This window comes from Notamacropus eugenii, chromosome 2 (genome assembly GCF_028372415.1).
Source record: "Notamacropus eugenii isolate mMacEug1 chromosome 2, mMacEug1.pri_v2, whole genome shotgun sequence".
Classification (NCBI taxonomy): Eukaryota; Metazoa; Chordata; class Mammalia; order Diprotodontia; family Macropodidae; genus Notamacropus; species Notamacropus eugenii.
In genome coordinates, this window is record NC_092873.1 from 464,483,973 (window position 1) to 464,614,071 (window position 130,099).

The 130,099-nt window shown below is 40.8% G+C and overlaps 2 protein-coding genes across 4 annotated transcripts; one reads left to right on the forward strand and one right to left on the reverse strand.

The window, feature by feature from the left end:
- Positions 1-6,008: 6,008 nt before the first annotated feature.
- On the reverse strand, positions 6,009-63,810 carry LOC140529667 (major histocompatibility complex class I-related gene protein). Of its 3 annotated transcripts, XR_011975641.1 has the most exons (7): positions 45,533-45,757; positions 19,800-20,063; positions 18,296-18,571; positions 12,048-12,323; positions 11,673-11,777; positions 10,393-10,543; positions 6,009-9,740 (listed from the first exon to the last, which is right to left on the reverse strand). XR_011975641.1 is itself a non-coding variant. In XM_072648482.1 (6 exons), the coding sequence occupies exons 2-6, from the start codon at positions 19,933-19,935 to the stop codon at positions 9,700-9,702; spliced, it is 834 nt and encodes a 277-aa protein (XP_072504583.1). In that variant the 5' UTR covers positions 19,936-20,063; positions 62,884-63,810; the 3' UTR covers positions 6,009-9,699. The 3 variants fall into 3 exon arrangements, 2 of the variants coding, with proteins under 2 accessions (XP_072504583.1, XP_072504582.1); XM_072648482.1 differs by lacking the exons at positions 10,393-10,543; positions 45,533-45,757 and adding an exon at positions 62,884-63,810; XM_072648481.1 differs by lacking the exon at positions 10,393-10,543 and having other exon boundaries at positions 45,533-45,755.
- A 172-nt stretch (positions 63,811-63,982) lies between these two features.
- STX6 (syntaxin 6) lies at positions 63,983-116,020 on the forward strand. Its single transcript, XM_072648483.1, has 8 exons — positions 63,983-64,326; positions 84,248-84,417; positions 85,395-85,489; positions 88,864-88,926; positions 97,395-97,517; positions 98,770-98,876; positions 107,368-107,462; positions 111,857-116,020. Exons 1-8 carry the CDS (start codon positions 64,292-64,294, stop codon positions 111,931-111,933), a joined length of 765 nt encoding a protein of 254 aa, XP_072504584.1. The 5' UTR covers positions 63,983-64,291; the 3' UTR covers positions 111,934-116,020.
- Positions 116,021-130,099: the final 14,079 nt, after the last annotated feature.

Sequence of the window (130,099 nt, forward strand, 5' to 3'; positions counted from 1 at the left end):
ATTAAATGGTTGTTAATTGCCTGAGCATTGGTCAGCCCTCTGGTGGATGCTGGGCTTATGCTTCCAATGACTTAAAATAGAGCCCAAGGCACAAGATTTCCCCCAAGGAAAACCTCACAAAATGGGATACCAAGTAAGGCTACTGGTGGATTCAGAACTAGACTATCATATGCCAGGGATAATATTTGTATTTATTTATGTCTCTGTGTTACTTCTTTCCCTTAACTCTGACAGTTTGTGAAATGTTATCTTGTTATAGCAGATAGTGCAGTGCGTTGGAGGGAACACAAGCGATGATGTTGAGCAAGACACTTAACCTGTCTGAGCCTTGGTATCCTCATCTTTAAAATGGGAGTGGGGGAGGTGGCTTCTTTGGATAAGCTATTTAACCTTCCTTAGACTTGGTTTATTTGTAAAATGAGAGGATTGGATTAAATGATACATAACATTAAGATCTTATGAGTTTTTTCATTCTGAAATGAACTGAAATTGCAATTTGTTATTTATACAGAAGATCATCATTCGTATTCTCATTGTCAATATAAAATCTAGTAGCTTTTTCACAAGCACTTGGGGCATTTTCCAGAAATATCCTTTTTTAAAAAAATAAGTTTGTATTGATATCTCCTATTTCTTACATTACCATAGCTATCCCTTCTATTGTCCCTCCCAGAAAGCCATTGTATATAACAAATAGTAATTTTTTTCTTAGAGAGGAAAAAAATGTCAACATGCAACGTGTGACCCCTGTGGACCTTGCACTTCCACCAAAGAGTAAGTTAAGGGGGATCTTCTCCTATCTCTTTGAGTCCCATTTGATCTTTATAACTTTGTTATCATCACTTTTTTTGGTATGTTCTTTCCATTTACATTGTTGTAGTTGCTGTGTATATTTTGTTGGTTCTGCTTAGTTCATTTTGCATCAGTTCACAGAGATCTTTCCACACTTCTCTTTATCATTCATCACACACATCATTTCATACAGCACAATAATATTCCATTACCTTCACATTCATTATCACAATCTGGTCAGCCATTCCCCAATCAATGGGCATCTATTTTGTTTCCAGTTCTTAGCTAACACAAAAACTACTGCTATAAATATTTCAGAGTTTATGGGGACTTTCTTCTTGTGGATGGTGTATTCTCTTTTATTTAGTTTCCTATTCAATATGGGTGCCAGTTCCTTCAGAAAGGCCATCAGATGCTGCAGTTTTATTTGGGGTTTGGGAGCAAGGGTTGTCCCTTCCAGCAATGACATGCTGTGAGTCTGAGTGTAACATTTTCTCTGACATTAGGAGGGTAACCCTTTACTCTGGCAACAGCTTTTTCTGAAACCTCTGCAGTCAAGAGAGTTTTCTTGTGATCTGGTATCCTTGCTCTCCACAGTCTAGCTTCCGATGGCTTCTAGTGAAGTGAGTGCTATGTAGGATTTTTAAAATTAGTTGTCTTTTTTTAAAGAAAGTAATTTGTATTTGATCATTTTTACAACTTAGGGGGCCAAATGTCAGTATTCATCTTCATGCTCATTAATGTTTATATATTACCTGAGGACTTATTGCCTTAAATGAAAATATAACTTGCTCAATACTGTGCAAAGCTATTGATAATCCTTTAAAGCAGGGAATGATTCATGCAAGTTTTAACTTCAAGTCTTCAAGCCAGACTTGTTGTAAGCTGATAGCAGGTCTATGAAAACTTTACCAATTTAAAATTCTTCTGAAATTTGATCCCAGTTAATATTACAAAGGCCCAACTTTCACCAGAGCACGTCTTTTAGTCTTCAATTCCATTTGTCCTCAGGGATCATTGATTCAGTTAATCACTAAAGACTAATATTTAAAGAAAGCACATATGTTCAACCATGGAAAATTTTAAAAAGTGAAACCAAAGATTTTGTTTAGAATTTAATGTGAAATACATACTTCAGATAATGTGAAAGCTCAATTATGGATCTAGGTCATTGTCCACAGACACACACCGGGGACTATCTAACATAGTCTACAGCTATATAATTTGTGTGTTCATCCTTCATTGCCAAAGAAAACCAGGCCGTCAGAGAAATAATGACATGACTTGCACTTGACTTTGTTTTGAGTGAGGAAGGGCTGTGCAGGTCACCAGCCTCACTTCTCCTCCAGAGCCATCTGAATCCAGTGACCAGATATTCATCAGGATGACTGGAGATGACCCAGGATGAGGCAATTGGGGTTAAGTGACTTGCCCAAGGTCACACAGCTAGTGAGTGTCAAGTGTCTAAGGTGAGATTTGAACTCAGGTCCTCCTGACTCCTGCACTAGTGCTCTATCCACTGCACCACCTAGCTGCCCCTACATTTGTATAATAGGCATTCTTTGTCTACTTAGTTTTCTTCTGTGGATAGCTAGTCTAAACTCCTTTGGGTAGTTATAGATGTAATTTAGGAGGCTCCTACACGTTCACAGACTTACAATCATCATCCACAAATAAAAGTACCCCACCATCTAGATCTCTCTGCCTTTTGGATTTTGCACTGGATAGGACAAAATGGATAGGAGGAAGAGAATGGGTCAAATTATCTTTGGAAAACTACACATTTCTTTTAATAACCCCAAGCTCCTTCCTGAAACAAGACCCTGTTTGAACAATAATATTCTTCTGGGGATACTTTACAGTTCTGAGACATGGAATACCATCATTTCAGATAAATTAAGTTGATGGTCACTTAAAGAATGATGGAGAAGCCAATGACATGTGTGAGTGAATGGAGATGCACGTCAACCAAGAATTGTACAAGGGTAAGGGCATAAGAGATATCATCAGATATCATCATGATTAACTGGAAGACAATAGGGCTAAGAGAACTAGAGGGGGCTCCCTCCCCTCCTTCACCTCAAGCCTTTGGGGGGGCCACTTTTCTAGGGTTTACTTATGGAACTGGACTAGAGTCCGGAGATAATAGGATACCAGGGCCTGAATAAATCTATTAAAGTGTGGAGACTCAATGAAGGTGATTGTTGTGACTCGAAATCTCTGTAATTTTTATTGTTTATATCCTTCAAATCCTGAATAATGGTAGTATGGCTTTGGGATCCTTGCACCAAGTCAGTGTGGTATTAGACCCACAGAAATTTGTGCTGAAGAATCATTCAGAAAAGACTGGGGAGTTTTCACTTAGATCAGGTAAAAGATTCACCTTTTTCAGATTCTCACCATCCATCCAATGGTCTTAAAACCTTTTGTTCCAAAACATTCCATTCCTTGACGTCCCCCACCCTGCCCTGTACCAGTGGCAATGTCAGAAGGTGCCCTATTTTAACTAGAATGTTGTCTTCATTTTCAAAGAGTACCATGACATCAGGAAGGTGAGTGATGCCACGACTTGCATGAATTGGATTTAAGTGAAGGAAGGGTGAACAAAGTCACCAGCCTCACTTTCTCCTCCAGAGCCATCTGGCTCCAGCAGCAAGACACAGATAGATCAGAATGACTGGAGATGGTCCCACTAATTAGAATGAATTTGTATAGGAATGACAGAGTTAATATGATCAAGAAACAAAATTGAGTGAAGCTTTGTAGTGATTCCTTGAATGCATAATACTTCTTAAAATCTGGAAGCTAGAAAAATTAGAGGCAGTTAGGTGGCAAAAAGGATACGGTGCTGGACCTGGAGTCAATGTGACGCAAGTTCAAACCCTGCCTCAGATATTTACTAAGTGTATGACCATGGGTCACTTAGAATGTGAACTCCTTGAGGTAAGGACTTTTGCTTCATTTTGTATCCCCAGCACTTAGCACAGAGCCTGGCACATAGTAGGCACTTAATAAATGTTTATTGATTGATTGACTTAACCTCTGCCTCAGTTTCCTCATCTGTAAAATGGAGGATAATAATAACCTGTATTTCCCAGTGTTGTCTGGAAGATCAAGTGGGACATTTGTAAAGCACTTTGCAAATCTTAAGGCACTATATATAAATGCTAGTCAATCCCTTCTCCACCACCCTGCAAAAAAAAGAAACCTAGAACTTTATAGTATAAAAGTACCCAATAGGGAAAGTTAACTCTAGCAACTGAGTTATAGAATTACTTAGTCTTCTAAGTCATAATTATTACGTGGAAAACATTTTTCTAGGCCTTAAGGGTACAAAGATTTGGCAGAAAAAATCCTCAAAGAGCTTATAAACTAGTGGTACATATGTCTAATATCTATATATGTATCTATATATACACAGATATGTATATATGCATGTACAGTCCTTTAAGGGTACATTTATTATTTCATTTGATCCTCACAATGACCCTGGAAGGTAGATAGTATTATCACCTCATCATTTTACAGATGAGGAAACTGAGGTAAACAGAAGTTAAGTGACTCGCTCAGGGTCCCAGCTAATAAGAGTCTGAGGCTGGATTTGAACTCAGGTTTTACTGACTCCAGGCCCAGTGTTGTATGTACTATGGCACCACCTAGCATTTGAGGTAGAGAATCTAAATCTGAACACAAGAAATTCCTCTATGGATAGTGAAGTTCTTTTGATCATGTATAAACAGATGACAGTGTATTAATTACATTAAGATCTAGAACATTTCAAAGCTTGCTAAAGTCCATAACCATCCTAATTCAGCCTAACTATCCCCTTATGAAAAAAATTTCTTATTGTCTGGTTATAAAATTGGAAGACCAGTCCATAGAGCTGATCTATTAGTAGGTCTATCTTATACACCACAGACAGATAATTAATGGATCTAGAACTGGATAGAAGGAATAGGGCATGAGGGCAAACTGTACATCACTTTCAGTGAACAAGCTTCTCTGTAATTTGGAACTATGCCCAAAGGGCTATAAAACTCTGCATACCCTTTGATCAAACAATACCGGTACTAGATCTGTATCCCAAAGAGATAAAAAACAGAAAGGAACAGTATGCACAAAAATATTTATAGCAGCTCTTTTCTGGTGGCAAAAAGTTGGAAATTGAGGCAATGTCCATCAGCTGGAGAATGGCTGAACAAGTTGTGGTATATGATTGTGATGGAAACATAAGAAATGACAAGCAGGATGCCCTCAGAAAAACCTGGAAAGACTTACACGAACTGATGAAAAGCAGAACCAGAACCAGGAGAACATTGTACTCAGTAACAGCAGTATTGTAGGATGATCAGCTGTGAATGACAACTATTCTTAGCAATACAATGATCCAAGACAATTTTGAAGGACTTATGATGAAAAATGCTATCCATCCCTAGAGAAAAAACTGATGATCTGAATGCAGATCAACACATACTAAAAAAAAAATTTTCTTGGGGTATTTTCAGTCTATATTTTCTTTCACAATATGACTAACATGGAAATAGATTTTGCATGACTGCACATGTATAATTTGTATCAATGAGGGGGGAAAATGGAGGGAGAGAATTTGTATTCAAAATTTTAAAAAAATTAAAAATTGTTTTTACGTGTAATTGGGGAAAAATAAAATAATAAATAATTTTCTAAAAAATGATCCCAAGCTTCTCCTTGTATCAAAGGCTCATCTCCTTAAAAACCAACAATCTACCAGTAATGCCCAAATTCAGTTCAACAAGTATCAGAACCTACTTTGTTTAAGGTACGCTGCTAGGCTCTGGGAACTCTAAGCTAAATCAGTTTAAACACTGTTGTAGGGAGACAAATTATACATATATCAAATACATAATATATATAAGGAATATGACTGAAGCTCTGAATATCAGTCTCCAAAGGATTCTATATGCTGCAGGTCCCTTGAAAGTCAATGAAAAGGTACATGGGGTATGAGCCCACTGGGGTCAGACTCAAATCGAAAATGGGACCACTAAACTGCCCATGCTCCAAGGGCTATTAGGCTACCTCCCGCACCTACAGAGGAGTCAATCCCCACTGTGTGGTGACAACTACTCCCCCTTAGGTATCTAAAGTTAACCCCAAGGGATTGGGGGTGTCTTTTCTAGTATCAAAGCTCATGAACCCACACCAATCACCCTTACCTTCATGATTATCAGTTGATATCAATTAGATAGCCAGGTTTAATTGGCTTTTAGAAAATGACATTTACTAAGATGGTGAAGTAAGAACAGTTGGTACAAAATATCCTCCCAAAAGTCTGTGGCATACTTTCTCATGCAGAGTCCAGAGGAAAGTGAGCTCAAGTTTGGGGAGAGCACATGTGAGGTGCACAGCTCAGGTCCAGATGGCTGGATCAGGATTCAGGGAAGAAGTCCCAAGAGAGGATGTTAGGACACAAGCAGGATGACGGGAAACCCAAAATCCTGTGGACCTTGTGAAGCTCCTTTGGCCAAATTCATCCTCTCCTCCATCCCCCAAGTGACTCACCAAATGCTTGGTCAGAATTTCTCTCTCTGCCAGCTTGCCGCTTGCTCAGATCTCTCTTTTCTGGAATTGGCTCCATGCATTTATAGATTCCCCACAGGAGGAGACCAGGTTTCTTTAACCAATCCTAACATACTTTCCTCTATAATATCTAGTTCTATTAATAATAACCAACATTTATATAGGCACTGTGCTAAGTGCTTTACAATTAGTTTTCAAGAACTTTTTGCCCTTGTCTTGATCAGTTGGTACATGTTCTCACCTGGTTAAGGTATCAGGGTATAGCATCTTATCACTTTAAGTGGGATGGAGTAATTGACCACAGACTTTCTCCTCCCCGCCTGCCCCTTTATGTTAGAATGTAGCATAATACACACAAAGAATTATGCAGGAAGAAGCAGCATAAATGATTTTGTCTAAACAAATTAGACCTAGAAAAGCAGGTGAGCAGTGATCTATGCCTGGATCTCCCATGCTCCATTGTCCTCTATGAAGTTCCTAACCCGAGATCCATGGACTCCTAAGGCATCTGTGGATAGGTTTCAGGGGGTCTGTGAACCTGGACAGGAAAAGAATTATGCCTTCATTTTCCCTAACTTCTAATTGTAGTTTAGCATTTCCTTCAAATATGAACGTAGGCAACAAATCATTATTTTAAGAAGCAGTCATAGGTTTCATTGTCTGTTCATAGTCATTAGCCCATAGACTGCCAAAGAGATCCAGGACACACAAAAAAGGCTAAGAATCATTGATCTAGGGGATAGCCCCCAGAATTTTGGGTGCATTTCCTGTGAAAAACAGGAACACATGAACCAGATTCACACAGAGCCAAGAGGTGTGCTACAATCTACACAACTGGAGACAGTACCCATCTTACTAATGGAATGACTGATTGGTGGAGGAACCTATGCAATGCTGGCCATACATCTCCCCCGACAGTATCTGCACTAAGTCAGACTTGAAGTAGAAAATACGTCTCCAGCAGTGAACGTTTAGGGTACGTCGAATTAAAGACTTAAGGGACAATTTGAAGCAAAGGAGAAAAAGACCTCTGGCCACAGCAGCAATAAAATAATTTGTGCTTTTGGACTTTGACATCTTGCTGTAAAGACGTGCCATGGAAATGTGGCAGCTGTGGACCTTGAGGCCAGCAGGGGAAGGTGAAGGAGTTCATGGTGGGAGCTCGCCCTCTGCCTCACTCTCAAACATAGGCTATTCCTAAGGAAATGGAGGCTCTAAGATTTGGAAAACTCCATTTTCCCCCATATACTACCTCCCTCATTAGGTATGGCTGGCAAATAGTAGGGAATGCTGCCAATCCGGGGTGGTTTGGGCAATCTCACCTAATAGTCTCCGAAGTTCTTCCAGATTTAGAGAGTGGTAATTAAGAAGGAAGTTGGAGTCTTTTATTTATTCTTTGCACCCCCGTTGTTTATTAGCACAGTGCCTGGCATCTAGTAGGCACTCAAAAATGCTTGTTGAGCTGAAGAGGATAGTACTCCTTCAGGTGTAAACACTGAAGGAGAGAGGGAGCAAGCATTTCTTAAGTACCTATTATGTGCCAGGCTGGGGAAGGAAATGGTAAATCACTCCAGTATCTTTGCCCAGAAAACCTAGGAAGAGTCAGACATGATTGGACAGCAGCATTGTGCCAAGCACTGCGCTTCACAAATATGATTTCATTTGATCCTCACAATCCTGGGAGGGAGGTGCTATCATTAATCCCATTTGACAGTTGAGGACATTGAGGTAGACTTGCCCAGTCACAGAGCTAGGAAATGTCTGAGGCTGGATTTGAATTCGGATCTTTTTAAATTTAGGCCCAGTACTCTATCCACTGCACTACCCTGTACATCAAGATATATATTCACCATATTGTACCTGGGATTTGGTTTCATTCAAAGAACAAAACCTGCTCTCTGGGCAAGCTCTTGTCAGGCCAGAGGTTGGCAAGAGTGGTGGGTGCCAAAGAGGAATGAGTAGCAGCAGTGGTCCTAGTAGAACACTGCATCATAACACTAGCATAGAAGGAGAACTGCCAGACCGGACCATACTGAGGGGCTTCTTCTTGGAGCTGGTGAGGAATTCTTTGCACTCCCACTGTGCACTAGCAGAAATTTTGTTTCAGAAGAGGATTTTGGTTTTGCTTTGGGACAATGCTGGACACTAGCTGCAAAAGAGAAAGAATCAAGCTTGGTTACACCTGCTGGGATTAGCCAGCATTAGATGGACCTGCCCATCTAACTCTGTCTATGATGGAGAGTCTATAAATTCCTTTGGGAGATGACCACTTCTTGAAATATGCAGTTTGATTTCCAGCTATTCTGTTTCATGTTCTGTTTGAACCTTCAATAAAACCTTTCATTTTGTGAACTCTATTTGTGAGGAGAGAGTATCCTGTATGGTAATAGATAATGAATTTTCTGGCTGGAGGCCATGAGTCAGAGATGTGAAAACTCCCCCCATTGCGAACCTGGGCCTTTGGAGATTCTGTTATATATAGGTATATGTGTACAGATATTTATAGTTTTGACATCAAAATGCTAAGCTTTTATTGAGGTCTCTATGTTGTCATCGGAAGTAGTAATGGAGTTTTTGAGTGTTACCCAACTCTTCTTTAAATCAGTTTGGGATAATGCCCACTGACAAAGCCAGACAAAGTCTCTTCGATGCCTGGGTACAGGCCAGCATTGCCAGGAAAATTCAGCTACTGGAGCTTCTTCTCAGCCACAGGGAACACATAAAAAGCTCAGGTTTAAGACGTAACCCACAATGAAAATCCTGGGTATTCCAATACTGTTTATAGAGTCAATTCCACATTCGCCAAGGCATCTGAGGTGATTCTCACGACAGTGTTCAAAATCCACTGATAAATAAGATCTAGGGAGAGGTTATATCTATTTGGCACAGTATGATTCATCCCTGCTGTCACATGTAATGAATCAAAGTACCCTAAACTGTCAGTATTTCAGGGATCTAAGTTTGGGGCACACCAGATAATTATGGGGCTTCAATTCCAGTACCCTCAAAATTTCTATTATATCATAGGTCGCAGATTTTGAGCTCAAAGAAGGTCTCTTAGGCACACCTTTAATCCAATCCTTCAGTTCGCAGTTTGCAGAGAGGGAAACTGAGGCACCAAGAGGTTAAAGTGACTTGCCCAGAATCACATAACAAGTATCTGAAGTGAGATTTGAACGCAGATCTTCCTGACCCCAAGTTTGGTCCTGTGTCCATTGTAGTAGACTGCTTCTTTCCAATATTCTCTGGGGAATTTAGTCAAAGATTTTTTGATAGCATACCCCAGATCATATGTAGAAAGGTCTGTGACCATTGGAAGGAAAGAAGAATATGAAGGCAGCATCTAAATCAGTTAACTGGTGTAGAAACATAACCAACTTCTTTGCAACCTGAAAAGAGAAATGATTTAGTCAGAAAGACATCAATGCTACATCTTTCCTTGTAATACAGAAACAGAGAATTTTCATCCATTTGATGGCTCAGTTCACAAAGAAGTGAAAATCTAATTGTTATCCTGTTTTGTCCAAGATTCTACAAAATATTTTATAATTTTAAATGTTATATCCATTATATCAGTCCCAAAATCTTGGAGAGGAATGAAGGGAGAAGGGAAGAAAGGGAAAAGAACAAGCACTTACTATTTAATTAATTACTTGATTTAATTAAGCACTTCCTATGTACTGTTTCAAGTTTTAAGCACTATACAAATATCTTATCTGATCTCACAATTCAGGGCGATCAATACTGTTATTGTGCCCATTTTACAGTAGAGGAAACTGAGGTAGATAGAAATTAAGTGACTTTCCCAGATCATAGAGCTAGTAAGTGTCTGGGTCCACATCTAAACCCCGGTCTTCCTGACTCTAGGCTCAGCACTCACTGCACCACCTTTCTGTCTCAAGCGCCAACAGGCAAAGATGAATGCCATAAATGGAAGACCTTCAGAAGGCCATGACCATTTTTTAAATGGTTCTGTCAGTCATCACATAGCATATGAACCAGAATCAGTGATGGCCTTTATCTAGGACACAGTTGACCTACCATCAGTGGAAGGTATGCTCTCAGAGAGGTTTTTCTGTTAACATCCCAGCTCTCTCACCCAGTATCCCTTGAGGTTAAATAGGGACATTCACAGGACGACTGGATGGGATGAGTCCACAGTCTGCAGCCACAGAGAGCCCAACTCATTGACCTGTACAAAGAACCAAACCCACGTTCCTGATATTATCAGTAGTATTCTCTAACTAACCAAATAAACCAGCTACAGAAATATTAGAAGTGAAAACAAACACAACTAAAACTTGAAAAAGCACAGAAAATTTTACATGGCCATTACATTTAAAAAGAGAAAGTATAATTATCTCATTAGGTCAAAAGAAAGGGAGAGGGGGCAGGCCTTAATGAATGCTCATGGGGTTGAAGGGACAGGGATTTATAGCTTTACCAGTTCCAATCAAGCAAAGGGTGATAGTATCGGGGAAGAGAACATGGACAAAGAAAGGACAAACTTACTCTGGCATTCTTAGTCTAGACCATAGGAGTGGTCTAGAAGGATAAGAATAATACAGTTCTGGGCACTACCCAGTTACTAGGCAACTGTATCTATAAGCTTTATCCACAAGGAAAGAAGGAATTTCCTATAAGTTCTAGTAGAAAACTCCAGGAAACTTTAATGATCTGAAACTCACAACAAGTCCATTTAGCAGAAAAAAAAAATATTGAACTGAGAGTGAATAAACATGGGTTCTACTCCCAGTTCTACTGCTAACTCACTGTGAAATCTTAGGGAAGTCACTTAAATTCTCCACACCACTGTTTTCTAATCTACAAAACAAGGGAGATGAGCTAAATGATCTCTAAAGTCCCCTCCAACTCTGAAATTCTGATTCTTGATAAAGCTGTGAGTGAAACACATAGCCACTCATTTTAAAAAAATTATTTTTAAAGCCATTGGGTTCATTCAGCCAGAGGATAATGGTGATGCCCTAAAGATGGGGCTGCAATATGGAGATCTTTTGAGGGAGAGAGAAATATTGTAGGATCAGTGTAGCCAGAGTATTTTCCACTGCCATGAGCTACTCACTACGTGGCACAGTGGATAGATTATTGGACCTCTGTGAGTTCAAATCTGACCTCATACACTTACTAGCTGTGTGACCCTGGGCGAGTCACTTAACCCAGTTTGCCTTAGTTTCCTCCTCTGTAAAATGAGCTGGAGAAGGAAATGGCAAACCACTCCAGTATCTTTACCAAGAAAATCTCAAACAGGGTAATGAAGAGTCAGATATGATATGAATAACAACAATTCACACTCCACTTACCTGATCGTTTTCTTCTATAAACAAAAATTCCCAAACCAATCAGGAATAAGACAATTACTGTCAACCCAGAAACAACTTCCACAAACGGAGAGAAGGTTTTTGACTCTGAAATGAAGCAAACAAACAAAAAAAAAAAACAAAAGTAGAAAATCCCCAGTCTCCTCTTTTCCCTTACAGAGACTTAGAATTTTTTTTCTTATGACTTGTCAGAAAAATCAAGACTATTCCTGTAAGGTTACTTTCTCACCATCAGCTTCCCTTGTAGGCCAATAAAACTAGAAGACGTTCTATAGAGCACTGGCCTGAAAACAATATTCCATTTTCCCTCTACCAGCCCAATAACTTCTCCCTACGAGCCATGTACTATATCCTTACCAACTGGCACATGGAGGACCTTGAGGAGGTCATTATGCTCCACCTGGCAGGAATAATCATCTTTACTTTGAGGATCAATATCTATTGAAATCCAGGTCTGATAGGTTCCATCCCCACTGGGAAGAATGTCTCCATATTCAATTTCTTGGGTTATTGGTTCCCCATTTTTTATCCAGGTCACAGTAATCTCTGGGGGATAGAAACCATAGGCTTTGCAGATGAGAGTTGTAATCCCAGTAGATGACTTTTTGTGGCTTCCACTGAGTAATGGGGTTTCTGAAAAGAAAAAAGAAACAATCCAAAAAAGAAGGCTTTCTTCCCTTTGCTGATTCTACAATGTTCTAATATCAACAATCCATTCTCCATAAGTTTTTAGACAATTATATCAGAGGAAACATACCTTCAGCAAGGACCCCAAACCAAGGTAAAATTGTATCCAACATTTGACTGCACATATGTAGGGGAAGCCAGCTCATCAACATATTTCTGATTTTCAGCTTGCCTCCCTACAGACTCCTGTGAATTTCTCTTTGTGTAAACTGTCTTAATTGAGCTCTCACAGCAAGAGAATTACATGCATTCTGTGTATTTTCTAGCAGTCTCCATTTTCTGTTTGCTGTTTGCCTCTTTATTTGTCACAGTCTTTTATACGATCAGAGTTTGGCAGAAAGGGACAAGATAGTGGGTTTAAGTGCCCTCCCCCTTTAAGGGAGGCAACCAGGGGAAGCAAATGACTTTTTGTTCTGAAGCAATCATGCTCCCAGATCAGCAGTATGTAAGGGGCATTTTAGATATAATTCCAGTCTAGTACCCCAACTCTAAGAGAACAGAACAGCTAGCGTGGTACCCCAAGACTCTAGAGTTATCTATCAATGCCTCCTCCCCCATGCTATCTATCTATACCTTTAGACATCCCAAGTGGCCATACAAACCCTATGTAGATAGCTCTTGCCTTTCATGGGTGCCATCTCTAAATACTTTCTCTGAAACCAGGGAACATTCAGATATCAAACATACAGAGCTTCATGCTATTAGTTTGGCTGGAATGCTCATAGCTGATTGCCAAGTCTAAGTGGCCAAGCCATGGTCCTCCAGACAATGGTTGACTGCCTATATAGAAAGTTTCCAGGTAGCAAGAAAAGGCACTCTGCCCACAACAATCTCTTCCATACCTGTGTCCTGATGCCTCAAATGTCCTTAACAACAGACAAGGCTTTTCATTCACAATTAAAGGTAATAGAGAATTCCTTTAAGAAAGGGAATGGTCATTAAACTTGCTCCCTTTCAGTCACTGAACTCCAGCTGACAGAAACCATGATCTGCACTCTGAAGAGCCATGGCGACTGTTTTCAAGCCTTGCAAATGGCCACTGAAAGCAGGTTTAGGAAAAGGGCTGGAGGAAGAACACACTAATATCCTGTAAGTGAGACAGAGAGGCAAAGGGAAACTTTTAAAGGGAGAAGGTGGTAGATTGTGATGACTGTCGCATGGCACAATTTGGCTTAGGTCTTGCTATGCTCAGAGTTCTCTCTGTCTCTATCTCTGACTCTCTGTCTCTCTATCTCTCTCTCTCCCCACCTACCCGACCCTTCTTCTCTTTCTCCTTCCCCTTCTCCCTTTCTCAGGTTTTTCATACCTCTTATAATGCACAGGATTATTTTTTACCTCAAGAGGACCAACTCGTTCTCTTGTCTTCTCTCTCACTTATCTCCCTACACAATTTTTTTTAGTACCTTCCCTGCCTTTCCTCTACCAACTACCTCCTCCCTATCTCCCACCTGTTTTCTTTCTTTGTTAATTTAAATGTTTTTCTTTTTTATGAACTTAATCATCAACAAATATATACTGTGATACGCAAAAACAAAAGAGAGCTATATTCAAAACTGTAGACTTCTGTAGCATAGTTTATTTTATAAAAGCAGCTACTAAAATTACCAGAGACAGCTAGGTGGCTCACTGGATAGAGCACCAGGTCTGGAATCAGCAAGCCTTGAGTTCAAATCCAGCCTCAGACCCTTACTATCTATGAAACCTTGGGCAAGTCACTTCACCCTGTTTACCTCATCTATAAAAGAGAGAAAGAAATGACAAACCACTTCAGGATCTTTGCCAAGAAAATCCCAAATAAGGTCATGAAGAGTTGGACACAACTATAAAATAACTGAACAACAAAGAATACTAACCCATTGTTCGCAAAAGAATTGCAAACTATTAACAAACATATGAAAGAATGTTCCACATCACTCATAATAAGAGAAATGTGAATCAAACAATCTTAAGGTCTTACCTCACACCCAACAAATGATGGTCAATATGACAAAAGAAGGGAATAGTTCATTTTAGAAGGGTTAGGAGAAGATAGCCATACTAATGCATTGTTGGTAGAACTCAGAATTAGTGAACCACTTTGGAAAACAAATTGGAATTATGCAAATAAGTGACTAAAATGCTCAAATCCTTTTGACTCAGATTCCACTACCAAGCATACACACCAAGGGGGTCACTAATCAAAAAGAAAGACTTCCTTTATACCAAGGTATTTATAGCATTGCAAAAAACTTGGAAGCAAAGTAAATACCCATTGGTTACGGAATGGTTAAACAAACTGACCATGGGCAAGTCACTTAACCCCTGTGTGCCTCAGTTCCTTATCTGTAAAATGGGGACACAATGGGGAAAGAAATGACAAACCACTTCAATATCTTTGCCAGGAAAACCCCATGGACTTTGTCCATGGGATCACATACAGTTGGATGTGACTGAGCAACAAACAAATTATGGTACCTGACAGTAATGGAACATTACTGTGCTGTAGGAAATGATGAATATGACGAATACAGAAATACTTTGAAAGACTTAGATGAACTGATGCAAAGTGAAGTAAGCAAAAGCAAGAAAACAGTTATTAAAATAATATAAATGGGGAAAAAACAACCAAAAATATAAAAGAAACTAATATTACAAAAAATTAGTATGACCCAGAGAAGATATTGAAGAAGATACTTCCCCCTACCGCTTTGCAGAAGTGAGAGGTTTATGGGTATGAACACTGTATATATTTTATGACTTTTTTACATATTACTAATTTTGCTGCTTTTTTCTTTTCTTTCTGTTTTTCTTTTAAACAGTTCTTTCTTATATGGGCTAGCTCTCTGGCAAGCACGCAAGTGAAAGAAAATGGGAAATTTTAGATTATGTAGAAATAAAATATATCAATAAAAATTGATTTGCAAAAAAAATCTTCCTACAATAGAATGAAGGATAAATTAAAATTGAAAGAGACTTGAAACAGGCAGACTAGTTAAAAGTCTACTGCAGTATTCCAAGTAAGAGGTATTGGGGGCTTGAATTAGGGCTATGTCTGTATGAATGGAAAGAATAGGGCATAGACAAGAGATACAGAGGTAGAAAGTAAACAGCATTTGGTAACACACTGGATATGAGGAGTGTGTGAATGGATGACATTGAGGTTGCTAGTCTATGTAATGAGGTGGTGGTACTCGCAACAGTAATAGGAAAAGAAAATGAGTTTTGATTTGGGCATGTTAAGTTTCAGGCATCAATGAAACATTTAGTTTGAGATGACCAAAAGGCAATTGGTGATATGTGACTGGCTCAGGAGAGAAGCTACAGCTGGATGTATATACCTGGGGATTACCTGCATAGAAATGATCATTAGGTCCAGGATGGGATTCTAAGAGCCAGGAAGACCTGGGTTTAAGTCCTGCCACTGACATATTTATTGTGTGGTCATGGGTAAATCCCTTAACCTCTTAGTTTTCTTGGCAACTCTCTAAGATTTTAAGTTTTGTTTTTGGTGGTGAGTCACTTCAGTCACATCTTAATCTTTGTGACACCACTTGGGACTTTCGTGGCAAGAATACAAGAGTGCTGTGCCATTTCCTTTGCCAGTTCATTTTAAAGATGAGGAACTGAGGCAGACAGGCTTAAATGACTTACCCAGGATCACACAGCTTGATTAACTAATTGATTGGTTGTTGTCCTTTGTTTTTGAAGAGGACCAAAATGACATCACTATGTTGGGATTAAAGTACCATTTGTCCAGTTGTGACTGATCAGACTTATATGAGCTAGAAATGCTCTCCAACAAGTGGTCAGACACAAACATTTGGAGTAGAGATATCTCTAACTGAATATCTCATATTTCTTTTGAGCTACTGAAATCTGCTTTGCTCATAGAGCACAGTGCCTTCTTTGATGCAGGCACATTGTGCTGGGTGGTCCTATGCCAATGTCTTCCATATCTCATAACTAATTCCAAAGTTCTTCAGAGATACCTTGAGTGTCTTTGTGTCACTCCTTCTGACCTCCATGTGAGCACTTACCTTGTGTGAGTTCTTTATAAAATAATCTTTAAGGCAAACATACTTTTGACATTTGAACAACCTGGCCAGCACATCAAAGTTGCACTCTCTGCAGCTGAGTTTGAACACCTGGCAGTTCATATTGAGAAAGGACCTCAGTGTCCAGTACCCTATCTTGCCAGGTAATCTTTAGAATCTTCTAAGTTCACATGGGAGTGATTCAGTTTCCTGTCATGGTACTGGCATACTGTCCGAGTTTCACAGGCATATAACAATGAAGTCAGCACAATGGCTCTGTGGACCTGTAGTTTGATAAGTATCCTAATACCTCTTCTCTCCCACACATTCTTTTGGAGCCTCTCAAATAATGAACTAGTTCTGGCAATACATGCATCAACCTGATCATTTATGTATGTATTCTAGAAAGAATACCACCAAGATGACTGAAGTCATCCACAGCATTCAAAATTTCTCCATTTGCTATAACTGAAGGTTCCATATATGGATAATGTTGTGATGGTTAGTAGCAGGCCTCTGTTTTCTTTTATCAGGCAATAATTAGCACAAGAGGCACAGCATTTATCCATACTCTATTGCATCTCAGCCTCAGAGGCTGCACTGGGTGCACAGTCTTCTGCGAACAAAAAATCGTGCACCAATTCTCCCTCCACTTGAATCTTGGCTTTGAGCCTTTTTAGTTAAATAATTTGCCATCACTGCCATAGCTGACCTTGATGCTGTTTTCATCCTCATTGAAGGTGTCAGACAACATCACAGAAAATATCATGTTAAAAAACATGGGAGCAAGCACACAGCCCTGCTTCACTCCATTGGTGATGGCGAAAGCTCCAAAGCATTGTCCATTACCCAAAACCTGGGCAAACGTGCCATCATGAAACTGTCATAGATTACTGAAGAACTTCTCTGGGCAACTGAATTTTGCCAGAATTTTCCACAAGCCCTCATAACTGACAGTATCAAAAGCCTTCATTAGACTGACAAACTTTATATACGGACCTCTGGCATTTCTTTGGAAGTTGCTGAGTAGCAAACACCATATTGACTATTCCTCAGCCCTTTCTGAAGCCACACTAGCTCTGTGGTAGATGACCATCTTCCAGATGAAGGATCATTCTATTAAGGAGGACTCTGACAAGAATCTTGCCAGCAATGAGTAAGAAAAGCACTCCTCTGTGACTGTGTCACATAGCTAGTAAATGTCTGAGGCCAGATTTCAGCTCATGAAGATGAGTCTTTCTGACTCCAACTCTAACTTGGAGTGCCCTATCCACTTCACCACCTGGCTTCCCCATTATAAAGATAAATTATAAGGAGTTATTGATCTATGTCCCTGGAGGAAGTTTCCACAGTGGAGTTCCCCACATAAATAAAAGCACAATAATGGAATCTACATACTGTTGGGAAATTCAAGTAAGATTTCCTTGGTGACTAAATGATACTCTAGTGGTCAGAAAGAATTAACTGCCTTCCAAAGGCTCTCCTTACATGACTTGGAGAAAAGGGAAGAATTACGCTCATTGTTTCTCTAAGACAGAAGGAAACTAGCTACCTGAAGGATGACTTCGTCAGGATGAGGGGACTGATTCAAAACAAAAGTAAGTATTTATAGGAAGTGACAAATAATAGTGAAAGTCTGACGGAAGTGAAGGGTGTTAGGAGTGAGCATGAAGTAAGCTAGAAGTTATAGAGGGGCCCTGGGTTTGAGTTTCGGACCTACCACTGGCTGTTTATGCTAGGCAAGTCACCTCTCTGGTCCCAAGTTTCCTCATCTGTAAAGAAGAAATTGTTATCACTTCTACTATCTCCTTTATAGGACCATTATTTCTTTCAGAGCTCTATACATATGCAAATTATAAAGCCAAGAGAAGGTAAAGGAAAACCAGTCTAATCTTTGTTTTTTACCAATCCGTTGGAGGGTATCTTTTCCAAAGTCCAGGAATTTCTTTAACCAGGCGATGCATTCTGTTTCCAGCCAATTTTTCTGATAGCGTAACTCATTCTGGTTGGTCTCCCAGACTTGCTTGATGAGTCTAGCCACATTATCCATGGCAATCCAAGACAGAGAGTCTTTATTGAAAATGATGAAATCCTTTCCATCATATGCATACTGGAGAAATCCTGTGGCACTACCATCCTCTAGCAACTCACAGCCAATCATCCTCTGGTAGGTGTGAAATCCTGAAATCCACAAGTGTAGTCAAGACTGGTGGAACACGGCTATAGTCTGAAGGGCAAGACTCAAGGGTTTTCCTGACCTACTGCAAGGCTTACGGGACCTACAACTCCCACCAGTGAAAATGTTATAATTTATTCCTTTGGGTTAAGGGTTTTTTTTTGACAAGTAATCCCTGTTAAATCAAGTAACAAAAAGTTATATATCATTGCTTGAGATAAAAGCAACTAACACACATATGTATATATATATATGTATATATATATATATATGTACATATATATATATGTATATATACATATGTGTGTGGGGGTGTGTATATATACATATAAAACACACACACACACACACACACACACACATATATATATATATATATATATATATATATATATATATATATATATATATATATATATATAATCATGTGAGCCCCCCATGACCTTGTGAGAGGCAGGCTGTCATATGCATAGAAGTTCAGCCATGAAGGCAGGACTTGAGTTCAAATCCTATCTTGGATGCTTTTGGGAGCTGTGTACCCCAAGGAGCTCTAAGATTATTAGGTATAGAAAAGTTGCAATAGTATAAGGAGTTTTTACGCCAGGCATCTCTCATGCCAGTGAAATACAGAGGCAGCTAGGTGGCACAGTGGATAGAGTACTGGCCCCAGAGTCAGAAAGACCTGAATTCAAATATAGCCTCATGTACTTCTTAGCTGTGTGACCCTGGGCAAGTCACTTAACCCTGATTATCTCAGAAAACAACAACAAAAATGTCACCCAAGGTTTTGCCCTCAACATCATTGCTCTTCCCCCTTGGTGATCTCCCACATCTTCAACTCTCACCTCTACACAGATGACTCTCAGTCCTCTATCTTCAGTTCTTATTTCTTTCCCAAACTTCAGACCCATACCTGTCTGCCCATGAGGTTGCTTCATCTGGCTTACCTGTTAGCACCTCAAATTCAACATGTGTTTAAATAAGCTTATTTTTCTCCTCAAACATACCTCTCCTTCTGACTTCACTTTTTCTGTCCATGGTCCCTTCATTCAGTCAGTCTCCTATTTTTGAAATCTTGATATTAGGTTGAAGTCTTCTTCTTCCCCACCTTGTACATCTAACCTATAACTATATGTCCCCGTCAGTAACCCCTCCTGTTCTCTCTATGCCTTTATAATCCATAGCTGGAGAATGCTCTCCCAAAGCACAGGGATCATTTTTTGCTTTACTCACCTACAGTATGATTGTAGTGATTCTGCAGGGCCCTCAGTTCTACTTTAAATGCCTGCTGCCAACCCCTCAAAAGCTGAGTATACTTCTCCCAATGAGCAGATGCCAAGTTCTCCTCCATCCAGGAGGCCTGGGGCATCTTCTGTCTTCTGTTACTGTCATATGAAGTGATAGGATGATAATCTACATAGCCAACTGAAATAAATTCAGGGATCCCTTGCTTGGAATCAGAGACCCCCAGGCGAAAATATCGCAGAGAGTGAGTTCCTGAAGAAGCAAAAAAAAAAAAAAGAAAAAAAAGAGAGATGTTTTCATTTCTATTTTTTTAATTAGCCAGGCATTTATTTTCTTTCTCTCCCACCTTTCCCTCTCCACTGGAATAAAGAAAAAGAAAAACAAATGCTTGTAATATACATAGTCAAATAAAACAAAGTCCCATATTGACCATATCAACAATTGGTGTCATATTCTGAATATTTAATCTGTCATTTCTCTGTCAGGAAGTGAGTAGTGTTTATCACCTGTCCTGTGCAATCATGGTTGATCACTGTATTGATCTTGAGTTCTTAAGTCTTTCAAAGTTGTCTCCCTTTGCCCCACCATTATTGTATGTTGTTCTCTTGGATCTGCTCACTTCATTCTGCATCAATTCATAAAGTATTCTTAGATTTCTCTGAAACTTTCTCTTTCATCATTTCTTATAACACAGTAGTAATTTATTACACTTAGGTGACATAATTTGTTTAAATATTTCCTACTTGATGGGTACCCCCTTAGTTTCCAGGTCTTTGCCACCACAAAAAAGACCTGTTAACAAACATTTTTGTACTTATAAGACCTTGACCTTTTCACCTTTCTTTTATCTCTTTGGCATAGAGGCCTAGTACTGTTATTACTCTGTCAAAGGGTAGGTATAGTTTAGTACCTTTTTGTCACAGTCCCAAATTACTTTCAATCAATCATAATTAGGCACCTATTATGTGCCTGGCACTGCTAAGTTTGAGGGATACAAAAAGAGATAAAAACCAGTCCCTGACCTGAAGGACCTTACAATCTGTACCAATTTCTTTTTTTTTATATTTTTTTTCTTTATTTTTACTTTTCAACACTCATTTCCACAAGATTTTGAGTTCCAAATCTTCTCCCTATCTCTCTCCTCCCCCCACCCCAAGATACCATGCATTCTGATTACCCCTTCCCCCAATCTGCCCTCCCTTCCCTTATCCTCATCTCCTCTATTTTCTTGTAGGGCAAGATAGATTTCTATACCCCATTACCTGTATTTCTTATTTCCAAGTTGCAGGTAAAAACAATTTTTAACATTCTTTTTTAAAACTTTGAGTTCCAACTTCTCTCCCTTCCTCTCTCCCCATCCAGGCAAGCAATTCAATATAGGTTATACATATGTAGTTATGCAAAAGACTTCCATAAAAGTCATGTTGTGAAAGACTAACTATATTTCCCTCCATCTTATCCTGCCCCCCATTTATTCTATTCTCTCTTTTGATCTTGTCCCTCCCCAAAAGTGTTTACTTCTAATTACCCCCTCCTCCCATTTGCCCCCCACACTCCATTTATATCCTTCTCCCCTACTTTCCTGCAGTGTAAGATAGATTTTCATACCAAATTGAGTGTACATCTTTATTCCCTCCTTAAGCCAAATGTGATGAGAGTAAGCTTCACTTTTTCCCTCTCACTTCCCCTCTTTTCCCTTCCATTGAAAAAGCTTTTTCTTGCCTCTTTTATGAAAGACAATTTGCTCCATTCCATTTCTCCCTTTTTCCTCCCAATATATTCCTCTCTCACCCCTTAATTATATATTTTTAGATATCATTCCTTCCTATTCAACTCACCCTGTGCCCTCTGTCTGTATGTATATAATCCCTCCAACTACCTAACTACTGAGAAAAGTCTCAAGAGTTACAAATGTTATCTTTCCATGTAGGAATGTAAACAGTTCAACTTTAGTAAGTCCCTTATGATTTCTCTTTCCTTTTTACCTTTTCAGGCTTCTCTTGATTCTTGTGTTTGAAAGTCAGATTTTCTATTCAACTCTGGTCTTTTCATCAAGAATGTTTGAAAGTCCTCTGTTTCATTGAATGACCATTTTTTCCCCTGAAGTACTATACTCAGTTTTTCTGGGTAGGTGATTCTTGGTTTTAATCCTAAATCCTTTGACTTCTGGAATATCCTATCCCAAGCCCTTCCATTCCTTAATGTAGAAGCTGCTAGATCTTATGTTATCCTGATTGTATTCCTAGTACTCAAATTGTTTCTTTCTGGCTGTTTGCATTATTTTATCTTCGCATTTGGCTGCAATATTTCTAGGAGTTTTTCTTTGGAGATTTCTTTCAGGAGGTGATCAGTGGATTCTTTCAATATTTATTTTACCCTCTGGTTCTAGAATATCATGGCAGTTTTCCTAGATAATTTCATGAAAGATGATGTCTAGGCTCTTATTTTTATCGTGGCTTTCAGGTAGTCCCATAATTTTAAAATTGTCTCTCTTGAGACAATTTTTTTTCCAGGTCAGTTTTTTTTCCACTGAGATATTTCACATTGTCTGCTGTATTTTCATTCCTTTGATTTTGTTTTATAATTTCTTGATTTTTCATAAAGTCATTAGCTTCATTTACTCCATTCTAATCTTTAAGGAATTCTTTTCTTCATTGAGCTTTTGTATCTCCTTTTCCATCTGGCCAATTCTGCTTTTTAGGGCATTCTTCTCATTGGCTTTTTGGATCTCTTCTGCCATTTAGGTTCGTCTATTTTTTTAAAGTGTTATTTCATTAAGCATTTTTGGGGTCTCCTTTAGCAAGCAGTTGACTCGTTTTTCATGATTTTCTTGCATATTTCTCTTCTCAATTTTTGCTCTGATTTTCAAAATCCTTTTTGAGCCTGAGACCAATTCATATTTTTCTTGGAGGCTTTGGATGGAAGAACTTTGACTTTGTTGTCTTCTGTTTGCATGTTTTGGTCTTCCTTGCCACCAAAGTAAGATTCTTTTCAAAGTAAGAATCAAAGTCTGATTCTTTTTCCACTTTTTGCTTATTTCCCCAGTCATTTACTTGACTTCTGAGGTCTTTCTCAAGGTATTTTCCCTGCTTCCAGTGGGGGTGGGGGGTGTACTATCAGTTGCTCAACCCCCTACAATCTGTGGGCCTAGAGCTCCAGAAACAGTGGCTATAGCTGCCCCTACTGCCGCTGTGGCTGCTGAGGGTTACTCCACCCCCTTTCCTCTCAGCCACCCTGGGCCTGAGGCCCAAACACTCCACTCTCCTGCACTGGTCCCACAGAATTTTCCCATTGACTTTCCAAGTTATCCTCTGTGTTTTGGGGTTATGAAGTCTGAAAACCACCAGAGGTGTGAGAGATTCAGTCTCTCTAAGGCCTGCTGAAGTCCTGTCTGTGCCAGCAAAGCCTACACTAGACTGCTTTTTGTTTGGTGTGGTGTGATAGACACTTCCCCTCAACCTTCCAGGCTGTCTTGGGCTTGAGATTTGCTTCACTCCATCATTTTGCGGGTTCTGCAGCTCCAGAATTTGTTTAGAGCTACTTTTTACAGATATTTGGGTGGGCGTGGGGGCAGTGCTCTAGAAAGTGTGTGCTGTTACTCTGCCATCTTGGCTCCACCCCCCACCCCAAATTTGTATCAATTTCACAGTTCAACCAATAGTGGATCAATATGCCCTTTTCACCTCAGCCTCTTCCGCATTTGTCATTTTCATTTTTTGTTAGTTTTGTCAATCTGATGGAGAGATGCTTATTAAAGACAAAATATACTTAGTTGTAGATTACCTATATTCATAAAATAGATTTTAATGTGATATCATCTAAAATTCCCCTGATTCTGATTTATATGCATAAATCATGAGACCTAGGGATGATAAACAATTCTTTCTAAAGACCAGTCACTGTTAGGTTATTGTTAGATTGCAACTGTGATTTCCCTGGTTAAGGGAATATCCAGTGTGGAGTGTATTGACACAAATACCCAGCTCATCTAGAACATATAGATATAGATGTAGATAGATATAAATATAGTCTTAGTAGCCTGAGATTCAGAGAAATTAAATAACTTGTCCATGGTAACACAGTCAATGTGTCAAAGGCAAGACTTGAACCCAAGTCTTCCTGACAAAGACCAGAAGCCTTTATTCACCATGTTATACTGCCTCTTGGACTACAGGATGAGGCTAGGAAAAAATTAAACAAACAAACAGAAAAACAGAACCAACTTTTGTCAAGTAGCTTGTGACATAATGCTGGAGACAGAAATGCAAATCTTACTCTCTGTCTCCAATCCCCTATGATCCTCACCAGCTTCTTGCTGATCTCAGAAGATCAAGAACCAACCCACTTCCTGAAAACAGAAGCAGGAAGAAGGAAGTAGGCATCTTCTAGTTATGCAGAAAGTTATTTGGGATTTAGCTCAATGCAGCACCTAGCATAGGTTTTGAACTAAGGTAAGCTTTTCTATTCCTTTTCTTCTTCAAATAAACTTCCCTTTCACATGACCCTCTTTCTCACCTTCTTCCCTTCTCCATTCCTCCATGACATCTATACTTTCAGCTCTTGCAGTTTAAGACCTCTCTTCATCTATTCTTTCCCTTATGTCCCTCCCTTATTTCCACTCACACCACAGTTATCCTAGTTCAAATCTACTTCACCTCTCACCTACAGTATTTAAACAAATTGTCCTTTTAGTCTTTAGTACCTCCCTCTCAATTCATCCTTCATTCAGATGCCAGTGATATTGATGGGATGCTTGGGTGCTTGTTCTTGGACCCCAGTTCCAAGATCACATTTTTCCCTAGCTTCGAAACACTATCCCTGACAGTTTTCTCCCCAGCCTAAGGACACTATGCCTAGAAATTACTCATGAGTGGGCCCCAGTAAGACAAACTACCTTGCCCCACAATTACTCGTGAGTGGGCCCAATGAAATGAACTATCTTTCTCCATCACAACAGCAAGCTGAACTTTGAAGAAATTTTCTTGTAAAAACAGGACTATTTTGTAACCACAGAATTATTATTTATTGATTCCCAAAGTTATCATATTCAATCCAGAGGTCAAGCTATAGACATCTACTCTCAAAGCTATCTTACTATAGACATAACAGATCAAAAACAGACTCCTGAGAAACCCCTCCCCCTGGTTTCCAGTAGTTAATGATATCTGTGACTAAGGTTGTAAGTTATTACTTAATTAGCATTTCTGTCAGATAATCCACTACTTTTCTTATATAAGTTTTAGCATCATTCCTGTTAAGTTGCAAATTCCTTAAGGAGCTCTGCCCACCATATTGGCATTACAATAAACCTTTGCCACCTTGACTGGCAGAATGCTTGAGTCCATGAATTCATTCCAGACAACCCTGTCCAGTACTCTGGTCCTTGGGGGGTCCCTGAACCTCTTAAACTGCATCAATATCACTAAAATCTGGGTTCTCTGGCCTGGAATACACTCCTTCTTCACTCCTACTTCTTAGAATCTTTAGTTTCCTTCAAAGTTCATTTCAAACACTTCCTGCATGAAGCCTTTCCTGATCTCCCCTTCCTCACCTACTGCCTCCTCTTGTGAACCTATTATCTTGTATTCATCCTGTACATACATATGTGTGCATGTTGTCTCTCTCCCATAGGACGTAAGCTTCTAAAGGCAAGGACTGGGTTGTTTTTGGCTTTTTGTGAGGTGGTAAGAAGTTCTAGCACTGAAAAGAAGAAATTAGTCAGTCAGTCAGTAAGCATTTATTAAAAGCCCACCATGTGCCAGGCACTGTGCTAAGGGCTAGGGATACAAAGAGAGGCAAAAGACAGTCTTTGTCCTCAAGGAGTTCACAAACTATTAGGGAAGACAACAAGCAAACAACTATATGCAAACAATATACAGGATGAATCAGAAATAGTTAAGAGAGAAAAGACACTAGAATTAAGAAGGATTAGGAAAGGCTTCCAACAGAAGCCTATAGACTGGCCCCCAACCCAGCAACCTGGCACATAGTAGGTCCTCAAATGTTTGTTGATTGAAAAATTTGATAAAATACAGGTTTTTGGAAATGAAAACCATCCAAATGTGTATTTTTTAAAAAAAAACGGCTTTATATATGTTTGCAAATCCTGTTATTTTACATATATGTGAATGTGTGCTCTCACTGACTTGGATGTTTCTTCTAAGAATACAAACTGAAATCCATCCGTGTCTGCTTATGTTGGGGCCCTCTTACTCACATCCTCTCAACAAGGGACAAGAACTTCATCTTCCTGGCTTCCTCCTGATAGCCCGAGTGTACCACTGCTACACTAAGACTGCCAATCGACCATCTCTTATCCTAGATGCCAGGACTGGCTCATCTTGTTTTTCTCTCTTGTGTTTCCTCAATAGCATTTTTTATTCCATTCCTCTTCTGAAGTCCTCTCTTGCAAGCCTGCTTGTAGCCACCATGAGCCTCTCCCCTGCCCTCTGATACTCATTACTAGTTCTTCCATGACTGTTGTATTTCAGGTCTTATGGCCATACAACAATCCATGACACCCTTTATGTGACATTTAAATATACATTAAAAGTTAAATTCCGTTAAAAATGGCTTGTTCCCTTTTCATTAAGGCAAGCTATCTAGAACAGGTCAATCTCATGTTTGCTGAGAGTCTGTCGGTGCCACGGGCAAAGAAACTAATTGTATGTAAATTTCTAAGTGGCTGATAGACAAGGGGAAGCTTCCAGAAAATTAATAAGGTGTCTGTGAAATTTCCTTCTGACTGAAAAAGAACCATCTTCGGGGCTTTCTTGGAGGCAAGTATATTATACAACCATGCAGTGATTTTTGGTTGTTGTTTTTTTATCCTGAACCCTAAGAGGAAGGGGGAGAATATAGGATCTAAAGGAAAAAGCCAGGTCTTTGCCCTGAGAGGATGTAAGCAAAAACTAGTCAGGAATATTTTGATAGAAGAAAGATGGAAACCTAAAGCACAAAGCAGGCTGCAGAGTCTTTAATATAGACATGATCAGGTTAGCTAGCTAGGGTCACTGAAAAACCCCAAACAAATGAAGAAAGATTCAGAGTGTACTAGTTCTATCTAAAACTGGGAAGGGGTGGGCCCAAATAGTATGAATCTGTGATTGGGACCAACTAAGGGTTAGTAAAAGTGGTGCCTAAGTTTTATTTATACCTGGTGTCCCAAAAGTCTTAGTGTGGTTTTAAGTTTTAATAGATTTTTTTAATGTTTAAAAATAGCTTTAATAATTTTTTTAAGCCTTTCAAGAATAGTTGGTCAATCAATCAAAAAACATTTAATAAGAATCTACTATATACCAGATACTGTGCTAGGTTCTGAGTATACAAGACAAAAGCAAAATGGGTCCTGCCCTGGAAGATCTTAAATTCTAATGGGGAAGGGGAAGGATGACAAAATCCACGTATATACTCAATACTCAAATGGATTTTTGAACTCCTTGATTTGGGAGTTTCATCTAAGATGCAGATCCCAAACCATTCATCCTTGCAAATACTGTGAACTTTTGGTCCACTTTTTCCCAAAATCTCACCAAAGGAAGTCCACCCAATGTGCAGGGGACCCTTCCTCCCTTTCTCCCATTACCATAACCAGGGTACCTGTGGAGCACTTGGCCTATCCACCTTCATCTTCCTGCTCTAACCTATCTTCTCTCCTTATTAATACACTTATTTTACTCCTGTCAGGTCCTTCACTGGATATGTATGTTCCCAATGGAGAGGGCCTCTCCATTGCCCTCTATGTGATAACTGTATTTAGTGCATTGGAGATAATGGTGCTACCTAACATGAGGATAGAGAGAGGGACTAGATCTTGACTTTATTGGTTGTGGGAGCTCTCCATTGAGGCAACTCTTTCTACCAATGCAAGTTGGCAATTTTAGTTTTAGAGACCTGTTTACAATATTGAAAGGAACTGTGACTTGTCTAGGGTCACAAAACTTGTATATGTCAGAGATGAGACTTGAATGTAGGTCCTCCTTGCTTCAAGGTCAGTGGATAGAGTGTTGTTAGACTTGGAGTCAGGAAGACTTGAGTTCAAATACTGCCTCATACACTTACTAGCTTTGTAATCTCTATTTTCCTCAGTAGCTCAACCAGCATTTACTACTATATTTCTCTGTTTCCTCATTTGTAAAATGGGGATAATAATAGCACCTACCTCACAGGATTGTTGTGAGGATGAAATAAGATACCATATGGAAAGTGCTTTGCAAACCTTAAAGCACTCTATAAATGCTAGCTATCATTATTGTTGACTTGACTACATTGCTTCCCTGCCATACAGCAACACTAAAAAAGAAGTACCTTTGCTTTCATAGGGTGCTTTGGGTCAATAAAAGCAGTGTTATTGTTTCCTAAAAGTACTTTTCACCTATTCAATATTGGATGCAGCTCATTGTCCCTTTGCATAACTTATCCCAGATATACAGACTATTGGACAAGCTCTTTTGATGTCCATCCAGATACATATTGAAATCTGGGCAATAGAGAGTCTTTATCCAGCTGATCTTTCCTGTGTAGATGGAAGGTCCTTTAATTAATCAATCAAAGGATATCACAGATAACCTTTGATATATCACAGATCTCTTTTAGGAGTTCTAGGTTGGTTCTAGGAATTCAAAGTTCTTGGGATTGATGAAATCAAACAGGAGTAGCTGGAGAACCTCACCATCCATAGGAAACTCCTCTTCAACTAGGACCCTGTGGAGATCGTCTCTAGCACAATGATAAATGCCCTTCAGGAGCATGCATTTTCCCTGAGGGTCACTGAACAGTGTTGATACATGTTCCAAGGAATCTTGGAATATCTCAAAGTACAGATGGGAGACATCACGCAAAATAGTCTGCGAGGTGGTATTTTGTTCTACCAAATGAAATGTCTTTTTCTTACTCAACAAGCCATAAATACTATTTGGGTATATTTTCTTTATCTTTCAGCTGTGAAATGGTTAAGTTTGGTCCATTGTTGGTATTGCTCGCGGAAGAGGGCAGTTTCTGTTGTTGAATGATGAAGTGGAAAGTCATATTGCAGAAGAGATTGAGAGGAGAGGAGGCGGATGCAATGAGAGTAAGAAGTTTTTCAATGTTGTTTGAGACAGAAAAAAGACATAGCATGATAGCTAGTGGGGAAAAGACGATCTAATAAGGGTTTTTTTTAAAGGATAGGAAAGACTCAGGGGTATCTGTTGGGAGCAGGAAAAGTAGCAGTTAACGGGAAAGACTGAATATAGAGGGAGATCTGGATAAGATAGAACAGGTAGGATTAAGAATATATAGAGAGAGATTGGCTTTGGTTAGGAAAAGGGTTACTCGCCTCTTCATCAGAAAACAGAATAAGAAGAGTTAGTGAAGGATGATGTGAAAGGGTTGTGAGATAACAAGGAGAAGAAGAGGGAGTTTTTATCAGATGGCCTCAATTTTTTCGGCATAGTATGAGGTGAGCTCCTCTCCTGAGGGTCAATGAGGGCGAAGGGGTACCGTGGGAGATTTGAGGAGAGGAGAGAGGAACTGGCATAGCCACTGTGGTGAATGGGTTAGAGAATCAACCAGAGAAAGGCAATTGCTGCATTGGGAACTCAGATGAGATTAAGTAACATAAGTTTGTAGTGTACCCAGTTGGAACTTTGCATGACATATCCAGCTTTGATCGGGTACATGTGAGAAGGAGGGGAGGAGGTGCATGGTGAGAATCCAGGCGTGGGATTTGGCAAGGCACAATCAGCAGTAGGACAAGAAAGGGATTCAAGGGGAGAACTAGTTTAGAATTTAACTTGCTCATTAAGGGATTGAAATTAGGAAGGTAGGAAAGTATAGCCAGAACATAACTACAGGTGATAGTCCAGGAAGGCAATGAGGAGAGCATGTTGAGGATGAGGAATCCACTTAGAAAGACTGAGGTTAGCATCAGACAAAGATCCAGAGAGTCCAAGGTCAAAAGAGCCCAATTTGAACCTGGTTTCCTTGACTCAAAATTTATCACTATTTCCATTGCACCATATTGCCATCAAAAGAAACCAGAGGTTTGCAGGGTATTCAACATGCAAATTCATCAAACAAAAGAAAGATAAACAAGTTCATATAGCACTTAAGAAGTGAAATGAACGTTTCCTTATGTCTATACAGGGCTATGAATGTGGGAGGTTTTTTCTTTTAAAAAAATCTTAGACTGTCTGAGAGACACAGATTAAAAAAAAAAGCAGACTCTATGAGGGCCAGAATCTAAAGCAAAAATAAGGAGAATAAAAATCAGGAGAAAGAAATGAATTAATATTCCAAGGACAAATATCCCTTCATTAATAAATTAATATTTTTGGTGGTAAAGTGAAATTAGAGAAATTTCTCTCAGATAAGGAGAAAGAAAGAGTTAAAGACTGGTGGCTTAAAAGGAGAAAAAGAGAAGTGGATGAAAAGTTTCCGTCACATCTCGTTGCCTTGAGGTGTGTAAGAGAGAGGGGAGGAAAATCATTGAAGGAAGAGCAAGAGCTACATCCTGCCAGTGGGAAAAGAATGTTCAAGGAGCATCACTGAGCAATCCCCCAGAGGGGGGATGGAGGGAACAGAGGTTTGGTAAAGAACTTCATTTAGGAGGTGTGGGTGCTCAAGCAGGGGCTGGCTTCTGGTCACTGTCCCCCAGTAGGAGGGAGGGAGTGGCTGAGACCTTGTACGGAGCATGAATGAATGAAAAAGTATTTACAAAGTGCCTGCTACATGCCAGGAACTGCGCTAAGCACCAGGGAGACAAATACAGAACGTAAGTGGTCCCTACTCCCAAGGAGCTTACACTCTAATGGGAACTTAACCTGAACCTTACCCTGATCTGAACCTTTTTTTGTGCTCTATGGACTTTTCTGGTAGTCTGGTGAAACCTATGGATTCCTTTTTTGAATAATGTTTTTAAATGAATAAAACAAAATGTGTAGGATTATAAAAGAAACCAGTTATATTGAAATATATTTATCAAAATAGTTTTTATAAGTTCACAGACTCCAGACTAAGATTTATAAAGGCTAAGGACTGTAACAGGACTATAACATATTGGGCAGCTAGGTAGTAAAACAGATAGAGTGCTGGGCCGGAAGTCAGGAAGACTCATCTTCATGAATTCAAATCTGACCTTAGATACTTACTAGCTGTATGACCCTGGGCAAGTCACTTCACCCTCTTTTCCTCAATTTCCTCCTCTATAAATGAGCTGGAGAAGGAAATGGCAAACCCCTCCAGTATCTTTTCCAAGGAAAGACCAAAAGGGGTCATTAAGAGTCAGACATGACTTAAATGATCCAACAAAACCAAATATATACATACATAGCAAAGTGGTGATCAGAGAAGAGAGTTTGAGTAATAATAATCCCAGAGATCATGAGTAAACAGTTGATTGTCCTAAATGGTCCCAAGGGTAGTTGACTGTCCTCCCTTTTACAGACAGCATTGATTCCATTACCATCCCAGAGCCAGAAAAAGAGATGGAAAGGTTGGGGTTGGGGAGAATGATATGATTGTAGCAGGACAGGTGGCAAGGTTCTTGGATAAGACCTGGTTTCCTGATGGATAGATGGAAGGTTAGGTTTTGAATGAGGCTTAATTTTCATTCACTCACCCACCCACCACCAATCAGAACAAGTCAACCCCAGGGCAGAGCTCCAAAGCAGGGCTCTCTTTCTCTTTAACAGGTCTTAGGCAACACTGAAGGACTTATCATGAATGCAATCCATCCCAGAGAAAGAGCTGACGGAATCTGAATATAGATTGAAATCTGATTTTTTTACTTTATTCTTCTTGAGTTTTTAGTTTGGTCTATGTTTTCTTTTATAACATGACTAAAACAGAAATAAATTTTGTAGGATTACACATGTATGACCAATATCAACTGCTTGCTTTCTCAATGAGGGAGGTGGGGAGGAATGGAGAGTATTTGGAACCCAATTTTTAAAAATGAATGTTGAAAATTGCTATTACAAGTAATTGGGGAAAAATAAAATATTAAATTTTAAAAGGAGGTCTTATGATAGAGCAGAGAGACCAGCTCATAGCAAGGGGCAAGCCCTGGAATTAGAGGACCTGAGTTTGAATCTTGGGCTCTGATGTTTTCTACTCATGTGACTTTGGATAAGCCATTTGACCCTTCTGAAAGTATATCCTCATCTGGAAAATGGATATCATAATTCCTCTTATTAATTCACAGAATTGTTGATAACAAACTACTTTGGGGTTTCTTTTAAATTCAATTTTCTTTTATTTTCAATTCCAAATATTCCCTCCCCATCTCCTTCTCCTCCACCCATGGAGAAAGCTAGGAAAAGGAAACCTGTTACAAATATGTGTAGTCAAGCAAAATAAATTCCTATATTAGCCATGTCTTTCAAAAATATGATTCAGTCTGCTCTCTGAATTCATTGACTTTCTATATAGTGGGGGTTATCATGTTTTATCAAGAGTCCTTCAGATTGGTTCCATTGTGTTAATCAGAGTTCTTAAGTGGTTCAAAGATGATTATCTTTATAATATGGCTATTACTGTATAAATTGTTCTCATTCTGCTCCCCTCACTTTGTATCAGTTCATACAAGTTTTCCCAGGTTTAATTAAAACCATTTCTAACATAATTTCTTATAGCACAATAGCATTCCATCACATGTATATGCCATAATTTGTTCAGCCATTTCCCAATTGATGGGCACCCTCTCAGTTTCTAATTTTTTAAAAAAGTCCTTTTATCTAAAGACATTTATAGAGTTACTGTACAGCGTTATTAACACATAACACTGCACTAAGATTTTTGGGATTCTCTGTATAAATGTGAGTCATTGCTTACAAAGTATTTTTATAGTGACTCTATAAATGAGTAGTTATTATTATCATTATAACTTCATCCCTCATCTCTTTCTTATTCTCCCAGACCATCAGTCTTCTCTGGCTCCACTTACCTATTTAAGCCATCCCATAGCCAACCCTTTCTATGATGCGCTTGTTACTACAGTGGAATCTCATATCCCTGGGCCTTCATGCTACCAGGAAGGTGTCTACCCTGAGCATGTGAAGACTTCCACCAGCAGAATGGGCAGATGAGAACAGTTTGTTCCAGGGGCAGCTGTGGAGCACTTGGAGCTTGGTTAGACATTGAAGCCACCAAGGTCATCCACTGCATCCTGGGCCATTGCCAGTCATCTTGACTTTTGTCTTGCCACTGGTCTTAGATGACTCAGGAAGAGAGAGTGAGGTTCACAACTCTGTGCAATTTTGCCTCCCTTAAATCCAATTTATTTAGTAGTCAAGATATCACCCCATGATGTCACTGGTCCTCTTCAAAAATGGACAAACAACAACTTTTGCCTTGATAATTCCCTAGACTTTGTCCACTATGAAGTGAATTTTAGTGGGGTCCTTTCCCTTATTTTGGAATCCTTTTATTTGTCTCTGGCTGATGCCTTTATATAATTTAAAAAGGAACTATTTTGAATCTTTTCTATTCTCAAGGCATCAATGCTAGCCTCCTCACTTTGAGCAGACAATCTCATCTACAGATATAATAGAATATTAGAGATGGAGGGACTTTAGACATCATCTAGTCCAACTCTTTATGTTACAGATGGGAAAATTAAAGTTACAGGATCATAGATTTTGAACTGACCTTGAAAAATTGTTTCCCTATCTCCATATCATTGGTAAATGGAAGCTTATGGACTTGAACCCAGGTCCAATCCTGATTCTAAATCCAGCGCTCTGTCCACTTTGCCATGATAGATATCAGATGAAATGAGGTGGTTGAATTAGATCACCTCTAAAGTTCTTTCTGGCACTAAATGCCATGATACTATAAACTCCTTTCTTTCTTTAAAATAAGTTTTATCTTTATTTTAGGGTTTTTTTAAAATATCATCTAAATTTCCCCTTGTATTCCCACCCCCCACTTTCCTCTCCCAGCAAGTCATTCCTTACAACAATGAATTTTCCTTCTTTCCTTTCTACCTAAGAATCTCTTTTATCTTCATCCTTATTCATCTTTTTCACTCCAGGCTCAGAATAACAAGTTATTCATCTCTGGCAAGGCTAATCCTTCCACCTGTTTTGATCCTATGCACTTACCTCTTCTGGGACCTTGTTCTATTCATTATCCCTCTTCTCTCTTGTATCTTCAGTGTCTCCTTTTCTATTGGCCCCTTCCCTACAAATATGCTCTGCTTTACCCTATCCTAAAACATCAACAAAGTTCTTTTCCTGAACTTTGTCATACACTCAAGCTAGGGTCCCTCTCCTTCTCTTCACTGTCAAATGTCCTTCAAATGAGTCAGACTCTTTGTTGGAGGAATTTTAGAGGTCTTGTCAGACATGACTTCTATTGAGAGTTTTTCTCTGTAAATCAGGGATTCTTAGCCTTTTTGTGTGTCATGGACCCTTTTGGCACTCTGGTGAAACACATTTATACACATATATATGTATGTATGTATATACATATGTAATATATACACAAATATTTCATGTATATGAAATATCCCTGATAGATAAAGTCATCCAACCACTGCTTGGACACTTGTAGCATTCATTACAATTGAGTTCCCACTGTTCATAAAAGTAAAACCTAATCCAAATCTTTACCCCTGTCACTTCTATACATTGGTCTGAATTCTATTCTCTGTAGGAAAAACACAAGGGTTCTATAGCTTCTCCAACAGGAGAGCTATTTGATGTCATAGTAAGAGTGAGTGCTGGATTTAAAGTAGGAGACTTGGGTTAGAATTCTAGTTCTGATACTAACTTTGTGATTATGATTAAGTCACAACCTTTTGGGGCCTCAGTTTTCTCACCTATAAAATGGGAATAATAATAAATCAGACAATTATGAAGAGTGTTATTTTGTAACCCTGAAAGGGTTAGATAATAGTTATGATGATAAGTATCTTTCATATATTTTAAGACAACTACCATGCCTCCCCTCCTACACCCAGAGTCTTCTCATTTCGATATTCCCAGTTCCTTCAATGAATTCTTATACAGCCTGCTCTCCAGGTCTATCACTACGCTGACTACCTTCTGAAATGGGCCTCACTTTGCTATTGTCCCTCTTAGCAGGTGCTGCTGAGAAGTACAATATACTCACATGCCACTAGAGACCTCACTTCAGATGAACATCATTCCAGGCAATAGTCATTCCACCACTTTTGAATCTATCTCACTATATCATCATCAGGCCCATAGCTCTCCATCTTCTCCATAAGGATATTACGAGTGAGGGAGACTGCCAAATGTCATGCAGCAATCTGGATGCACAGAGCAGGGGCTTTGAATATCTCCAAAGGAGCCAAGACAGCTTACTTGAACATCATCTAATATGTATTCTTGAGGAAGGAGGAAAACTTCCCCCTCACCAGTCAGCCGTCTTGAAAAGCTCATTTCTGCTTGCTTTGAATGAATGAAATTTCTAGGGACCTACAAAGCCCCAAAGGAACCAACCGGTAGATGCAATAATGCTGCCAGCTGACAACAAAGCAAAGGAGAGCCAGCCCTCGGAAATGAAGTTTCAGAGACTGACAACTCAGGGGAAATTAGGGTGCCCAGCACAGAGGGAAGCAAGCAAATGGACTCCAAAGAGAAGTAGTTTTCTTCTCTACTGAAGTCCTAAAATTTATTGACTAAGTGCCAGTTGTGAATTTCAGGGAGGAGGCTCACTCTTGATAAGGAACTATTTCTATTTTCTGTGTATTGTTATTCCTACCTTTAAAAACATGTCCTTGTTTTCTTTATTTAATATTTTCATTTTCCCATTACATGTAAAAACAATTTTAATATTCATTTCTTAAAAATTTTGAGTTCCAAATTCTCTGCCTCCTACCTCAACCTCCTCCACTGGGAAAGCAAGCAATTTGATATACGTTATACAAGTGCAGTCATGCAAAACGTACTTCCATGAAAAACCTGTTCTTGTTAAATGTTTTGTTAATTTCAGTAATTGCAGGGGAGCATGCAAGCATAGTCCTGAGAGAAAGAGAGAGAGAGATTAACCAAACTTAGATGTTCCCGGGTTCTCTGGTTGGGGGCTGAGCCATTACTATTACTAAGAGAGAGAAGCCCCCATGATTGAACCACATCCATGCGGACTCAGAACAGAGATCTTTAACCATATGTTACATATACTATTCTATATCATTTATATAAACTACTATAATAGTAACCCTATCAAAAAATAAATTAAATCATTTTGGTAATACTGGTAACTTTGTAATATGGTAATACTGTACTCTCTACTTCATCTCTACCTACTCACTCCATATTTGCAAACTGACTTTTGTTCCCTCCCACTACTCTATTGAAACCGATTTTTTGAAAATTGCCTGTGACCTCTTTCTTAATCACTAAATCCAATAGCCTTTTATTTTATTCTTTTGAAACAAAATGTTTTATTGATGCTCTGTAAAAAAAAATCACTGTCATTTCCCAATGATATACACCATCCTGCTCCCCTTCCCCCAATTCTCCCTTGGAACAAAGAAATCAACAGCCTTTTCTCAGCCCACATTCTCCTCAATCTCCCTGCTGCACTTAACCATGTTGATCATGGACTCTTTCTTGAAATTCATACCTCCACTGGCTTTTTAGTATATTAGCATCCTGGTTTTCCGCCTGCCTCTATTAGTGTTCCTTCATTTCCTTTTCCTCCCTGATACCTAAATATTAATAGCCAGCATGTATATAATGTTGTAAGATTTGCAAAGAGCTTTACAAATATTATCTCATTTTATCCTCTTGACAACCCTGAGAAGTAGATGTTATTATTATTATAGATGAGTCTGAGAGAGATTAAGTGAATTACTCAGGGTCATACAGCTAGCAAATGAGGCTGGATTTGAATTCCGGGTACTCCAGTTACTTTACCCACTTTGTCACCTAGCTACCAAATATGACTATATCCAAAAATACCTATCAAAATTATACCCACATTTCAAAGTCTTCCCCAAATGTTTCCTCTTTCAAGAGGGATTCCCAGGTAAGTCCCAGACAGATAGGATCCTTTATTCTGAACGCCTGTAGTACCTTTAAAATACATCTTTTATGGCAATTATTATAGACTACTTTGTATTATGCCCTTTGTGAGTTTGTCTTATCCCTCCCTTGTAAGCTGTAAATTCCTGGAGGCTTGGTCAATGTCTCAAATTTATCTGAATTCCCCTCAGCTCTTAGCATAGTAGAGGTACAGTGATAAATTGGTTGAATCAAGTAGAAGAGACTATGGGGTTGACTCTTACTGACTCCGCAGTAAGTAGGACTTAAAGATTTCTGGAGGTAGGAGAAGAAAATTGTTTATAAAATGGCCAATACAGGAAGATCTATCAAGTATCTTGTTCTTGTCCAGATTCAGATCCAAGCCTTCTAGAATTCCCTCAAGCATACCAGATTTCTTCTTCCTCCACACCACAGAAGAATCCTATGATTACATAATTCATTATTGCATCTATTTAGATATGCTGTAAAGCATATAAATAGCTATACACAGACAGGTCTGATGTAGGCAAAAATATGAAATGTGTAGACTTGTTCTTTGGTACCCTTCAAACCAATCTTTTAGTTCTAGGTTTATTTCACCTGTAATAGATATTGTCACGCCACATGTCCATGCATTCAATGCCTTTGACTATTCAGGTACTCTGACAATGTTGTGTATCTTTTCTGCCTTCTTTACATACCCTTACAGCTCTCCAGTTGTAGATAATGGATGTTAATCAGAATAAATTGAATCCCAGTGAATATGTTGTACCCTCCCATAAAAGCAAACTTTAATTTAGTGAAGATAACCATGATTCTAGATGGTTCTAAAAGTCATAACTGAGAATTTCAGATACTATTGTTGGTCTGGAGAAGTATTATTTTGAAAGAAAGTAATTGGTTTCTCCTCTGACCCCCAAACTTTGCAAGTTTCAGGTTGACCCTATTTTCTTAAGAAAAATTGCTACGATGTACTACACATCCCATTGTTCTCTTAAAGGTTACCTAAATCCAATGACCTTTCCTCAGTCTTTATTCTAGAACAAAGACCACAATGTTAGGCAGGGGTCGTGGGTGGTTGTGGGGGACTGGGTGAGGGGATGACTAATGACTTACACTTGTTTAGGGCCTTAGGATTTATAAAGCACTTTTACAGATTACAGAACTGAATTCCTACAATAGCCCTTTGAGAGAGATGGTATAATTTTTATTAACCCCATTTTACAGAAGAGGAAGCAGAGAGAAGTAAAATGATTTGCCTGCTGTCATTCAACTAGTAAACAGTAGAGGCAGGTCAAAGGATCATAGCTCTACAATTTGGAACTATGCCCAAAGGGCCATAAAACTGTGCCTACCCTTTGATTCAGCAATACCACTAAGAGTTCTATACCCCAAAGAGGTTAAAGAAAAAGGAAAAGGCTTATAAGTACGAAAATATTTATAGCAGTTCTTTTTGTGGTACCAAAGAATTAGAAATTGAGGTGATGCCCATCAACTGGGGAACAACTGAACAAGTTGTGATATATAAACGGAATGGGATACTATTGTGTTATAAGAAATCATGAGCAGGCTGCTTTCAGAAAAAACTTGGTAAGATTTACATGAACTGATGCAAACTAAAATGATCAGGACCAGAACACTGTATGTAGTAACACAATATTATAAGATGATCAGCTATAAATGATTTAGCTATTCTCAGCAATACAAATGATCCAAGACAATTCCAAAGGACCTATGATGAAAAATGCTGTTCATTTCCAGAGAAAGAGCTCATGGCATATGAATGCATTGAAGCATATCTTTTAAAATTTATTAACCTTGTGTTTTTTGGTCTGTGTTTTCTTTTGCAACATGGCTAATAGGGAAATGTTTTGCATGACTATGCATGTATAATCTATATCAAATTGCTTGCCTTCTCAAGGAGGGAAGAAAAGAGAGAGGGAGAAAATTTTGGAACTCAAAATTTTAAAAAACAAATGTTCAAAATTTTGTCTATATGTATTGAGAAAAAAATCAGTTTTTAAAAAGCATCATAACTCTAGAGCTAGAAGGGACCTCAAAGCCCAGCTAATCTAACCCTCTCATTTTATAGCTGAAGAGGTATCAGCCCCAAGTCTAATAACAGCCCAATCAGTTAAGCAAACAAGGGTTTATCGAGTGCCTTTGCCTTGGACAACATGCTAGGCACTGAAGATAAAAAGTAAAAAAATGAAACCGTCTTTGACGTCAAAAACCCCAACTTCAGTGCTCTTGCCACTATACAGCAATACTATGCATACAGCCACAATATTCTATGGCAGATAACTATACAAACCAAAAATGGCAGTTATGTTTCTTTATCCTTCACCCAAAGCAAAAACTTTGCTTCCTGCTCACTACTAGAGATTTCCAGAAGTGTCCTCATAGGCCCAACCTCCTTTTGGCTTCCTAAAATCTCTCAGAGGGCAGAGTGAGAGCAAAGCCTAGGGACCTGAGAGGAGGCCTTCTCTCTTCTGGTGTCTGATGAGTTCACCATCCTAAACGCAAACATACTCCCTCTGTGATTCTGAGAGACAAAAGAATCTAGTGAAAGAGGTCTGGCCTGGGAAGGAGGAGACCTGAGTCCGAGTTCTACTTATGGTGCTAACTGGCTGTATGCTTCATTAAATTTCTCTGTGCCCTAAAACAAAGGGTTAACATATCCTTTGACCCAATGTGATTACTTCACTGAGCATATGCCCCTAAAAGGTCAAAGGTAGAAGAAAATGTCTTCTTAGTATTGTTTGTGTGTGTATGTGTGTGTGTGTGTGTGTATGTGTGTGTGTGTGTGGGTAGGAGTGGTAGGATTCCCCCCACTCCCCAAAAAAGAAACAAGTGGCTGTCTATCAATTGGAGAATGGGTGAACAAATCATGGCATATGAATTAATGGAATACTATTGCACCATAGGAAATGTCCTTCATTGCCAAAGAAGACCATACCATCAGAGAAATAAGGACATGACTTGCACTTGACTTTGTTTTGAGTGAGGGAGGGCTGTGCAGGTCACCAGCCTCACTTCTCCTCCAGAGCCATCTGAATCCAGTGACCAGATATTCATCAAGATGACTGGAGATGACCCAGGATGAGGCAGTTGGGGTTAAGTGACTTGCCCAAGGTCACACAGCTAGTGAGTGTCAAGTGTCTGAGGTGAGATTTGAACTCAGGTCCTCCTGACTCCTGCTCTATCCACTGCACCACCTAGCTGTCCCTACCATAGGAAATAACAAAAATATGGAAGAAGACTCGTTGGGGCCTGGCATGGAGTAAAGAAGGCAGAACTCAGAGAATAATAGTCATGAAGACCACAGGTATGTAAAGGAAAAAAAGAGTAAAAGATATCAGTAGGAAATCGAGGTGTTGGAAATACAGTGGCATCAAAGATCGGAATGGACCCTGGGACTTCCTCGGTACAAGGCACTCTGAATAAGCCAGCTACCAGAGAGCTTGTGGCCTCCTGGTCTTAGTTAGAGAAGCACTGAGAGGCTGGTTTGCCCAGGATCACACAGTCAGTATACACCAGAAGCAAACTCGAACTGGGGTCTTCTTGGCTCTGAAGCCAGCTCCTTAGACACTAAGCCATACTATCCTGGGGGAATCTATCTTCCAAACACTGACTAGCTCCATGGAAACAGATAAAGGTTGTCATAATGGCTAATAAAATAACATATATAACATATGTAATAATATAGTATACAATAAATAATATAGTCTATAATAAACAGTATAACAAGGGCCCATTTAAAAAATGTTAATCTTTCTAATTCAGGAATGATTACAAGGAGACAGAGGCAAACCTGGTTTTTAGCAGATAGTTTGTGACGTCATCAATCTAATCCATGATAGAACAATGCCATTCATGACATATCATCTCTCCCTACCCCCCAAGAGAAAATGTAAACTCTTTGAAGGCAGGAACTGTGTCACCATTTATATTCTCGGGGCTTGGCATACTCCCTAATGCTTAACAGATACTTGCTGATTTTTGATCCATTGAGAATTCACTTTGCCATCCCCAAAGGATGTGATTGCATGAGGTTGATCACCATCATAATAATTGGGATTATATCATGCCTACTCTGTGCCAACCACTGTGCTAAATGCTTTACAGATATCTGATCCTCTTGACAACGCTGGGAGGTAGATGCTATTATTATCCCCATTTTATACTTGGGAAAATTGAGGCAAGCATACTTGCCCAAGGTCACACAGCTAGTAAGTATCTGAGGCTGGATTTGAACTCAGGTCTTCTTGGCTCCAGGCCAGGAAACTTTATCCACGACACCATCTGGCTGCTATTTAGGATGACCAATGACAGAATAAACATACACCCATACTCTGTACATGCATGGGAGAAAACTGCATGCATGCATATAGCCTGTTGACCTAGATTCACCAACTGTGCATGGCTTTGTGCAACCTGAAATAAGGAAACAAGGTTGGCTGTGAAAAGTTTGACCCACTTTTCTTCATACCAAATTCTGCAGGTATGAAGAATGGCAGGTGCCACTTGCCCTGGGGATTTCTGCCCAGGCTGCCTAGCTCTCCCCTTGCTTATTCCCACTGCTCCCAAAGCTTGTTCACCCACTGGCTCCTACTCTCCCCATGACTTCTGCCACCAAAATCTTCAAAGCTTCCAATTAGAACAGCCCTAAAGAAAGCTGTTCAAACAGATGGAGTTTATGTTGAGAGCTCCTAGCTATGTTGCTTTCACCTCCCTTCCATACCATTTTCCACTAGCCTTCTCACCTTCAAAGATCCCTCCACCCCTGTGGCCCCCTTCCCCTACGAGTTCAGTTTCTTCTGAAGGACCCAGGCCATCCAAGCTTATTCCTTCCTTCTCTAACCCACACTCCCCCTCCCCTACTTTCTGGATTTTTTTATCCTTCTCTAGGGGTAACTCCTGTTCCTTCACATCTTTCCAGCTTCCTTTTCTATATTGTCTTTAAGCAGGGATTATCATTTTTTTCTGTTCTATTTTAATCTGGAGTGTTCAGCACAGTGCCTGACACATAGTTAATGTGTAATAAATGTTTGTTGACATGTCACCCAAGACTTGGTCATCAAATGTAAAACACAAATAGTAGCATGACCTATCTCTCAGGGTGGTTGTGAGGGTGAAATGAGCACAATGCTGGCACAGAGTAGGCACCACATAAATGTTTATTCCCCCCATCCCTTCCCTTAGGTCTCCAAAGTATAAAGTAGATAATTCAAGAAACTAAGGGTGAGCAATGCACTAGAGAGTCCACATCCAGGGAAAAGTCAACACCTACTAGCTACATTTCCCTTCTGTTATTGTTTAGTCATTTCAGTCATGTCCAACTCTTCATGACCCTATTTGGGGTTTTCTTGGCAGAGATACTGGAATGGGTTGCCATTTCCTTCTCCAGCTCATTTTACAGATGAGGAAACTGAGGCAAACAGGGTAAAATGACTTGCCCAGGGTCACACAGCTAGTAAGTGTCTAAGACCAGATTTGAACTCATGAAGATGAGTCTTCCTGACTCCAGGCCTGGCACTCTATCCACTGGGCCACCTTTTGTTAATTAACCCTTTAGTGACTCTGATGGGAAATTTTAGGCTGGCAGAGAAGGTACATTGAGCAGCGGTTCCCTTGTGCCGTCTTCTTGCCTCCTGTCCATCTCTATGTAGAAGCAGCTCACATTGAGATAGTATTTTGTGGTTTATAAAGCGTTCTCCTTACAAGGACTCTAGGACCCAACCAGCACAAATTTTACTGACTCCCATTTTAAGAATGGGGAGACAGGGGAACCAGCATTTATTAGTTACCCTACTATGTTCCAGATACTGTGCTAAGTGCGTTATAACTATTCTCTGAAGTAGGTGATGTTATTATTCCCATTTTGCAGTGGAGGAAACTGGGGCAGACAGAGGGGAAGTGACTTGTCCAGGGTCACACAGCTAGTAAGTGTCTAAGGTAGGTTTTGAACTCAGATTTTTCTGACACTAAGCCAAGCACTGTATCCACTGTACCACTTAGTTGCCTCAAAGCATGAGGAAACTTGATATGAGTTTGACCATATCTTCTTATGAACTCAGTATCTTATCTTCTTTTGGATATCATTCAATGTCAATTTGCACAGCTAGTAAATATGGGAATGGAGATTCAATCCCAGATCTCTTCTGCCTTTCCTGGGGATGACCCATCCTGCCGTTAGCTAATTTCCCTCTTGGTGTGCGTTTATCCTTCGTTGCCAAAGAAGACCACACCATCAGAGAAATAATGACATGACTTGCACTTGACTTTGTTTTGAGTGAAGAAGGGCTATGCATGTCACCAGTCTCACTTCTCCTCCAGAGCCATCTGAATCCAGTGACCAGATATTCATCAGGGTAACTGGAGATGGCCCAGGATGAGGCAGTTGGGGTTAAGTGACTTGCCCAAGGTCATACAGCTAATGAGTGTTAAGTGTCTGAGTGAGATATGAATTCAGGTCCTCCTGACTCCTGCACTGGTACTGTATCCACTGCACCACCTAGCTACCCACTCCACCTAGCTGCCCACTCCCTCTTGATATCTTTAAGCTATAGGAAAGGTAATAAATGCAAGGAGATGAAGGAGCCCCGAATCTTTTGCCATCCCTATCCAGCCAGCTGAAGAGTTAATTTTCCTCACCACTAAATGCAGTTTAAAGAAGCAATTCAAAAGGCAGTGAATGAATTTAGGAGACTCACATCCTAGGCATGGTTCTGCCACTAACCAGTCTAAGGCTTTTCTCCTGTGTTTCTTCATCTGTAAAATATTCAAGAAAGACCAAAGACCTCTAAAGCTCCTTCTCATAGTGAAATTCTATTTCATAACCCTAAACCTTAGCAATGAGAGGTGGCATGACAGAGTAGAGAGTCTAGGCCTAGGAGTTAGGAAGACCTGTGGCTTCAGTACACATGGGGCTCCTGTCACATGCTACCTTCTACATGAAGCCTTTCCTTTTTCCTTCAGCTGCTGGTACCCTCACCTTCTATCCTGTATTTAACTACTTTGTACTTATTTTACATTCTTCTGTATGCATCTGTTGTCTCCCCCAATCGAGTACAAACTTCTTGAGAGCAGCAATTATTTCATTTTTAGTCTTTGAATTCTCACCTCCTAATACAGCACTTTGCACACAGCTGATGCTTAATGTTTGTTGGATAATTCCTCTGTGCTTACTAAGGATACATGTGGAGTGTTGTATTTAGTTATGACCATATCAGTTTAAGAAGGATGTAATAAACTAGAGAGTCTCCAGAGAAGGGTAAACAGGATACTGAAGGGTCTTTAAGTTCATATCATAGGAGGATTGCTTGAAGGAATTTGGAATGTTGAGCCTACAGAGGATAAGACTCAGAGGCAGTTGATAACAGATAGCCATCTTCAGGTATGTGAAAGACTGTGAGGTGGAAGGATTAGACTTGTTCTATTTGGCTCTAAAGAAAAGAACCAGGAATAGTGAGCAGAAGCTACCAAAAAAAAAAAAATTCAAGCTTGGTGTTAGGAAATTTTTCTAACAATTAGAGCTGTCCCAAATGGAATGCCTGCAGAGGTACTCCTCTTTAGAGAGCTGTGTTCCTACTCCTTAGAAGTTTACAAGTGGAAGATGGATAACCATCTTCCATGGCTACAGCAACGTGATCATGATCACATGGAGAAGTTACAGCTTTTCAGCACTCCCACAAAACTCTTTAAGATCACATGTACAGATTGCTTTGAGATCAGTATCCATGGAGGCAGTTTCCAAACTTAGAATTTCCTAGAGGACTTTCCCTTGGAAATCACAGGTTGGAGCCATAAAAAGTCCCAGCAGACTTGGAGAACTAACTTCCAACTTGGTCCCTGAGATCTCTAACACCAGTTTGAAAGGCATTTAATTTTTTAGGGACAAGCTCAATCTGCCTTCCCTAAATCTGAAGCAAATCATGGATACTTCTGTGCTTTCTAGAATGTGCTCCCTTCCCCTCACCTCTTCCAGAGAAAAAGAAAGCAAATCTCTGCCTCCAAAAAATTCTTTTTCCTTTTGGTACAGACCAGTGATTTCCATTCCCATAAGAAGTGCTAGTGTGGAATCGGAAACTTTCCACCCATTCAGGTTCCCCAACTCATCTGAACCTTGGAGTGTTAAAATGGTCAAAAGAGTTTCCCATGATTACCTAGTCTGTATGGGTCAGAGGCAGAACTAGACCTGGGTTTCTTGACTCCGAGGTCAGTCCTCCTTTCACTTAAAATTTTCGCTGCTGCCTCTCACAGTGCTCCTAGCATCTCTGCGTGTTCTTGTTTCTCCCTGTGTCCTTTGGTCTAATCCAGATTGAAGTGAGAGGAAAATAATGAAGTGGGATGCTTCTTCCTGTCCCAACCCCAAATGCCAGCTACACAACCAAGCCAGAAGGGAAGATAAGAGAAGGAGCCAAGGGCAGGAAAGAAAGGCAGAAAGAAGGGGAGAAAAGGAAGCAAGGTGGGAGGGAGAAAGGTGTTGTGAAAGGCATTCTGGAGAGGATTTCACCCACTCGGAAGCAAAATGAAATTTAAATCCTCCCCCAAAAGAACTGAAAAACGGTTCCATTCCTCCCCCAAACACTGGGTAAACCAAAAATACCCTTACTTGGCACAGCTAGCCAGCCCACAATTTCATCACATGCCTTGAGAAGAAAACTTGTAGTTCCTGGACTGACCATTCCAGAGCTAGGGGGAAGGTGGGGGGTGAGGGAGAGGCTCACTTGGGGTACTCACTGGCATCGCCTCCTTGGGTGGCTGATGTCATGAGGAGATAAAGAAGGAAGATCATCTAGAGGGCTTAATTAACGCTTTCTCTCTCCAGACTCTCCGGCCCCACTCCCAGCAGCTTGTACCTCCTGAGTCCTGACACGCCTCCACCCACTGGGGAAAATGACGAACTGAAAATTCTTCCAATAGGAAGGGAGAGTCTAAGTAGATTATAGAAACAAAAAATGAAACCTGACTAGCAGCTACCACTAGAACTACAGGAAGCAAAGAAAATCCCTCAATTCTAAGCCAAATTGACCATGATTTTGGCTTAGCTTGCCTCTCCTATGTTCCATGAGATTGGTGTATCTTTTTCTAACATGTACCCCTCTTTCATCATCCTTAGAGCCTAAAAGTGTATTCCAAAGACAGCTCTGCGTAAATTGTGCCTAGGAGTTGTGGTATTCATTCTCCTTTCCCATCACAACAGGATCCAAGGAGAAGAGTTCACACAAATCACCCAACGTTCTGAAATAAGAAAGATAGTATGAGAGATTCATAACCTATGGCATGAGTGTCAAAGAAAATGCAGGAAATGATTCCAAGTAGTACCCATTGCTTGACCAGTTTTTCTTTTTGTTTTGCTCAATCATTTTCAGTCATGTTCAACCCTGTTGAGATATTGGAGTGGTTTACCTTTTCCTTCTTCCGCTTATTTAACAGATGAGGAAACTGAGGCAAACAGGGTTAAGTGACTTGCCCAGGGTCATAGAGCTAGTAAGTGTCTGAGGCTGAATTTGAACTCATGAAGATGAGTGTTCCAACTCCAGGCCTGAAACTCTATCCACTGCCCACTTGACCAATTAGCAAGGTGTAAAAATCCACTTAGGTCAGCTAGGAACTAAAGTATCACATAATGACAGCTCTAATTGTATAAGTTTTTCCTGATATTAAATCTAAATTTGCTTTATAAAAACTTCCATTCATTGTTCCTGGTTCTGCTCTCCCAATCTAAATGTATTTTTATTCTATGGGAAAGTCCTTCTAATACTTGAAGACAGCTATCGTATCTCACTACCACAACCGTCTTTTCTTCTCCAGTATAAACCTCCTCAGTTCTTTCAACCAATCCTTCTATTATACAAAATCAAGACCCTTCACTATTCAGGCTACCTTCTTCTGAACATGCTTCAGACGACCAAGATCCTTCCTAAATCATAGTTCCCGGAGCCTCTGGATGTGGTCTATTCAGGCAGAGATATAGGGGACCAATGACTCCTCCTCCTTAGAAGTTATACCTCTCTTAACATTGTCCAGTATAACACGTTTTGGTTTGGTTTAGTTATCAATTCATGCCATTGGCTCAGTTGCATTTTCTTCAGGAAATGAGAGGAAGGAAGAGAACAATGCTTGGGTTTTAGTCCTGGGGGCAGAGGTATATATCTAGTCAGAGTAAAAGAAGAGAGTTTTTCCCCCTTTTGTGAATACAAGATTGATCCTAGACAGGGAATTATAAAGCAAATGAATTTTGCTTGGCCCTCTACCAACTCTCCTACAAAATCAGCCTCTACCTTGTGCTACAAGTATTCAATGACCTCATATCATGCCTCAGTTTCCTCATTTGTCAAATGAAGGCATTGGATGAGATGGCCCTTGAGGTATCTTCCATCTCTAGGTCTATGACTCTGATTCTTAAATCCCAACACTTTAGCATCCTACACATACCTACCTTCCAAACTGGCCCCTTCTCTTCCTGGCCCCCATTAAAGCTCTAATCCCCTAAGTGTTAAAGGTCAAAAGTGAATTCAAGAGGTGTTTCTCTTACGTGCATTAATCTAAGGGAGGGAAGTCTTCGTGATCTTAGCGATCACCTTATCCTGATCACTACAATCATCACTTTTCAGGTGGTAGAGGCTTCTCCCTTTAGCAACTGGTTAAGTCTTAGTTAAGGCTGGTGATCTTGCACAGCCCTCCCTCACTCAAAACAAAGTCAAGTACAAGTCATGTCATTATTTCTCTGATGTCATGGTCCTCTTCGAAAACGAAGGATGAGCACAAGTCTTTGTTAAGAATGAAACTAGGGAACTTTAGAGGCAGTTGGGTGGCCTAGTGGATACAGCACAGAGCTTAGAATCAGAAAGACCGCCTTTGTAAGTTCAAATCTGACCTCAGTCACTGCCTAGTTGTATGACCCTGAGCAAGTTACTTAACCCTGTTTGCCTCAGTTCCTCATCTGTAAAATGCGCTGGAGAAGGAAATAGCTAAGCCACTCTAGTATCTTTGCCAAGAAAACACCAATTGGGATCATGAAAAGCCAGACACAAGGAAACTTTGGAACAGGACAATGTTTCCTTGCCATTAAGCCTTTTCTTCAAGGGAAAACTCATTAGATTCTCACTCAACTGAGAAACAGGATTTTTTAGACCAATATTGAGAAAAAGCATGATTTATTATTTTAAAAGGAAGGAGTAAGTACGCTTCCACAGACTTGTTCATCTGATCCAACTGAGCAACAGGACAAAGAACTCTACAGCAGGTCTTGGGGGTGGGGGTGAAAGGGAGCATCAAGCATCTTGAAATTGTGGATTTGAGATTCCTATTCTAAAAGTTCTAGATTTTCTCACACCTCCAGCCCATATTCCCCTCCTTTCTCTGTGTCTCCCTTCAGGAAACCTGCTAGTTTTGCCCCATTTTACTCCCTCTACTGGTGGGTTAATGTAGACATTCAGCATCTTGAAACTTGAGTAAAGAAAGACTGGACAACCCTCATTTCAGGGCAATTTGATGGTGGTTTAACGGGTTTAGGACCAGACTCAAACAGGACTTTCCAGTCAAACTCCAGTGAGGCCTCAGAAAAGAACTCTGAGTACAAGCTACTTTACTCATGCCTCCTGGTTAGGAGCAGGTCTCATACAAGTCACAGGGGCTAAGCACATGGATGGGAGAGAGAAGTCCTTCAAGATACTCTTAGAGACATCATTTTGAAGAATGCTGGAATGACAGTGTAAGTAATAGCCAGCAGGCTTAGACTGCCTGGCTGGGTCTCATATGCATTCCTATTGGCATTTTCTGACAGAAGAGGCAGACCTACTGTCCCACCCAGAGAACAACAATTGTTGGTTGACTTGTTTTCTTTTGGTGAATGGGGTGCTGAAGCAGCATGTGGGGCTTCAGATGCGTCAGCACTGTTTAGAAGCCTTCCCTTTTTTTTTTTGGCTACTGACTTCCTAGGCTTCATTCAACCACTCCCACTCCCTACCCCAGCAGCCTCAACCACCCAGCCATTGGGGCAATTCTCTAGACAAACATTAAGATGTCCATATGACAATGATGTTTCAGTTTCCTTGGCCCTGGACAGACTTGGAGAGGCCTGATTAATAATTATCGGAGAAAAGAACATGGAACTCATGAACTTGGAATGACCAGATGAAGACCTGGCAGCCCACTTTTGAAGAGCCCTTAACCTACTTTTCAAGAGCTCTTTGCTCATAGCCCTCTCCAATACTCTTTTACTTAGAAACTGTTGAAGAAACAGAAGCACCATGTTTCTGTGTCACTTGAGGCAGCCCTCTGGGTGTGGGGGGAGTGGGGATAGAGGAGGGGCAAGACTCATTTCTCCATTTGGGGACATTTGCATCATTCTCCTCCTCAGCAGTCTACTGAAGCTAGGCAGGAAAGATCCAAGTCTAGCTTTGGCCTATTAGAGTTGTCTGAATAAACCAGTGCAAGCTGTATAGCTGATCACCAGTCTCTCTTTGTCACACACTCATCAAACCTGAATGTCTGTGTATCCTCCAAATTGGGGAGCAGGGTCCTTTTGTTACATGTATTTGTGACTTTCTAGAAACTCTCCAGTCTCTTCTCTAAATAGGAATTATAGCAGTGTATGCTATAACCATACTGTGTATACTTGCTAGTCCTCCATTCTACATTCAAGAAGAGACCCTAGTTCTAAAAACCTAGTGGCACTTCCTGAGTGGGACCAGATTCAGAATTCTAGAGCAATTCAAGTGCTATAAGGCTCTTTCTTTGGTTAGTAAGAGGTACCTTTTATCCCCATTTTCCAGATGAAGAAATTGAGGCTAAGAGAAGTGATGTGCCTTGGCCAAGATCCCACAGATACTAAGTATAGGAGCCAGAAGGCGAACCAATGCCCAAGTCCGCTGCTCTTTCCACAACCATGCAGCTTCTTCCAAAAGTGGGTTGCCTTCTGTTCTAGGGGTCTCTCAATACAGCAGGGTAAGAAAACCAAAAGTCCCCAAATTTCACTTTCACCTTCAATTCACTTCAAAGTCCTAATATGAGGGGAGGGAGAATACTGTAAACATTCCTTTAATTCTTTTCTTACTTCTCTCTTCCACCTCCAATCCCAGAACTTCCTCTACCAATACAGGTGAGCCTATACTCAAAGCTTCTTTGGGCTCTGGGAGGGGAAGGGACTTCCCCTGAGGCACAGAGCCCTGAAGTCTATCTCTCTACCATACCTTACTGCTCCTATTAGTAATTAGGATGGTGTATTTAAAGATCTGAAATATTTGTTTCTATCATTATAATATCATGATGAGCACTGAAATGTTAAAGATCCCTTTGGAGCTCCTCCTCTCAATGAAGGGCCACCCTAGCTAGGATGATAAATAGGCCAAAGCAGTGGACAGTCTGGAGGTAGTTCTGGAATACAAACAGAAGCAAGCAGCCCCTCAACGGCAGCTTAAGCAGAAGCTTATTTTTTATGATTTTAAAAAATATTTTTATATGATTGATTCACAAAATAATAACCAATAGACTCATAGACAGGTTTTATGTTAATATAGAACTAGGAACTCTTAATTTTTTATCAGATTCTTTTAATCTAATTTGTAAGTGTCATTAGCAGCATACTGTATTCTCCCATGAGGTCAAGAGGTGGAACAGGAGAAGACAGAGGAAGGCAAAACATGGCTCCCTCAGGACATTACTGTCCAGTTCCTGAAGCTATGGAGATGATGACATCTCTAACTTCTTCCCCTTGGGAAACAGGGAGCACATGAACCTTAACCTTAAGCCGACCTATGGCCAGGTTGCTGGAACAAGCAATCTGATCTCCTCATGGTGAGATAAAACATTAGCATTCTTACAATGATGCCAAGTCCCAGGGAGATTCTGAGCAAGGCTTGGTAACAGGTAAGTAGTACACAAGGAAGAGGAGGTTTTCAACCATCTTCATCTTAAATGCATTCATTGATCTAGATTGCTTGTGATTGAGAAGAATTAGGCCTTTTCTTCTTTTAATTTAGATTTGTTCTCTCTGTTCTTGGGAAAAAGAGAATTATCTGGTGATTTCTGTAAGTTTATGACTGTACTCATAGAGAAATTGCTTAACAACTGAGGGCCCCTGGCAATTGTCCAAGGATGTATTAGGAAGTTTTGCTAGGAGTTCCATACACCAAAGAAACTGCATATTTTGACTGCTTCTCCTCCCATTACAAAGATAGAATGTATGTATGACACTAGGAATTGGCTGAATCCAATAATGCATCAATTATTTATCTTTTGTATTCATGCATAATATATGTCCTAAGGAATGACCTTAAACCTCTGTTTTACCTTATTATTAGGGGTATAAAGACAAAGCAGATCAGTGTTTCTCAAACTTTTTATTATCAGGCCCCTTTATATGTAAAAATTATTGAGTCATATCTATAAATATTCATCATATTAAAAATGAAAATCTTAGAATTATTATGCAAATTGTTTTGACTTTGAGGACCATCTGAAAGGGTCTTGGTGATCCCCAGGGAGCTCTGGACTATATACTCTAAGAACAACTGAGGCAGACTAAAAGTTAAACTGGAATTTCTCTTTATATTTTTTATTGTTTTTAGGTATACATGCACATCTGTTCTATATATGCAACATTTGCATCGAGAAAAAGATTAAAGTGTTGTCCTTGGAGTCAAAAAGCTTGGGTTTGAATTTGAGTTCAAGGCCTGTTACTGTGAACAAATCACTTGACCTTTCGACTTCATTTCCTTATCTGAAAAAACGGTGCTAAGAATATGTGTGCTACTAGCTTAGTACAGCTGACATCCAGAAAGTACTTTGTAAATTTGACGTGTCCGTTGTCACAGCTATTCACCAAGATTTCTATCTCCATATCTGTGCTTTTCAAACTATTTGAGCTATGGATTACTTGTGGGTCTGAGATATGCTGACAGAACCCATAAATGCTCCTGGGTTTCTGAGGGAATGAAATGCTCCTTGGCATAAAAAGAAGTTTGCAGAAATTTTGGAGCCAAAGAGAAGTTTTAAGTCTACTTTCATGTGGACAAAAAGAACTATAATGCATGTTTAGTTCTTTGAAACATATGTAATGTCTTACTTAATATTTCAGAGGGAAAAATAGTTCTAGCGTCAATGCTTTCATTCACACCCCTATCCTGGGAGTGCAGAAGCCCAGAATTCCATGAAAGTCCATTGCTATCTATAATTAGAGACATTTAACTTGTAGTAGGTATTTAGTATGTAGGATTAGAGATGTCCCAAAGTGGAACTGGCTGCTTCGGGAGACAACTTTCTAGGAAGCACAAACTTTTATTTTTAGTTCTGTCCTGCCTGTGTAGAGTTGATGAAACCCCTTTTGATGTCATTAAAGCAGACAGCTCCACTCCGGTGGTCATGTTCATAGCACTGAGTATTTCAGGCTCTTCAGTGCATTTTTGGATCAACACCCCTCCTTGACCACAGAGGAAAGCCACTAAAGTAGGAATTACGAATACAAATATAAAAACAAAACCACCCTCGCCCTCCAGGGGCTTGTGATGCCCTTGGGAGGGTACAGCATGGGCATAAGTTATGAGAACACATAGAGAGATCCAGAAGAAGCCCTTTAGGAAAATTTGAGGAAGAATGGATCACATTCTGCTGGTAAGGAGAAGGTCCAGATTCAAGTCCCAGATGTAATGCATGTTGGTTTTGTGACCCTAGGCAAGGCACTTAATCTCTTCAAGAAGGTGACAACTGGCATTGACAGGAGCTGTTCCCTCCCTTGGCAGGTCCCTATACCAATGAATTCACAGGTCTAATGTCCTCTCTGTGATCTGAACTATATGAATCCTACAAAGAAGGCTCAGAATTGATGGGTATCCTCTCAATTTCCATTTCTTTGCCACCACAAAAAGAGTTGAAATAAATAGTTTTGCACATGTGGGTCCTTTTCACTTTTTTACTATCTCTTTAGGATATAGACCTAGTAATGGTATTGCTGAATTTGCTTCAGCAGAGTTTTATAGCCCTTTGGGCATAGTTCCAAATTGTTCTCCAGAATGGTTGGATCAGTTCACAACTCCACCAACAATTCATTAGTGTTCCAATTTTCTCATACCTTCTCCAACATTTATCATTTTTCTTTTTTTGTCACATTAGCCAATCAGATAGGTGTGAGGTGATATTTCCAAGTCGTTTTAATTTGCATTTCTCTAATCCATAGTGAATTAGAGCATTTTTTCATATGACTATCAATAGCTTTAATTTCTTCATCTGAAAACTGCCTGTTCATATCCTTTAACCATTTATCAATTGGGGAATGACTTGTATTCTTATAAATTTGACTCAATTCTTTATATATTTTAGGGACAATGGCTATAAAAATTTCCAGCTTTCTGCTTTCCTTCTAATCTTGGTTGCATTGGCTTCTTTTTAATTTAATATAATCAAATGTATTTTGCATTTCATAATGTTCTCTATTTCTTGTCTGGTCATAAATTCTTCCATTCTCCATAGATCTGCACTATCTGTTTTTTAAAGAACAGCCCAACCAACTGTGCAGAAGCGCAAGACTAGAGACTAGGCCATAAGATCCCTTATGCACTTTACATTCCAGGCACACTGTTCTACTTATACCTCCTCTTATACCATATTACCTCTCCTTTCTTTATGCCTATTTGCTCCCCTCTGCCTAGAATGCTCTCCTTCCTTACTTCCTGTTAACCTTAACTCCCTTCCAGTTTTAGCTCAAATGCCATCCCCTTCCTTTACTGATTCTCCCAGTGGTTAGGACTATCTCCCAGTCACTTCATATTTATCTTGTATTGATTCACAAATGTGTAATTTCCCTGAAGCAGAATCCATGAGGACAGGGACTGTTAAGTCTTGGTCTTTGTATCTATAGTGCTTTGCATAGTACCTGGCACATTGGAAGAGCTTCGTGATTCCTCTGCTCTAAGAGTTTAATGACCTTGGCAGAAAAAGAATAAAGTTAGTCTGGCATGTCCCCCACTTGACGGGGCCATGCTGGGTCTTTGTGATCAGTCACAGTTTCCAGGAACACTCTGACTTTTCATCCTATCTCATCTGGAATACTGCCTTCAGTCCTGGTGACCATAGTTTAAAGATATTAATAAACTGAAGAGAATCCAGAAGAGGGTGGAGGGTGAAAGGCCATACGTCTCTAGCAGATGAGAATCATTTGAAGGAAGTGGGCATGTTTAATTTTGAGAAGGAAAGACTGAAGTATTTTAAGTATTATTACAACCCTTGGCTCAAAGGGCCAATTGTGTGGGACTCTTCACACTGGTACAGACTGATTACGCAATGTGAAGTGAGTAGAGGAGTTGAGACCCAAGAAAGAAGAAATATTTTCTCTTGTTCTAGCTTCCAGAGTCCTCAGAGAGAAGATATAAAATTCCATGCTCTCTTCAGGCTTGTGAAGGGAGAAAGACTCTGGGAAGAAACTGATATAAAGCTTCAATCATGTCCCTGTTCCCAGATTGGTACACTAGAGACTTTGGGGAAATTTCCCCTTGACGAGAACTGGAACTATCTCTTGGCTGAGCTGAATTACCTCACTCTCAATGGGGAAAGCCCCTTTACTCTGTCTCGTCTGATGTATATTCCCCTATGTACACTTTCTCTTATTTCTGTTTGCTAAAAGCTGGGATAAATGTCTTTCTTTGCTATTTACTATGTGTGTTGATTGTGGTACTGCTGTCTGGTGGAAAGGACATCAAATCTCAGGTATAGAACTTGGGATACTCCATCCCCAGTAAGGAATAGTGATCAGGGCTTTAGTTTCAATCTAAACTACTTCTCCTAGGCCAGGGGTGGGGAGCCTGTGACCCCAGGCCACATTGATCCTCAAGTGAGGCCCTTTGACTGAATCCAAACAAAGTGGCCTCGAAATCACAGGTTCCCTATCCTTGCCTTACACTAATAATATTTAAAGGAAAAAACAGATATGATTCTAGCCTAGAACCATCTCTCTGTGAGGAGAGCAGAGTGGTCAGACTCTCGCCCCAACCCCCAGCTTCCTCTCCTGGCAGGAATCAAAGTCTTCCTCACAGAAGGGTGGAGGTAAGAGACAATAGACAGATGCCTTCTTGCCTGCCTGCTTGCCAGCTACATCTGAACAGATCCTTGTGGATATACATAATCTGCATGGGCAAAGACATAAAACACCCAAACACTTACTAAACAATTGTGTGGAGAAGAAATTAGATTTGTTAGGTGTGTCCCAGGAGTGTGCTAGAAAATGTTTAATAAGCAGATGAGGTGAGGATAGAGAGGAGGTACTAAGGTTGATCTGCATTATTAACATTTTCTCCATCATTTTCTTAAGTCTAGACAATCAACAAAACAATAAATCCAGGCCTGATTTATAGTTTGCTGATTTCTGAGGTGTGAATGCTCACAATGAAAATTTAACAATTATGAACTGGCTCCAACAGCCAACCAGTGGTTAGTCCTGTCGCCAGTCCAACTTATGGGATTCCTGGGACTGATAGGAGGGGCACAGACTACTTATTGGAGTATAAAAGGCAAGGGAATGTCTCATTTTGAGTTATCAGTTTAATGTAAACTTGGATGAGGAAGAGTCTATTGGACCATTTCAATACAGTTGATCAAATTACCTACCAATAGTAGTGATAACTAAATCTCAACTAGTAGAGGCTGGTTGGGGAAGTTGGGTGGGAGGGATAGCTATACAGCATTTTTCTGGAATTTCCACTTGGTTCTGGCAAGACTGAAGAAAGGCAGGTCATTCAAAAGCTATCAATATGGGCATTGTATAAGAAGGAGTTGTGTATTCCTTGGCAGCAGGCTGCCCTTCCTAGGGAAGTTTGACTCAGGGTGATAGATATTAAAGGAGCTCCCACAATGTTTATCCACATACTAGTTGGCAGAGAAGAAGGGAGACGTATACTAAATGACAAATGGCCACTGGCCTACAGGACAATCCCCAAAACAGACAAGGTAGTGTTACCTTGTACTGGAAATGATAACAGAATTCAGAATTTGGGGACAGACTACTGGAGGTTTAGGGGAAGTACAATTCAATTTAGTTCAACAAATATTTATTAAGCTTTATTAAGTGACTACCATGTGCCAGGCATTATTAGGTGCTGAGAAAACAAACAAAAAAGAAAAAGTTGGTACTTTTAGTTAGAATCAACTGTTCCATGATATTGTTGTATATTTTTGGAGAAATGCTGTGTCCTAATTTTAATAAGAAAGGATAAAGTTTAATCATATGTGAAAATTCTTTATATCATTTCCCACAACTCAACAACTAGTAGAAAACAACATTAACATAGATAAGCAAATATAAAATATGTAAGAATAATAGCTGTTTCTGAGCACTGTACAAATATTATCTCATTTTATCCTACAATAACTCTGGGAGGGAGGTACTATCACAATCGTCATTTTACAGAGGAGGAATCTACATTGGTTAAATGACTTGCCCAGGGCCACGTAGCTGGTAAGTGTTTGAGGCAGGGTTTGAACTCAGGTGTTTCTGATTCCAGGCTCAGTGCTCTACCTATTATGCCTCCTACCTGCCAATGCCAAGTAATTCTAGGAGGGAACACTAAGGACTGAGGAGAATTTGGAAAGCAATCTTCTAAGAGGTGGTACTTGAAGTGAACCTTAAAGCCAGGAGTTCTAAGAGAGAGAGGAGAGGATTCTAGGGACTGGGACATCCTAGAGAGGGCTAGTATAGACTGCTGCATGGGAGGAATAGGCAGGAATTTGACTGGAATGAATAATGTGTGAGATAGCAGTAACAGTATAATCAGCTTGAAAAGACTGGGTAGAGTCAGATGGGAAAGGGTGTAAATAATCACCTGAGTAGTTTGTAGCTTATCGCAGAGTTGATAAAGAGCCATTTTTTTTTGTGAGCAGGGGAGTGATGCAGTTAGACCTATTTTAGGAAACATCAATTTGGCTTCTGTGTGGAGGAAGATTTAAGAAGAAAGAGGCTAGATTTAGAGAGACCAGTTAAGGGGTTATTGCAGTCATCTAGGCCAGACGTGATGAGGACCTAAGGAAGTAAATACAAAAAGTAGTGGTTGTGGTGTGAGACGACAGAAGGCAATGATAAAATTGATGAGTTAAGGCAATAAAATCATATACTTTGAGGAGCTATGAATTTGCCATTATAGTCAGGAATATTAATTTGGTAGTCATATGGAGAATGAATTGGAAAAAGGAGACACTGGAAGCAGAGAGATCAATTAGGAGGCTACAACAACCGTCTAGATGGAAGACTGATGAATGTGTGTGTGTTCGTCCTTCACTGCCAAAGAAGACCATGTCATCAGAGAAATAACGACATGACTTGCATTTGACTTTGTTTTGAGTGAGGGAGGGCTGTGCAGGTCACCAGCCTCACTTCTTCTCCAGAGCCATCTGAATCCAGTGACCAGATATTCATCAGGATGACTGGAGATGACCCAGGGTGAGGCAGTTGGGTTAAGTGACTTGCCCAAGATCACACAGCTAGTGAGTGTCAAGTGCCTAAGGTGAGATTTGAACTCAGGTCCTCCTGACTCCTGCACTGGGTGCTCTATCCACTGCACCGCCTAGCTGCCCCTTCTGAACAAGCATAGTAACTATATGAATGGAGAAAATGGTGTGGGATTAGAATTTACTAAGAAGATGTGATGAATAAGACTTAGTGAATGATTGGATATGGGGAATGAGAGGAAGAAGAAAGAGTCAAGGATAGCTCCATGACACACCAAGGTTGTAGATCTGATTGACGAGAAGGGTAAGGCCCTGAACAGAAATAGGGGTTCCAAGGAGAGAGGGATTTGGGAAGAAATAGAAAGAGTTCTGTCTTAGACTTACTGAGTTTAAATGTTTATTAGGATATTTCTTGGCCATGTCTAAACCATGCTGCCACACATCCCTTGCCTCACTCATGTGTTCAGGCCATCACTATCTCTTGCCTCAGTTATTACAATGGCTTCCTCCTTGGTCTGCTTGCCTCAAATCTCTCCTTAGTCTAATTCACCCTGCAGACCATGAGGCAGACCTCACCGTATTTCTGTGCCCTCACTCAGTGAATCTAGTGCTCCCTTTTATCTCTAGGATCACATATAAATTCCTCAGTTTGGCTTTGTAAGTCCTTCAGAAGACTGGGCCCAGCCCATCTTTTTGGCCTCACACATTACATCCCCTTCATATATACTATAGCACTTTACAATTCAGCCAAATTGGTCTTCTCTCTTTTCCTCATACTAAACTCCAGCTTCTGTCACTATGACTTTTGACTAACCATCCCTCATTCATGGAAGTCATTGTCTCTTTACATCCCAAAAAATCCCTCTCTTCCTTTGAAACGTAGTTCAGAAAGACCATCCACATAAAGCTTTTCTTGAAACTGCCTGCTGTGGGAGACCTTTTCTGATATCCTCCTCCCCTCCCACCCACTCACACTGTCTTCCATTTACTCTGCATGCATGCATGTTAGATAGATAAATGGAGAGATAGTTGGATGGATAGATATTTTTATGCTGTCATCCATTTCCCATTAGAATGTAAGCACCTTACAAACAGAATCTTGTGATTATGGCTTTTTTTTGTATCTATAATGATTAACACAGTACCTAGAACATAAGTAAGTGCTTAATAAATGCTTGTTAACTTCACTCATTCCCCCAATTGCTACTGCTCTCTCTCCCTAAGTACTTTGTATGTATCCTGTATATACTTTCACAGGATGTCCCATAAGTCTTAGTGCATCTTTAAAAATGTGCATCTTAGGACACCGTGTGTGTGTGCGCGCATGCGTGCGTAGTGAATTCCCAAATGGATAAACTGCCTGAAAACATCAACTATGTCCAACAGTTCAGTGTTCCATTCCTATATTTCTCCATTTCACTGGAACCATTTTCAGATATCTGGTGTATCTTAGATCCTAGGTTCTGAATTTCTGCCAAAAATAATTTGTATTTTGACCAGAAGATAGTCTGAGAAGGAGTGCTTGGATAAAATCAACTGTTCCATGATATCGTTGTATATTTTTGGAGAAATGCTGTGTCCTAATTTTAATAAGAAGGGATAAAGTTTAATCATATGTGAAAATTCTTTATATCATTTCCCACAACTCAAGTTGTGTCAGGAAAAACATAAAAAGTGATGAGAACTGAAAACTCTAAGGACAAAGTCTCCTAACTGATTCCAAAAGGAACCTCTGATACCCTGGAAGCTAATGTAAATTATTTTTGAAGGGTTAATAATCACTTTAATCAGTCAAATGTATCAATCCTTTAACCAAGCACACATATCATTCACCTAGTTCAGGGGTATCAGCACCCTGAACCTCAAAGAAAGTACAGAGAAATCAAAAGTCAACAGACATGCTCCCAAAATGTCTGACCGTTAACATACATATCTCTTTACCAGAGAGGGAATATCTGAGTTTTTCAAAGGGGGCGGGGCACTCCTTAGCAGCTTCCTAGAATACTCTTCTGGCCAAACAAACACTTCTAGTCAGTAAGGCCTCCCGCCCCAAGCTAATGTAAACAAAAGAAAGGTAAGACTTGGGGCAGAATTATTCACAGGTTCCCCAAAGAGAGCAACACCATCAAACTGACCTTATTATTGTCATCTAGGAATAATTATTCTTGAAAAAAAATTTTCAAAAAGCCATCATAATGAATGTTCTAATTCTAGTAGGTTATAAGCTACTTGAGGGACAGGAGAGTGATTTTTTTTTTAAATCTTTATATCCCAGTGCCTAGCATGGGGCTTAATAAATATTTCTTGGATGAATGTTTACAGGATTAACAACTGTGAAAAGTATTAACTGCATTCTGGCACAAAAAACCTGGTTGACAAGTTTCAAGGATTCCTTTGAATTTACTAGTTCCTCTTGCTGAACTAATTCCTTACCAAAGCACAGGAGGACACGACACTGCTGTAGGCAATGTAAAAGGGTCCCCGCACAGAAGGCATCCATTGGCCAACATTAATACCCCCAACTGTTGCATTACTCTACGTAAAACTTAGTTGCTTAAAATATACTCTAATACATTAGCACCCAAGGCATACAAATCATGTCTCCTAAATAACTGGAGAAAGATTCATTGTTCATGGTTGGGCCATGCCAATATCATAAAAATGACAATACTGACTAAATCAATTTGCATCTGCAGTGTTATATTGGTCAAACTACCAAAATATTTACTAGAAAACTAATGATTTTCATCTGAATAAACAAAGAACCAAGAATCTCAAGGAAAATAATGGAAAAAAAGGCAGGGAGAGAGAAGGAGGCCTAGCAGTATCAGATCTCACACAAGATACAAAAAGAAATGAAGACAGTTTGCTAAACCCAAAGACACAAATAAAAGGGCAAGGGCTCATTATTTGATAAAACTCCCAGGAAAACTGGAAAGCAATCTGGCAGAAATTAGGTCTAGACCAGGGGTGGGGAACACCTCGAGGCCCTATGTAGGCCTCTGTATCATCAATGCCATACCCACAGCAACCACTATATAGAGATATGCAGGCTTATTTCCAGGGTAAATTCACAAAATATAAACTCTCTTTCTCAAAGAGGAAACCAAAATATTTGTTCAGATACCAGAATGTCATTTCCACCATAGTAACAAGGAAATTTGTACACTTTACCAATAGAGGAAGGACAGCCATCACCAAATCTTTCCTCTGTTGGGCCTCCCCACAAACAAACTCCTGTAGACAAATGCCCCTTTCTCACCCAAGCTAGCTGCTCTGCTCTGCTCTGCCTACTGCCTCTCTCTCAGCTACACCTCACTGACTTTTCCCAATCCACCCATTAAGCAAGATCCTCCCACCATAGACTCCATGTGACTCAAGCTGTGACTGGGTCAAAGTTCAATGCCAGTCATATGGACCTATTAAAGGGCAGGGAAGATCTTCAAAGTTCCTTAACCTTATAACCTCTAGGACCTTTTGATTGAGTCAAAGTTTTACAGAACAAATTCTTTTATTAAGGGGATTTGGTCTATGAAACTTGGATTCAGTTAAAGGGTCATACTTGAGGACCTAGAGGACCTCATGGGACCTCAAGGCCAAAGGTTTCCCACAGTTGGTGGACTTTGTCTCTAAAATTACTGTTGGAATATTATCTTACACTATGTACCCTAGTAAGCTCTAAATAAATACATGGTTGAAATAAAAAAAGTCACACCATAAGCAAATTAGAGGAGCAGTGTTAGAGATACCTTTCAAAATTATAGATGTGAAGGAGCTCTTGACCAAACCAGGGATAGAGAGAACCACAGTAGATAAACTAGATAATTTTGATTAAATGAAATTAAAGCATTCTTCTCCTCATTGGCTTTTTGGACCTCTTTTGCCAATTGAGATAGGTGTAATTTTCTTCAGCATTTTTTTGAGTCTCCTTTGGCAAGCTATTGACTCGCTTTTCATGATTTTCTTGCATCACTCTCATTTCTCTTCCCAATTTTTCCTCCACCTCTCTTATTTGATTTTCAAAATCCTTTTTGAGTTCTTCCATGGCCTAAGACCACTGCATATTTATTTTGGAGGTTGTGAATGCAGGAACCTTGACTTTTAGGTCCTCTGATGGTATGCATTGTTCTTCCTCATCTGAAAGGATGGAAGAAAATACCTCTTCATCCAGAAAGTAGCTTTCTATAGTCTTATTTTGGGGGGCATTTTCCCAGTCAATTACTTGACTTTTGAGACTGTTGTCAAGAGGAGGGTATACTCTGGGGACCTGTAAGTTCTCAGTTCCTCCAAAGTGGAAGTTCCTCCTCTCCTAGCCTGTGCTCTTATCTGTGAGCAACCACAAGCACTCTGTTCTGCCCAGAATCTGGGAGTACAATTCCTTCTCCACAACTGCCTCCAGCTCCACCACGCCAGCACTCTTCCTCAGCCCAGGAGAGCCACTCAGGACTGAGATCCAGATCAGCTGCTCAATTCCCCCAGGGGCTTTAGGCCAAGGGCTCCAAAAATAGTTGCTGCCACTGCAGTTGCTGCTGCCAGTGAGGCCAGACACCCCCCCCCCATTCCCCTCTCACCCAGGTGAAAGAGTTTTCTCACTGACCTTTGAAGCTGTCTTTAGTGTTTGTGGGTTGAACAATCTGGGAACAGCAGCTGCTGCCAGGGATTCCACCCCCTGAAGACTGTTCTAGTCCTGTCCCTGCTGCTCCATGGCCGAGGCTGGGCTGTGCTCCATGCCCAGTGTGGTAGACCTTTCCTGTCTGTCTTCCAGGCTGTCTTGGGCTGGAAATCTCTTTCACTCTGTCATTTTGTGGCTTCTGCTGCTCTTGAATTTGTTTAGAGTCATTTTTTACAGGTATTTTATGGGCTATGGGGGACAGCTTTTACAGTTCTGTCCTTCTACTCTGCCATCTTGGCTCTGCCCCCCAATTAAATAAAATTTTAAAACTTTTGTGTAAACAAAAATTAATTTAGCTGAAATCAGAAGGGAAACAGTTAACTAGGAAGAAATATTTACAGCAAGTTTTTCTGAAAAAAAATTTACTAATCCAAGATATATAGAGAACTAATATATCAGAATTTCTCATTCTCCAGTAGATAAATGGACAAAGGGTACCAAAGGGCAGTTCTCAAAGGAAGGATTTCAAGCTATCACTGATTACATGAAAAAATAATTGAAATTACTAATAATAAAAAATACTGATTAAAAAACCCTTCTAAACTTCTATTTTACATTCATTTGATTGGAAAGGGTGGCAAATTTTTTTTAAAAAAGGGAAATGGCAGTTATTGGAGGGAATGTAGGAAGATAGGCATCTAATGCCCTAGTTAGTGGCATTCTGAAATTGATCCAGATGTCCTGGAAAGCAGTTAGGAACTGTGTCCCAAAAGTCACTAGATTATACCTACCCTTTGATCCAGTGGTACCATGACTAGGGCAATATTTCAAAGGGAAACAGAAAGGACAGGCACATATACAGAAATATCAATAGCACCACTTTTTAACTAAGGGGATGCCCATCAACTAGGGGAATGACTGCACTCCTGGTTTCTTCCTGGCTTTCTGTGCAAATGCCTCAGAAATCTCATTTCACCCCTGGACTTTACGGAAGTACTTCTTATCCCTCAGGCCACTAGCTTTGCTAGCTATTTGTAGAACTTACATTTTTAGGAGGATGCTCAAGCCAGGCTGTAACTTCTGGTACTTGTCTCCCCTCCCCTTCCTTCTCCTCTCCAAAGGAAGGTAAATTGGATGGCCAGAGGATGCCCAGTTATCCTTTCTCTACAAGGCTGCTGAACAGATACTTTATTCTGTTTTCCTCCTCCTCCTTTCTAACGATGTCTTCTACTATGTGAACATAAGCTCCTGGAGGGCCTGGCAGGGCAGAGATGTGTTGGAGTCAGCTCCTGAGGCCGGAAAGGAAATAGGCAAGCTATAAATGAGGGTTTAATGTATTGTTTGTTGATTGTCCGGATGACAGGTCTCCAACAGCCCTCCCTAAATAATATTACAGTGTAATTGGGAAGTGCGTAACAAAATAAGCGAAAATACAACAAAGCGTGGACATTACATTATGCACTACGGCAGTCGTGGTCCTCAGTGAATCCAGATTAGTGGATCCCCTTCATTTCTGAGTCTAGAAGAACCAGCTTATAGGAGCACAACACCGTAAAGAAAAGAAACTTGGCCAGACTAGAGCACAGGAACCATGCAGGCCTCTGGGGGGTGAAGCCCCGGACAGGCTCGGCCCTCCCCGGGCACTTCCCAGCTGGTGACCCCCGGCGCCTCGCTTCACGCTGTGGGCCTCAGTTTCCTCGTCTGTCCAACGGGCCGGAGAAGGCAAAGGCGAACCGCTCCAGGATCTTGGCCAAGAAAACCCCAAAGGGGCCCCAAGGGTCAGATGTGACGAAAATAAAGGAACAATCTTTCGATTGTCAAGATGGAAGTAAAAAGAAGGGAGGCACGGTCTAGCAACAGAAAACGTAGAGCGGGAAACTCAAACCACTTCGTAAACCGGGTGAAAAAGGTCCCTCCCCCCCGGGGAGGTATGAAAAGAGTATCATTGGAGACCCGTCCCTCCTCTAGAAATGAGCCTCCCCGGCCACGTGACACGGGAAAGCAGCCCCGCCTCCAACTCCCGAGGCTCCTGGCGGCCCCAACTCTCGTCACGTGACCGAAAACCCACAGCTTCTACTGGAGGAGGGGGCGGGCCCTGGCCATGTCACGTGAGAGCGGAGTGCGGAAGTGGTGCTTCAGTAAGTGTGCTTGTGATTGGTCGGGGCCGAGGGGGCGGGGCCACTAGGGGCGGAGGCTTGGGGGGGAGCCGGCCCGGGAGGGTCCGGGCGGGGAGGCGGACGGTGATCGAGTCTGGAGCCTGCGGCCGCCTCCTTTGCGTTGCTGCTAGCGGCAGGCCGCTCCTGCGAGACTGTCGCGCCGGCGGCACCGCGCGCGTTCCCCTCGCTGGCCCGCCGACTTTTCAAGCCCCGTGAACCTCAGGGAGCGGCGGAAGCGCGGGGAGGAGGAGCCCGGTGCGTGCGGACGGGCTGCGGCGGGGCGGCCGCCGGGACGCCATGTCCATGGAGGACCCCTTCTTTGTGGTGAAAGGGTGAGTAAGGCGGTCTGGGGAAGGAAGCCCGGCCCCGCCGCGCGCGCTCCCACTCGGGCACGGACGCACGGAGCGCGCCGGCCTGTTCCGGAGCAGCCCCGGGGACCTTTCCTCAGGGTCGAGCACCCCTGCGGCCTGGAGCCCCCTGAGACCGGGGTCTGGCCGATCTGTCAGCCCCGGACGGTGACGGGGTGGGGGTGCACTGCGTGTTCGGAGAGGGGAGGACGGTCATGCGTGGGTTACCCACGTCCCGGAGTGAGAGCCATTGCATGCGTCAAAGGAGAGGCCTGTGTCAGCCGCGGGCCGCGAGGGGGGCTCGGGGCCATTCACTGAAGCTCCGGGGCTGGGGGCCGCCTCTCTGACCACTGACCACGGAGAATGGACGGACCTGCGCCGGGGGAGTGATTTCCTCCACCTGTGGAGTCCCCGGCCCAGCCCCCAGATGGACTCCACTTGAGTAAACTCCCATTGTCTCCAGGACGGAGCCTTCAGTCTGGGGGAGCCCACGGACGGCCGAGAAGTGTCGAAGCCTGTTGGGAGGGAGGCGTGGGGAGGGTGGGCAGACAGCCGGGGGGTGGGGAGCCGTGGGCAGAGGGAATGCGGAGCAAACTGAATGCTGGGGGAGATTTTTTAAAGTGTATTGAGTAATACTATGGAAGAGAAACAACCTTCCATGCTCAGTAATGGTGTTGGAAAGAAAACCGAGCGAAACCAGCCAAACCAAACTTTGCACGGCTTTCCAGTAGCAGCGGGTGTTTTCCCACGCTCCTTGAAGGAAATGAGCTGTCTTAAAAACTCCTGTAGTTAATCCAGTCTATTTCAGATGCTTTTTCTGCTAAGTCATCACCTGGATTGATCTTTTAAGTGTCTCAAATTTGTTTTTCCATTAGTTGGCGTCTTCTCTGATTATCCATTGTTGGGATTTTTTTGTTTTGTTTTGTTGGAAGGCGAAAAAAAGCATTTTTTGAGTTGACTAAAGCCTTTAACGAATGGTAGAAAGAGAATAAGATTGTAATTTTTCAGTAACAGCTTAATTAGGAAGTATATGTTGGAGAGGCATCTTAGTGTAGTGGATAGAGAGGAGGCCAGGAAGAACTTGATTGCCCTACCTCTGACATGTAATAGCCTATAACCCCTTAGAAAAGTCACTTATCCTCTTAGCACTCTGTGTGCTGACCTGCATTGGTAGAAAGTTATTCGTCAGGGAGGGAAAAAAAATCACAGTTCTAGCATGTAATCTCTATTTTCGGGTGAGAAGAGCATTGTAGATTTTGTATTACAAGATGCTTTGAAAGTAAAAATCCCTGTATTTTACAGTTGAAGAAAGTGAAGCACAGAGGTCCGATTGAATGATTTAGCCGAGGTCTTGATAGGATTTGAATTGAATCCTCTTAATTGCAGATCTGGATGCTCTTGCCTGGATAAGAATATCTGAAAGATTGAAGGGTGCAAAACACATAGCTAACTTTTTATGCTATTTTGCTTTCTTAGTTGTCATGAACTTCATTACTATAGAGGGCAAAGCCTACAGAGAGGTTGTCTTTTTTGCGAATGCTAATATTTTTACTCTCAAGTGTCAAGCACATTTAATCATTGTATTGTGATTCTTGGGGGAAAATACAGTGTAAAAAGTTCATCCTTCTTCTGAATAGTGCCCTTGAAAGTTCTTTTCCCTATAGTTAATTTTGTGTCATAAAGGTGGAAAAACCTGCTGAGCTAAACTGTTGCTTTCTCCGGTTCTTCATTTACTATTGGATTGTTTAAGAAACGGTGCTTTATACGTTGTAAAACACTGCTCTTTTCTCTCAAGCTCTCTCTGTCTCTCCCTCTCTCCCCTCCTCTCTCTCTCTCTCTCTCTCTCTCTCTCTCTCTCTCTCTCTCTCTCTCTCCCTCTCTCCCTCTCTCTCCCCCTCTCCACACACACACACACACACACACACACACACACACGTGTATATATATATATATATATATATATATATGATATTTAGTTTTCTAAGTTAAGAAAGTGTGAGCTATAATAAAGTTTTCTGGTATTTAGGAATTGGTTATTTTAAATCCTTTGTTTCTCCTCATTGATGCTTGAGTCGAGTAGAAATGGCAGTTATAGACTTGGAGAAGTACGTGATAATTGTATGAAATTTCAAAGCGCTACCAAGTGCTGTGCCATCTTTTCATTGTGTTTAGCCTTCCAATATAGGTACAGTGACAGAAGTTTAAAATTCCAACCATGGAATGTTGAGCTGTTCTTTTTGTTGCTTTGTTCATTATTTCCCCCTTTGATGTTAAGGTTGTTCAGTAGGAAGGCATTTAGTAATACCTTTTGTGCCATGGAAAGATGAAGGGAGTGGATTTTGTTATTGCTTAGTTTTGTACATTTGCTTATTTGATGGTAGTTTGATGAACCTTCTTCTAATCATTGGGCTAATGTGATGGGTTTTGAGTGGGATTAAAAAAGAAACTAAAGTGTATTTTCTGCTGTCTAGGATCTGAGTCAGTTTGAAGAAATCAGATGTACAACGTACACACACAATAATGTCAAGATATTAGGAGACAGCTCTGTTTTTCAGAGCTAAGTTGTGCCCTGAGCTAGGCATAACAACAATCCTTTTCACTCACTCTCTTGACAAAATCCTGTAATTATTGTATTGCTTTGATGAGCATCTGTTGTTCTCTGAACTCAGACAAGCACAGGACAGGTACTGTGTTCTGGTCTTGAATCAGACTTGTCACTTTGCTGTTACTCCTCATTGTCAAGGCTTCAGCTCACTGCAAAGTCATTGGTATAAGTATTGAGATCTCCCCACAGTGCATCAGGTTCCCCCACCACCACCACCACCACCACCATCGCACTAGGGCAGGCTCTGGCACATTTGTCTAGATCCCCTCCTTGCTTGCAAGCAGTTTTCTCTCCTTTTAAAATTAAATTTCTGTTTGATCCCTGACACTTCTGTCTCTAACCTACTCTGTTTGGCTCTGGCCACCCACAGGTTAGAGGCTCGTTCCCTCCAGTTGACAATGGCTACATCCCAATGAGTGGCCAAAGTCCTTAACATATTGCATGGCATATTTTATTTTGTTGTTTGTTGTTCAGTCACTTCCATCCTGTCTGACTCTTCATGACCCCGTGTGGATTTTTCTTGGCAAAGATACTAGAGTGGTTTGCCATTTCCTTTTCCTGCTAATTTTACAGATGAAGAAATTGAGGCCAACAGGGTGAAGTGACTTGCACAGGGTCATACAGTTATTAGTAAGTGTCTGAGGCCAGATTTGATTCGTGGCATGTAGTAGGTGATTCTTATTATTATAGCTAACTCTTAAGTGGTAGAGATAAAAACACAAGCGAATAAGGCATTTCTGTTCCCAAAGCTCTTACGTTTCAATAGGGGAAGACAATACATAAAGGGGCAAGGTGGCTGGTGTGAGGTGAATTCCATAGAGTGAATCAAGCATGACTGGGTTCTCCCATGAAATGGTGGTCTGGGCTAGGGACTTATTAATCAGGGGAAAGGCCTCAGGGTTTAGGTTTCTCCAGGATATGGAAGATAGGGAAGCATGAGGTAATGTAGGTTGTGTGCTTGTTTCAGAGAGAGCAAACTAAGGAAGAAATTTGGGAATTTTCATTCCATTCTGCAGTAAACCTGGAGAGGAAATCAGATGAAAGAGTAGGTGAGCCAACTCTCTAGGACACATGAGGTCTGTTTGCCTGTACATTAAATGACCCTAGACTGCTATTAGTTTGAGGATCTACTTTTTATGGTTTTTCACTCAGTATGCCTGACTCTAGTATTTCTGAGTTCCTTCTAATTTGCTTTGTAGAGTGTGCAAATTAAATTGAAGAACCAGACAATCAAGCTTGTTGGAATTGTGTGTAAAGTAAAAGTCAGTAGTCTTCAAGTACAGGTCAGAGGGTATGAGTTTTGTTTAGAACTGTACCCTTTCAATGCACATGGAATTTGTGTATCTGCTTTGTTTGCCCGGTGGCATTTTTTGTTCACTCCTGGCTTCTTTGCTGTGCGTCTCTAATAGTTGAGGTTGCCATTGAGGAAGTGTTGCACACAGTCTTATATTATTATTATTTTTCATGTGTGTTAGTGTTGTATTCTTAACTAATACTCAAGTTAGTTCAGTTTACATCTCCCAGGTAAATAGGAACTAAAGTATATTTTCCTTTACTCCTTTTTTATATATTTTCCAAGTTTGACCCACCTGTTAACTTCCATCTGAATTCCTCTCTTTCTGTATTCAATGCAGAATGGAATACAGGTTTCCAATTTCTTCCCTACCCAGCTCTCAATAGCCCTTTGTGGTTTTTAAAAAGTTTTTATTAGTAAAAGTTGCAAGAAATCAGGAAGAGTTTTTAAGTAAATAAGTAGAAATTAGTCATTAAAAAGCCTATAAAAGTAGCCCTACTGAATTGTAGATCTTGAAGTTATTAATCTGCTTTCACTGACCCATCTTTTGGTTCTTGTCTTGGAAGTTAATACCTTGGCCTGAGTTAAAAGCTAAGTTAAACACTTGGAGCTCTTAGTCTAAGGTAAATTTGAATTGGCATGGCTTGACTCCCCTGGGCTTCAGATCATCCTAACCTATAACATTCCATTTCATTTGTTCACCTTTCCTGGAGGTCTTTCTGGTCTTGTGACTCAAAGATTTGTTAATTTCCCATGTTTGTATTTCACTTTAAGTTCCAGTTTGTGTCTCAGGAAGCATCACTAATGTGATGTAGTAGAAAGAACATTGTAGTTGGAATAAGTAGATCTGGCTTCATATCCTAACTTTGGCCTACTTAACTTGCTATGGGACTATTGGAAAAGTTTCTCAGTTTCTCTATTTGTAAAATGAAACTTAAGAGTTCCTACATTGTTTACTTCATAGGATGGTTAAAAAGAATGTTTTGTAAACCATGAAGTACCATGCCAAGCATGCCTTACACAGAATTGGCCTGGACAGTGTTATTTCACTTTAACATTGTTTGACTGCACATTTTAAAAGTTTTGTTCTTGTGGAACAGTTGTTAGCCCTGCAGTACCCTTACTTCCCTCGCCCCCAGCCATGGTACGCCTCTAAAAATGTGTTGTTAATACAGACAGTACAGGATTATGTAACAGCAAAGACCCCAGCATACACAGAAGGGCCTGCTGTACAGGTTCTTAGATCTGCTTTTCTAAAAGGAAAATAACTTCTGAGTGTTCAACGGTCACTTTAGTCAAACACATACCAACAGAGAAAATACAAGCAGAGCAATAATGACCAACAGACAGGTTTTCCAACTGTCTGACCATAGGGAATAGTAGCAGAAGCACCAATGTGGGGGAGGCCTCCATAGCGGCTATCCAGAGTCTCATCTGGCCAAAGGAATACTTCCAGGGAATAAGCCCCAAAGTAAAACCTCACCTCAGAGTATTTATACACTTTTCAGAGCCAGAGGGCATGACCTTCTGACCCAGTACCTCAATAGAAATTAACAAAAGGTGTTTGAGGCTGGGAAGATCTTTAACTCTACCTCCCCTCCCACCCACCCCCATCATTAACTATACATTGACATTACAGCTCTCAATGACTGATTTTCCCCAGATTCTCCTTAGTGATTCATCCCTCAGGTAATCACAAAGAAATAGTTTTCCAGAATCTTACAGGTATAACAAACATTTTCTTTATACTTATAAGGTAACATCATTTCTAGCTGAAGAAAGAGGCTTATTTTCTCTCCACAAGAATTTGATTAAGTGCAGCCCGGTGAAAGAAGCTCTCCCTTGCTTTACAGAATAAATATGTTTGAGGAAAGTTGGTTGTAACACTGATGTCATTTTCCCTCAAGCTTTGGTTTTAAAACTGGAGATTTTTATGAAAACTTTCAAACGTATAGGCTTCTCATAAGTGTAGTTTAGCTGTAGGATCATAGATTTTTGAGGTCTTTTAGTTCATTTCTTTGCACTGAACCAGGGATTCAGCATTGTGCTAGCTAGGCTCTTTGAAGGATATAAAAGTAATACACAGATTTTCCAAGAGCTTGTAAACCCCAGCGTTGAAGATCTGTTACAGTGGAATCAAGTGCTCTGCCACTTCTCACCTGTACTACCTTGGGGGCCACTTACTTAATGACTCCTTTCCTCTTAAAGAGAAGAGGTTGGATTCTAGATGATCTCTAACAGCACAAGGAGGCATGGCTCAGTGGAAAGAGTACTAGATTTGAAGAGAAGGACCTGGGTTCAAGTACTAATTCTACCATTTACTACAGCCATGACTTTGGGAAATTCCTCAGTTTCTTCAAAGGTAAAATGAAGGAATTAGCCCAGATGACCTCTGGAAGTCTCTTCTAACTTGCTATTCATGATCTTAAGATGTACATGTATAAAGCACTTAGAGAACCTTTCAAAACAGGTACAAATCATAGGATTTGAGTGGAAAACAGCTTCAGTGGCAGCCCATGCAACAAAAGAATCCCATTGTAACATACCTCACAAAGGTCATCCATCCTCTGCTTGGAAGGGGACTTTGTCCCCTTTTGGGGCAGCCCATTCTGCATCTGGATGGTTCTGATTGTTAAGAAGTTTTCCTGACAGCAAGCCTAAATTTTTGTCTCCTTGTAGCTTTCATCCATTGCCAGTGATTTTGCCCTTTTAAGGCTAAGCAAAATAGGCCTAGTTACATGTGACAGCTTCAAAAACTTGAAGGTGGCTGTCATGTTCCCCCTGACTATTCTCCAGGCTAAACATGTCAGTTTCCTTCAAGCCTCACATAACAGTGTGAAATTGTAGTAGCAGTATTAGCTTAGATTTATTATTACTGCCCTTATTGTTACTAATTATTGTCATGTATCTTTTCTTTCCTTTGACTTTTATAAAAACTCTGTGAGGTCAGTGTGCAGCCCTATTTTTCTAATGAGAAAACTGATGCTTGGAGAGGTTAAGCTTCCGATCAGGGTTTTTTCACTCCAAATCTAATTTTCTATCCACCATGACAAGCTTCCCCTCAGTGTGGTATCAAGAGTTAGAGAAGGGAAGATGATTGGCTAGTGGAGTCAGTCAGGGAAGAGTACATGGAACAAGTAGCAACATAAGGTACACCGTGAAATAAATACCGTCCTAGGTGAGCTCTTGCCCTGAATCAAATACATACTCACTTAGCTTCATCCTTAATCTGCCTCTCAAACTGGAAGTGATTTCTTCCATAAATGATCCCATGATACTTTATGATATTGTGATTTGTATTACATTAATTATACATGTTGTACCTTCACAACTAAACTGCATTGGAGGTTGGGGAGAGGGCTCATTTCAGGCAGGGGAAAGAATTGGGCAAAGCCTAAAGCTGGAAGTAATCTTAGCGTTAGAGGGATGTTAAAGAGATAGATATTCGGTCTTTTCATGACTAGTGACAAATTGGTACCTATAGGGCCTTCCACACAATAATCGTGAGACTCAGTAAAGATGTTTGTGCTTTGCAAAACTTAAAGCATTATATAAATATCTGTCATTATTGTTATTGATTAGAAGCCTGAAGACTGTCTTTTTGCAATACTTGTGTAATTTTGACTTTGATTTGGTGTGCTGGTTTGGGCAATAGAGAAAAGAGATGCATCTGAGACATTATGGAGGAAAACTTAGAGAACTTCATGAGATCAGAGGAGTATGAAGCAAATAGAATACTTTTTTTATTTCAAAGTTAGTGGCTGAATGGTGGTATAGTTGGCCATATTGGGAATTTGGAAAGAGAAACTGCATTTTTGAAGAGGGTAATTCTTCCAGTCACTGTTTACTAAACACACACATATATACACAAGTCATCGTGCTAAGAAATCTGGAAGGTGATTTTTAAGACAAATGATGATGTCCTGGAAACAAATAGAAATAGAGGACTTGATCTTAAATGGGAGGAATGAATGGTGAAACTGGGCTGAAGATGTACTTTTAGGAAGTTATGTATGCATCAACTTGGAGGCAGGAGTTGAACATGAAACTGGATGAGTTCCAGGAAGCAGTCTAGATTGAGCTTTGGGAGATGGCCAACCACATTTAGAAATTAAAGGGAAGAAAAGCCAGAGACACATAGAATATAATAATGTGTGATATCCACAGAGTGTTAAAGAAGATGTTTTAAGTTTGAAGGAGGGAATGAGCAGCACTGCCAAATGCAATCAAGAAATCAAGGAGAGCTGAATAAAATCCATCCAATTTAACCAAAAAGATGTCATTAGTGTCCTTAGTACTGTCTGTGGAATTATAATAACAGAAACCAGGCTGCAGGATATTAAGGATGAGAGTTATGAGGGAGTGAAGGGGGAGTGGGATTTGTTTGAAAAGGTTTTCTATGGAGAGAAACAGTGATAGTTTTTGTAGAAGTAAGGCTAAGTGAACATTCCCCTCTATTCCCCTCCACACCCCCACCCAAATAATCTACATTGAAAGACAGATTAAGTTTAAAAATTGGCATCTAAGAGGTTAAGATGGTGACCTGGCTTATCACATTGTATATCCTATTAGTGACAAAAGCATTTTCTGACCCTACTTCTGTCTTCACTCCCCAAATCAGAGGCATTTCTCCCATGACTAGAATGACTGATCCTCTCTTCCATTTTTGTGAGTATTTACAGTGTCTAATAGATCTGAATTTTAACAGGACCAGTGAATGCCAGTAACTTATAAGTGTAATATGACAACTTAGAAGTTTCTTAAGGCTTCTATTTCAAAGTACAATTTCAAATGTATTTGTACATCCTTTGTGGAATTGATAATTATGTCCTGTTAGAGAGGGAATGTCCACGTTGCTAAGTTTTGCTAATTTGTGGTTAATTTGGATTGATTTAAATTTATTTAAACCTACAGGCATTTCAGATGTCTCCTTTTAACTGAAAGCTTCAACTTCTTTCTTTGATCAAAGATTCTAATAAGGATTAAAATTAATTCAATCAAGCTGCTTCCTTTCCTTCTTTTTAGATAAAGATGCACATTAGCATTAGAGAGTCCAAAAGGAGAACTGGCATGAGTAGAACCAAGGTTCTGAGTAATCCATAAGCTAGATAGTAACATGTTGACTGATTTACTATTCATTGTTAAATCTGAAGCACAATAAAGTTATTTAAACATTCGGTCTATTCATTGTCAGCAGTGTGGCACAAACCTAGGAACACAAACTTGATTTGGTTTTCTGCTGTGGTTGGTTATACCTGTCATGTTATGTTATTCAGTTCAAAAGATTAGCCAGAAGTAAGCCTACAGATTTTGCCTGAATAAATACCTTGAATTTTTATAAGAACAGATAGGATACTCTTTACTGCTTGTAGCTGCTCAAATGAGGCCAAGGTTGTGTTTTATCACCAACTGAATCAGTTAGCATTATTTGTTTTCAGAGCTTCAGCATTATCCTACTCAACTGGTGCACATTTTTTAAAATTGTTAGTTATTGGAGGAATTGTAAAGAGAGTTGACCTAGGTTAGCATAAAGCCTCTACAGCTATATGGCAAATTTCATGAATGAAGGATAGCATTTTTATTTTTTTCACTGTTTATAATGATGTTAGATTATGATATTGGGCCCAAATTAAATTTGAGCAGTCCAGTAGCTGCAAAAGGTTGAAATACACCAAGCTATCTATCTATATGACTTGATATATGTTTCTTCTTGCAATAGTGCGTATGTTAGATACAGATGATATATATCTTGAGTTTTAACAGGACCATTGGATGCCAGTAACTTATACATGAAATATGCCAATCTGGAGGTTTCTTAAGGTTTCTGCTTCCAAAGGGAATTTGTTTATCCTTTGCAGAATTGATAAGTATATCAAAGTCAACTGCAAGTCATGTCATCATTTTGATGTCATGGTCCTCTTCAAGAATGAAGGACAAACACAACAAGTATATGTGCTACAAAGGAGGAAATGTCCATGTCACATATATACTTTGTGTGTGTATATGCTTATGTATTTAGAGAGACATACATACATACATACATATACCTCTATCAAGTTTTTTTTTGGGGGGGGGGAGGATTTTTATTAATGTGTATTGCTAACTCATCTGTAGCTTGGAATCCTGAAGAGTTGTTTGGAGCCTTGAGAGTTGATCAGGGCCTTGAACATGATCACACAGCTAGTGTGTGTTTATTAGAAGCAGAACTTGAACCCAAGTCTTCATTACTCCTCAGTCAGCCCTTTCTACTCTTTCATTCCGTTTCTTTGAAGCAATTTGTGTATGACTAAATGTCATATTTTAAATGAGCTGCATGCTACAAATCATCACAAAGAAAGTGGATATCCACTAAACTGATAAGCTGAAGGAGAATTTGATACAGACATATAGGGACCTCAACATTCAATTTAGGTGTTTGAAAGACATGGGCAGAGCAGGGACAAGTAATCGAGAATGAATCAAAAAGCATGGTGCCTGCAGTGCTAGAAGAATAGGATAAGGATTGTAAAATGAATTGAGGCCCCCCAAAAAAGCTCAGGATGACAACAGGAAGGGGGCAGCTGGGGGTGGGAAGGATGGTATAATGGATTAGAGCAGTGGACTTGGAGTTAGGAAGACTTAAGTTCAAATGCTGTTCCAAGCACTTAGTTAGCTGTGTGACCCTGGGCAAGTCACTTAATATCTCAGTCACAGTGTCTTCATCTGTAAAATGAGGGGGTTGGACCTGATGGTCTCTATGGCCCCTACTGAAAATCTAGACTTTAGATGGTTTAATGTTTAGCTCGAGGGGGAAAGGGGTCAAAGGCAGGGAAATGACTAGTTTGGGATGGAGAGAAGACACTTCTTACTTGCCTCTTTTTCTGCACTAAAAGAACAATCTAGTCTTTTGAGACTAGAAAGGATAAAATAAAAGTAGCTAATAGTGTGTTGGTAACCAAAACAAGAAAGAAGAAATATTGAGCTGCCCTAGATGATTGTCAGCCACATGACCCAGACGCTGTGGCAGCCAGGGGAGTGAGTGAGAAATTCTCAGAGGTGGAGTTGAGGAGGGAGGACATTCTAGGCATGGAGAACCTCCTGTACAAAGTCACGGAGAAGGGAAGTAGGGCGTTGATTGTGAAGAAAGGCAAGAAGTCCAGTTAGGTTGGGCAGAAGAGTGTGGGAAGGGGGAGAAATGAAAGCCTAGGAATGACTCCACTGAGGAATCAACCACCTTTCCTTTTTCAGAAGCAGTGGTAGTATTGACTTGATTATCTTTCCTAGAGCAAGAGATGGAAAGGGAAAGGTTGGCTTAGGGTGTGCATGGACACAGGATGGACAGTCATGGAATGTGAAAGCACAGTTTGCATTTGGCGGATTGGCCATTCAGTACAGCACTACTCAGAGCAATGGTTACAAAGCAAAGCTGAGCGAATTGTCATCCTGTATCTGGCCTCAGGAAGTAAAGTAAGTGATCTGCCAGGAGCAGCTGGAGGGAGACAAATTGCAGGGTTAAGTCACTCAGTGGGATTTGAAATGTAAAGAATGCTGTAAAAATACCTAGATTTTAGCACGGTAGATGTTAGAGGCTGCTGTCCTTGTTGAAGATAACAGTAACTAACATTTGTATACGAATGGCTTTAAAGTTCGCAAATTAATTTCATTTGGTTCTCAAAACAGCCCTGATTTAGGGTTGTTATCTATTTTACAGATAAGAAAGTTGAGGCTTAGGGGGTTTAAGTGAAATGACTTAGCCACAGTTCCGCTGTTGATGTCTGAGAGCCAGATTTTAACTCAGAGCTTTCTGACTCAAACTCAAGTGTACTGTCCACTATACCAGTAAATTAGGAAGTCAGCAAGCATGTATTACATATTACAACATGCAGAAAACTACAGACAAGATATATGCAAAATAAGTTGGAGATAATCAGCAGAAGAAAAGCACTAGCATTAAAAAGATTCTGGAAGAACTGTGTGCAGAAGGTGAAGTTTTAGCTGAGACCTGAAGGAAGCCAGAAGAGTTAAGTGGCAGAGATGAGGAAGGAGAAAGATCCAAGCATAATGGACAACAAGTGAAGATGCCTGGACTTGGAAGTTGGAGTATCTAGTTAGAACAGTAGCAAGAAGGTCAATGTCACTGAGTCAGAGTATTGGGATGAGGAGAGTGCTGCAGAGGTAGTAGGAAGGGACAAGGTTATGGAAGTCTTTAAAAGGCAGGATTTTGCATTTGATCTTGGAGGCAATAGGGAGCCAATGGAGTTGATTAAATGAGGTTGGGGAGGGAGGGAGGGTGATAGTCAGACTTAGGTTTTAGCAAGATCAGTTTGACAGCTGAGTCAAAGATGAACTGGAGTGGGGAGACATTTGAGGTAGAGAAACCAAGAAGAAGGCTATAACAATAGTCCAGGTGTGATGTGATGAGGGCCTGCATCAGAGTGGTGGCAGTGTCAGATGAGAGAAAGGGGCGTATTTGAGAGATACTGTGAATATAGAAATGACAGGACTTGGCAAGAACTAGCTATTGGGAGGGGGGCAGGTAAGAGAGAGTGAGGAGTTGAGAATGATACCTAGGTTTTGAGCCTGGGTAACTGGGGGAAGATGATGCTGTCCTCTACAGTAATAGGAAAGTTAAGAACAGAGGAGGGTTTTGGGGTCGGGGGAAGGTAATGAGTTCAGTTTTGGACATGTGAAGTTGAACATGTGTATGAGACATCCAGTTCAAAATGTCTAATAGGCAGAGATGTAGTGCTGGAAGTCAGGGCTGGAAAATATAGCTGAGGATCATCTGCATAAAGATAATAGTCAAACCCTAAGAGCCGATTAGTTCATAAAGGGGAATTGTATAGAGAGAAAAGAGAAAATTTCCACAAAGCCTTGAGGGTTGAGGGATGGTCATGATTAGCAGGAGTGACCTGGATGAGAATTGAGAAAAGGCTGTTGAATTTGGAGGTCCAGTTTCTGACTTAGTCATTCAGCTGAAACTGCTCTTTCCAAAGTTGCTACTAGTCTCTTAATTGCCAGATCATTTGCCTTTTTTCAGTTCTCCTCATTCTTGTTTACAGGAGTACCAGTTCTATTACTGCACTCTTGTAGCACTGTCTAGCACAGAGTAAGCCCATAACAAATGTTTGTTATCCACCTACAGTTTTCAGTCTTGCTGGCTGTCTTGTCTTTTTCAATACTCTCTCTTCTTTGTGCTTTGTCTTGGTTTTCCTGTTGACTAGAATTCACTCTTCAGTCTCATTTGCTGACTTGTTATCTTTATCACACACATCCACACTGTGAGTACCTCACGGCACTATGCTGAATTACCTTCACTTTTCTAACTTCACACTCTTTTCACTAGATGATCAGATTTGCTTTCTTGGGCTTGTCATCTTTATGGAAGTGACTTCCAGATTTCTATAGTAAGTCCTCATCTCTTTCCAGAATTCGAGTCCCCCATTATTAACTGCCTGTCGGGCATAGCAAATTGAATGTCCCTCAGGCATCTTAATTTTGTTTCCAGATTTTTGCTGCCATAAAAAGTGCTTCTATAAATACATTTCTTTCATAATCAACTCCATAGGTGGGCTATGTTCCACTGGATACCACCATGTGCTTCTGTGGCAAGATGCCATTTTTAATGATGAAAGGAGGAAGAAAGAGATCCTCTTTTCCCTTTTACTGTACTTGTTAAGAGGAAGAGAGGGAAGAAGAAAACTCTTCCCTTTGATCTTGTCTTCTCCAATGAATCTTCTGCTTGATTTCCCAGCTTTTAATCACCTGAGTCCATCTCAATTTCAGTGCAAACTTATTTTCTGCCAGTTTGACAATTAATAATTTTTGTCTTCTGGCACCTGGGAAGATTGTTTTCCCCTTTATCTTTATACTGTATGAAAACTGTTGTGGAGTTGAAAGAATTATGACATTAGAGCCAATATCTGTATTCAAGTTCAGTTCTGCTACTTAGAGAAAGTCAAATTTAGCCAAATTTAACTCCCTGAATCTCCGTTTCTTCATTTGTAAAATGATAGATTTGAACTAGATAACCCAAAGGTCTTTTTCCCCTCCTGGATTACTGCATTGTTGTGGTGGAGAGGTTTGTGAACTCAATGAAACTGAGCTAAACCATATAGGAGTAACCTTACGTTGCATTACTTATGAATATTAAGTGGGAGTGATGAAAAGATTTTAGGGATTAGATCTAGTAGAAAGAGTGCCAGAAGAACTATGGACAGAGGTTCACAATATTGTACAGGAGGTAGCAACAAAAAACATCCTAGAGAAAAAGAAGAGCAAGAAAGCAAAATGGCGGTCTGATGAGGCTTTACAAATAGCTGAGAAAAGAAGGGAAAGAGACCCTGAATGCAGAATTCTAGAGAGTTTCAAGGAGACTTAAGGTTATCTTAAATTAGCAGTGCAAAGAAATAGAAGAAAACAATAGAAAGGGAAAGATAAGAGATCTCTTCTGAAAAATTGGAGATATCAAGGGAATATTTTGTGCAAAATTATGCATAATGAAGACAAAAATGGTAGGGACTTAAAGTAGAAGAGATTAAGAAGCAGTGGCAAGAATATACAGAACAATGATCACTGATGACCATGAAATTGTGGTTACTGATCTAGAGCAAAATCAAGTGGAACTCAGGAAGCATTGCTAACAATAAGGCTAGTGGGGGTAATGGAATTCCAGCTGAACTATTTATTTAGACTCCTAAAAGATGCTGCTGCTCAAGTATTGTACTCACTATGCCAGCAAATTTGGAAAATTCAACAATGGCCACTAGATTGGAAAAGGTTAGCTTATATTGCAGTCCTAAAGAGGACCAATGCCAAAGAATATTCAAACTATCAAACATTTGCACTCGTTTCACTTGCCATTAAGGTTATGCTTAAGATTTTGCAAGCCAGGCTTTGGCAGTATGTGAATCAAGAATTACCAGAAGAGCAGGCTGGTTTTCAAAGAGGCAGGCACTAGAGACCAAATTGCCAACAATTGCTGAATTATGGAGAAAGCAAGAGAGTTTCCCTCCAAAAATCTACTCCTACTTCATTTGATCCACTAAAGCCTTTGACTGTGCAGATCACCCACAAATTGTGGCAAGTCCTCAAAGGGATCGGAGTACCAGATCATCTTATTTGTCTCCTGAGGAACTTGTATGGTATGTGGGTCAAGAAACAACAATTAGAACCAAACATGGAAGAATTGATTGATTTAAGATTGGAAAAGGGGTACAACAAGACTGTATATTGTCATCTTATTTATTTGACTTATATACTGAGTATATGAGTGACCATCTCCAGTCATCCTGATTTTTTCTTGCCACTGGGCCTAGATAACTTCAGAGGAGAAAGTGAGGCTGGTGACACTACGCAGCCCTCCCTCACTAAAATCCACTTCACTTGCCAGTCATGGCATCACCTTCTTGATGTCATGGTCCTCTGTGAAAACAAAGGACAAACAACAACATGCAGAGTATAGCATGCAAAATACCAGGCTGGACAAATCCAAAGCTGAAATTAAGGTTGCCAGGAGAAATATCAACAGTCTCAGATATGCAGATGACACCACTCTGGTGACAGAAAGTGAAGAAAAATGAGGAAGTTTCTTGATGAGCATGAAAGAGAAGAGTGTAAAAGCTTAACATCAAAACAAAACTAAGATCATTGCAGCTGATCCCATCACTTTCTGGCAAATGGAGGGAAAAGAAATGAAATCAGTATCATATTTCGGGGTTCAGAGATCACTGCAGATGGTGACTGAAGACATGAAAATAAAAGACGCTTCTTGGAAGAAAAGCTATGGCAAGCCTGGACAGCACACTAAAAAGCAGAGAAAGGTCTGGATAGCCAAAGCCTTGTTTTTTCCAGTGGTAATCTGTGACTATGAGAGTTGGGCTGTAAGGAAAGCTGAGCACCAATGAATCAGTGCATTTAAACTGTGGTACTGGAGAACTTTTGAGAGTTCATTGGACAACAAGGTTATCAAATCAGTCAATATTTAAATTAATTCAGACTACTTATTGGAAGAACAAATACTGGATTGGAAATTGAATACTTTGGCCACAAAATGATAAGACAGGACTCCTTGGAAAAGATTCTGATGCTTGGAAAGATTGAAGGCAAAAGAAAAGGGGAATGGCAGAGGATGAGATAGTGTCATAGAAGCAATGACTATGAGCTTGGACAGACTTTGGAAGATAGTGGAGGATAGAAGGACCTGACATGCTATAGTCCATAGGATCAACTCTCCATGAAAAGTTGGACACAACTGAACAGCAACAAAGATCCTTTCTAGCTATAAATCTATGATCTTATATCCAAAATAGAACTTACTAGCTCCTTCTCTCAGCAAACCCCTCTTCTAAATGTCCCTGTTAAAGACACCACCGGTTTAACCCAGAGCTACAACTTCACTGTCATCCTTAACTTCCCACTCATCTCATCTCTAAAAGCAGTTGCCAGATGTTGCCATTTTTCCTCCACATAATTTTATGTATGTCTGCTTCTCTCCACTTCCATAGTCACCACCCTAATTCAGGTCCCCATCACTTTTCACCTAGACTATTGAAATAGTCTCCTATTGACTTCTTTTCTTTACATTTTTTCCTGTTCTAATGAATCCTCCACATTCCTCCTAAAGTGATTTTGCTTATATGCCAGACTGACCACTCTCTTTCTCAGTAATCTCCCATGAGTCCTTATTTAGGATGAAATATAAGATCTCTGTTTAGCATTTAAAGAAAGCTCTTAAGAAACTGGTTTCATTCTCCATTTCTAGCCATATTACACATTACTCCTCTTTATACATCTTCCAAGCCAGAATAAGTGGTCTTACTGTTCCTCATACTTTTTTCCCCCTTTTCCCATTCCTATGCTTTGTACTGGCTGTTCCCCATTCCTTGAATTTACTCCTCTTCACCTTCACCTCTTAAAATCCCCAGTCTCCTACAAGTCTCTGTTTAAGTGTAATCTTTTAAATCAGACCTTTCCTTATATTCCTCTTGACCTCTTCCTGACTTCCGGACTTCAAAACCATGTTTTAACAGCTTTCTCATCCTGGAACTACCCTTCAACACCTGCAAACTCCTCACTTTGAGGTGCCCAACCACCCCTTTTTGCCTTCTCAAACTGAAATATCCCTCTGCAAGGCCCATATTCTTCTCCCATTGGTGAATTCCTTCTTGGGGTCTCCATTTTATGGAGGGACCAAAGCCCACCTTCATTCTCTTGGCCTTGTTCTTAGATTCTGGACTTAAGCAGCATGCCTTTGTACCCTCATCTCCTTCCTGCCATCCCCTTTTCAGTTCCCTTTTGTGTATTTTCTTCCTGCATTAGAATGTAAGTTACTTTAGGGCAGTGATTGGGTTTTTTTGCTTGTATATGTATCCCTAGTGCTTAGCACAGTGTCTGGTATCTAAGAAGTGCTTAATCAATCTTTATTTTCTTCCTTCCTTTTTTCCCCATCTGTGGTCGTAGCATATGACTGTGTCCTAGACCCTTGTCTCTTTTCTTTCTTCTCTCCTAGTGATCTCCTCAACTCTCATGGCTTCATCTGTCTCCTTTATGGAAATGATTCCCAGATCTGTATGTATAGCCCCAGTCTTTCTCCTGAACCCCATTCCCATATCACTAGCTGCCTATTGCACATCTCCAAATAATTGTTCCATAAGCAGCTTAAACTCAACATGTCCAAAACTGAATTCATAATCTTCAAAACTCTCCCCTCTTACTAACCTCTCCATTTCTATTGAGAACACCACTGTCATTCAAATAACACAGGTTTGTACCCCAGGAAGAATCTCCTTATCCCTATCCAATTGTAACTTAGACCCTGGTCTCTGAGACTAGGTGCTCTCTGAGCACCTCCTAGACCTGTGGTCCTGCCTCTAGCCTAGTCACTACAGCAAACAGCAGGGGAAGCAACCCCTGTGGAAATGGGACCTCTCCAATAGTTGAGGTGTTTTTTTTCTGATATGCCAGTCATCCCCACCAAATGCCTACTAAGCAGGCAGACCATCTTAGCTAAAGCTTCAGGGTACCCTGAGGGAGAGATTGGAGGCAGCTTGTGCCAGCCAAGTCAAAGCACTGCCACCACTTTGACTATCACCTTCTCTCAGACCCAGAACCCAAGAGTCCTGAGGATAGCAATATCTATATGATAGTCTTGCGTCAAGTTTAGACTCTTTATCATTTAGGGAAGTAATCGCTGTGGGAAAAGGGCCTATCAGCCCTGGCAGTACCAGCCACTAACCAGCTGCTACAAAAATCCAGGTAAGCCCAAGAGCCCTGAGAGTAGCAGCAGTGCTCAAACAAAAGCCTTCAAGCTCAATCTTTGCAGCCATCAGTAGGGGAAGCAAGCCCTGTGCAGATGGGGCCTAGTGAGTGCTTCTGGGGGTGCTACAGCCCCAGCTTCCTCAGCAGCTACAGCTACTGAAGACCGAGGGCCTTGGCACTCAAATTGTCCAGTGCCAGAAACTGGAAACAACATCAAAGAAGGTGCATTATTATTTCCTGCGCTGCTGCACTGTAAGAACCGTGAACATTTCTGTCTGATTTGTTTCTTAAGCCTGTATGTGTTGTCGCCCTATTTAGAATGTTAGTTCCTTGAGAGCAGGGATTGTCTTGCTTTTTAATTTTTATCCCTAGCACTCAGCATAGTGCTTTGCACATAATAACCACTTAATAAAATGCTCATTTATCTTGTCAGGAACCAAGTCACTCCCCAGTCATTTTGCCCACTAGCATATCCTCTTTCTCCCCCAGTCACCTTTTATGTGTTATTTTTCCCCATTAGAATGTAATCTCAAGGTTAGAGACTATCTTGCTTATTTATGAATGCTTGAAGGCACATTATGAATGCTTAATTTTTTTTTTATTCATTAGCCCTTAACTCTTTTCACTACTTCTTACGTTAACCCAGCTGTTATATATTCTGTATCCCAGTTGTGTATTCTTCCCACATGCCATCTCTTTTATTGACACCTCCATCATCACCACTTGGATTATTACAGTAGTCTCCTAATACAGCCTTCTATCCTCTAGTCTCTCCCCTCTCCAGTCAGCCTTTGGCTCTGGCCACCTCGCTCCCCTGCTTATGGAGCTGCCCGCCATCCTCCTGGCTCCAGCCTCCCTGTCCACACTTACTGCATGGTACTTTCCTGCAGTGTTATTTTCTGGCCAGACTCATGCTCGCTGCTCTGTGATTTTTCCTCTCCCAGCTCTGTGTCTTTGCATAGACTGACGCCCATTCTTGAGATTCCCCCCCTCACATTTATCTGGTATCGTCACTAGCTTCCCGCAGACCCCAGGTTGAGTGCCACCTCCTACAGGAAGTTCCCCACAGTTTCCACAGTCGCAGGTTCTCCCCCTCCAGAATGACAACAATAACAAATAATGAGAGCTAGTGTTTCTATGGTTCATTAAGTTACAAAACACTTTCCTGTAAGGCAGGTGCTATTATTATCCCCATCTGCTTTTATTATTCCCATTTTACAGATGAAGAAATTGAGACCCAAAGTCACACAACTAAATAAGTGTATAAGGCAGGGTTTGAACTCAGGTCTTGGCCACTTAACTGACTGTATTTAATTTTTTATGTATATATTGTTTCCTTCCAATATAAGTTCCTTAAGAGTAGAAACTATTTCATCTTTGCCTGTGTCACCAGTGCGTCACATGGTGTTTAGCACATAATAGGTTGCCAATAAATGCTTTTTGAGTTAAATTGAAATATTAGGATGATCTCTTTGTGTGGCTGTGAGTCTCATTGAACTGTGTAGTATCAGGGCTTGACAGTTAGCACGGTGTCATCTTCAATTTGAAGATGGTAATTTGCATATGATAAATTTTTTTTAAGCACTAAGGGATCAAACTTAATATCAGTCAATGAGAAATTCTTTCTCTAGGGATGTGAGGCTGGCTGAGGGTGACCATTTAAATTTTTATCTCATATTTTACTAGTAAAAGAGTAGACCTTTGTTCACATTTGCATTGTCTGTTTTGTTATTTTAATCTCTCTCTCTTTTTTTTTTTTGCTTTTGCAGGGAGGTACAGAAAGCAGTCAATACTGCTCAAGGGTTATTCCAGAGATGGACAGAACTCCTCCAGGATCCTTCTGCAGCAACAAGAGAAGAAGTTGATTGGACCACCAATGAGCTCAGAAATAACTTGCGCAGCATAGAATGGGACCTAGAAGATCTGGATGAAACTATCAATATCCTTTAATATTTTTCACTAGTGGTTTGCCAATACACAAATCTTTCTCTAATCATTTCCTTAATATGATTTCCTTCCATGTCTTATGATTTATGTTGTTTTGGATCATAGTACAATCCAAAATGATTGACACCTGAGCTAAGTAGTTAGTAGTAGTCACATTCATGTACTGTAAATGGAGAACTCTTATTATAGTTAAACTGTCCAAAAAGAATTCTTCATTTCCTTTATTTTCCTCTTCATTTTCCATCTATTACTATGAAAAAAAAACCACGAGGGAGAGAAATCTGATATTACTCAGTGATTACTCATACATCCAACTTTTTAAAATAACATGGCATATGGTTTGGCAGTACAATGATTTGAAAATACAGATGGTGTCCACTTTAAATCCTATGCACTTAACCAAGTATTTTTTACAATATGTATTCCCCATTCATTCCTTGTAGCAGTAATACCAGTGGCAGTCCTAGCACATTAAGCTTTGAGGGTTTTTGTGTGAACAGAACTATCCTTTAGGAACATTTATCTGACTCTTTTATATTGGAAGCTGGAGTAACTGTAAATGGAAAGGCAAGACTGTCAGAATAGCATAGGTGAGAGGTAAAGATGGCAAAAACTATACGAATGAGGGTGCTACCATTTGGAGTAGAAAGAAGACAGAGTCGAGACACATGGTATGTAGAGAAGTGAAGGCATGTGAATAATGCCAAAGCTTCAAGGCTTGGTGCCTTGGGAGAATGAATGGGGATACCATTAACCACCTTCAGTTTAGGAGTTCTTACTTGAGTTGTGGATATGGAAAGTTTGAAAATCACTGGCATAGATTGATTATATTTTCAAAAATTGGAGCTTAATTTCATTAAATGTGTATTGCTGTTCATGTGAGAGATTACTTACATTAAGAAATAAGATGTTGAGTTTGTGTGGAGTTTTGATGACAGTTAAGTTACTTTATCTTGACTGCTGACCTACGCATAGTTGAAGCAAATCCTCGAAAATTCAACCTTGATGCAACTGAACTGGGTGTAAGAAAAGCCTTCATTACAAGCACACGGCAAGTGGTCAGGGTAAGGAACATGATCTTGTTCTTTTGTGTTGGAAACAGGTAATATCTTGAATACTTTTCTCTCAGACAAAAGCTAATAGTTCTAGATCTGAAATCACCTTTCTTTTTTGAACCAGATTACTAACAAAAGCCAATTTTTGACATATGTTTCTTTGACAAAAAGGCATCTGTTTTTAGTGTAGTCAGATTTCTTTTGTGGACCAGAGAAAAGACTGTAGCTAATGATCTATCTGCTGGCTATGGAAAATTTCCTTTAAAGTAGTATTTCTCTTTCCTTTCTCTTTTGTGTCTCCTGCTTTCCAGAACAGTGGCAGTGTGCCTTGTGGAAACCACAGTTGTTTTCTGGGTTGCGTGAAAAAAATCACATTAGTATTGTTGAAGACTAACTGGTATTCTTTTTTAATGGCAGCTTTTTCTTCTGGCTAAATTACTTTTAGGAATCCACTACTGGTCATCATTTAGGGAACAGTTATTTTTAGACCAAGAGTCAATAAGGGGAGTAAAACAATGAAGCAACAGAACTGTTTAGTCCATACTTACTATGGACTGACTGAAGGACCTATTAGCAAATATTTTTAAATGGTCTAGCCATTACTATTTAAAGTAAAACTATATGATGAAGTGTATCAGTTTACACAACTTATTAGGGGAAAAACTGTGGTTACATATGTTCTAGAAAGCTTTCCCTTGAAAATAATTCAGGATCATTTCAGGGCTTCTGAATGTGATGTAGTCATTTTGGCCAAGCAACTGACAGTTGACATTTTCAGTCTAAGATTGTCAGAGCCATGAAGTTTAAATGGTGAGTAGGGTCTCCTTTTACCGTCAACTGATAGTGATGATTGTTGCTAAAATTTTAAATATTCAGAATACTGGTGTAATTGGCTTTACAATAAGTTGGTCCTACATTCCTGAAATTAAATGAGTCAAATTCTTTTTCAAATGTAAAGGTGAAAAGAAGATTGAACTAAGAGTCAAGAGGTAGAGCATCTAGTCCCTATCCATTACTGTGCAACTGCAGGCAAGCTGAATCATTCATTGGAGCCTCAGTGTCTTCATCTGTAAAACAAGGGGGGAAAGGGTATGGAAAGGCTAAAGATTCTTTTCTACTCTCAAATTCTGTTTTTCAGTAATCAAAACAATCCTTCATAAAGCAGATAACCCCCATTTTTGTTATAAATTTAGATCATTTATATTGCATTGTCTTAATGCAAGGTATACTTTTATATAGGAGTAACTATTTCAGTGGTACATATCTGAGAAAATCAGTGGTTACACAAAGCTAACCTTAACTGTTTTGTATTGTAGTTGAATAGACAAGTCAGAATTTATAGGCAAAATTCATTGTTTAAAGTCAATTTGGTGTCATAATTAAAAATATTTATTTTCTGACTTCTTTGCCTACTACTAGGGAAAACCTCATCCTTACATTATTTCAACAGAAAATGTCTTTTTATTCAAATCAGAATTTGTTAGTATCCTCATATGAACTGAGATCTAAATTTCATATATCAAATCTAATGCTAAATTATATTCTTTTTGTAGTGGAAGTATGATTAACATTTTTGAGGCATCTGTGCAGTTTAGATTTGTAGATCTCATTCATAAGGAGGGAGCATGGTATAGAGCAGCAGCTTTGGAAACAGAAGTCCTAGCTCTCTACTTACAACCTGTATGCTTGTGGCAGTCACTTTACCTCTGTTACTCAGTTTCCTTGTTTATAAAATTGATGATATTAGTTTAGATGGTTACTCAGGCCTTCTTAACTTTCATATTTTGTGACTCCACAATTTCTTAAAGATTTGACATGTGAAATTATGCATGTTGATAACAGGAAATATCACTTTATTTTTCAATGGCTTTTGTTTAAGTTGATAAGGAAAGGTTTCACAGTGTGGTGTGTAATAAAACGATGGCGGGACTAGGAGTCAGGCAGCTTAGGTCTGACTTTCCTAGCTTTGCCATAACTAGCCCTGTGATGTTGGGGAAGTCATTGAAGCTCTTTGTCTAGTGAGAGGGGCTGTACTTGATCATCTCTGGGATCCTTTCCAGCTAAGACATTGTCTGACTCTAAACAAGTCTATCTCATAAAGTGATTTAGTGTTATTGCTGGAAAACCTTAAGTTAACCCAGGAATTATTTTCTCAAGGTATGCTGCACTGTAATTGTCAAAAAGACTTTTTTATTTTGGGCCTTAATGACACTGGGTATTACAAATCATGTAATGCAAAATTTTTACTAATGATGACTTTACTTGTACTGGTATATCTTCACAGTTATAATATATCATCAGAGTGTAAACCCCAGTATCATTTATCAATGTATTCGTTATTCTTTTGGGCAAAGGAAATCACATTTTCAGTTGGGGTTGACAACTTCTATATTGTTAGTTGCAAACTTTGTTGTAAAAAAAGAGATAAATGATTGTAGATCAAAGCTGAGATTTCGCATAGATCCAAAAAAGGCTTGTTGGTTTTAGAATATGTAGTGACATTGTCTTTAATTCCAACCTTCATATTCAGGTGAAACAAAGACTTGGTAGCTGAACTTTAAAGGAAGCTAGGGAGTCTTGTGAGGCACAGGTAAGAAGGCAGTGCGTTCTAGACGTGGGGGATCATTATGTGCAAGCATGTAGACTGAAGGTGGAATGTCATGTATAGAAGTGCAGCCAGTAAGCTGGTTTGACTGAATCGGACATAAAAAAGGATATCCAACAAACCTAAAAAGGAATGGTGGGAGCCATATTGAGAAGACTTTAAATCCCTAGCCTAGGATCTCTTTTAACCTAAAGGCAATAGGGAGCCGTTGAGGAATTCTGAGAAGGGAAACAAGTATGTACAAAGTAAAACGCTTTAGTGGTTTAGATAGGTAGACTTTGCCTGTGGTTGAATGGCGTATTAACTTTGCTTCATACAAAAATCACCCCACACCCCACTCTGGAGAGGGGAGATACTAAGTCTTTGTGAAATGGCTCCTAGGGCAGACTACATAAAGTTTATTTAACAGTAAAGTGACATATGCTCCCACAATTCAACACACAGGTTTGGATATTCTTAGTGGCAAATGTTATACTTAACATGGTTTTAGCATTTGTTTTATTTGTGAGGGCTGTCCAAATAGCAAGATGTGATAATGTTTTTAAACTTGTTAATAACCAAGTTCCCTCTTTTAAAGGAGTTGCTTTCTCCACGTACTTATGAAACAGTAGATTGAAAGCTAGGTATATTCATCTTTTTTGTTTTGAAAGGCAGATGGTAGGCTTCTTCCATTGGTGAAAAAAATTGTGAATGACCTAAATATCAGACCATAATTTTGAGTTTGAGCTAATAAAGTTTTCTTTTTTTCTCACCTTTTTATGTCCTTTTCACTATGCAGGAAATGAAGGATCAGATGTCAAGTTCATCAGTTCAGGCATTAGCTGAAAGAAAAAATAGACAGGTAAGAAAAAGATGATATATTGTATCGCAAGGTAGGTGACATTTAGGTATTCTAAGCCAGTACCTTCTGACTTGGTGCAGCTTTTAACGTTTTCTAAGTAGATGCATATGTGTAAATTAATACTGCAGTAACTTCTAGAATTCACTGAAAGCTTTATAATCAGACTTCTCCATTATATTTTGCTACTAAAACTTTTGTGAGGTATTGATATACTTGTTAAATGAAATGATCTTTCCCATTAAGCACTTATTAAAAATAGCCGTTTTGTACTGCTCATCCCCTCCATGGAAAAGTGGGAGGATTGAAGGTGTGAATGGTTGCATGTGCTGTCACATTAAGGCAAAGTATTCACTGGACTACTACACACACACACACACACACACACACACTTTTTGTTGTAACAAAACCACAAACACCTCCATTTTTTGTTGTAACACATAACATGTATGCACATACATTACACCCCAATTGCTAGGTCGGGCAGGGAGTATGTGGGAAATTCTTAAATGAAGATGAAAAAACCAAAGGTACTCTAATACAAATGAAAAATTAAACTAAGGTGAGTATTTTGGTCTATAGAACCTTTTTCTGGCTCCAACAAGAATATGGTGCCCTTTCACATGCTTTCAGTATGTGACACATATACTTTGGGGTTAATGTTTTGGACAGGATTATATTCTGTTATTGCTATTCCATTTATTATGCTGTGTTTATTTCTGTAAATTTTATGTGATACTTTATTTTGCCTAGGACCAAGAACTACAGATATTAGTGACAAGATATCATTTGATTTAAATGACTTACCTTAAATCTGTCCTAAAAGATTATTTCAAAGTAAAATAGTCCTTATGGCACTTCTTGATTCTCAAAAGGTTTATCCGAGTCAAATTGACTCATTAGACTAGTTTATGTAATAGAGTTAGGTATTAAGTCCTTACAAAATTGAAACTCATAGGTGGGAACTTGTAGATTCCTTTTATGTTTGCAAAAGCTAATATTAGACCTTAGTGAGAGGAGATCATTAACTTTTTAAAAACAACCATTTAGATTTTTTAATTTGTTTTGCAGTCTAAAAATCTGTTTTTCAGAATAGTTACTATTCTTCATCTCTACCTTAATCTGCCCCAGTTTTTCCCTTACGCTCCAGAGCAGCTCTTGAAGCTAGTCCACGGCCATAACCAGGCTATTTTTGGAGTTCCTCTTTGATTCTGTTTTTCATTTCAGTCTCATTTTAGAGGAAGTTGAATAACAATACCTAAAATAGTTGTGATGATGGTAGACCACATACGTATCCTCATAATTATACTACATTTAAGTTTTGCCCTAGTTCATTAACTTTTTCTTTTTTTTTTTTACAAGGTCTTGGTGTTCATTGAAAGAGTCACCTTAAACGTTTAGAACAATAGGGAAAAATCTGAATTCACCATTATACAAGGTTGCATTTTCTGTAGCTCATCTTTGAGCCATCATTAGCTTATACCTCTGTAGTCTTGCTTCAGAGAATTGAAAAAGAATACCATTACATATTTTTAAAAAGATTAACTGCCTGCTTCATGTTTTTGAGACATGATCAGTTCAGGACTGTATTTTACCCAAAGATGTATATTTGTTACAAGCATTTTTATTTTCCTTTTTTCCAGTGGTGGGAGGGAAAGGAGAGAAAATCAACTACTATGAAGTAATTGATAGTTAAATAGTTGATAAGTAAGATAAATCTGGAAAAGTTAATTTAAAAACATAAACTGTTCCTAGAAAACAAAAGTTAAATAAAATGGTGTGTATGTAGGTTACTTTTCTTAGCATTCTTTGGTAATTTGTTAAGGCATCTGGTCCTCATTTTCAGTCAACTTTGAGAGAAATGTATAGGGCTAAGGTTGATTCTAAAAACAATGGAGAGTACCTTCAATCTTTGCCCTTTTGTGAATGTGCTTTTTTCTACCTCCTCTCTCTTTTTCCATTTTTATCCTCTCCCCTCAGGTGGCTATAACCAAGGGCTATTCCCTGACTTTGGTACCCTTTTAAGACCAGCCTTACCATGGGTCTAGTGTTTTCATTCTCTATCACATTCATAGAATCTGAAAAATTAATTCACCCTGAAGGAGTTAATTACTAATAATGATTAAATACCCATCCAAATGAGGTCATGGGAAAAAAACAAAACAAAACAAAACAAATCCCAGAAGTCCGCAGTCGTCAGAGTACACAAGTACCCCTCACCTACAGTCCTCTCTACAATCTCTGTCTCCTGCCCTACCCCTACCCCCAACCAGATGGAAGCTGACTCCAAAGTATTACAAATCTTCAACCTCTTCCTATCAGACTTTTATCTTAAACGTTCCTTAAATCCCAGTAAAAGGAATTTTTGAAAAGAAATGGGCAAAGTTAAAGTTAGATTCAATTTTTGATTTTGTTGGGGTTTTTTAAAAATTAATTTGTTTCCATTTTTCAACAATCACTTCCATAAGTTTTAAATGTTCTACTCTTCCCTCCCCAAGATGGCATGCAATCTCATATGGGTTCTACACTTACAGTCTTATTAAACACATTTTCACATTAGTCATGTTGCATAGGAGAACTAAAACGAATGAGAAAAACTAAAACATAACATAGCACAAGAGAAAATAGTCTGCTTCATTCTGTTTTCCATTTCCATAGTTCTTTCTCTGGGTGTGAATGGCATTTTGCATCAAGAGACCTTTGGGAATGTTTTGGGTCTTTGCATCACTGTGAAGGGCTGACTGTATCAGAAACTATCCTTGCACCCTCTGACTATTACTGTGTATAATGTTCTCCTGGGTCTGCTCATTTCACTCAGCATCAGTTTATATAAGTCTTTGCAGGTTTCTCTGAAGTCCACCTGTTCGTCATTTCTTATAGCACAATAGTATTCCATTATATTCATATACCACAACTTGTTTAGCCATTCCCCAGTTCATGGGTATCCCCTCAATTTCCAGTTTTTGGCCACCACAAAAAGAGCTGCTATAAATATTTTTGTACATGTGAGACCTTTTCCCATTTTTATGATCTCTTTGGGATACAGCCCTAGAAGCAGTTTTTCTGGGTCAAAGGATATGTACATTTTTGTAGTCCTTGGGGCATAGTTCCAAATTGCTCTCCAGAATGGATCAGCTCACAGTTCTACCAACAACGAATTGGTGTTCCAACTCTCCCACATCGCCAACATTTATCATCTTCCTATTTTGTCATTTGGTACCTCAGAGTTGTTTTGATGTGCTTCTCTACTCAATAGTGATTTAGACAATTTTTTCATATGAGTATAGATAGCTTTAATTTCTTCCTCTGAAAACTGCCTGTTCATATCCTTTGACCACTTATCAACTGGAGAATGACTCAGTTCTCTGTATATTTTACAAATGAAGCCTTTATCACAGCGACTAGTTGTAAAAATTCTTTCCCAGTTTCCTGCTTCCCTCCTAAACTTGGTTGCATTGGCTTTGTTTGTGCAAAGATTTTTCAGTTTCAGGTAATCAAAATTATCCATTTTGCATTTCATAATGTTCTCTATTCTTGTTTGGTCATAAATTCCTCCATTCTCCATAAATCTGACAAATAAATATATTATTCCATGCTCCCCTAATTTGTTTATAGTATCAGCCTTTATATCTAGATCTTGTACCCATTTGGACTTCATTCTTGTGTACAGTGTCAGGCATTGGTCTATGCCCAGTTTCTACTACCCTATTATCCAGTTTCCCAGCAGTTTTTGTGACACAGTGAGTTCTTAACCCAGAAACTGGGGTCCTTGGGTTTATCAAACACTAAACTGCTATAATCATTGACAGCTGTGTCTTGTGTACCTAACCTATTCCACTAATCTACTGTTGTTGCTTTTTTTTAATTGAATTTCCTGTCCATCAGTGAAGCAACATCTAAGCTTTACATTACATGATAGCCCTGCCATGCTCAGAGCCCTCTTAGGTTGTGACCCTTTCTTCTGACCAGGAACCTGGAACTTGGTGCTCTCGGACTCTTGCCTAATTTCCCCTGTATCCTTAGCTGTCTCTCCTAGTAACCAAAACTCTCCTAGTCATTAGCGTCTATGAATTCTGGCCTTCTGACTGTCCTTTTGGCTATGACATTCTGCTTTCCCAAGCTATATCTTACTAATTCTCTCTGCTAATCAACAAATATGGACTTGACTTCAAAATGCTCTTTGAAAATTTCAGCATAAATGAGGTATTTGTTAAGAAAATCAAGTCCTCCAAACCAAACTGACCCCTTTGGTATCCAAATTTACAACCTTTTGGGAACATAACTGATCTGGGACTGCCTTAGCAGTGCTTTGTGATTTTGCCTTTCTTTAGAGTCATGAGCTGGTGAGTTCTGAGAGAAGTTTGGAAAAGATCTAGTAATGTGCCTTCTCTTCAGTTCCAAGGGTTTTCCCAATGATTAAATCTAAACATGCTTTTTATTAAGTCTAATGAAGGAGAATATGGCTTTTTGGGCCACCACTGGTATATTATGGAGGTAAGTCCCTGCTTATGTTACTGCCAAATTTATTGATTAATTCAGTCAATCTTTTATCAGTATCTTTCCAGGAACAACAGCTAATCAAAAGATTGAGTGGCTGTGTCATTATCTTCTGAATCGTCCTATTCCCTATTATGAAATGAGCTAGCACACGTAGTTCTAGGAAGGCATGGAAGAGTCCAATTGAATGGACTCCAATTGAATCGTACTGACCTTAATCACTCTTTGTCTATATATCAGAGAGTATATTGAGCCTAGGAGTCAAAGCAAGACTCTTTCAGTGGTCCAGTCCCTACATGACTCAGACCCTAATGACTACAGTGCTGCCCTGTTAGCCCATAATCAGGGTGCTTGAATCCTCCAGGTACCATAAGAGATAGTTTTTCTAAGTTAACTCTGGTAAGAAATGCCTAGTGTCAACTATCCAACCTTTCCTTGCATAGGATGTACTTTGTATAATATTGCCTCAGACCATTTTATACCAACCAAATTCTGCTATAACGTGGCAAAATTGTGTTCCAGCCTCATTGTTGAAATGGTTGGCTGTTTTAACGTTGCTCCTATGAAATGAGTGTCCCCATTCCATAGTAATTTCATTTGATGTGAAGTTTTTATGGAACCAATTTCCAGTGATAGACAAGAAATTCCTATACTGTAGGGATCCCAGTATAAGGACTTCCCTGGAGAGGAGGGACGCACAGTCGTGGAATTTTACTGTAAGTTCGGCCATTCATACTTATCTATATTTCTCCTTGTTTTATACCTTCCATGCTTAGTTCTAATGTGCTAGTGGTAGTGTTATAAGATTAGGCTTTTGTATCTCAAAGAGAAATTCTGTTAACAACTGAAAACAAACATTCTGGTGACTCCTCCTACTTGTCTGGTCATGGTTGAAACTACTGATAGATGTTCCTGAATAGATATTTGTCCCCTGAACTGAACAGGTATTTGCGGTTTAACAGTGGACAATGCCCAGATCCATAAGAATAATTCAAAAAGGGGGCAGGGCCAAGATGACAGAGTAGAAGGAAGCTGACTAAGCTCCCATCCACAACTCCTTCAGAGCTATAAAATACACCAGAATGAATACTGATGGAGAAAGAAAAAGTCACAGTGAGTCGTTTGCCTGACCCAGGTTGGCAGAGGGAGGCAGACAAAGAAGTCTGCAGACACTGAGGACAATCAAGGCATAAGCACATGGCCTGAGGAGCATCCTACTACCTAGAGAGAGACTGTATACCACTACAAAAGGAGGTCTTGGACTCATACTGGGGCACCCTAGGCTCAGACCAGTGTATTGCTGTGGGGACAAGTACCAAATGGCAGCTTTGCTGCCCACTATCCAGTCCTGGGTTGAAAATGAAGGGAGCCTATCAAACCACTCACTCTCTCCAGTAGGAAGGCTCTAGGCAGTTTACCAAGAAAGTAAGTCCAGAAGCCAGCAGCAGCAGTGTTGTGGCTCAGATTAAAGCTCAGAGCAGGGTCTCACCTCCAGCATCTAGCAACCTTCAGAGAAATAGCCAGGGCAGGCAACTCAGACTGAAGGGGAGCCTACAGTTCTTCACTTTGAACCAACAGAGCTTTGCTCAGGTAAAGAACTTGCGGAGGTCAGACCAAGGGAGCAGCAATTGAACTTTGCCTTCTTTGGGAGTGCTGATGACTTGTAAGTCCAAGCCTATCCGAGATCCTACAATAATATAACCCTCCGTAACCCAAGAAAACAGCAAAAAGACCAGCCCAGGCCATCCCTCCAGAAATGTGGCAGAACCCAGCCTTGACGCCAAGTCTAAAGTCAAGAAGAATGGGCAAACACTAAAAGGAGCCTTTGTTGGTAGCAGGGATACTCAAGACACAGATGCAGAAGAGAATGATTCCAAAACATCTACAAACAGTGTCTCAGAGAAAAACATCTTGGACACAAAGTCACACCAGAATTCCTGGAAGAAATGAAGCAAGAGTTTAGAAAAGAGTTATTATAAGTGGGATGAAAGTGCTTTAGGAAAAAATTTGAAAAGCGAGAGCTATGGAAGAAAGAATTGGAAAGAGAATTAACAGTAACAAGTGTTTCAAAACATTTCCCAGGCAACAGACTTCCTGAAAATTCAGGTGGACCAAATAGAAGCCTACGATTTCACAAAGCATCAAGAAATATTAAAACAGTCAAAAGTCAGAGAAAATGTCTCTAATAGCAAAAACAAATGACCTGGAAAACAGATCAAGGAGAAGAAAAATCACTAGACTACATGAGGGCGGCTGAGAGAGTGCTGGACCTGGAGTCAGGAAGATTCCTCTTCCTGAGTTCAGTTCTGGCCTCAGACACTGTGTGACCCTGGGCAAGTCGCTCAACCCTGTTGGCCTGCATTTCTTCATCTGCAGAATGAGAGAATGAGAATCTGCAGAATGGAGAAGGAAATGGCAAACCCTTCCAAGTGTTTTCTTTGCCAAGAAAACACCAAACAGGCTCCTGAAGAATCAGGACTAAAACGCAACTGAACCACAACAAAGACTACATAAACTCCAGCTCATCTTATTTCAGGCAGTCTTCAAATAAAATTTCCTGGATCTCTTGGAACCAGAAGGTAAAATGGAAATAGAAGGAATTTACCAGTTACCTCCTGCAAAAAACCCCAAATGAAAACTCCCAGGAATATCACAGACAAAAACCAGAGCTTCCAGGTCAGAGGGGAAAAAAATCTACAAGCAGCCAGAAGGAAAGAATTCAAGAACCCCAAGGAGCCAGAATAAGAATCACCCATGATTAGCAGCTACCACTGTACAGCAACAAACTTGGAATGCAATTTTCTGGAAGGCAAAGGAATATCAGCTGAGAACAACTTAACCAGCAAAACTGAGTATAATATTAAAAGAGGGGGAAATGGCCCTTTAATGAAATAGACTTCCAAGTATTCCTGATGAAAAGGCCAGAGCTTCAGAGAAACTTTGAAATTCAAACACAACAATGAAAAGAAGCATTAAAAAGAAAGTACTAATGAATAATGATAAAGCACTAATCAGGGATAAACAGCTTGCATTCAGATGTGGGGAGATGATACATGTATCCCTCTGAACCCTGTCATCAGTAGGGATCATAGAATGAATTAGCCTGGGAATTGTTCTGTTATGTCTTGATGATCTTAAGAAAAAAATGGAAACAGAACAGAAGAGGAATACATTAGGGGAGGGGGAGAAGGGAAAGGAGGAATAGAGAAAATTATCTTGTATAGTTAGGAGTTGCACAAGTAGTTATCTATACAGACAAGGAGAAGGTTAAGGGGAGTGACCGATGCTTGAACCTCACTGTCACCTGAACTGTTCAAAAAAAGAAAGAATACACATACACACACACATACATAGCTGCAGAGCGTTGGCTACAACTTAACAGGTAAATAGGAGAGAAAGAGGAAGAAGTGAGGAGGGAGAATTAGAGTAATTGGGGAAGGATTAGCTCTAAGCAAAACAAAAGTTAAGGATGTACAAAAATATTCATAACTTTTTTGAAAGGGCCAAGTATGGGAATCTGAGACGGTGCACATAAATTGGAGAATGGATAAACACGTTCTGGTATACAAATGAACTCTTAGTGCAATAACCAACCAGGATTTCAGAAGACTGATGATGAAACAAAACAGGCTGCACAGGCTGCCTGTCTCCTGATGTAGAAGTGAGAAGGACTCAAAATGCAGAATGAGACAAATAGTTTTTGGACATGACTGTTGTGGAGATTTGTTTGGATTGATTCTGCATCTTTCTGAAGGGTTGTGTTTGACCTGTGCTCTCAGGGGGCGTGGTTTGGTGGGGAGGGAAAGGAGGTACAACTATGCTGACTAAAACAAGTGGAAACATCCTTATGTTGGCAGCAGGCCTGTTGTAGAACAGAGCTGAAAAGTGTTTCATTCAGGATGGTTTCTAGAACACCGTGACACCTGAACAACTTGGAGACATACAGTTGTTCTGTTGTGTTTTGACTCCTCTAGGCACTGCTAGGAGAAAGTGGTGGTCAGAGTTGGAGTGCTGGCCCAGAGAAGTATGGCCGCCTTGATCGAGAGCTGCAGCGCGCCAATGCCAACTTCATTGAGGAGCAGCATGCCCAGCAGCAGGTATGTGGCCCAAAAGCCTCCACGTTAATTGAGAAAAGGGAAGAGTGAAGGATGACAGAAGCCCATTTAGCTTCCTCTAATTAACAGCCACCACGTTTGCCATCTTAGTGGCATGTGAGCCTCTGACTAGGTCTTTTCCTGTAGTTGAGGGCATTGTTTTCTTGATGTATAATTGTAGTTAAAGGGTGTAAGACCTCTTAGCATGCTTCTCTGTTTCAAGAGGACTGGGATTGCTTATAGGTCTTTTGAAAAGCAGGCCAGACATCCAGAAATAAGAGACAAGGCTGTGCATTTAAAAAGAAAACCTCCTTCATAACCCCCACTCAGCCACTTGGCTGTTTGTTCATTTACACAAAGGCACTCTTAGAAAAATTGAGTTCTTGTTTCTTTATTGAAAAGCTATCCATTGGCACCATTGTGTATTCAAATGATAGACCTTTTAAGGGGACAGGGAGAGAGGGAAGAGACAAGGGAGAAAAGGGAAATTGAACTCACCATCTCCATTTTCTTGCTTTTTTTAGTGCAGTTGCATGTTTAGAAAAGTCAGGTTTGGATTATACTTAGATTTGAAAGATTATTTCCTCATTTCAGTTTTATGCACACATAAGTTATGGGGCTTTTATTAGTTGCTATTAATGAGTAACCACTTTAGATACTTGATTTAGTATTGGTAGTCATCAAACTAATAAAAAATGAGTATGGAAAAGATTATGATTACAAAATGGAAAAACTAATTAGACTAGTAGCCAGGGGTGTCATTGAAACATGTAGGTGTGGTGGCACCAATGGTTTGTCCCTGAAGAAGAGGAAAATGCGTGGTTTGCACTTGTGACCACACATAGCTGCTAGAATCTGCCATTTACCCTCATTCTAGTGTTCTCGAATTCTTCTAATGAGGGGCCGCTTCTTTCCCAAAGCTCCTGTGCTTCAGTGATCCTTCATGTTATTCTCCTGGGTAATATTTAAACTCTACAGCTAGACTCAAAACTTGCTTCAGCCCAGTGATGAAGGTCTTTTTCACTGAGGCCCCGCTGATTTGTACTCACATAGGGGTAAGCAGATGATACCAGCAGCCTGCCAGTCTTACCTTTCAAGTCATCCGTTCCTGGGAGAGAGAGAGTTGGGCCCCTGATCTCTGGTCTTTGCTTCTTAACTTCATCCAGTTGGCAGAGCAGGTAGCAGCTGCTAGAGGGTTGGGCTTGGGACCAGGTAAGATAGCTTGTAATTGATTTAACTGTTTCTTTGGCCCTAGCTGATTGTGGAGCAGCAGGATGAGCAGTTGGAGCTGGTCTCTGGCAGCATTGGGGTGCTGAAGAACATGTCACAGCGCATTGGTGGGGAACTGGAAGAACAGGCAGTGTGAGTATTGAGAAATAATCCCACTGTAGGGAAAAAAGGTTGGGTGAAGAGAGAAGCCATTCTCCAATGAGATGGGTAACCAGTGACTGGCACTTTCATAGCAGATAATGCTAAGAGATACTTTGTTTATGTTAAATATTTTGCTTAGGAACAGCTACTGCTAAAATGGAGCTAATGGAAAACTTAAAACATTTCACAGCCAATAAACATTCATCTAATTCCAGCATTTAAAAAAAAATACCATTAGAAAAAATAGTTGATTCTTCGTAATACGCGTATACATAGATGTAGAGCCAGAAGGGACCTCGCATATGATCTGGTCCATCCCCTTCAGGTTAGAGACTACGAGACTGATGGCCACCGAAACACATAACCAGAAGTGAGATTGTCTCCTGCATTCAGCAAGCATCTGTAAAGCTCCTACTGTCTACTGAGCAGAGTGTGCTAGGTACCAGAAATAGGAAAGGAAGAACAAAACAGTTCTTGTCCTCAGAGAGTCTGTATGCTATTGAGAGAAAACTCTGAACCATGAAAGTAAATTCAGAATATATCCAGAGGAATTTCTGAGGGAGGAAAATGGGATGGGGAAGGCATTAGTGACTGATGAGATCAGGAAAGGCCTTGTGCTGAAATGGCTACTTGAGCTTACCTTTGATGAAAATGACAGTCTTTAAATTTGAGATGAGGAGGGAGTGCCTTCCAGTCATGGGGGCATTGGGTACAGAGGTATGGTATGATAGGAGATGGAATGTTGTATGTGAGAAACACTGAGGAAAGAAAAAGAAGCAATGTGTAAGGGGGTGGGGGGAGGGAGCTCTATTTCAAAAGACTTTGAAAGTCAGACAGGAATTTGTCTTTTATCTTAGAGGCAATCAGAAGCCATCAGAGCTTCTTGAGCCAGGGAGAGATAGCCTCAGAGCCAAGCTTTAAGAATAGCTCCCTTTCCTTCTCCTCTTTGCCATCTCATGGACCAATGGCTCCCTTCATGCACAGAGCTACTGCCTTAGCTCAGACCCTCCTCACTTCTCACTTGAACCCTTGGAATAGTCTGTTCTGTCAGTCAGGCACCGAGCACTAGTTTTTTATTGCTGTCTTTGTACGTCACCTAAATTTTTCCTCCCTTCTTCCAGAAAACCATTCTATATAACACAGAATTTGTTTTTGAGAAAGAGAGGGAGAAAATCTACAAAATCAATCAGCACATCAAAAAAATCTGAAAATATTTTCAGTGTTCCTCATCCAGGTATTTCCCCACATTTGCAAAGGAGTTCTGGGGAAGTGCCTTCTCATAGCTTTTCTCTGGGGCTATGCTTGTTCCTTGTGATTCCATAATGGTCTCTTTCATTTGGTTATTGTTCCATTTAAATTGTTGTAGTCGTGTATATTGTGACCTTAGTTCTGTATTGATTCATGTAAGTCGGTCCATATTTCTCTGCTTCTCTTTATTCATAGTCATCATTTCTTGGAGTACAGTAATATTCCATCTATATCCCATGTTCCACAGTTTTTTCCCCAGTTGACAGGCATCTTCTTTGTTTCCAGTTCTTTGGTATTACAAAAAGTAATGCTTTAAATATATGGGGACTTTGTTCTTATCGGTGACTTCCTTGGAATATATATCTAGTAGAATGACTGGGACAAAGGGTATGGACTTCCCCAATTACATGTAAAAACTTTTTTAACATTCATTTTTAAAATTTTGAATTCCAAATACTCTCTTCCTCCCTCCCCATTCTCTTCATTGAGAAGGAAAGTGGTTCGATATAGGTTATACATGTGTAGTCATACAGAACTTATTTCCATATTAGTCATGTTGTAAAAGACAAACAAAATAGACCTTAAGAAAAATAAAGTTGAAAAAAGTATGCTTCAGTCTGTATTTAGACACCACCAGTTCTTTGTCTGAGGATGGATAGCAGTTTTCATCTTAAGTCCTTCAGAGTTGTCTCGTATTGTTGTGTTGAGGAGAATAGCTAAGTCATTCATAGCTGATCATCTTACAGTATTACTGTTACTTTGTACACAGTACATTTCACTTTGCATCAGCCCATGTAAGTCTTTCCAGGTTTTTCTGAGAGCATCCTGCTCATTATTTCTTTCTCTTTATGAATACAGACCTAGTTAGCTGCACTGCTAGGTCAAAGGGTAATGCATGGTTTTTTATAGCCCTTTGGGCACAGCTCCAAATTGTTCCAAAGAATGGTTGAATCACAACTCTACCAACAGTGTATTAATGTCTCATTTCTCCCACATCCCCTCCAACATTTGTCATTCTCATTTGCTATCTTATTAACCAATCCTGTTAGTCAGGTGGTACCTTAGAATTGTTTCAACTTGCATTCCTCCAGTCTAGCAATTTAGAGCACCTTCTCATATGACTATAGATTGCTTTGATTACTTCATCTGAAAGCTGTTTGTATCTCTTGATCATTCATCCAGTTTTTATAAATTTGACTCAGTTTTCTATATATTTGAGAAATGAGACCTTTCCCAGAGAAACTTGCCTCAAAATTTTTCAGTTACAACTGTTAAATGTATTTCCCTTTTTCCTATGCCCCCATTTATTCTGTTCTCCCACTCCTTTCACCTTGTCTGACCTCAGAAATATCTTGTTTCTGACTTCTACCTTCCCCAATCTGCCCTCCCTTCTATCACCTCCTCCCCCCTTCTCTTATCCCCTTCCTCTCTTACTTTCCTGTAGGGTAAGACAGATTTCTGTGTCCAATTGAGTGTGTATGCTATTTCTCGCTTTTTGCCAGTTCTGATGAGAATAAAGTTCATGCACTTCCCCCATCTTCCCCTCTTTTGTAAAAAATTTTTTCTTGCCTCTTATGTGAGATAAGATATCCTAGTCTACCCTTTCCTTTCCCTTTCTCCGAGTGCTTTTCTCTTTCTCACCCCTTAATTTTATTTTTTTAGATATCATCCCTTCATATACAACTCACACCTGTGCCCTCTGTATATACTCCTAACTGCCCCATTAATGAGAAAATTTTTATGAGTTACAAGTATCTTCCCATGTAAGAATGTAGACAGTGCAATCTTAAGTCCGTTATGATTTCCCTCTCCTGTTTACCTTTTTTAGGCTTCTCTTAAGTTTTGCATTTGAAAGTCATTTTTCCCCTGAAGGATTATACTCATGTTTGCTGAGTAGGTGATTCTTGGCTGTAATCCTAACCCCTTTGCCCTCTGGAATGTCACACTCCTAGTCAAAAACTCCAGTCTTTCAGTGTAGAATCTGCTAAATCTTGTGTTGTCCTGACTATGGCTTCATGGTATTTGAATTTTTTCCTTCTAGCTGTTTGCAGTATTCTCTCCTTGACCCTGGGGAGCTCTGGAATTTGGCTGTAATATTCCTGGGAGTTCTCATTTGGGGATCTCTTTCAGGAGGTTATTGGTGGATTCTTTCAATTTCTATTTTACTTTCTGGTTCTAGAACATCAGGGCCATTTTCCTTGATAATTGAAAGATGATTTTTAAATGATCTCTTTTGAATCTGTTTTCCAGGTCAGTTGTTTTTCCAGTGAGATACTTCGCGTTGTCTTATATTTTTTCATTCTTTTGGTTTTATTTTATTGTTTCTTGATTTCTTACAAAATCATTAACTTCCCTTTGCTCCGTTTTAATTTTTAAGGAATTACTTTCTTCAGTACCTCCTTTTTCCATTTTGCCAATTCTATTTTTAATTAAGGAGTTTTTTGTTCAGTGAATTTTTGTGCCTCTTTTTCAATTTAGCTAATTCTGCTTTTCAAGGTATTCTTTTCATTGGCTTTTTGTACCATTTTTACCATTTGGCGTATTCCGTTTTTTAAAGTGTTATTTTCTTCAGTATTTTTTGTATCTCCTTTAGCAAGCTGTTGACTTTTTTTTCGTGATTTTCTTGTATCACTTTCATTTCTTGTCCCAGTTTTTCTTCTACTTCTTACTTGATTTTCAAAATCCTTTTTGAGTCCTTCCATGCCCCAAAACCAATTGATTTTTTTTTGGAGGCTTTGAATGTTGGAGTTTTGACTTTGTTATCTTCTTTTGAGTATGTTTTGATCATCCTTGTCGCCATAGTAACTTTCTGTTGTCCAAATTTTTTTCTGTTGTTTGCTCATTTTTCCAGTGTATTTCTTGACTTTCAACAGATGGCGCATTGTACCAAGCTTCAGGGGTTTTGTGCAGCTGTTTTTAGGGATACTTCTAGGAACCTGTGAGGTTTTAGTTCTTCCAAGGTCATATCATCTAAGGAGAGGCGTGTTTACTACTTTCCTGGTCCGTAGTGTGGTCTGTGTGTGACCACAGGCACTCTTCTGCCCTGAAACTATAACAAGGGTCCCTGCTTCACTGCAGACACAAGTTGTGGTGTGCTAGTGCTCCTCCTTGCCCTGGGCTTGCCACCCAGGACTTCAGCCCAGATCTGAGTAGAGGCAGAACAACAGAGTCCTGCCCCAGTGCCAGCAGAGACTCCTGTAATCTCCTTCTCATCAGATTTTCAATGCCCTTACTGTCTGAGCTGAGAGCTCCAGAAGCAGATACTGCTGCTGCTGATTCAGTGGCTCCCAAGGCCTGCTTCTGGTTTGCTGGGGCCTGCTCTGTGCTCCACTCTCACGCGGGTGCAACAGACCTTTCCTGTCGACCTTGTAAATTGTCTTCGGCTGGAAAATCATTTCACCTGGCCTTTTGTGGGTTCTTCTGCTCCAGAAATTGTTTTGTGGCATTATTTAAAGGTGTTCAGAGGAGTTTTGGGAAGAGCTCAGGCGGGTCACCGCCTTTTCTCCACTACCTTGGCTGCATCACCCCTTTTTCCTTCTTAATTATCTCACTTAGTGATCTCATCAGCTTCTGTGGATTTAATTGATTCTGAGATCTTTTAATCCATCCCTTACCTCTCCCTTTAGTCTTGAATCTCCATATCGGTCATGCCTCATATTCAGCATGTTCAAAATTAAGCTCCTCTCCTCTCTACCTCACACCTCCCCTTAATAGAAGGATTTGTTCTGTGAAACTTTGACTCAGTCAAAAGGTCACACTCAAGTTCCTAGAAGTCCACATGTGGCCTCAAGGCTACAGATTCCCTACCCCTGGTCTAGCACATAGTAAGTTCTTTATAAATGCCTGTTGACTGACTGGAGGTCAGGTGAGAGATTAGGGCAGGATAAATAGATCTGAAATTTAATAGATTGAATTCATAGAAGCTGATGAAATCACCAAGAGGGAAAAGAAAAGAGGGCCAGCACAGGGCCTGAGTGAAGATCCAACAAAGGAGACTCAGAGGAGGAGGAATGGTCAGACAGGTTGGAGGAGAGAGTGATCAGTATGGAAGGATGCAGAGAGCTCAGGAATGCCAAGGAGTGAGAAAAGGCCTTTACAGCTCTACTGCCTAGCATGATCCCTTGCACAAAAAAAGGCACTTAAAAATGTTTATTCTAATTGAATTTTAAATGACCACCTTCTGTCTCTTATGCTTGGAAGTGTGACACCTAAGACTCTGTGTTTTTGGACATTGCATACATGCCAAACCTGTGACCTGAAAAGTACATTTTAACTTTCTGCAAATTATTTATAGAACCCTTATTCAGCACCTCATTTTCTAAAATTAATTATGAGCTAAAGGTTCACCAGAATATGAGAGAGGATGTCCTGTCTTACTCTAGTGATTTCATAAGTGAAGAATTACTTAACAGTTTGATTAAAAGCTGAATAATGGCTAATTAAAAAGAAAATTCTATTTCCACCATGCTCATTTGAGCTCTGTGAAATGAGTGTTTTTCCCCCTTACATTTTTTAACTCACCATTTTTCAAAAAGCTTTAAGTAGCTAAAAATACTCAGTCTTCCTTCTGTCAGCTCCCTTCTTTTTACTGTTTTCCCCAGCTTCTCATTGTCTCCCACCTCCCCTCAGTGGAAAGCATAGTTAAAGTAGACCACTTACTCCTATGGTGATGTTTATATTAGCTGTAAGGGCACCAAGGTCTAAGAGTATCAGAACATTTTTATACTTTGTGGTAGGCATTTTGTTTTGGGATGGAATGTGGGGAGAGACACACACACACACACACACACACACACACACAGAGAAAAATCTCGAATAAAGACTAGCTATAGTATGTTATCTGAATTCCCCTGAAGAGATAGATTGTTTGAATTCACTGTTGTTTATTTCCATTGGGATGGAGCCAGTGACCATATTTTACATGACTAACTTTGAATCGGGCAAACTCAGTGATGTGCGACCCCTTCAGAATTCCCTATTGGCACTAATCTGGCCATAGGTGTAGGACCACACTGATTTGGGCCTTAAAAGATTTGCAGAGTGCTTCCCATGCACCCTTATTAATCCTCATCCTGTGAGCAATTGGGTTTGTTCTCCTTGTTACACAGATAAGGAAACTAAAGGTCAAAGCACTTGACACCGGTGGGTACCACCTTTTAAGTGTCAGAAGCAAGATTCTGACCAGTATTTTCTTTTTTCCTTGCTGGTTAGAGAAGTGTTTTCCATTTGTAGCAATGATGATAATGATAGCTAGCATTTATATAGAGCTTTGAAGTTTATGAAGTGTTTCCCAAGTATTCTCTTTTGGCCCTTAGAGCAACACTGGGAGGTGACTGTTCATTATAAACTTCATCAACAGTGCAGATGTTAAGTAAGATACCCAACGAACAGAAACTGAACCTCTGGTACATGCAGTTTGTTTTGTTTTCTTCCCCTCCCCCAGAAAAGTATATATTAAATTGAACAAGTTAGTAATAAAACTGTCCAGAGTATGTCCCTAATGAAATTTTTGGTTCTGTATTTTTAACACTTAAATTTTTTCCTTTTTTAAAAAAAAATCACTTCTAATAACTCCTCTTCCTGTCTTGTAACAAATAAGCATGATCATACAAAACAAATCTACACATTCATTGACCAGGTCAAAAAAATGTATATTTCATTTTGCACTAAAGTCCATCAGTTCTGTCTCTACTGAGAGGCCTAGACAAATTTCATCTTCATTCCTCTGAGTTCATGATTGGTCTGCATTGATCAAGGCTCCTAAGTCTTTGAGAGTTGTTTCCTTCATTTGATTGTGATCATCATGTAAATTGTTCTGGTCCTACTTATTTTATGCTTCTTCAGTTCACACAAGTCTTCCTGAGGGTTTGATCTCTTCTTATATTTCATTCCTTACAGTTCACTAATGTGCCATTCCATCGATATGCTACATTTTGTTTAGCCATTCTCCAGTTGATGGACACCCATCCTGTTTCTTGCCTATCATTTTCTACTCTAACGTGCTGCTTCTTGGAGATTCTAATAGTAGTAAATGCATAAGTCCTGTCGTCGTTTTGGGCTGTGGGTGACATACATATACAATCAACTGATAGTTTCTTTAAATCAATGATGTGAAACTCAAATAAAAATATTGACTTAGAAAACCGCAAATTAACATTATCTATGTTTAATTGAATTTTTATCTATTTCATCAAACATTTTAAAGTTATGTCTTAATCTTGTTCAGACCCACTCTTTGCAGCCTCCAGGCCAGGCGTTTGAAACCTGGCTATAGATGACTGTTATGTGGATTTCATTGATATTTGATTTGATCATTCTAGAGAAACTCTCCACACCAGAGTAGATGGTTGCATGAGTTGTACTTCTCCCAATCCTCAGTCATATTCTGGGCTAGCCCTTTGGCCATCTGAGTAGGTGTCCAGATAACTGACACAAAGTCCATTGCTGGACTTGGCTTAAAAGACTTTGGAGCTTGGTTAGGACATGTGTCCTAGAACTTGGGCTCCCTTGGAATCCTCTTTGAGAACATGTAGAAGGCCCCAGTGGAGAAGATGTCAAATATAAGAGCTCACACTTACAATGTTTGACAGATTATTAAATGCTTTCTTTAGTATTTTGTAATAGCCTCATGAAGTAGAGAGTACAAATATTATTCCCATTTTTCAGATGAGGAAACAAACCCAGAAAAATATGCTCAAGATTATGTAGCCAGTAAGTGGCAGAGCTGGATCTGAAATCCAACACTGCTGACTCAGTGTCTAGTGAGTTTTGTTTGTTCGGTTTAGTTTTTGTTTTGTTTTGTTTTTAAGATACCACTAGTAACAATTATAGAAGGCCTTTTCAGTGCTGCGTCTCATAGTTTATTTGCTTGACAGAAGAGATGAGACACTTTAGGGAAACTGATAAAACACACAAGTGTGGTGTACTCTATTTTCCCTGGCTGTACTGCAGCTAGTGAATGGAGACTCATCTTATGTAAATCAGTTATCTTTTGTTAAAATGTGGTTTTTGTTTTTCTGGTGAGAAAGGAAGAGACTCATTTTGGAGAGTTAGTCCCTTGTATTATGAACGTAAGTCATTTTATGCCTTTAAAGTTCACAGAGGCTGTTTTAGCGTCTTGCCTCTCCTGTGATTCTGGGACTTTGCTTGTTAATTAGGTGTCAGGCCAGTACGTACGATGTGGTTTCTTTGTATTTGTTTACCATGTACTTTCTTCATTTACTTCTCTGTCCAGAATGTTAGACGACTTCTCGCATGAGTTGGACAGCACACAGTCCCGGCTGGACAATGTGATGAAGAAACTTGCAAAAGTGTCCCATATGACCAGCGGTAGGTACTGATCTTAAAAACCAACAATTATTTTCATTATAGGAGGGAGTAAACATGGGACAGCATGTTGCTCTTTAGGATTCTTGAAACCCTGATTGCCACAGACATCTTGATTTTTATCTTCCTACCCCCACTTTTCAGTATTTTATATGTATTGTTAATAGACTGAGGGAATGAGAATTTTCTATTTTTAACATGGAGATCTTGTGACATGATCTTGGCAAAAAGGAAATCAGTTTTCTTATTCCCTTTTTTATTATTTTTTGCACAGAGGCAGTTTCTACACAACAAAAAACTTTTCCTCTTTCCATCCCCTTTTGCCGGAATAAAGGACTTATTTAAAATAAGTGATAGAGAAGAGATTCTGCTGCCCCTTCTCATGCTTGTCCCTTAACATTTATCATCTGTCTAAAGGTCAGAGACCAATCCTTTGATCTTCTAAAGTCTAGATTAAATTAATTAAATTAATTTTTTAAATGTAATTAAAACCAATATCAGATATTTTTTTTTTGATTTCTATGCATTTTTATGGAGATATCTTAGTTAAATTTCTCTCTGTGACTCACATGTTTAATCATAGGATTTTTATTTTTGGATGGCATTTTTTTTTTTTTATTTTGTAATGTTTAACAATCACTGCCATACAATTGCGATTTTATCCCTCCCCACCTACTCCCCACTACCCCCCTCCCTCCCCACGACTGCATACAATTCTGTATAGATTCTACATATACTTTCCTATTGAGTATATTTTCACTATAGTCATGCTATGTAGTCAGACTAAGATAAATGAAAGAAATCGTATAACAAATCAGAACATGATACACAAATACATACACATACACAAACATGATCTGCTACAATATGTGAGTGACTTCCATATTTCTCTCTCTGAGTGTGGCCAATATCAGATATTTAAAGCAATTGGTTCAGTTGGTTTGTAAGGACTTAAGATTTTTTAAAACTAATAAATGGATGACAAAAAGCCTGTTTGATTCCTTGCCTTTTTGAAATTACAGCACTTGTCTTCTGCTTACATACCTCTCCCCTCCAAATTGCTGTAGAAACTGTATTTTTCAGGTTAATGTGAGTTTTTTTTAACTTAAGAGAACCCTCACTTTAACATTTGTTCTTGAGATAATTGGAGGCATTGATGGGATGTCCCAAGACTAGGATGGCAAATCCTAGTCCTGTCCCTTTAGTCTTATGTTACTTTTTCCTCCTTGACTAAATGTATGATAAACAATTAGTTTTTTGAAACAGGGCCTAAGTACATATTACACATAGTTTTGTAGAAAGATGATTTCTCTAAGAGATAGTAGTATTTTTGGAAATATTGTAAAGCACAGTGCCTGGCACAGAGTAGGCACTTACTCAGTGTTGGTTCTCGTTCTCCCTTGGAGGTTAGCCTCAAAGGAGAAGTTGGAGGTGGTCAGAGGTGGGTAGAGGAGAAATGGGCGTATTTCTAGGGCACACAAAAGGAGCCAAGGGATAGAGGGAGATTGCAGTTTAGAGAGCAGGAGTTTAGCCTCTTCTAAAACCTCCATACTTTGGTTTCATCCTTCAGTTGAAACTGCCCTTTACAATATTACCACTGGTCTCTTCATTGCCAGATCTCAGGGCCTTTTCTCAATTGTCATTCTCCTTTATCTCTTTCATACTGTTTTTCACCCTCTTCCCTTGGATATTCTTTCCTTTCTATGTTTTTGTGTCAACAGTTCTCTCCTGGTGATTTTACCTGTCTGACCACTTTTGACTTGGGGTGTCTTCTAGGTTTTGCCCAGCATCCTTTTCTCTTTAATGCCTATACTTTATCACTTGATGATCCCATCAGTTCCCACGGATTCAGTTATCCCAGATTCCCAGTTGATTTTCAGATTTCTATCAACAGTGTTAGACTCTTTCTTGAGCTGCAGTCTCACATTACCAGCTATCTATTTGGCACGTCCAGTTAGATGTCCTGTAGGCATCTAATGCAATACATCAAGAACAGAACTTATTTCCTCCCACCACCTTCCAGACCTTCCCCTTCCCATATCCTTCCATTGCCAGATTTTGTAATTCTTACTGTCTCTTGAATACTTCCCCTTCTCTCTAAGGAGAGGCACTAAGTTGTCTTCTCTCGACTTCATTTCTTCCCATCTAATGCACACTCATAATCCTCATTCCCAGTGGTCACGTAGGGAAAGAGAAAATAAACTCACTTTATTTTATGTATATTGGATGATTTCTTCCATCAGTCCAAAATGCAGTTGTTCAACTTTCCTTTTGAAAAACATATGCCTGAAGAAAAATCTCCCCTTTTTGTGTTGCTTCCTCTTTTCTTAATGGTTGAGTTAGATGCTTTAGCTTATTCGTACAGATGGTTAAGAGTGCTTACCTGAGGTCAAAAGGGAGGGGTCACGTGGTTATTGCCCCACATATTCATACTCAAAGGCAGTGGTGATGAGAAGTACACCAGGTAACAGATGCAAGGGGTTATCTGTTATCCAGTCTGTGCTTCACAGAAGCAGTTTATTACTTCAGAGGAAAATAACTTAAAAAGAACATTCTTTGCCTGTTTTAGCTTGGGCATAACACATTTTTCCTTGCTAAAAAGTCCCAACTTTAATGCAGCTTAGAAGACAGGGAAGGAGGTGGTTGATAAATAAGAAAAGACCCATAGAAAAGCACAAAATGAAAACCTATATGGCACTAGAATTCTATGGGCCCCTCAGAATAGCAGGATGTTGGGAATAATAAAAACAGGAAGTATATGTAGGGCCTTCCTCTCTCTGTTTTTTGCAGGAAGCATATTCACTATGTGTCTTGAGAAAGGTTGTGCTTTTAAATTAAGGTGAAACTTTAAAAATAAATAACCAAGGTCTATTTTCAAATAATTCTGAAAAATTTACTTGTCTGTTTAAAAATATGAATAAACAAATTTTAAGAAAGCTGTTACTTGCCCCAGAGAAGTCCTGTTCACTACTGACTACTTTGAAATGCTTTCTCACAGTAGAGAGGCGTATATTTTGAGCATTTGGTCCAAATCGTCTGTATAATAAGAATTACACCGTACTTTTGCCTCTTCGGCCAGGTCTTCCTGGCCTGTAAACATCTCTGTAAAATCCTCATCAAGTAAAATAATGAAAATTTGTTTTTTAATTTTAGTTTAATTAATGTAGAATGTTCTTGAGGGATTTAAGCTTTTTTTTTTTCCCTTCCTGTATTCTGAAGATTCAGACCTTTTTAATTTGGAAGATAATACTCTGTACTTTGAGTAGTATATTCAGTTCAAGGGGATGGATTTGTGCTCACAGTCTAGCCTAGCTCTTTGGTAGCCAAAGGCACACACCTCTCATGCTTACCTTAGAAAGATTGTGGAAATAGATAACATTTGTATTCAGTGGCCTCCCCTACCTTGCTATTTAGGACCCACTTTTGATTTTTAATACCTTCCATATATTCAGGGGACTAAAGCTATACCCCTCAGCTGCTCCTCCACATTCTACCTCCAACCCCAGATTCACCTGTTATGGCCTATATACCTTAAAACTCTTTTCTCTGAAAGTCAAGAATAAGATGTCTCACCCCCCCGCCCCCCAAATGTACTGTGAACTTATGAAAAGGTTCTGGGCACAAGCTGCATCTAAGGAAATATCATTCAACTGTTAATGCACTGCTAAACTTCCTTAACTGAGCCACTCTAACCATTTTACTTTTCCTTTTTCTGCCACCATGATTGGTGCTGAGGCAGAAAACTTAAGAAGAAGATTCTAGGAATAAACATGTATTTATTGCTATTACTACTGTGATAATTTAGCTCATAGTCATCAAAAATTCAAAAAGTACTGTATAGAATTAAGATACATGATCTCCTCATTATCTCCATCCCAAACCAGCTTCTGTCTTCCTTCCACTTTCCATTAGCACCTAGAAAAGGAGTTCTGTTAAAGTTTGCTAATTTGATTTTCGGTAAATAATTAAAACATAGTCTTTGCACTTGTAGCACTAATATCAGCAAACCCCGATCTCCCTTATTTTTAAGCAGTATAGGAATCAAGCAGCAGGAAGCTGAGATCAGGTTTTGATTAGAACCTTTGTACACAAAACAAATAAATACTTGTTTCATGATATGACCTTTCTGGAGACCAGCAGAACTTGCACTTTAGACCAGGAACAATGCATATTTGCAGAACACTGACAGCAGGTCCAACTTTGGTGTTCAGTTTATGTCAAACATTGTGTAGCATTGCAGGGTGGGAAGGACCTCTGGTCACCAAGTCTCATCCCTTCCTGAAGCACCCTTGTCAGGCCTCTGCTTGACAGCCTGCGGCTATCAGCAGCTCTGTCACCTGTTTCCTGTAGCACATGTCTCTCTGTGGAAAGTTGATGCCCGTCTTCTTGCTTTTCAGATCGTCGGCAGTGGTGCGCCATCATCATTCTCTTTGGGATCTTACTGGTAGTGCTCATTCTCTTTCTGGTGCTGTGATGGACAAGGCTTCTTTGGATGCTGCTTGTTCCCCATCAAGAAAACGTGAGGAGAGAATGGAAAAGTCAGCACAGTTAATGTTGCCACCCTTTTTATTTTGCTCCGAAGAACTCATACCCCTCGACTTTGATTTTCTCTGTAAATCAATGCTCGTGGCAGCTGCTGCTGCATATCAGCCTTACAAAGTCCTTGGAGGTACAGTGGAAGCTGGACTCCCTCCCAGGTGTTGTGACTCCCAGCAGGTGTGCATTGCCACACCCACTGTGCACACAACAAGCTGCTGTTTCTCTCTCCTCCCTCCGAAGTGCAGGGAATGAATCAGCAAATGTCGGTTATGTTGCTTTGGTGAGGTCTTTCCACCTTTTCTTGGGGGATTTTTTTCTCCCTCCCCTTTTCCCTTTATCAAATGCCACTGTCTTATCTAAAACAAACTGTTCTAGAAGCCAGGCTGCTGGGTGTACTTCACCTCCACCTTTGCTGGTCATTAAGGAGGGGAGAAGACTCAGAACTGTATCCACTAACAGTAAATGCGGTGAATGCTGGGCCAGGGTGTCACTTCACCCAGACTCCAGTAGAAGGGTAAGTGCTAGTACCAGATTCCCCAAGTCCTGTTTCATTCAGTGGAAATTGTGCTCACTGAATATGGAGAAACCATTTGGGGTAAAACAGATGTGAGCTAAGGCTCTGAGTGCTTCAGAGAGAGTTTGCATCCTTAGTAAAGCACTGAGAGCAGGCAGAGATCTGAATGTACCCTCCGTGGCTTTCTGTTCCCCATATAACCCTAGCCTTCACTTGGTGCACATTCCATGCTTAGAAGGGGTTCCCTAAGTCTGTCACTGCAGTCCACTTCATGGACTACTTGAAAGGGTTATATAAACTGCTTAGTTAGGAGTTGTCTTGTTCCCACTCCATACTATTGTTTTTTGTTTAGGTTAGTTTTGGGAGGGAATTGCTGCTGTGTTATTCATTCCAAGGCTGAAAATCAGCAAGCTAAACCTCTGCCCTGGACCAGACTTTTCTTACCTGTTTATAACGAGGGTGGCTGGGTGATCTTGGGTATTTGTTTGCTTAAGGAAGCAGTTGATTTTATGACTGTCTTCTATTTGAATAACTGAGCCAATTCCAAATGAAACTGACAAATGCTTTGTGATACTTAGTTTAAGGTAATTTTCATGGAAACCCAGGCTGCCGACATACTAAAAGTCAGGCTTTTTGATTATTCTTCAAATGCCTCAAACACATGCACATGTAAATAGGATATTTTTATAACCTTCCCTAATGAAAAACTGTATGAAAGTAGCAGTTTCTGATCCTGGGTTCTCAAAGGCCATACGAGGAAGGCCTAAGCCTAGTTAAGTTAGGAGAGGTTCCTTCCCTGAGGTTGGCTCCCATGTGATGAATTGCTTGGGCCCCAGTAACTCATGAGGACTTGTGCTCTTTGTGGAGGGAAGGAGGATCCACATAGATGGAATTACAGGGTCATGGAAGAAAAGGAATGGCTCAACCGAAAAGCGGGATGGAATTTCAGCCTTCTCTTGATGGTCCTTGGCCTTGTGGGTCACTCCTCAGTATTTGCCTCTTTCCTCAGTTGTAATTATGTATTGGTCCAGGCTCATTTTGAATTGCAATTTTTAATACTGGGTATTTGTAATGCTTTTCAGAAAAGGATACCATCCTTTTTTTTTTTTTTTCAGGATCATGGTAGGTGAGGAAATTTGACTCTGTGGATGCTAAAAAATGAATTTATAAAATAAAAGGGATGGTTGATATCCGTGTTTACACTCCTTACTCAACTGATTTTGATGTATTATAAATGATTACTCTTTATTGTTTTTTAAATTAGCAAAAAATAATTTTGATTTTCACGAATGGCTTCTTCACTCATAATCCACTGATACTTTTGTAAGGTTCTAAGAAAATCAGTTTTGTGGTTGTCTTGATGTGTGCATATATAGGTACAGACATAGATATAGAGACATATATATATACACACACATACATATATACATATATCTCTTTCAGACAAGGAAAGTCTTCAGAGCAATGAAATATATCATCATTAGGTACATATGGCTAAAATGTCACCAAAACAAATAGCCAACATTAGAAAAACCATCAGGTCCACCTTGGGAGAGGCAGCAAGCCAGTGTCTTCAAGTCAGCATGTGACCATTTCAGCAGCCTTCCTTTTGTCTGACTTCGGCTAGCCTGGAGTGTTCAGGTGTACGCAGAATTACTGGAACCACTCATCATTAGTGCCTCTGTTCTACTCAGAAAATGAAAAACTAGGCTTCTCTGTACTCTTCTGAAGACTCAGAGCTTGAATTTACATCTGTTGTTCTCTTATCCCCTGGATCCCTTTTTTCTTGCTCTTTTACTGATCTTTTTTTTTCACTCGCAGAGATTTAAGAACAATTTCCTATCATAAGACAGCAAGAAAAAGTAGTTTTAAAAGTTTTTGAGTTGGGCAAAAACCATCTCTGATCCTCTGAGGGCTTTTCTGAAATAAGCCAGCTCCAGATACTCTTGCCACTCTTAGGGCCTAGTGCTATGTGGAAAGAAGCAACTAGGCTTGTGTGTTTGTCTCCATTTTTAGTAGAAATTGTATACTTTGCGTTACAAATTAAATTTAGGACAAAACTCCAAAGGGAATATAATGAATTTGAAAATGATTGAAAATGAAATATAAAGATTGATTAGACAGTGTGAGAACCAAACTCATTGAATACCAAACCAAAACTCATTGAATAGACTTTTCTTAATTACCAAAGTTTCTCTTAAAGCCCATGCTTTAGAGTCCACTCACTAGCATGACCTCAAACAGTGACTGGCAGCAGCCCCAAAACACAGTCAAGCAGAACCAACCTGATGCCTGCTGAGTTTTGAGGAAATGAAGAGAATTCACTAGTCTGGAATCCCTCAGTTTAAAATAGACTGTTAATTCAGGGGCCCTGCCTCCTCCTGCTTCTTAAGGAGCTGTGCTTTATTAATCAGCATCTTTAAAGTAAATAAATAAATGAAGGAATGAAAGAGCCAGGCCTTCCCCCAAACCCAAACTCTGGCCAAGCTAAATAGAGCCAGAGTCTGGGCATGTTGTTTGCTGTTTGCGAAGTCAGTCCCTGTGAGACTGGTATGAACTTGCAGAGCCTCGGAAAACCTTCAGCTAGGGCAGGGAAAAGAAAACTACCTGCCTGGAGGCCCTTGGGGATTTGGAGTGGCAAAGATTTCTTCCTTAGTTCAGTGGAGTTAATGAGGTCTTAATGGAAACTTGGTTGGTTCCCTTGAATTTCTTTTTCACCTTATTGCCTGTGGAATTGTAAGAACATAGGGGTGCATCAATTCCCAGGGCTCTGGCCTATGAACTGTGTGTGGCAGTTGAAGTTTTCCTTTTATTGTCTCCCACACCCAGGCCCATAGTCATTTTGTAAAGAATTTACAGAATTAAATAGCATGCATTAGTCAGAGGGTGACTAAGAAGAAATGTTTCTTAGAAAGGTGTTGTAGGTGACAGTTCATAGATTTGGGGAGAATGTCTGCTACGGTGTTAATACAAGGTCCAAACTGAAACAATGGGGCACTCCTAGCCCCGATGTTGTGGTGGTGTGTTCATGTGAACTGTAAGATGTCGGCACACTGTGTGTTCTGTACTGTAATACAACGAGATGTTGCTTTGGGTGTTTTTTTGGTGTTTTTATGGTCTTCTACAATCTTAGAATTCCTGCCAGAGCAGGAGAGGAGAGGAAACTTGGCAGCCTTCTGAAGCTCTGCTTTTACCCACAATTGAACAGACTGATGAGTCTGGTAGCCAACAACTTGGCAACTTTTTTACCTCAGGAGGTTTTAAGGACTGTGAAAAGAAATCTAGTTGACAACTGTAACTGAAATCTGTCTCTGTTAAGTATTTTACCCTCTGTAAGTAAAAGAGTGGTTGCCAAATTTTTTTCTTGGTTGATCTTTCTGGCTAGAAAGTGACCTTTTCCATTAATAAGAGACATCTGTAAGCATCCATGTTATTTATTCCCTCTTAAAAGAATCCATTTCATTTGGTGTTCTGTAAATTGTACATTAAATGCAACTGTGTACTTTAATTGTGTTTTTCAATATATATACATAGTACCTTAACTTCAAATCGTATGCAGCAGCAGGAAAGGGAAACAAAGCATACATTGTGGATTTTGTCAGCTGGGAAGGTGCAACCTCTAAATCTCTTTTTGGTGACTTTCTTAAAATTCCACTTTTTAAATTGTTTTTGTTGTTTTAAATCAGAAACCACTTTTTAGCCCACGTCATCAGTATTGAGGCGATAGAACCAAAGGGTTCACAGACCACTATGCACTCTCTGCCAACACTGGCTATAAACGCTTGATAATTATGACAGTGCCCCATGGAAAGAGATTACTCTGAATACCTTTACTCATCAGCAGTCTGGCTAGTCTAGGAAGTAGGCACAGGGCATGAATACTGCATTTGTGCTTTTGAATCAATGACCTCTGAGTCTCTTTCCAAGTTATAAAATTTTGTGTTTTAATGGATTGGGTCTTTTTTCTGCCCAACCTTAGAAATTTTGCATATTTTAAAATGAGGCCTTGTATTATAATCCCTTCTCTAGTTTGGTCTTTTGAAATACATGGGATATACAGTAAACTGAAGCAATTTTAAACTTTGGTCATTGCCAAATAGAAATAATATCTCTTTTGGCATAACTAGATACCACCTCAATACTATAAATGTCAGTGTGCTCTGTTTGAGGTGTTCAGTCCCAAATCGGCTAACTTTCTGACTCTCAGTGTTTGACAATTAATAATGGCTGGGGTTTCAGGCTGAGAACCCAGTCAGTGATTGGCCTTAAGTTTTACGTTATATCAATGAAACAGAAAAGTGCTGTAGAAAAACCATTCTAAAACTTCAGAGGTGGAAAGAATCTTTAAAGATCGTGTGGTTGAGCTCTCATTTTTACAGATGGGGAAACTGAGCCTGGCCCCAAAGACAAGGTAGACACTTAACTGTAATTAGGTAGTGAAATGCATTTCCTGTTGCTCATTTAGAACTGGGACTTTCTCTCATTTGCCTGCAGAGATTTCACCCAACAGTAGAGAAATTGTGCAGAGAAAAAAAGTGTCATGTGCATGGCTAGTCATTTGAAACTGACCTTAATAACATATTACTGTTAATGATGACCATATTAAGATTAAGTGCATTTTAATTTTCACACATAGTGATCCACAGTAAAATAGAGGTCTTGAAAATATTCCCATCTTTAATAGATAAACATTGATATTTTATATCCATTGAAAACCTAGAAGGAGTTTCATTTATGTCCAACTCATGTGACCTATAAATGTGACCCTACTGTTGTGGGACTATTTTATTACCATAGTTTCTTCCCAGTATAGTTAGAAGTAAATTAGTTCCCCCTGTTACTTAAAAACCTGGTGCTATCAGTTGATGATCAGTTTTTTACTTTTTTTAGTCATTAACATAATATCACTTAATGTCATATGTCTCTCTAAACACTTTGTCCAGAGCAGCAGCTTGCCCGTTGGGCACACTGCCGCCTTTGGATCATAATGACCAGTTCTGCTAGTCATAGCCAGTCTTGGGTAAGAATGAATGGGATATACATGATTTGATTTTTATTTTTTCCTTGGTTTCTGAATTACTGAAATCTCAAAGCTACTCTTAGTTATTTACGCAATATTACTAGAGCATTGTTTCACTGATAATGGAACAAATCTGTTTCTTTACCCTTACCTCCCTTATCTTAGAAAGTCCCCAGTGCTCTACTCCAGCCCTGTTGTGCATTAACAGTAAAGTGAGGATTGCTTTCCTTCTCATCTGCAAAATATAGTTGTTACCTGGGATGCTGGCATACCCATTAACCAAAATCAGAGTGAGAAGCACTGTACTAGTATAATGTTATATAGTGAAATAGAAATGATCGAATCTGCATGAGACTAAAATGTTGCCTTTTTTTTTTTTTAATTAGCCCCGTAAAGACAAGTAAAAGACAGCCATGCTGTCTACTAATGACTTTTGGAAGAGCTTTTTTTGAAGTTGAAGTGATTATTTCCTATGATCAGCACTGGGTTTTGGTAATAAAGACCCCAAACTCAGATGACGGGAGTTATCTGTAAGCCATCTAAGAGAAGGAAGTTGAAACTGAAAATTTTAAATATTTATGAAAGAAGGGGAATGGAAAAGTGAAGATTAACCATAAAGTTTGAATAAATGAAAACTTGCCAAGCATTGTTTTTTCATGAGCTATTATGTATTGTATTTAGAATTGTAACATAGAAAATGGCAAAGCTCAACAGAAATTGTCCATTGTTTGTAAGGGGAGAAGGGAAAAATGCCCTTAAAACTATTTAATTAGGGGCAAGCTGTGAAGAAGAGTGGAATCAAAGTTTTAAATTATAGGAAGTCTATGCATGTATTTGTGGAGCTCTACCCCAGCCATTGTTGACATTCTGGAGTTTGCATCACTCATGGACATAATCATAGAGCCAGGGCTGGTAGGTCCAAGAAGTTGATTCCCTAAGCTATCTCTTTCCTCTAGACTGGAGCATTTTGGCATATTAGCTATTGACCAGTTCCTATGGAACAAACAAAAGGTGATTGTGTTGAGGGATATCCATTTTCTTGGAATAAAATACGATCATCTATGGCTTCGGAGTATCACACCAAAACAAAACCAGTGATACCATAAATCAGAAAACCATGTTTACTATTTATTCTCAAAGAAAATTATCAATTCAATAGCCATCGTAGGAATTTTTTCCTCTCACTGGCATTTTTCTCCCCTTAAATCTATCAGCTCCTGCTGTATTTCTGACTTCTGCTCTTGGAGTCATGTTACAGTTGTATAAAGAAGACTGTACAGTATTAAAGTGACATGAAAAGACATTGAGCTCTTGTCTGTTTTTTACAGTGTTTTCTACCCTCTAGACCTCCCCCACTCCCCATCCCCCAATGCCTGCAACAGCTCCAGTGCTGGTTATTTAAATTACCTGCAGAGTAAGAGACCTTGCATTGAGTTCTCAAACCCCAGTCTTAGACATTATGACATTACCCTTATATTTATTTGGAAGAAGACTACTGAATAACCAAAAGAAAGATAGTTTGAGTTCTTTTATTTCCCCTACCACTAAAACCTTGAGCCATTTGGAACACAGTAATTGAGCCTTGAGCTTAATTCCTAGATTTTGTTCTGTTGTATAGTCCCTGTACACACACGCGCACATGCACACAAGCCACTGCCACCACCCCCAACGAATGGCAGTAACTTTGTCTTTGTATCCCCATTCCCTTCATAAAGAACTTAATAAATGGTTGTTCTGAATTAAATTGAATTAGGGCTTTAAATTGGAAGAAATTCCATTCAAATGTAAATGTCTGGACCTTAGCTTACCTATGTGCTCTTCCATTGAGTCAGCGGTGCTGTGAGATGGTTAAGACCATTAGAAATAGAAGTAACTGGAGGATAGACCCCACAACTATGGGAAGTAGTAGAAACTGCACTTTTTAGAGGGTGAGGTTAGGAAGAGGAAGGGGATAGTTACCTTTCAATGGATAAAAGGAGATCCTATTTAAAGTAGAAATTAAAATTTTTCATTTTGACCATAGAGAAATTTATCTGTGAAAGTAGAAACTTCTTTATTGGTTGCTGAGGTACTGGTAACTGCACTACAGTATAGTAGAGGTTTGGGGTCAAAGAATCAAACCAAATTGGCTTTCGGGATCTTATAGTCCAGCTCTCTCAATTCACAGATGAGAAAATTGGGCCTGAGAAAGGATAAGGGACTTTAACAAGGTCCTACATGGTAAGTTTGAGAGATTTTAAATACAGGTAAGTCATCTGCCTCCAAATCTCATTACAGGGACATTCAGGAACTCCCCACTGAATGGTTGTTTTAGGAAATCTGTTGATGACACATGAAAAGTTAAGACATGATAACAGGAAGCAAGTACCACCAAATGCCCCATTTTGGTCATTGCTTATTAGGAACATTGAATCTTTTATACAAGAAAAGTGATCAGTCCAGAGGCTAAGGTAACTTTTTTCTCAGGAAAGGGAATGTTTTCCTGTCTAAACGTTACCATAAGTAGGCTGCATTTTCCCAAAGCCAGTTTAGTTTTCTGAATACCTTTTTTCTCTCTGTCTCACTTCAAAAGCCAAATACAAAGATCCACAAGATGTTCAGCTGGCATTTTGGAAAAGTGTGAACCTCTCTTTGTAAAGGTGGAAAAAGGGGCTACCTTGATTTCAGTGGTGCCAGGTAACTTGACCATTAAGCTGCTTTAACGAACTGGGTAATCCTTGATAACACCATAGTAGGGCTACAGTTGAGTTAGTTGTGCATATGATAATTGCAAGCTTTCTTACTGTGAGAAATGCTGGAGGAGGTAGCTGCCATCTTTTTATTTTCACTATTCACTCTCCACTACATCTCAAAGCTTCCTAAATCAACTATGAGGCCTCTAACCTACTAAAAGTTAATTCTTGCTAACTGCCTTGTGAGGTCTACACTATCTTCAGGTCTTTTCTGATCCCTAAGGCCAACTAGTGATGCTAAGATTGGTGTCTTTGTTTGTGCTGTGAGTGTGACTTCTAAGAGCATCTTTAAAAGATCACCAAAACACTTATTGGTGAAACATGGGGAATATTTTGAAGAGCAGCTAGGTGGAACAGTGGATAGAGTGCTAGGCCAGAGGTCAGGAAGACCTAAGTTCAAATCTGGCGTCAGACCCTTCCTAAGTCTGTCACCCTGGGCAAGTCATTTAATCCAAATTATTTACCTCAGTTTCCTCATCTGTAAAATGAGCTGGAGAAAGAAATGGCAAACCACTTCAGTATCTTTGCCAAGAAAGCCCCAAACGAGGTCATGAAGAGCTGAATATAACTGAAATAACTGAACACCACCACTAACCAGCAAATTGCTTTGAGAGTTATTGAACTCTAATGCTGGAGTGCAAATGATGGACAATACACTCTGTAATCCACTTAGGGCCAAAGGAACCACAGGCCAAGGTACTTCATGAAGGACAAATCCATGCCAGCTGCCAAACAGAAATACTCAAACCTCCTGCTTTGTCTTGGAGACTATCCAAGCAGCTTTTGATAACCCTAGCCATCTACCAACTGCATCAAAGGACTAATGTCTAACAGTCCACTGCTGGTTGGACCAAGCTGAGGGGTTCTGAAGTTAGCCAGCAGTTCATGCCAAAGGCAGTTGCCACATTCAAGCAGGTGCAGCTATCTATGCTCTGGTGTGGTGGGGCCGTGGGGAATTTAAGAGCAGGCGTGGAGGTCAAATAAATGGAGGAACAAAGGAAAGAAAAGGATAAAAAAAAAGTGGGATGAGAGGGATGAAAGAAAATAATGAGTAGTGAAAGAGCACAGGGCCTAGGCAAATACTGTACTAGATTCTTAGCAAGTGCTTGCTGAATTACTGAATTAGGCCTAACTTTGGAATGGACTCGGATTGAAGTTTGAAATAGAGAGTGTTAAAGGTCGAGGCACCAGATAAGTCCAGTTGGAAGCTCTTGCCTTTGAATTAACAAAGCAGTACACTCTACTCAGCTCTTTTCATGGTAGCCAAAAATTAGAAACTAATGGGGTGACCTCTTGGCAAATGACTAAACACACTGTGGTACCGAGTGGCACATTCTTATGCCAATAAGAAATGATGAAATGGACAATTTCAAAGCAAACCAGGCTGCCTCTCTGAACTAATGCAGAGCAAAGTGAGCTGAGCCAGAACAGTGTGCTTCATGGCAACATTAGGGAAGAAAAAAACTTGGAAAGACTTTAGATCGCTGATCAATGCAACGATAAAGCACCAGAATTGAAGAAGATAAAATATGCTATTTACCTCCTGCCGGAGAGTGATGAACTTTAAAATGCAGAAATGCAGTTTTCAATATGGACAATGTGGAAATTGTTTTACTGGACAATGTGTTTACGTAATGAATATTTTTTTTTATTTTGGTAGTTTTTTTATTTTTTGGCTTAATGGGATTGTACAGGGAAGAAAATGGGGAAAAAATTAAAGAATAGGGTACGGAATCAAGGAGGAGTTTTTTTTAAAGGCTCATTGTGCAGAAGTGGGGGCCTGTTTGTCATTAAGAAACATCAATTCTGTACTAACTCATTTGGCATAGTTGTGGGACTTTCTCTGTAAATCTTTCGTAGCACGTTGAGACTGGACAAGACAAAACTAGAGACATGATGAGAGACTGAGGGTTTTCAGGGAAGAGGGTAGTGTACATGTGAACTGGTCAGCCATGGGATTAAGACAAAAGGAAGGAAAATAAGGTCAGTTACAGAAGTATTTGTTGAAGTGGCAAAAAATTAAAACTAAGTTTGTTAATTGGTGAATGGCTAAATAAATTATGGGGGAAACATAATTAAGACATTTTGCAAACCTTAAAGTACTGTATAAATGTTAGCTGTTCTTAATATGATTCCTCGCCCTGCCTTTGATGACCAACAGCAGCCCTTGGCTCTTTGATGAAGTGTTTCCTCCTGAGGTAGCCAGGTTGCAAAGAACTTTAAATGCCAAAAAGAATGTTTTATATTTGATCCTGAAGGTAATAGTCACTAGAGTTTATTGAATAAGGGGAGTGGGTGACAAGGTCAGACCTGTGCTTCAGGAAAATCACTGGTAGCTGAGTGAAGGGTGGATTGATTTGGGGGAAATGGGGTAGGGAGAAAGATCCGAAAGGTATTCCAGTAGTCAAGGGATGAGGTGATGAGGGTCATACCACTGTAATGATTGTGTGAGTGGAGATAAGGGGACAATGCCTATAAAAGATGTAAAAGTAGGAACAGGACTTGAAACTTATTGGAGGATATCCAGGGAAGAGGTCTATGAAAGGCTACCAAAGGATAAGGACTGAGAAAAGGCCATGAGGTGTGACCATTATGAGATCATCAGTAACTTTGGAGAGAGCAGTTGCAGTTGATTGATGAGATCCAAAGCTGGATTACAGAAGGCTAAGAAGTGAGAAAGAGAAGAATGTTTTCCTCAGTTTTATCTCAGAAGGGGAGGAGAGACCGATGATGACAGGCAAGCAGGATTATTGGATCAAGTGAGGGTTTTTTAAGGATGGGAGACACATAAGCTTTTTTGTAGGTAATAGTAGACAGGAAAGGACTGGAGATTAGAGAATGGGAGGAAGGGGTTTATTTTTGCAAGTTGAAGGGCAACCTTCTTACGTGAAACAGGGAGAAGGATGTAGCACAAGAGTTTATCTGAGTGTTGTGAGATGGGAATAAGGAAAGAAGAGGGAACTCTTTCTTCCTTTTGGTGAAGCATGAGGCAAGGTGTTCCCCTGAAAACATCCAGTGGGGGAGTTGCTGTGGGAAGCTTGAGGAGGTATAAGGTTTAGAATGTTCACTGTGGTGGATGGATTAACGAATCACTTAGAGAGATGTCAAAGGATTGCCTTGATGCAGCGAGGGCCCAGTTGACATCATGTAAAATAAATTTGTAGTCAAGAGTTTCATGATTCTATTCAGCCACAATATGAATAAGAATGAAGGAAGCAGATGGTGGGAGTGACCTACCATCAGGATTTGAAAAGGAGCAAAGGGATTCCAGTGTAGAACAGAGGTGTCAAACTCCCCTAACCACAAACTGAAATATAATTGGGAAGCATTTACCAAAATAAATAAAAATACATGCCAGGCAGATCACTTCAGTGGTTTTCTTAGTTGATGTGAGGGTGGCAGAGATGGGTTCTAGTTGCATTTGACACCATCGATGCAGGAGATAGAATAAGGTTGAACTGATTCCTCAAGGAGCGAGATGGGAAAAGAAGGAGGAAATAGTGAAGTGTCGATCGCCTGTGAGAGAGCCTGAAGAGTTGGAGGGATGGAAAAACACAGTGAGGATGAAAAGAAGGGTTAGGGGGCATAGGGCAAGATGGAATGATAAAAATCAGATAAAGGAATGAAGCGATGCTGGCTCCTCAATCCCTTTTGCTGTATTCCCAAGTCCTAACTGTGTCCTCTCAAGGACTCTGTCCTGGGCCCTGTTTCTCTGTGTGATCTCTGTAGCTTCCATAAGTTCAATGAATCTCAAATCTATTTATCTACCCATTTCTTATCGCTGTTGAGCCCCAGAACTCCCAATGCTTATTTGATGTTTCCAGCTGGATATCCTTAATACAAATCTCAAACTCAATGTGTTCAAAACAGAAAAATCCTCCTCTTCCTGCTCAGTCCCTTGGCTCTTCCTTCCATCCAGTCACTCTCCCAGGGTGGGTCACGAGCTCCTTAATTCTCTTTCTGCAGCAGTTCTTTCATCAATCCCCTTCTCTCCACTCACATGGCCAGGCATCCCAGCTCAGGTTTCTCATCACTGGACCATTACAATAATCTCCCAATGATCTTGCCTCCTGGCTCTTCCCTCTCCAATTATGTTGCACCCTTTCTGTACAACGAAGTGGTTGGACTAGCTGCCCTCTGTGGTACCTTCCAGCCCTACCCTTATGATCTTACAGCCCTCCACTTAGGACATGGTATAGTAGATGGAAGGCTTGGGGTCCTATGACCTCAAGTTCAACATATCATAAGATCATAGGCGCAGACAAACGAGACTTGCTGAAGCAGGAAAGAGGAGAGGCAGCATGTGCCATTTAAGTCATTACTCTTCAGAGCCTTACAGACACAGCCCAGGGCCTTGAGCTCAAGATCCTTGGGAATAGAAGTGTCTCTCAGACCACCAGACCTGATTCCGGCCCTCAGCCTTCACTGAAGGATACGGAATCTACCTACCTCGCCACAAGCAGTACCAAAGCTGACCAAGTACCACCCTCAGGCAAAGAGGCATAGCAGCCCTGGGAGTGGCCTCATTGCACCCTTCCCAGTCAACCAGCAAGCAGTTACCACGTGTCTGCTATGTTCCAGGCACTATGCTAATCAATGGGGATGTAAAAAGACATCCCGACCAGTCTGGCTTCTAGCCCAGCCCTAACAGCCACCTAGGAGAGCAACTCCTTGGAGCTGAAGGAGGGGCCAACCTTCCCCACCAACTGTGGCAGGGCAGGGGAGCCAACTTCAAAGAAGCAGCAGGGACCTCGAGGGAAAGTCAGGAGGCAGCTTGTACCAGGCAAGTGAAACGACCAGCGGCAGCACCTGGACCATGATCCCCACTCAGGTTCTGATGGAGGTATAGCTGTGCTTCCAGCCCAGGGCCCTCTGCCATCATATTGGGCACGTATGCCCTGTGGGGAGGCAGGCTGGCAGCAGTGGCTGCGGATGCTATGACCATGCCTACAGAAGACCCAGGAAGGGAAGTTCTTGCCATCCAGCTCCTTGCTGCTTTCAAATGGTTCAGTGGAAAAGAAGAGGCAGCACTATCAGTTTTGCCATTGTACCCTCAGGACCATGGGATCTTTGCATCTGACCTGTAGTTGAAACTTTCCATACCTGTCCTCTCCCCCATCAGAACAGAAGATCCCCAGGGCACGGGCTGTTCCTTTTCCTTTTATATGAGCTGTATGCTCAGTGCTGTGCACATCTGAAGGATTTAATGCTCTTCTCATTCCATAAGCTATCCCGTTATGTTAGAGGATTTGAACCCAGGGCTTCTGACTGCAGACATATTCTTTCCATCTTACTATGCTGTCTGTCCAAAGAAAGTGATCCCAGACTAGACTATGCAGCTTCACCAGCTCCCCTGACCCCCTGTGAACCAAGTGTATTTGTGCATGGCCAGATTCCCAACATGTTGATGGAGTGCTTCTGCTTTATTCAGTCGATTTGGGCATGTCCAACTCTTCATGACCCCATTTGGGGTTTTCTTGGCAAAGATACTGGAGGGATTTGCGATTTCCTTCTCCAGCTCATTTTACAGATGAGGAAACTGAAGAAAACCAGGTTAAGTGACTTGCCCAGGGTCACATAGTCAGGAAGTGTCCCAGGCTAGATTTGAACTCAGAAGATGAGTCTTCCTGACTCCAGGCCTGGCACTCTACCCACCTGGCCACCCAGCTGCTCTGAAGATGGAGTAAGAAACCCAAAACCCAGAAAACTGACCTTCTTCAAAAGACGGCTGATAAGCCTGTGGGTTGAACACTCACCAGCTACCCACGTTAACGTTGTCTTTTGCCCCCTCCCCAGTCAAATTCCAAGGTCCCGAGTTCAGACCTCCACCATGCCTCTTGCACGCTTCCTTCTCCCGCCTCCCTTTCCTCACCATTCCAATGCAGACCCTCATTGCCACCCACCTCCCCCACACTCCAACAGCCTTCCGCTCTCCTGCCTCCATGAGCACCATCTCCTTTACGCCTTCCCTTAACGACAGCACTCCTTTGCTTAAACCGGACGCAGCTCCGCCCGGCATCCCAGGCCCCGCAGACCCTCCCAGCCTTGCCGCACGTTGCCCGCCAGACACTCTGGAGCTCCGACTCGCTCCGTGGTGCCTGGCCCAGCCGCTTCGCTTTGGGGCTGCTCACCCGTAGGAACCGCCAGCACTAGTGGCTTTCTGCGGCCCGCATCTCATCGGGCCCTGCCCGCAGCCCCGGCAGGGAGGCAGGCCTCCACCTCAGCGCTTCTTCCTCCAGCCCCTGCATCCCCTGCCCCACCCGGGGCTGCAGAACATCCTGCCCCCGTCCCAGCCCCGCCACTTCCTTCCCTTGTGAATGCGGGATGTCACAATCATTGTTTAAGCATGAAATGGAGAGGCGGCCGGGGGGTGGGTGGAGCACTGGGCTTGGGGTCTGCAACCCCTGCGTGGAAGTCCTGCCGGCTCTGGGACCCCCCACGTCGTGTTGGCCCCGGATGCCGGCGCTTCTACAGCGGGAGCTTCGCCCGGGAGGGCCCAGGTTCACTTGCTCCCCCGGTGGGACTTCGAAGGCGCTGAGTGCGCATGTCCCCCAGCCCCAGCGGGGCGCCGTGCGGGCGGGCCCCGGGCCTTGCCGGGCCAAGCGACGGGGGCGGGGCCGGCCGCCGGGGCGGGCCTTCACGTGGAGGCAGCCTTTCTCGTCTGCTTTTCAGAAAGCCGCGGGTACCCCAACAATGAGACAGCAGCAGGGGCGGGGAAGGGATGGTGACAGTGACCAGCCCCCCGTGGGCGCCCCCACCCGCGGGCCCTCCCCAGAGAGCTCCGGCCAAGCTGCCCAGACGCCCTGGAGTCTGTGGTTTGGGAAAACAAACTGGGAGGGGGGGGAGGTGGGGGGAGGGAGAACGGAAAGACCAGGCCCTGGCGAGGACGGGGGCGCGCGCACACACCCGGAGCTCTCACGTGTGCGCGCCCACGCCCACTAACTCCCATAGATGCGCCCGGAGCTCCCACGCGAGCCGGGCTGGGGTCTCCGTCAGGGCGGGGCCACGGAGCCCGACTCTCCCCCGCCCCCGCCCCGGCTCGGACGGGGCCGGCTGGCCCGGAGCCCTCCTCTCCCCGCCCCCGCCCCGGCGGCCGGACCCCTCCCCCCAGCCGGGGGGAGGCCGAGCGCAGTCCGCCGCGCCGGGGTCACCTGGGTCCGGAATGTCGCCCGAACAAAGGGGCCGTCTGGTGGGAGAGGAGGGGGCTGGGGGGCTGGGGGCGGATCTGGACCTCTCCGAGCCATTCCCTGCCCCTCTGCCCCCCCGCCTCCCCAGAACTAGGCTGAAGGGCGGGGCCCGGGGAGGGGAGGGGGCTGCGGGGCCCTGGGCCAGGCGGGGCCTGTGCACAAAGGCCGGGAGCGGCCCGGCGCGGGCGGCGTCGCCTGCTTCTTTTATCGAGCTGGGGGGGCTTCCGGGGAAGCGGCCAATCTGCCCCGGAGAAAACGGGGGCTCCCCGCGCCTCCCCCGGCCCGAGCCCCACCCTCTCCGGCCTGCGCGGCGGGGGGAGCTCCCTCCTCACGCCTTGGTCGCGCGGGTCCCCCACCCCCCGCAGGAGCGGAGGGAATCTGCTCCCTCCTTCCCTGCACACGGGCCGTGGGGAGCGGCCCGGGCTGGGGCAGGGGCCGGGCCGGGCCGGGGGCCCGATCTGCCCTTCCTGGCGGGCACGCCGAGCCCCTCCCAAAGGCAGCCCCTGGGGCCCAAGGCTGCCCATCTGCCGCTCGAGGCTTCCAGCGGCCACCTCTGACCCCCCACCTCCCTTGTGGTCCCTGGGCTCAGCAGGCCGGGCTCCCCCGGCCCCCTCCCCTCATCCCCCAGCAAAGGGCAGAAACCCCGAAGATGAAGTAGCCCCTAAGGACCGGCTTGGCGGCCGAGGGGGAAGTGAGGCCGCCACGGACTGGCCGCGTGGCAATTCTAATTGCCTTCTGCCCACCCCAGGACCTGGCATTTTCCTAACCCAGGCCTGTGTTTGGGGAAGGGGGCCTCCTGTTCTCCCCCGGACCCGGAGAGCGCCAGAGACCTCCTCAAAAAGGGGCCGGACGGGGTCAAACTGGATCGCTGGATATTTAGATTAGGTTTCTGGTCGAGAAAGAACGTCCTTGTGTGGGGTGCGGGTTACCTTTGGGGTGCGAAAATGGGGCAGTTTTAGGTAACGTGTGTGACGTAGTCGGGGGGCAGAGGATAGACTGAATTCTCCCTGGTGCTCCCTGGGCGCCCTCCCTTCAGGTCAGTGCGAGACAAGAAGGGAATGACCCCCCGATGTTCCGGCCACCTGCGGACGTGGCCGGGGCTGCTGGTTGTTCGCCCATTTTTCTCTGAAGAGGACCCGTGAGGTCGTGGGACGATGTCTTGACTCTTCTGTGAATTGGGTTAAAGTAGGACAGAAGCCTTGTTCTCTATGCCAGTCTTGAAGGCCAGCTGCAGGACCAAAGTCAGGACGACCAGCGGTGACCCCAGGGTGCGGGGGAGGACCTTGGTGTCTTCTGTGCCTGACCGTGCCCCGAACACTCCACAGCACCTGCTTCGGCCTCGGTGCGTGTCCTCATCTGCCCCTTCTGTCAAGGGAAGTCTTCACATGCTTGGGATAGATGCCCCTCCAACCAGCGAGTTTGAAGCCTGCTGGTGACCCTCCAGCTGGTTTAGTGACTGGCACGTTACAGTTTCCTGGGACCACAGGTGAGGGTTGAATGGCAGGTGGATGACACCAACGGTGGATGAGCAGCCCTGCTCATACAGAGGTGCTAGGCCTCCTGGAACACCCCACACACCCCACATGGCAAAAGTGCACTTACTGCACCAAAAACTAAAGCGCCCTCTGGCTCAACTTAGAAAGGCCAACCTATCTCAGTGACCCTCTGGGTCCCTCGTGGGGCCGTTCAATCCCACCCCACCCCCCTGATCCCTTGGCAGGCATGCTTGAGACTTTGGGTCAGAGGTGTCAAACTTAGCTGTGACAATCCAAACCAAATTAAAATGTAATTGCAAACAAAATGTTAACAAAATAGATAAAATACAATAGAATGTGATGTTCATTTGTGGTTTTCTAAGTCAATATGCTGCACATAGCTGGGGAGGTTAGTGGCTCTTTCCAATGGGAGTTTGACACTACTGGACTTGAGCTCTTAAAAGCCCTGGAGATTCTTAAGGTTCCATGGTCTCCTGTGGGTGACGGTCTGTTGCCTTTCTCTCTACCTGCACAATCGGTCCAAGCAAAACAAAAACTTTCCATCCAGGTGGGACAGAGAGCCCTGGATTTGGAGCCAGAAGACTCTGTCCAGGACACTGGTGTGAGTCACATGACCTCTGGGTCTCTATGCCTTTCAGAAAATGAAGGAATTGGACCAACCACCTCTAAAGTCTGTCCCTTCCAGCTCTTGGACCTTTCCCTATAGTCCTTTTATCATGGTAAGATGTGTGTGTCGTAGGGACTTCTCAGATCCCCTATCAGCCTGAAGCCCTGGCAATGTGGAGTAAGTAGGGAACACCTGTTAGCCCCGAGCTGTTGTTCCCAGCAGGGAATTTCCCTGCCCAGAGATTCATGACTTTAAGAACAAAAATTGGAAGAGACTGATTAAGAAGCAGCGAGAAACAAAGGAGCTGGCAAAGAGACTGCCATTTGAGGTGGGTTCTCGGGTTTGAGTGTTCCACAAGCAATCCTTCATCTTCTGAATACCACTTTACCCTCCCCTTCCTCACCCCCCACCTATCGGACCTCTCAGAACACGGGAAGAGAACTTCAGCCTTGGAAGGGACCTTAAAAGTCATGCAATCCAACCCTTTCGTTTTGCTGCAGTTCAGAGAAGTGACATACCCAAGATCTTCACAAAAGACTTTACAG

Coding starts and splice junctions, on each gene's coding strand:
- LOC140529667 (XM_072648481.1), bottom strand. CDS start 45,587: ATGATCTTCCTTCTTTATCTCCTCATGACATCAGCCACCCAAGGAGGC. Junction 20,064..45,532: donor CACCCAAGGAGGCGATGCCA/GTGAGTACCCCA, acceptor TTGCTTCTTCAG/GAACTCACTCTCTGCGATAT. Junction 18,572..19,799: donor TCACTACAATCATACTGTAG/GTGAGTAAAGCA, acceptor TGTGGATTTCAG/GATTTCACACCTACCAGAGG.
- STX6 (XM_072648483.1), top strand. CDS start 64,292: ATGTCCATGGAGGACCCCTTCTTTGTGGTGAAAGG. Junction 64,327..84,247: donor CCCTTCTTTGTGGTGAAAGG/GTGAGTAAGGCG, acceptor TTGCTTTTGCAG/GGAGGTACAGAAAGCAGTCA. Junction 84,418..85,394: donor AGATCTGGATGAAACTATCA/ATATCCTTTAAT, acceptor CTGCTGACCTAC/GCATAGTTGAAGCAAATCCT.